This window comes from Indicator indicator, chromosome 8 (assembly GCF_027791375.1).
Source record: "Indicator indicator isolate 239-I01 chromosome 8, UM_Iind_1.1, whole genome shotgun sequence".
NCBI lineage: Eukaryota > Metazoa > Chordata > Aves > Piciformes > Indicatoridae > Indicator > Indicator indicator.
The window spans coordinates 28,443,794-28,587,972 of record NC_072017.1 but is presented as its reverse complement, the minus strand read 5'-3'; the positions used below and the strand labels follow the sequence as shown (position 1 = coordinate 28,587,972).

The 144,179-nt window shown below is 44.7% G+C and overlaps 1 protein-coding gene across 1 annotated transcript; it reads left to right on the top strand.

Annotated features, from left to right (window-relative positions):
* The first annotated feature begins 34,600 nt into the window (after nt 1–34,600).
* On the top strand, nt 34,601–114,053 carry TECRL (trans-2,3-enoyl-CoA reductase like). Its single transcript, XM_054383171.1, has 12 exons — nt 34,601–34,831; nt 54,292–54,343; nt 78,962–79,006; nt 82,063–82,166; nt 96,289–96,404; nt 99,087–99,192; nt 101,712–101,784; nt 102,794–102,837; nt 108,560–108,617; nt 110,475–110,560; nt 111,662–111,707; nt 113,926–114,053. Exons 1-12 carry the CDS (start codon nt 34,601–34,603, stop codon nt 114,051–114,053), a joined length of 1,089 nt encoding a protein of 362 aa, XP_054239146.1.
* Nucleotides 114,054–144,179: the final 30,126 nt, after the last annotated feature.

Sequence of the window (144,179 nt, the reverse complement as noted above, 5' to 3'; positions counted from 1 at the left end):
TTAATTGATAAAAGGAATCTCACACTGTAGTATTGGCTAGGAACAAGCAGGGCATACAAAATGATCACACTCTGTATTTTGCAGCTTTAATCCCAGATATTTATTGCTTTTTCATGCTCTCAGCAAGTTTAATAAGAAATTTGCCTTTGCTTTACCAAGCCCTTGTTTTCCAGTGGTGGCCCAGTGTTTTCTTCTTCATCAGAAGGTGTGGGGCAGGCTTGTTTGTTGCATGTGTGCCTGCCTGGTTCTGCGTTTTCTTTTGATTCAATAGCAGCGATTAATTGCTACTGAAAGTAAGCAATGATCCCTTCTGTTTGGCTAGATGGGAAATGGAAATGAATTCGTGGCCACTGAGTAATGAAACTATGATTCAACAATCTCCAGTGGGCTATCTGAGGTTAATCAATGAGTATGAAGTGTTACCACATGTGCCACTTGTCTCTAGACGGTTCTAAATACAGCAGCAAATGCTGCAGATTGTTACAAGCCATAAGCAGAAAGAACTTGCTGGTCTGCTGGATTTTATGACTTCATGAAGAATGTATTAACACATTTAATAGCTCTTTATATGCAGAATATAACTGACCAGAAACTGAAGTTAAAACGTTTCAGGGACCGGAGTGAAATCTTCAGAGGGTGCCTTACTGTCATAGTAGCATCTTCTGTTCAAGGCTGGGATCCAAGTTCTGAGCAATAACCTCAAGGGGAAAACTGGAAGTGCCTCAGTACCTTTAGCACCAAATGAGTGAGTGACAGGTGACCCTCAGACTTCACACGACCCATGGTCTTGGTGTAGAAATCTTTTCTTGGTTCACAGTGCAGACGCTAACAATGCTTCCTGCCCAGGACTAACTGTCTGATCCCTTACTTTGACACTTCATCAGCTCCCCTGAGGGCTAGATTAGTGAGTGCAGACCTCTTGCCTTTGTTCTGTAATTACTCTTTTTTAACTTTTTAATTTGTTTCCCTCCTCCCCCAACAATCTTCCTAGCTCCTACAAAGGCATGGTAAGAGCTGGGCTGGAGGTTTAAACAAGGGAGAGCTCATGCTTTTTACTCTGCCTGGAGCAATGGAGGAGCAGAGAGGGAGCCTCACAAGTAAGTGTCATGGGTAGGTAGCACCTGAGAGGTTTTGAAGCATGCACTGTCCTGACTTCCTCCATTACCCACTGAATTGCATTGGCAGTGATAATTGCAGCTTCAGGAAAAATAACTGCTAAACAATGATAGCAGTAAAGCCCTACAGCCTTTCTCAATTATATCGAGTGGGAATTTAGTCCTGGAGTGCTGCTTCTGAAACTGGTTGAGCAGTAGAAGAGCAAGTGCCCTGGTGGCTTGGAGGATAGTTTAGGGCAGAAGAAAGACTGCTTGCTTTGCTCTGTGAACCCCCTCCCTATGCTCTCATCCAGAATGTCAGAGGCAGCCCTTGCCCTGTATCTAATGTTAGTGTGAGAATAAAAGCAACAGATTGCAAGCTGGATCTGCTCTAACAGAGGCCATGTACATTGTTAGATTTCAGGGAGGGCCACTGTCATCGCTGTAACCATCATTTCTCTTCAGGTTTTGCATCAGCAGCTTGTGCTTCCACCATTACTCATCTGTCTCAGCTGCAACCTCTTGATCTTTGAAGGCTATTTTGGTACTGTTAGTATGTCCTTTCTACCTCATTTATTTCTGCCCTTTCTGCTTATGCCAGTACTGAGGGGTTTTTATCAACACCATCTGCAAACACCTTCCATTTGCTAATGGGTCTTACAAACTTTAGTCCTATAAAGTAGAACTTTTTATCTCTATGCATGCCTCTGTGAAGGGGAACTGGAGTAATTTTTAGTAACAAAGGAAATAACTTTACACTGATTTGATGTAAACTACCCAAACTGAAGGAATGAAGTGAACAAGAAGTCTTTGTCATAATACTCAGTGAATCCAGGAGATATTTTTCAAATTATGTCCAAGAGCATTTACTTCAGCCTTCACAAATGAAGGGGAGCTCTGCCTTAATGAACATTTTTTGGGATAAAGATGGGATAGGATTGACAGGTTGTTATGGAAGACAACAGCTGCAAATTGATAGAACCTTTTAACCTCTTTCTGCAGTGCTTAGAAACAATAAACCAAGTGAGTATAAAGGGCTTTTTCAGCCAATCTTTACATAATGTAAGTCTTACAGAATTGCTTTGGTTGGAAAAGACCTTCAAGGTCATCGAGTCCAACCATTCCCTAACTCTGCCACATTGGGTGCTAAATCATGGCCCTCAGCACCACATCTCTGCCTCTTTGAAACCCCTCCAGAGATGGGAATTCAACCCCCTCCCTGGAGAGCCTGTTCCAATCTTTGAGAACCTTTTCAGTCAGGAATTTTCTTCTCATATCTAATCTAAATCTCCCCTGCTGCAGCTTGAGGCCATTTCCTCTTGTCCCATTACTTGTTCCTAGGGAAAACAAACCAACACCCCCGTGGCTACAACCTCCTTTCAGGGAGCTGTAGAGGGCAATGAGGTCTCCCCTTAGCCTCCTTCTCTCCGGACTGAACAACCCCAATTCCCTCAGCCATGCCCACCTCAGGACTTTAAGGAGCACTGTCTCCAAATTATGCAGTCACTTCAGTAGCTACCTATTAAATGAAGGCCTTGCAAAAAAATAAAACCCAGATGGATTTAATATGTTTGCCATTGCCATGGAAATGGAGTTTTCTGCAGCTCCTTCCCCTGACTGCAGAGCATGTGAGAGAGTGCACACTGCAGAAGGTGTGTTTTCAATTCAGAGTTTGAGGTCACTTGTGTCGATGGAAATACCTTGGGGGAAGCCAGCAGTGTGTGCATTGTTAGGATAGGCAGCAGAATCACAGTGACTTCTGAAGAGTCTGCTCAGCATGCTGGAGACAGAATTTATTCAAGGCAGTCTCTAGAGGACCTGAGCTCCAATGGTTGCTGAGGAAAAGATGTTAATTTCTTCCCTCTACTTCCTTGTGGCATACCTTGGTTAAGGGTCCCTACCCCTGGCACAGAACCTGTCCCCATTATCCAGCCAAGAGTTTTCACCTATATCCAAAATTCTTCTCACTGCTTAGAAAAACCACCTAAAATTTTTGGGAAGAAGGCAGACAGCACACAGCTCTGACCCAAGAGAACTGGGTGCATTGACTATTCTCTGCCATCCAAAGCTTGAATCTGTGCAGTTTGCCCCAAAGGTGACCAAGCTCTTCACAGTGCTTGGGTCTAGCCTGAACTTTCCTTTCTCCCTTTCATCTTTATTTCTTGTGCCAGTTCCCTGTTGCTTTGGGTGTATTTTGAGCAGCACTTAACCCCAGGGCTCTGTGGCAGGCATTTTATCAGTGTAACTAAGCATCTCTGGTTGTGCAGGAAGCAGAAGCTATTGGCTGGCTGGAAGCAGCCAAGACTTTGTACAAGTTGTCATGCAGTCAGAGGCTGAGGAGAGAGACTTTGTCAGCTTTACCTTGATAAGCCCATGAGTGTGAAAGACATGCCACATGCAATTTCCATTACAGAAATCACCAGGATTTCATGAGAAGTGAGAGTGAGTGAAAGGAGTCAGGCATGCAGAAAAGTACAGATAGCAGAATCCTTGGGCAGTTTCAGGTGTGCCTGCTTTCCTTAGGAATCAAGGGGCTTCTCAAACTGTCTTACAAGATCAAGAGAAGATTGTCCATTACAAAGTGCATCGAGATACCAAGATAACGTTTTAAGATTAAAATTCCTGTACATGATCTGGATGAGGGGATTGAGTGCATCCTCAGTAAGTTTGCAGACGACACTTGGGAAGGAATGTGGATCTGCTTGAGGGCAGGAAGGCTCTATAGAGGGACCTGGAGAGGCTAGGTCGATGGGCTGAGGTCAGTTGTATTAAATTCAACAAGACCAAGGCTCACAACAACCTCATGAACGGTCCAGGTTTGAGATAGAATGGCTGGAAAGCTGCCTGGCAGAAAAAGACCCAGGGGTTTTGGTTGACAGATGGCAGAAGAATGAGCCAGCAGCCTGCCCAGGTGGCCAAGAAGGCCAACAACATTATGTCCGGGATCAGGATAGTGCCCCTGTACTAAGCACTGGTAAGGCCACACCTTGAGTCCTGGGTTCAGTTTTGGGTCCCTCACTACAAAAAAAGACATGAAGGTGGTGGAGCAGGTCTGGAGAAGGGCAAGGAAGCTGGTGAAGCATGTGGAGAACAGGTCTGGTGAGGAGTGTCTGAGAGATCTGGGATTGTTTATTCTGGAGAAGAGGAGGCTGAGGGGAGACCTTGATCTCTACAAGTCCCTGAAAGGAAGCTGAAGCAAGGTAAGTGTTGGTCTCTTCCCCCTAGTAACAAGTGATAGGAGGAGAGGAAATAGCCTCAGATCGCACCAGGGGAGGTTTAGTTTGGATCTTAGAAGAAGGTTCTTGACTGAAAGAGTTCTCAAATACTGGAGCAGGCTCCCCAGGGAGGTGGTTGAATCTCTATCCCTGAAGGTGTTTCAAAGAGGCAGAGATGTGATGCCACGCCTTGGTGGAATTAGAGAGTGGTTGGATGTGATGATCTTAAAGGTCTTTTTCACCCAAAGCAATTCTCTGATTCTGTGTTTTCTCCTCAAGAAAAAAAAAAAAAAAGATGAATTCTCTCACAGCAGGAAAGTGGTTTTAGTATCATCCAAAAATGCTTTCACGCTTTTCCACATAGTTAGGACCGCCTTCCCAGTTCACTTCAGAGTAGGGAACTACATCCTCCTTGTCTTTCCTTGACACTGGCAAGTTCATCTGCAGACAGAAGCATCCTTTCCCTTTGTACTGAAGGGCAGATTTGGACTCTTGATGGAATTTGCTTTCAGAGTCTAAAAACTCCAACAGTCCTTATAACAAAAGATCAGAACCAAGGATCCTTTTCTTTAGCAGCATCTCAAATTCTGTATCTTCCTGAGTCACTCACAGTAGAAGAACCAGCATGTGCCATGGTGATGTGCAGGAAGATCCCATCCAGGAACTGCCCACAACTTGGCAATGAGGAGAACTGGCCATCAGCTAGATACCTACAGCCCCTTTTCCTGTCTCTGAAGCACAGCAATGAATAATCATCTACAGTAAATACCTGCACAGTGGCACCACTGCCAAGCAGTAGCAATGACACATCCTTGAACTTAGGGTTTACTAGATGAGAATTATCTGAGGCTCATCTTCCTGAACCTGGCTGTTTGTTGTCAGCTAGAGGAGATGCAAGAGGCCGTGCAACTGAAACTTGTTGGTGCTTGGTTTCCAGGCACCAACTTAGTTTTAAAAGCTGATTGCAGTTGAAGATGGGAACAAACTTTTGGTACTTGCATCAGCCCCTCATACAAAAAGCTTTTGCACCTGGAAGCTGGTAACAACACAGTATTTGTACAAGTTTCACTTAGGAGAAAGAATGTCCTTTTAAAACCTGCAGCTGGTTCAAAAACTGGTGGAATGTGCATAGAAGATCTTTCAGCACAATATTACCTCCAGACAAAGTGTTTGTTCATCAATACAGGGTTAAAATGGCATCACTGCAAATGCTCAGCAGCTGAATTTCAAGAGCTGGAATCAGGTAATTGTTAGTTTTGCAAGACAAGTAGAAGCAAAGTCTGCTTGTGTCAATCAGTATGAAAATGTAATTTAATGCAGTGCAACAGAAATCAATTCTTCTCCTAGGATCTAAGATAACTAAATATCACATAGTCAGCTTAATTAGTTCCTGATATTTGTACAACTTCACCTTTAGACTCTAGGGGAGAAAAAAAAGTAAAAAAAATCACATTTCCTGTGTTTGTTCTTTATAATTCCTTTCTGTTCTGCTTTACTGCTTAGAAGCTTCACAGTGGCTGTAAAATCTTACTCCATAGACTTTCTTTCGGCAACCAGGAGATGGAATCAATGCTCCATCAGATCTATCAGGCTATCTCTTTAGTGTCAGTGAAGCAAGCTCAACAAAAGGAAGAATGTAAAACCCGGTACCCTTAAATCTTTCCAAAATGCCTTCCCTAAAGAAGCAGCACCATATAAACTGCACAAGACCCTCATTCAAACAGTTACCTTTTCCCTCCAAATTTAATCTAAGTCTTTTTCAGTACCAGTGGGTACTTAATGCCCCTGCTCTGCCACCCTGCAGTCCAGGAGCACCTGGATCCCCCATCTAGACTGGGAGCTCTCACAAAGCAACCCATATCTCTCTGCTGCAAACAGACTCAGGCTCCTGTGCCTTTGTGTTGCCTTTCCCCACACAGTCCTCAGCTCTGTTTTCTGGGCTGTCACACACATGCCCTTTCAAGGATCCTTGTTACCAGCACCAAAACAGGCCTTAGTGACTGCAGCATGGGCAGACACCCTGCCTCCAAGGGTGCTCAGCCAGACTAACCAGTCACCAGTGCACAGGGCACTTACACTGGAAATAGGAGGCCAGCGAGGGCTGCTCTGTTGAGGAGGACAAACCAGGCTGCCCAGGTTACCCTGCCACAGCAACTTCACCATCATGGGGCACACTGCCAAGCAGCAGAAGCAGAGCAGAACTAGTGGCAATAACAAGTCCTAGCAACAGTCTGGTGACCATAGGACAAACGTGCAAGGATGAAGCAAGTCCTGCAGCAAACTGGGAAATCTGATAAGCATGTCAGGCTCATCAGAAAGCAAGGTTGTGCCCAAATCCTTTCTACAATGTGCTAGGGATGATTTAAGTTGGGTATTAGGAAAAATTTCTGTCCTCAAAGAGTGGTCAGGGATTGGAACAGGCTGTCCAGGGAGGTGCTAGAGTTACTGTCCTTGGATGTGTTCAAGAAATGTGTGGACATGGCACTTTGGGACATTGTTTAATGGCCATGGTAGACTTAGGTTGGTGTAACCATCATCCTCAATGATCTTAGAGGCCTCTTCCAACCAAAACAATTCTTTAATTCTACAATATAGTTTAAAGGAAGCAGGGGAATGGTCAGATCTGAACTCCTGGGCTATGAGTAGAAGCTGGAAACACCAGGGGAGGTTGATAAGGGCAATTAGGGTCTGTTACCACCCTCATGACCTGCTAGTTGGCTTTCCTTCTGAGGCTGCTTTGAGTCAAGAACTGTACCACTGGTTCCATGGGACAGAGTAGGTACTTTGGTTTCTGAATTTCAGATTGTGTTTCCTTAGTTAAGAGATTTTCTTGTTCCAGATATTTCAGGCAGGCTTCTGCCCTCATTCCTCATCTGAGATGAGGTTTGTTGTGGTTGAACTAAATTGGGTCTTACACTTGGGTTTGACCCTCTAAGCCCCAGAGAAAAGTGATTTCTGAGACCTTTATGACGTTTCTTTCCCAGTTTGTTCTGGAACACTATGCTTTCCCCTCAGACATCCTTCTGGCTCTGTAGTTCTTTTCCAGGCTCATATGCCTGCTCTGAGTGCTATCCTTGAAGAACAAAGCCAGGTCTGTGAATTTCCCAGGCATTCAGTTCATACCATGCCTGTACCCCAATCTGAAGAAAACCAAGCACAGATTTCAACCCAGCACTTTCATAAAGCCACACTTACTGAAAGGGGCTTCACAGCACACTATCCAGAACTTGCTTGGCACTGATTGGAGAAGAGATGGTTGCTTTATCAGGAGCTATGTGCTCCTTTAAGTGCAAAGTCATGATGTGATAAAGTGGAAGATGGAAATGTGCATGGCTGTGATGATTATAACCTCCAGTTCTCTTTAAACTTACCAAGAGCAAAGAGGTGAGAGCTTAGTTAATCAATCCTGAGGAATCTTTTTCTGCTATATTTTCCATCAGCAACAGAATGAAAGTACAAATGATGAAGATGATTCATACATAGCAAACAAAAGCATATGGAGGTCAAAGTGCAGTTGGCTCAACCCAGCTTGATTAAAACAGGCATTGGAAGACTCTGTTGATAACACCTTCACAAATCTCCTCTTTTTGAAGTGGCTCCATCCCAATTAAATGGGGTCTTGAGGTAAAACTGCTCTGGAACTGAAGAGCATGTCACTGTCCTACCCTCACACTTAGATATGCTGCAGCAGAAGGCAGTGCTAGTGTTCCAGGCAGGGTGCAAGTTGTACTGGGGTCCTTGTGGTTTTACCACGTGTGGTTGTTTGAGGCTTTCAGAGAGATTAGCTGAGTGAGAAGCTGACTATTGGCAAAAGCTGAGGCACAGTTAAAAAAAAAAAAAAAAACAAAACAAAAACCAAACCCAAAATACTGTCCTCAAAAACTTGTAAGACCAAGTTTCTTGGATTAATCACAGGATTGCAGAGGGTAAAGATGTGCAGAAAGGAGAGTGTGCATCTGTATGTGTCTGGAGTGATTGTAGAGGGAAAGAGAAAAGCATAAAAATACTCAGACTGGCAGGGAAGCAAGTTGGAGTGAGGCCAAGCCTCTGCAGCACATTTGATTGCCAGGGATGGCAAGAATTCTGTGTGTGGTTGAAAGTCCTCATGTTCACAGTCCCACTGGAGTTCATCATAGAATCACAGAACCATTTCTGTTGGAAAAGACCTTCATGATCATCAAGTCCAATCTTTCTCTAACTCTGCCAAGGCTGGTGCTAAACTGTGGCTGTCAGCACCACATCTCTGCCTCTTTTAAACACCCTTCTGAGGAAAGGCTGAGGGAGCTGGGGCTCTGTACCTTGGAGAAGAGGAGACTGAGGGGTGACCTCATTCATGTTTATAAAGATGTAAAGGGCAGTGTCAGGAGGACAGAGCCAGGCTCTGGTCAGTGATGTCCAGTGATAGGACAAGGAGCAGTGGGTGCAAGTTGGAGCAGAGGAGGTTCCACAGGAACATAAGGAAAAGCTTTTTCACTGTTAGTGAGCATGGAACAGGCTGCCCAGAGAGGCTGTGGAGTCTCCTTCTATGGAGACATTCAAAACCTGCCTGGATGTGTTCCTGAGTGACCTGCTCTAGTTGATCTTGCTCTGGCAGGGGAGGTTGGACTGGATGATCTTTTGAAGTCCTTTCCAACCCCTAATGTTCTGTGATTCTGTGATCATATCTGTCTGGGCCCCGCTGGTCTTCTGCATTGCCACTGTCTATATTCAGCTCTCATATGGACCATGCATCTTAGAGCAACCTTAGGGCAGCTTCAAATGATAATGTGACAGTTCTGGTTTTGAGAATCACTTCATTGTGAATAGCTTTCTCACAGTCTGCAATTTCTCACTTGTTAATCAGTCTGCCTTATGAAGATGGCTGCTGTATTTGAAGATAAAGAACTGATTTTTCTAAAGCAGTCTTGGTTAGTTTTGGTTATTTGATAAGAGATAGCCAGAGACTAATTAATTTCTCTGATACAAATTCTCAGATTTGATCTCCTGTCTGACGTTTGGTGAGCATGAAGGGCTATATATTACAGGTACTATTTCCAGCATGTCTGATGAGACAATCTTCATTTTATTAACCTGCACATAGGCAATTTTCAGACAGCCATCCTGTTCCTCTGTGGAATGGAGGTAGATAGCTGATGGGATGCAAAATGTGTCCAATTTTAGCATGGAAAAGCAAAAGGCGGTCATGCCACTGTCCTTTGTGTTGCTGTTCTGAGAGGAAGGGTAGGATGTAATTCCCCTCATCTCACAAAGAAACTGCTTGGCCATGCTGACATTTGCAGCCCTCTGGGATAGCCCCAGCTACTGACCTGGTTGCTAAACACTGGGTCAGGCTGTGTCAGTTCTCTCAAAAGTTACTTCCTGGCGTTTGTGTTCAGCTTGTGTTGTTCTGCAGTATCCCGGACATGATTCCTTCCTTTCTTGAGGAAAATAACCTCTCTACTTAGGCCATTGAAAACCTGGGTGTTAAACACCTTCCATGTCTTTTATCCACCTCCTCTGCTGGGAGACATCGTGGCTGGTTGTAGCACGTACCTTGGTTGTCCTTCACCTCTGCAGTGTTGGTGGAGTTGTTTCTGAGAAGCTGGATGGCACAAAAATTACCTTTGAATGCTTTGGATGGTGCAACTGCAGTTATGCTTAGAAGTAAAACTCAGAACCACCACCACTTCTTGAGCAACAAACCCAGCAACATCTGCCTTGGACTGGGAGGGAAGCTGAGTCCTCAGAGGGACAAATGCCTGAAGCTATTTCCTTCTGTCAAGTTATTCAACAATACATCTAATTAGAGAGCTCAGTTCTGCACATCATGGCAGCACCATGCAATAGTAAGCAATGAAAGTTATTCACAGGCATGTCTGGGATTCTTTGAAGGTGCTCACACTGCAAGCAACTTTCTGTTTGCAGCTCTAGAACTGCTAGACAGTAATTCAGATTGGAGGACAGCACTAGACACTAATTCAGTTGGGAGAACACTTCTACTTCCTTCAGTTCTGTGCTGTAGACATCTGTAAGCTCCACAGCTGTTCCCCACATCTCTCCCAGTGAGTAGGTTTCAGTGGTTATTATGCCATAGCATCCCATAAACTCAATTGGCACACACACCAATGGGACTGGTTTGGGGCTTATGTTTTAGACAATGAGATAAACAGACCTAAGATTAAACAGATTCAGTGATTCAACAAGAGAGATAAATACATCAGAGGAGGCAAAAGCTACAAAACTATACATGAAAATGTGTGAAGTTGTATTGAATTGTACTTTTCCCAACAATTTTATTGAAAACATCCACAACAGCATGAGAAGAAAATATTGAAGGAGACAGAGTCTACTCTTCTGAGCTCAGAATTAGACATTGCTTTCCAGCCTGTGTAGAAAAAGCCAGTGGCAATCTGGGCTGACTCTGTGGCCTCTGGCGCTCTCATTTCTTGCGAGTCGTGCTGGGTGCAGGCATCGTGTGATCAGCAGGAGGAGGTCAGGGCTGAGAGAGAAAAACCTGATGAGCAGATCGTTGGCTTGGAAGGAGCCACTCATGCAGTGTGAGAAATATTAAAAGTACCAAAGTGATTTATGCCAGCTGAGGATCTGAGCTGGCTACTTTAGTCTTGGCCACTGGCCAGCCTGAAGGGTGAGAATGGAGCTCAGCAGTCTGCAAATAACTGAAGGCTGTTAAATAACAAGGAGGAAATGAAATGATTTAATGAAGCACACAAAGGTGTAACTAGAAGTAGCTGGAGTTAATTAAGGAAGGGAAAATTGCAAATGAGTATCCAGAAAGCGTCTCACTAATGAAATATAATAGCCTGCAAATCACCTTCGCCTGAGACCTTTAAAACTGGGTGTGACAGAATACAAATGTCTTGCAGGACCAGGATTGTGTGTTTATAGCAGGTGAATTTATAGTTACCATGGGGCTGAGCTTGCTGAGCCTTTACACTCTTGGGCTCATCATCTTGAATATTTCCCTACCAAAGAATATGTATGTCTGACATGTTGCACACCATCCCCTGTGTTTGAGAGTCACAACCATATACTCACCATGTGTGTTTGTTTTTTTTTTTTCCCCTTTAATGTATATATGTTATTTTATCTTCTGAAAAAAAACCCAAACCAACCCTTGCTGGTAAGGCTTACTTAGCAGAGAACTGGGATTGTGGTTAAATGGTGAAAAGTGATGGTAACTACAGAATCAAAATCATAGAGTTGTTTTCACTGGCAAAGGCCTTTCAGATTATCAGGTCCAAACATTATCTAACTCTGCCAGGGCTGGTGCTAAATCACTGCCTTCAGCACCACATCTCTGCATCTGTGCATCATCTCCAGGGATGGGGAACCTGCTCCAGTCTTTGAGAAACCTTTCAGTGAAGAATTTTCTTCTCAGATCCAATCTAAACCTTTTCTAATGCAACTTGAGGCCACTTCCTCTGCTATCACTTGTTACTAGGGAAAAGAGACCAACACCCACCTGGCTCCAACCTCCTTTCAGGCAGTTGTAGAGAGCCAGGTCTCCCCTCAGCCTCCTCTTCTCCAGACAAAACACCCCAGTTCCCTCATCCTCTCCTCACGAGTCCTGTTCTCTAGACCCTTCCCTGGCTTTGTTGCCCTTCTCTGGACACACTCCAGCACCCCAATGTCTTTCATGTAGTTAGGGCCCCAAAACTGAACACAGTACTCAAAAGAGTAGCCAGGAGAGCCCTTGCCAAAGTTCTTGGGTCAAATTATGTTTTCTGAGCTGTCTCAGAATTCTTAGAGTCCACCTTGAAGTGAAAGCACTGCAAAGGGACTGCCTGTCAGCTCCCAGGTATAAGACACCCTTGAGCTCAGCTGGAGCATTCAGGCACCTGTGTGATGCAAAGTAGAGGCAGAGAATTGTTACTGCTCCCTTGACATTAAAACTAGTAGCAACAGCCTTGGGGAGGGACAAACTGAATAACCAGCTCAGATATTTGAGAGATGGAGATTATTGTGAATTTGCTAAAATGGCCACATCTGAATGTATTTCACAGCTCATTAGGGAGCTGTGTATAATAAATTAGCCAGCATGTAATGATCAGCTAACCTGCCAGCTCCCTGCTTTGGTTTATGCTTTAAGCTGCTGAATGTGAAGAAGCAAATAGTGCATAATTTTGACCACAGTTTCATTCTGCAAGTGACAGAGACAGTGACTTGGCAGAGCTTTTTTTCATTCCCTCAAACTTAAAGTGGTTTCTCAAACACCTAGAGGTGGTTTCATGTGCTCTAGAGGGTTGTTGAGCTCAGGAGGACTGTTTCCAGTTGATAAGAAAGGACACATTAGCAGAAGGACAGAGGTACCTAAGGGCAGGAGGGTCCATTTTCCTTTCCTAATTGGTTCCCACAGGGATCGTTCCTCTCTGCCCAGTCATTTTCACTGGCCAGTGGGCAGGATTTCCAGACAGGTTTGAAATGTCTTGTAGACTTCAAGGACATGCTAGGCTAGATGTGGGCTCAGCCTCACCATTTTGTCACTCACTCTGGGCTGTGGTCTCAGCTGGCTGCTGCACAGCATTGGGCATAGGGAAGAGGCTTCACTCCAGCTTCCACAGGTAATAGCTCTGTGGGGCTTGGGGGTTTTATGACTGCACAGCTCCAGTTTGCTTTGCAGTCCCACCTTGCCATCTCTAGAGATGACAGAAGGGACAGCTTCTGAAGTGGGTGAGAGTGGCACAGCAGGAAGAATTCCTGGTTTTGATTTTTTTTTTTTTTTGGTGTGTAAGCAATTTAGCTCTTCAAAGAAGAAAGGCTTTTTATTTTTTTATTTTTCAGAATTTGGACCCTCTTGGAAAGATATTCTTACCTTCCCCCCCTTGCCCCGCCCCCCTCCCCCCCCTTTTTTTTTAATTCTACAGTTATTGCCCAAAATAGGTGTCTGCAGAGTGAAGAAAAAATTTTATTAACTTCTTTGGTGCTTCCTAGGAAAGAATAATTAATTACTAGGAAATTACTTTCCTAGGAAAGAATAATTAATTGGAAGTAATAGAATATAGGTGGATATATGTATGGATGATGATATTTATGCTTTCTCATAGCAAAAGCCTTTGGTGATGAACAATGAGATTTTGTGAGCTGTTTGGCTGTGGAGTGTTTCCATTTTCTGTTAGCACCATTCATTGACAGGATTGATTCTTTTCACAGGCAGGCTGTTGCAAGCCATAATGCTGATGGTGAGACTGTGTGGGGACAATTCCTGTTCCCTCCTCTGGCATGCTTGTATTAAATCTGGTCTAAACACAGAAACTGTACTGACTGCCCTAAGCAGATTTCATTAATTTCATTAAATCAGCAACATTCGTGACTTTGATTTGTGCTTTAGATTGGAGAGTGCTTTATTCCATGTTCCCTGAGTCGTTAAAAGAAAGAAAAAAAAGAAGAAAACAACCCAGATGAGTATTGGATACCCTTATCTCATATTAGGAGTGTCCTGTGAAAGAAATGTGTCTTTACCAAATCAGATTTCAGATGTAGGAAGACTGGTACTCAGATGGACTCAGGTTCTTCCTTGAAGTCAGTCACAAATGTAGACTTTGACTTACAGTTAAGGGAGTGGCAGCATTCACAGGTGCACAAAATCAATAAGCAGGTGCTAAGGCACTTCAAATCAGGGACCATGTTTTGAAACCAAGCACCTTCCATCTGCTGGGATGAGGCTGAGGATTTGTCCTCTCCTGTGGCTGTACATTTGATGGGTTCCTGCACTGAGCTGCCATGTGGGAATCGCAGGCTCCTTGCAGCAGGCAGTAATTGTGACTGTATGGATGCAGACTGTGCTGTGCCTCCATTTAGCCAGCTGCAACCACAGAGGAAATTGCACTCAGTTCTTCACACGTGTGATGATGTAGCCAGGACCTAGGGCTAGGAAAAATGGCTTGCCTTTATCACAGAACCACAGAATGAATAAGGTTGGAAGGGACCTTCAAAGCTTATCTAGTCCAACCCTCCCTAGAGTAAGCAGGTACTTCCCCAACTAGATCAGGCTGCTCAGAGCCCCATCAAGTCTGATCTTGAGTGCCTTCAGGGGTGGGACCTCCACCACCTCCCTGGGCAACCTGTTCCAGTGTTCCACAACCCTCACAGCAAAGAACTTCTTTCTGATGTCCACTCTAAATCTGCCCTTCTTTAGTTTCAAACCACTGCCCCTCATCCTATCACTGCAAGCCCTTCTGAACAGTCCCTCCCCAGCTTTCTTGCAGGCTCCTTTCAGGTACTGGAAGGTTGCTATAAGGTCTCCCCAGAACCTTTTCCAGGCTGAACAGTCTCAGCTCTCTCACCTTACTTTGTAGGAGAGATGCTCCAGCCTTCTGACCATCTTTGTGACTTCCTCTGGACCTGGTCCAGCAGGTCCATGTCCTTCTTGTGTTGACAGCCCATAGCTGGTACTCCAGGTGAGGTCTCAGCAGAGCAGAGGGGCAGAATCACTTCTCTCAATCTGCTGACCACGCTTCTTTTGAATCAGCTCAGGATGACATTTGCCTTCTGGGCTGCAAGTGCACATTGCTGGCTCACGTCCAGCTTCTCATCCACCAGTAGCCCCAAGTCCTTCTCTGCAGGGCTGCTCTCAATCTCATCATCCCCCAGCCTGTATTGATAAGGAGGATTGCCCTTACCGAAGTGCAGGACCTTGTACTTGGCTTGTTGAGCCTCATGAGGTTCCCCTGGGCCCACCTCTCCAGCCTGTCCAGGTCCCTCTGGATGACATCCCATCCCTCTGGCATATGGACAGCACTACTCAGTTGGTGTCATCTGCAAACTTGCTGGTGGTGTACTCGATCCTACTGTCCATATCATTGATGCAGACACTGAACAGCACTGGTCCCAGTATGGATCCCTGAGGAACACCACTTGTCACCCATCTCCATCTGGCCATTGAGTTGTTGACCACTACCCCACTGAATGTGACCATCCAGCCAATTCCTTATCCATTGAATCCATAGCTGGATGGATTAGAGAGAAGGATGTTGTTGGGGACTGTGTCAAAAGCCTTGCAGAAGTGCTGAGAGGTGACATCCGTGGCCCTTCTCTTGTATTGCCCTATGCAACTGGTAACCCTACTAAACAGCCACCCCCTCCACACACAGATCCACCCAGCTAGCTCTGCAAACATCTGCTGTTTTCTGACCTAAATAGGGCATGGAAACAAGCTACTGTGTGCAACGGGATGGAGAGATTTCCATTTCCTCCAAGTCATGTAGCCTACCTTAATTGCTTTCCTGTAATAGTGATACAGTGTTAGCTTTGCATGAATAATTCAGGGACAGTAAAATGATAAAGCTACCAACAAAAGATGGCTTCCAGTGATTATTTAATGCATTTCATAGCTATTTCAAAGACAAAAATATATATCTGCGGGTGCAATGTGAGAGACTGCATTGAAAATGCATATAAATGTATTAACTCTATTACTGGGACAGAGGAAGAAATAAGAGGCAGCTGAAGGCAGTGGATAAAACATTTTTATATTCCCTAAATGTGTGCTATCTTCTTCTATTAAATAATGAACAAAAGATCTTTGCAAAACTCAGATAATCTTTGGTGCAAGAGGTACACACTGTATTTTATGAGAAGGAATGGGGAGCCTCAAAGAAGAGAGAGGACTCCTTTCTAGTGGGCTGCTTAATAAATGTGGCAGGATGTGAGCAGCAGCAGCAATATGTAAGGTGGCAGATTTTTACACCTGGGCTACAAATATCAGAGGGTCCCAGTGCTTTATTTCAGCAAATATGCCCTAGAAGAGAAAGCTCTTTTTTTGTCCTCCTAGCTCCCTCCCAGGTCTCCATGCACTGCAAGGTGTAGGAGCGGTGAGCAAAAGTAGCAGCTGAAGGCAGGCTAAAAAGAGAACATGAAATGTTGCAGCTCAGAGATGTGGTGCTGAGGGCCATGGTTTAGCACCAGGCTTGGCAGAGGTAGTGAATGGTGGGACTCCATGATCTTAAAGGTCTTTTCCAGCTGAAATAATTCTGTTTCTATGATTCCAAGCTTTCAGGCTGCAGTTGCTTTTTTGTATAGTAACTCCCTGGCCCAAGTTACTGCTAGAGCCAAAGCAACTGAGGGAAACAGCTTTTTAGAGCGAAATTCAGTGGCTACTGAAACCCTCTGATAGCTTCAGCTATGCTAAGATGTGTAAGGGACAGGGCAGCTTTAAGCAGAGCAGGCCTGTGCATTTTGCTTCCTGCTTGGTGCACAGGGAGGGTGGGAAGCCTCCTCATAATGCAAAGCAGGATTCATAGAATGGTTTGGGTTGGAAGGGACCTTAATGATCCTCTGGTTTCAACACCCTTGCTAGTCAATCCTGCCCTTGGAACATCTCCAGGGAGGGAGCACCCATGACCTGCCTGTGCAACCTGTTCCAGTGTCTGTGCTGTTCTTGCCAGCCAGCCACCATGAAAACAGGTGAAACAAGATGCTTTATCTAGCAACCTTCCTGCATGCTCAATCCTTGCCTCTCCCTCAAGGAAGGCTCAGCCTCCTGAGGTGAGGAATGCCTGGATGCAGTTTGGAGAATTGCCTGGGGCTCCTGGCAGTTTGCATCTTCAGCCACTGTCTCTACTGTGGAGGCTGAGAGGACTGTGCTGCTTCTCTCCCTGCTCTGTACAGCCCGCTCAGGAAACAGTGTGGGCACAGCCAACCTTGATCAAGAGAGCAGCAGCAGACTGTGCAGCCTGGATCTTGAGAATTAGCTGACCAAAGACCAAGGCTTGCCAGCTGCTTTGGAGAATAAATGCAGTAAAGATGGAGGCTTTGAAGTTTTAGGGACAAGTTTCAAGTCACTCTTAAGTTTGGACCACAATAGCTTTACGTAAATAGTTTCTCCGCACAGTAAAGGTCTTTGTGTCTATTCACCCTTGTGAAGTGCAAGCACCACTTGAGATCTGCCCTGGAACAAGCTCAAGATTTCTCTCATATTAAGTAAATTGCCTTATTAAATCAATCACAGAATCCATCTGGTTGGAAGAGAGCTCAAAGATTATCCAGTCCAACCCACTGCCCTTCTCTCGGGACACTCCAGCACCTCAATGTCCTTCCTGTAGCCAGGGGCCCAGAACTGAACACAGTACTTGAAGTGTGGCCTCACCAGTACTCAGTACAGGGGGATGATCACCTCCCTGTTCCTCCTGGCCACTGTGTTTCTAACACAAGCCAGGATGCCATTGGCTTTCTTGGCCACCAGGGCACTGCTGACTCATGTTCAGTTGACTATCAGCCAATATCCTCAGGTCCCTCTCCAAGTCACAGCTTTCTAACCACACATCCCCAAGTCTATAGTTTACCATGGGGTTCTTGTGACCCAAATGCAGGACCTGGCACTTGGCCTTGTTGAACGTCTGTGATGGTTTGAAACTGTCTTTTTAATTTTTCCTTGCAAAATTCAGAACAGAGAAAGTGAAAGAATGTAAATAAGTCACTATTGGGTGTAAGAAAGCAAAATACTGATTGTTCTAAACACTTCCATTGGATAGATAGAAATGTTTAAGAACTATTACCCAAAACAAAGTAGGCTTTCGGCACATTCTGCGTTCGGCAGTGGGGGCAGTTGCTGGGCTGTCTGGCTGCTGTTTCTTCTTCTCTTCTGGCTGAAGATAACACACTGACCTTGGCAGCTAAGTTAACAACTTTCTGCTTAACTAACTCTGCTTCTCTGTCCAGGGGGGTCTGGGGGGGAAGCTCCTGGGAGAGAGAGGCCCCTTTGGGAGGGTCCCCTTGGGGGGAAGCAAAGGGAGATCGGTTGTGCTTTTTCTGTTGATTGTATATATTTGTGAATGTTGTGAATTTTGTATATTTGTACATATTCATTGCATTTCATTGTAGATTTTAGACTCTGCTTGTAAATACAGCTTTTCATTTGCTTCCAGACTGGGCTAGCCTGGTTATTGTCGGGGGGGGGGGGGGAATTTCAGCTCACACTGACACAACGTCTTACAATTAGCCTTGGCCCATGGGTCTAACCTGTCCAGATCCTGTTGTAAAGCTTCTTTACCCTCTGGCAGATCAACACAGCCACCCAGCTTGGTGTCATCTGCAAACTTTCTGAGGATGCACTCAATCCCCTCCCCCCAGATCACTGAGAATGGATTAAAGAGGACAAGTCCCAGTACTGAGCCCTGGGGGACACCACTAGTGACTGGGTGCCAGCCAGATTTAGCTCCATTCAACACCACTCTTTGGACCTGGCCCTTTCCTTCTCCCCCTTCCCCCCCATTTCCTCCTCATTTAAAGCAAATTAAAGAGTAATCTTCAGTCTTCAATGTCAGAGAAAAGGAAAAAGAAGCATGCTTGACTAAATGTTCTTGCCTCTTTCCCCTCCCTATTCTATTACCCTTTACACTGCTCATTTACCTGCTCACCATTACAATAACTACCTGATGGTGGCATTCTGTGGTGCAGTGCTACAGCTATGCTAAGTGAGGTGTGGCAGATGAATTCCATCATTTGAAAACCTGCTAGCTATGAGGGATCAGGCACAGCTTTTTGCTGTCTTATATTGACTATTTAAACTCCATTTTGCAGCACATATGTTCCAGTGGCATGGTTTTCCATGAAAAAAAAAAAAAAAAAAAAAAAAGTCTTGATTGTTTTCTTTCCTGAAAGTGAAAAATCTTCCCTTCTAAGTTCAGGTGGGTTGCCTAATGTTTCAGTCATTTCTTCAGACCAGAGAAAATCAGTTGTTTTGTTAATAAAATGGCTTTTCATTAGCTTCCCAGAATGTGATTGGTTTTCAATAGGTAAATTAAAACCTTGCTTATTAACTGCAGTGCATGCAAGTGGCATTGGCATTCCTCCAGTATACCCCTGCCAAAGCTGGGCCTGGCCAGGATGTGACAAGGCAAAGGGAGAGATCTGAAGCTGTATGAATCCAGCTGGTCTGAGTGATCCTGATGGGAGATCTGACCACAAATCCCTTCTAATTCCTTTCTGTGCTAGCTTTCTGCTCTGATTGCTTTGTGAAAACACAGAATGATTGTCTTTTCTCACACAGTTTTTTAGATTGGCACTGGGAAGTATTTTCCTTGGTGGAGGCTTCCACTTTGAAGGACTAGGAGTGCTTACAAACTCAGTGAGCGTGTCTCATTTTGGCTCAGCTCAGTTCAGCAACAAACAGCTGAGGAGTAACTTCATTAAACATGTGCTGTGTGGCAGGGGAGCATTGCTTTGCCAAAACCTATCCTTCTTGTGAAATATGCTATTTTAAAGAGGGAAAGCTAGGAATTCTTTATGCATTTATTCTCACAATCAAGGTAATTGTATTTGTCTCTCATACAGTAACTTTCATGGGCTTTAGTGAACGTGAATTAAACCAAACATAACCATTTACTCTGCAAACAAAATGATAAATATCCCTTTGGAAGGGACTTTAAAGATCATCTATTTCCAAGCCCCCTGCTATGACAGGGACACCTTCCACTAGACCAGGTTGCTCAAGGATCCATCCAACCCCACTTTCAACACTTCCAGGACTGGAGTCTCCAAACCTTCTTTGGGCAACTCCAGTGCCTTAACACCCTCATGTGGAAGAATTTCCTCCTAATGTCTAATCTAAATGTAGATTCTTCCAGGTTGAAGCCGTTACCCCTCATCTTGTCACACCATGCCTTTGTCAAAAGTGCCACTCCAGCTCTCCTGTAGCCCCCTTCACATGGAAGATGCTTTAAGCTGTCTCTGTAGCTTACTCTTCTCCAGGTTAAACAACCCCAATTCTCTCAACCTGCCCCCACAGGGAGGTTCTCCAGTCCTCTGATCATCTTTGTGGCCTCCTATGGACCCACTCCAGCAGTTCCACATCCTTCTTGTTTTGGGGGTTCCAGAGACGGACACAGAACTGGTGTTGGGGTCTCATAAGGGCAGAGTAAAGGGGGGTGGATTCCCCCTCTCAATCTGCTGCTCAAGCTGCAGCCCAGGATTCGGTTGGCTTTCTGGGCTGCAAGCACACATTGCCGGCTCAGAAATAAATAGCCATTTCTAGGCTAAAAACATCTGAACAAGACAATGACTAAACTGAAATCTCTCTAAGCCTTTTATCCCATAAAACATTACCCTTTTTTATGTTTCAAAATATTTCATTTTCTAACTGCTTCATTCAGATACTTTTAATCAAGGACACAAACATGCTGGTGTTACTCAACCAAAACCAAGTTTCTTCTGGCTGCTGCTAAGAGTTTCACTTTGATTAGTGTTGTTTTGAGCTCAGCATCCAGGTCATTGTCTGCTGAGCCCTCTGAGGCCTTCAGTTTTTGGTAAACTCCCTCTGGCCAAACGCCCAGTCCATGCTAATGCACTTGCTGTGATTTTCAGAATTCTGCCCAGATGGTCTTTTCCTCTGGAATAGTTTCGATGCTCAGTCTTGGATTTTCCTCAGGGGAGAAATACATAATTTAATTTGTGGGTTTCAGTAGTCTTACTAATGATGTTCTGCTTGTTCTGTTGTTTTTAAGTAGTTACAGATGCTTCCCTGGCACTTTTATATTGTCCTGTATTGTTTCCATCAGTTGCTCCATTTCAGGAGGGAGATGTGTAAACTGTACTTCAGCTTCTTTGAGACAAAGCTGACAGAGATATTGAAAATGAGGCATATCCTGCTGCTGCAGAATTTGCTTTCTTGGTTTGCAAGAGAGAGATTGAAAAGTATAGGCATGTGAGAAATTACAGGCACCAGAATGCTTGTTTCTCCAAGCCCAAAGAGCATCAAGTGGGGAAACCATTAACTCCTGGTTCAGAACTTGCCCTTTAGCGATACAAACATTATTAACACAACCTTTAAGGACATTGCTGGTGAAGATGTCTGACTACTTTATCAGCATCCCAGCAGTGCTAATGTAAGGCATGGGCCTGAGAAGCTCAGCCTGTCTCCTGATCTGACAGGTTCACGGTTCTGCCACCAGCAATAAATCCAGCCTGTGCATCAGCTACACCACCGCTGGGCTGTCCATGTAGCATTCCTGGGGCATCTACTGTGCTTAAAAGAACCTCTCACTGTGTTTAAGAGTGTTTTCAACCAGGTGTTCTGCAGTAGTTAGCATAGTGCTGCACATAAGCAGAAATGATTTCATCCTTAAAAGATCTTGCCTTTGCTTCTGCAAAAGCAAGATAGAGGGTTGTTATGTTCCTGTTCAGACACTCTTTTGTATGCTAGAGCTAGCTGAAAGAAAAATGTTCTCTGGGAGAAACTTCAAAAGAAACCTTTTCTTTTCTCCCTATTAATTAAAGCTGTATTTTTTATTCTGTCTGAAGAACCACATATTTGTTTTCTGAGGTGGAGTTTGCCTCTGTGTAGATAGTGTGTCCCCCCCAACACCTGTGGTCAGTCTACTTTGCTCTAAATGCTGTGAATTAAGAGAAAAGCTATGAATACAAATGTTCTGGAGAAACTGTCTTTTCTGTCATTACTAAAGCTGTACACACCAACAGTTCACATTGCATCTGGGTGCTGTAGTAGCTAACCTACAGATCAAAACTGCAGCAGAGAGTGATCAAGTCTCTTTAGTAGCTTTTTCTCCCCATGTTCTTGCTTTTCAATGCCAAAGCAGCTTTTTTGGCAACAGAATGAAACTTTGAATTCCTCTATATTGACAGTAGCAACAGCAAGGCAGGTTCTTTATCTACAAAGAAACTGGCAGCCACAGCCAGTTCCTCTTGTGGATAGAGCAATGCCAAGAGCTCTGGCACAAAGGCTGCTAAACTGGATGGATTCAGATACAGCATCTGTGGTGCCTATACGTGGTTGGCTCACAAAGGAAAGTTGCAGCAGAAAGAAAGCTGTACCAAGGGAGGTTTGGGTTGGATAGGAGAAGAAACTTCTTCACTGAAATGGTTCTCAAAGACAGGAACAGGGAGGTGGTTGAATCCCCACCCCTGGAGGTGTTTCAAAGAGGCAGACATGTGGTACTGAGGGCCATAGTTTAGCACCAGACTTGGTAGAGCTAGAGAATGGTTAGACTGGATGATCTTGAAGGTCTTTTCCAACTAAAACAGTTCTATGATTCTTTGTTTCTATGATTCTAAGTTGGAGCAGGGTCTTTTGTATGGCAGGGATGACCACAGCTGCCTGGAGCTCTGTAGGAAGGTACAGAGGTTGTGAAGGTGCAGTGTGGCTGTCACGCATGCAGAGCCAGGAGCCCAGGCCAATCCATACCTCCCAGTCAGCACAACAGAGCAGTACACAAGAATTATCTCTGAGTACATCTGCAGCACAGCATGGTTTGCCAAATGTCTGACAGCTTGAGGTGCCTGGCATATGGAAAAGGGCCTGATGGTTAGGAAAGAAAAAGCAAAGCTATAGCTCATTGCTTTGCAGACTGGACACAGGACCAATTAGTTATTAAGGCTGTAAGAGGATGACTGGCAGCCTGGGGGATTGGAGGGGTTCCTTTCAAATGCAGCCATTCTCCAGTTCCCTGCTGTAAGATAGCATAGGTGTCAAGGGCTCGGGCTGGGCTGGCCACTGAGTGCCAGAGGCTCTCTACCAGCCCCTCTCCCTTTCTAAAGGGAAGAGAAAGGGAATAAGACTGATGGATTGGGAAAGAAACTAAACCTGCTTTAATGAAAACAATGACAATAAAATGAAATAGATACAAACCAATAAGGAACCAAACCCCTTCATAGCAACTGGTCACTGTCACCACTGATGCTGTGGCAGAAGCCCCAGACTTGACTCAGCAGGAGACAGGAGCTAGATTCAGGAACTCAGAGATTGAGATCAAAAGCAGAACAGATAGAGCCCTTCTTGGATTCTGGCCATTGAAAAACAAGAAGCAGCAGCTTGATCCTTGTGATCCCTCAGCTGTATACTGAATATGACATCCATGGGATGGAATCCCTGATTGGTCAGTTTAGGGTCACCTGAACTGTCCATTCCCCCCTGCAGGTCTGACCTTTCACTATACACCCCCATGAGGCACACAATATGCAGCAGTGCCTTTGGTCTGTACCACAACCCTTGGTGCTAACTCTGCCCATCAGTGTTCTCACTGCTAGGAGAAGCCTCTGTCTGCAAGAACATTCCCTAAGCTGCAGAAAGGTGCTGAGCAGAGACTCAGCAGGGAAGTCATAGCACTGACCAGAATCAGTTCTGCTCTAGCTCAAAACAGGACAACTTGTAAGCCAGGCTTCTTGGAGAGCTTCCCTATTTAAAAAAAAAAGAAAAAAAAAAGAAAAAAAAAAGAATTTTTATATCCTATCAGCTTGTGGAGCTAGTGACAACTGCACTAAGTGCCTCTAGGCAACTGTGTGTTTTTCTGTTCCACTGATCAATTTCTAGCTCAGGAAGATTGCAGACGTGATGCTGAATCTTCCTTTATTTCACTCTTATAAAGAGGCTGCATCTTCAGCCTTTTAAAGCACTTTCTACCACTGACTGTAGAGGGAGGACATTCTTTCTACCCAAGTGCTTTATTTCACAGCATTTTTGAGCTGCCTGTGAATCTGAGCTGCTTTCTGCCACAAGAAATTTTGGTGAAGCATGCTGCTATCTTACCTGAGATTACAGTGGAGACACAGATATGCTCCAACGTTGCTTCCCAGACTAGTAAATGTCAGGGCTTTCCTTGTCACATCTGTCTTTATGACCTTGCCCCCAGGGTGGCTATGGAAGTTGCAGGAATGCTCTTACACAGACAGCTGTAAGCCTACCAACAGCATCAGTTTTTCATTTCTTTTTAAAGCAAAGATAACTCTGACAGCCACACAGTGGTTGTTCTGACATTGTTTGCAAGCTGGTCACACTCATTCCTGACTGGGAGCTGTTAAACTGGAACTCACACTCCAGAGGTGCTGAATGACATGCTGTTGTCCTAATGTGTCAAGCAACAAGTGCTGTCTCTTGGCAGCCTGGGCTTACGTATCAGTTCCTGACAAGGTTTGAGAGTCTGCTCTGGCAACAGTCTGCTCTGGCTTTGCTCCTCCTCGAAGCCAGACTGCCTACCACTGAGCTGTCACATGCTGACTAATACAAGCAGCAAGCCCCTCTCTCGTCTGAGCTGCCACAAGACAAGGGAAGGCTGCGCCGCAAACTTCACACAAATTAGGGCACTCTTCCCTGCCAACTCTGCTGTGCAGAAGCACATCTTTTACTTTAAAGTGCTGCTGTGTCAGTGTTGCTGTGGTAAAACAAAGCAGGAGTTAAATTGGGATGTACCAGCCACAGAGAGCCAGGTGGAAAATGCTTTCTGCACTAGGAATGGAAGTGTTTCATGTGAAGCCACAAAAGCATTTCTGGAGCTAACCCTTTTGCCTCGGAGCTTGAGTTTAAAACTCTGTTCTCAAACTCATTCTGGGTCACTATGTGGTGCAATATCACCACACAGATGAAATGCACACTTGTTTGTGTCTGCATTTCTTTCAGGGGGCTTAATAATGGAAGTGGAGGGAGACCTGGAGCTCACAGAGACTCCATCCTTTTGTGTGTGGCTGGGTGATTTGGCACTATGCTGAGATTCATCAGCTGGATGCCTGTGGACAGCTCGCTTTCCCTACAGGTCAGCTCTGCTCTCCCCTCAGTGTATAAAATTGTGGCACAGAGCATGAAACCACAGGACAGACCTTAAAAAGCACCCAAGTGCTACAGCACCCTGCTCTGAGGGTCTGGGGAGGTCCAGTGTTGAGCTACCAGGGTACCCTGTACCTTGTGTAGGGTAGGTAGATATCTCAGCATGGGGATCTTGTCCTTTGAAGCTATGCAGGGACTCAAGAGCCTGTTCTGCTGGGTGTTGTCTGAGATGAGGGAGGTCCTCAGGAATCACAGCTTCTGGAACCTTATCATGCATAGGCATGAGGAAAAGAGACAGGTTGTTCAATCAGATAATGAGAGCCAGCTCTCACTATTCAGGATGGCACAGGTGGATGTGCTATCAGGCTTCCTCTGGAGCTACTGCTAACTCTGATTCTGTCAGTAGCCTTCCAGTCTGGCTGGATTTCATGAAGAAAGGCTGAGGTTGTAGCAAGGTGGATGTTGGTCTCTTCTCCCTAGGAACAAGTGGTAAGAGAAGAGGAAATGGCCTCAAGTCTCACCAGGGGAGATTTAGGTTGGATATGAGAGGAAACCTTTTGACTGAAAGGGTTCCCAAAGGCTGGAACAGGTTCACCAGGGAGGTGGCTGAAACCCCATCCCTGGAGGTGTTTCAAAGAGGCAGAGATGTGGTGCTGAGAGCCAAGGTTTAGCACCAAACCTGTTAGAGAACAGTTTGACTGGGTGATCTTTTCCAATAGAAACAATTTTATAGCTCTCTGATCTATGAAAGGCAGGGTTTGCTTCAGGCCATGTGGTGGCTCCAGGTGCTGTGAGGATGACAGGTTTGATAAGGTGGCAATCCTGAGTGCATGATCCTGCCAAATTGGAGGTAGCAAGTCAGTGACATCTTCACCTAAGCATGTGCTGTGGTTTAATCCCAGCCAGCAACTAAGCCCCACACAGCTGCTTGCTCACTCCTCCTCCCTTCCCTATAGGACCAGAAGGACAATTGAGAAAAGGAAAACTTGTGGGTTGAGATAAGAACAATTTAATAACTACAATAAACTAAAATTTAATCATATTAATATCAGTATCATTGATAATAATAACACCACCACCACCATAATAATAATGATGATGATAATGAAAAGGAATATAACAAAAAGAGAGAGAAATCAACCCAAAGAGAGGACACAATTGCAGAATTCAATTGCTCACCACCTGGCTGACAGATACCCATGCAGCAATGTCCCCTCCCAGCTAACCCCCCACAATTTATATACTGGGCATGACTTTCTGTGGTGTGGAATATCTGCTTGATAGTTCAGCCAGGCTCCCTCCCAGCTTCTTTTACACCTGTCTGCTCCAAGAGCTGGAGAAACTGAAAAATCCTTCACTTAAGATAAACACTACCTAGCAACAATTCAAACACCAGTGTGTAATCAACATTATTCTCACCCTAAATCCAAACCACAGCACCGTACCAGCTCCTAGGAAGAAAATTAACTCTATCCCAAACCAGCACAACCTGCTGCAGGCAGAGCTGTCTGGCTGAGCACTGCTTCCCATGCTGGACCAAGTCCCAGCCCTATCAGAAAAATGATCTGACTTCAGGTGAAACTTCTTTCTGCTTCTGAAATACAAGTAGTGGTCAAAATGAAACAGAATGCACTAATAGCTCAGGGCAATACCCAAACTGGGGTAAGGTGGCCTCTTCATTGGGGCCCTTAAGAAGAGTGACAGTATTCCTGGGCCAGGTGATAGAGCTGTACAGGCAGGAGAGTCTAAGCAAGAGAAAGAATTAGAAAAAGATAAGAGTATTTTAATCTGTTGAGTGTGCTTGCCTTTCTTTTGTAATTTTCCTGCATGGAAACCTTTTCCCAGACATTTTAAGCTTGAAAAGGCCTGGCACTGAACAGCAGTTCTAATGAAACAGACAAAATCCTCCTTCATTCGACTTGACCAATACCAAGCTTCCAGGAACTCTCAAAATGGTTCTGCTTTTAGAGAAAAATGTCACAAGAATGTATTTTTGATTAGTGGGCAAGGGATCCCCTATGGATGTGATCTATCTGGACTTCTGCAAGGCCTTTGACACAGTCTGCCACAACATCCTACTCGCCAAGTTGGAGAGATATGGGCTTGATGTGTGGACTGTTCAGGGGATAAGGAATTGGCTGAATGGTTGCATCCAGAGGGTGGTGCTCAATGGCTTGAAGTCCAGATGGAGAGCAGTGACAAGTGATGTCCCTCAGGGGTCCGTAGTCGGAGCAGTGCTATTTATTATTTTGATCCATGATATAGACAATGGGATCAAGTGCACCAACAGCAAGTTTGCAGATGACACCAAGCTGAGTGGTGCTGTCAATATGCCAGAGGGATGGAATGTCATCCAGAGGGACCTGGACAAGCTGGAGTGGTGTGCCCAGGTGAACCTCATGAGGTTCAACAAGACCAAGTGCAAGGTTCTGCACCCGCCAGAACAGTCCTCACTATCAATACAGACTGGGGGATGAGGTGATAGAAAGCAGCCCCTAGGGCTGCTTGGGGGTGCTGATGGACAAGAAGCTGGACATAAGCCAACAGTGTGCACTTGCAGCCCAGAAGGCCAGTGGCATCCTGGGCTGTATCAAAAAGTGTGTGGCCAGCAGATCCAGAGAGGTGATTCTGCACTTTGCTCTGGTGAGACCTCACCTGCAGTACTGCATCCAGCTCTGGAGCCCAAACACAAGAAGGACATGGACCTGACGGAGTGGGTCCAGAGGAGGGCCATGAAAATTATCAGGTGGCTGGAACACCTCTGCTATGAAGACAGGCTGAGGGAGCTGGGGTTGTTCAGCCTGGGGAACAGAAGACTCTGGGGAGACCTAATAGCAACCTTCCAGTACCTGAAGGGGGCCTACAAGAAGGATGCAGAGAGACTGTTTACAGTCTGCAGTGACAGGATGAGGGGCAATGGCTTCAAACTAGAGAAGAGCAGATTTAGATTGGATGTTAGGAACAAGTTCTTTACCATGAGAGTGGTGGAACACTGGAACAGGTTGACCAGGAAGGTGGTTGAGGCTCCATCCCTGCAGATATTCAAGGTCAGACTTGACAGGGCTCTGGGTAACCTGATTTAGTTGAGGATGCCCCTGCTGACTGCAGAGGGGGTTGGACTGGATGACCTTTGGAGGTTCCTTCCAACCCAGACCATTCCATGATCCTACTGGCCAAAAGCTGCAAGAGAGATAAGATTATGCTGAATCTCAAAATCTTTTTCACCCAAATGAGTAAATCTTTTTATGTGCTTCAGCCTCAATGAAAACCAGTTTTGAGCAACATTTTGTTTTCTTGAAAATAGTACAAGTGGCTCCAACTTCATCTGGCCCATATCAGTCTGCACAAAAGAAAGATGCATTTAATCTCAGCTGTAAGAGCAGTCCTGTACTGCTGCCAGTCATGAGCGAGGCTTTGCCTCCCTGTGTGCCTTTTCATCATCCTTACTTAACTTCTGATAATGTGGCTGCTCGATCTTGCCCTGTGAAATGACAGCCCTTTATTTCATCAGGTTATGTTCTTGGAGGGGGATTAAAAGAAAATGCTCTCAGTAATACATATCCTCAGCTGAAATTAAGTGAGGACACAAAGTAAGCTTACTGCTGCAAAGCACAGGGTATCAGCACCTGTCCTTCATTAATCCACTCAGGCCTTTCTGTTTACACTGCAAAGTGGCATGATAGCAGAGAGTCACCACAAAATACATGGAAGCTCCCTGTTGGCCCATGCTTTGAGAACTCTCTTCCACCAAACTGCTTGGATGGCTGGCCCCAAGGAGTGGTAGTGAATGGACAGTTGGTGGCCAGTCACCAGTGGTATTCCCCAGGGCTCAGTACCTGGGGCCAGTTCTCTTTGATGTCTTTATCAGTGATTGGGACAAAGGGTCTGAGTGCTCCCTCAGAAAGTTTGCAAATGACACTAAGACAGGAGGGAGTATTGATCTGCTTGAGGGTTGGAAGGCTATGCAGAGTGACCTGGACAGCCTGGATTGATTGGCTGAGGTCAGTTTTATGAGATTCAACAAGGCCAAGTGCTGGGTCCTACACCTGGGTCACAACAACCCCATGAATGCTCCAGCCTTAGGGCAGAGTGTCTGGAAGGCTGCTCAGTAGAGACAGACCTGGGGCTGTTGGCCAACAGCTGGCTGAAGATGTGCCAGCAATGTGCTCAGGTAATTAAGAAGGCAAACAGCATCCCAGCCTGGATCAGCAGTAGTGTGGCCAGCAGGAGCAGGAAAGTGATCATGCCCTTGTACTCAGCACTGGTGAGGTCACACCTTAAATACTGTGTTCAGGTTTGGGGCCCTCAATACAAGAAAGACATTGAGGTGCTGAAGCATGTCCAGACTAGGGCAAGGAAGCTGGTGAAGGGTCTGGAGAGCAGGAAGCTGAAGAAACTAGAGTTGTTTAGTGTAGAGAAAAGGAGGCTGAGGGGAGATCTGGCTCTCTACGACTCCCTGGTAGGAGGTGGGAGCCAGGTGGGTGTTGGTCTCTTCTCCCTAGGAACAAGTGATAGGATAAGAAGAGGTTTAGACAGGATCTGAGAAGAAACTTCTCAAAGACTGGAGCAAGATGCCCAGGGAGGTGGTTGAATTCCCATCCCTGAAGGTGTTTCAAAAAGGCAGAGATGTGATGCTGAGGGCCATGGTTTAGCACCTGCCTTGGTAGAGTTAGAGAATGCTTGGACTCAATGATCTTAAAGAGCTTTTCCAATCAAAACAATTCCTGGGAATCTGCTTTACTTCGGGCTGCATGGCCTGCAGTACTGAACCCCACATACTTTGTGCTCTGGAGGCTTGTGTCTTAGGGGCATTGCTCAGTTTATTTGGCATCACAAAGACCATAGGAAAAGTAATAACTCTCTTTCCATCAAGAATTCAAAGTGTGTGGGATAAAAATGTGACATGTGAGGGGCTGCTGACAAGCATCTGGACTGACAGATGACCTTCTGCTGCTGACTTAACAGTTGACATTCAGTAGGCTGAAAAACAATCAATTCTCTGGGGAAGGCAGAGGACAAAACACCAGCAAAGATGAAAAGGAACTTCAGAAGCGCCTACAGGCTCCAGCTGAGATCTTGGGAAATCGCTTTGTGCCAGGCTGTCTGCAAAATGTGCAGTGGAAGAGAGCCTCATGCAGAGAAGACCTGTGGAAGGGGAACAGGAGGAAAACAGCAGTTCCCTAACACCTCACAGGAAAGCTAAAGCTCAGTCCCTGCCCTGCAATTTGTAACCTGCTTTGTCATGGTCTCTAGAGGCTGATGCTTGTTTCAAGATATTGTATGAGAAGGCTACAAAAAGTCCATTACAGAAGGATGCTGCTTTTCTTGTGAATATACCAACAGTTCATTTAAGCAGAAGTGATGATCCTGCTACCTGCTTTGGGGGCAGGTATTCCCTGCCCCTGGAAGAAGTGCCTTTCAGAAGGCTGTCCTAGGAAAATGCTTGCCTGACTGTAAAACAGCTTGTGTCAGCCAAGTGCCAGCTGAGGGGAGGAGGGAGAGCCACAGTGTGAGAAGAGCTATGCCCATTCTCGTGGCCCTCCTCAAAAATATCACCCCCTTGTATGGCAGGAAATTCAGTGTGATCTGAAGCTGTCAGAGATGATTTAATTCTTGCTGAGTGCTCTTTGACTCATCTCAGAGTCCCAGAATGAAGCTGAGGTCAGAGACTCAGTGGCTGCTGGCTACTAGCCCTGCCACAGCTCTGGGAACAGCAGGTCGTACCCATGGAGTGTGGCTCAATAAATCTTACCACAGGACTGACAGCTTGTCCCCATGTGCTAGGATTCCCTGTCTCCAGGGCTGGGCACTGAGATGAGGCACTGAAAGGGAACACATGCCTTTCATTTAGCAATTCATGTTTCTGTGGGCACTTCTACAGAGAATGGTCTGAATCACCTCACATCCAGCCAGAACATCCAAAGCTGGTGATGACTTTGAAGCAAGTGCAGCACTTGTCACACTGATGGCAAAATCTCCACTGCTTTTATGCATCTCTCTTTTAGAGTTTAGTTTATCAGTGGCAATTCTATCCCTGCTTATTTCTGGTAGAGTAGCTTGCACCCACCTTTAATGCAGTATGTTTGCTGTAGACATGGTGCTGCAGTCTGATGCCAGGCCCATAATTGAATAGTGGGGAAAGAGCCTGTCACCTTCAGGGAAGTTCTACTAGTTTATGTCAAGAAAGTATTTAGCTTTGTAAAGATTGTTGTATATCAAAATATTGACATTGCAGATGATTACTTCAGATTGAAAAAATGAAAATAGATTTTAATGAGCATTTTCCTGGAACTGGTTCAGATTTTCAAGTGTTCATTGGTCACTAATAAAATTCTGATCGTTTAAATGTCTGCAATAAATCAAAAGTTTGTTGGTTTTTTTTTCTCCCAGAAGCAGCAGCTCAGTTGTTACAATTTTAAATAACATTACAAATATGTCCACAGTAGTGATTGCAACAGTGGTTTCTTATATACCATGAATTAGTCATGATCAGAGAAACGTAGAATCACTGAATTGTTTCAGTTGGAAATGACCTTTCAGATCATCCAGTCTGACCATTATCTAACTCCACTAAGGGTGGTGCTAAACCATGACTCTCAGCACCACATCTCTGCCTCTTTCAGTCCTCTCCAGGGGTGGGGACTTAACCACCTCCCTGGGGAGCCTGTGCCAGTATATGAGAAGCCTTTCAGTCAAGAAGTTTCTTCTCATATCCAACCTAAACCTCCCTGGTGCAACTTGTTGCTATGGAAAAGAGACCAGCACCCACCTGGCTCCAACCTCCCTTCAGAGAGTTGAAGAGAGCAAGGAGGTCTCCCCTCAGGTTCCTTTTCTTGAGACGGAACACTAAAAACTCTCAGTTCCCTCAGCTGCTCCTCACCAGACCTGTTCTCTAAATCCTTCACAGCTTCATTGCCCTAGTCTGGATACTCTGCAGTACCTCAATGTCTCTCTTGGGGGGAGGGTCCCAAGACTGAACAGGGCTCAAGGAATGGCTTTACCAGTGCTGAGTCCACGGGAATGATCACTTCTCAGCTCCTGCTGGTCACACTATTCCTCATCCAGGTCAGGATGCTGTTTGCCTTCTTGGCCACCTGAGCACACTGCTGGCTCATCTTCACCCAGCTGTTGATCAGCATCCCCAGGTCTTTCTCTGCTGAGCAGCTTTCCAGCCACTATGCCCCAAGCTTGGAGCATTCATGGGGTTGTTGTGACCCAAGTGCAGGACCCAGCATTGGTTCTTGTTGATGTTCAACATTATTCTTAATTGCTTTTGAACTGAACTGAATTTAGAATATTTTTTAAAATATGGTGTTAGAGCTCACTGACTGATGGGTTTTACAGCTAAAAAGGGGATGTTGTGTCACTTTGTCTCATTTCTTCTGCAGTAGTTTATAAAGTTTGCTTATAGTAGTCTGCCTAAATAAGCACTTAGCAGCTTTGGTTTTTACCTTACTGTTTTATAGCAAGCCCCTTATGGTTAGCCAAAAATTTGTTGCTCTCCATGTTCTGACCAGTTTATACTAAAAATTCTGCTTGCTATATTGACTCCACCAAGGTGGTGGCTTCTTGCACACCTGTGACTCCAGTTGGCCATAGGTGTACTTCTTTGATCACAAGGTAATCTTGCTCAATTCTGACCATCTTTTTTCTTTATATGCTGACTTATTTTCCATCAATGGCAAGACACTAATTTCACTATAGCCAAGATGTGACCAAGGTCACCAAGATTGGATTCCCATGGTCAGGGCTTTCCACTAAAAAAGTCACTGAAGGCATTAAAAGGTTGCACCAGTGCCCCAACAAGTAACATGGATTTTCTGCCAGACCATAGCTACACAGAAGCTTGTTGTGTTGTATAGACATAAAGCATCTTAGTTATGAGTTGGGGTTGGCCTTTTTAGTCAGAACAACTGGCTAAAGAACCATAAATAAACTCAGCTAGCTCTTGGTATTGCAAGTATTTTGTCATTTCAAATGGCCAGTCCTGGTACCACTGAGCTCAGCCATGTTCATGAGTGCAGCTCCTGCTAATTTGCTGTTTCCTTCTCTGCTATGTCTTTCCCACGTGTCTACAAGCAGGACTCATTTCATGCATGCAGGAATGATTCTTCAGAACTTGAGCACTGGGACAGCTTGATGTAGCATGGGTTAGTCCATCAACAGCCACTGGATAACTCACACATGTGAGGATGAGCTTACCTGTGAATATTGCCAGGAAAGGAGCTTTGATTTGGAAATTGCTTTCCTTTGGGGGTTCCTCTCACTCTCATTTTTAATTCCTGCAATCACTTATCAATTAATTTCTCTGTTGTTTCACAGAGCTCCTTGTCCTGTGTTGCTAGGCCACCATTAAACTTTCTGTAGGCTACACCATCATCAAAGAAAAGAGAGCTCTTCTGTTCCCACTCCGCTTCCCAGAGCAGGTATTAGTTGTGGGGTCACTTGTGTGCCCACTTTTATCTTGAGGAAGGGCTTTTTTCACTGAATTGAATTTCCTGAGTGTACCAAACCTGTATCATTTTTATAACAGTGACTGTAGCTTCCCCAGGGTTTTGCCATGTAGAAGCATATCCAGCACTTTGTTTCTCCACTGGAAAAAAAGCTGTCTGCAGGAATTTGTGGTGCCCATCTAACAGTGTAATCCTTGGCAGCCCATGGAAATTTAGGGACTCTCTAAGAATGGAAAAGTGCTGCTAGTTCTACTAAATCCTATTTGGAAAAAATAAAAGTTATACAAGGAAAAAATGAGTTTACAGAAGGCTTGAGGAAGTCCTTTTAGAGAAAATATCTTTGTTTAATTAATCCTTATTTTTACAGTTGAGGCCACTTTGGTTTTGCATCAGACTTACATTGTGGAAATTAATTGTCAGGAAAGAGTAAGAAAATAGTGAAATGGTCCAAGCCCTGAATTAGTGCCTTTGTAACTGTAATTCCCTTTTTATGCCACTGGAGTTTCATGGCAGAGCTTCAAGCTCTACCCCACTGAACAACAGAAGGTCCTTAGATCTAAACACCAGCAGATACCAGAGTGTCTCTATTTGCAAGCAAATCATAAATGTTGTTGATGAAGTTGTGGCATTTAGTTAGTAAAAATTTCCAGAAGAGTTGACATCTGACATTGTTTTGTAGCTACATAGTAAGGGTGCATGCATGCACACCTATACATCTTAGACTGGATACTGGAAGAAACTTCATGACTGAAAGGGTTCTCAGAGACAGGAAGAGGATCCCCAGGAAAGGGGTTGAATCCTCATCCCTGGAGGTGTTTCAAAGACTTAAGAGATGTGGTGCTGAGTGACACAGTTTAGCAACAGACTTGGTAGGGTTAGAGAATGGTTGGACTCGATGACCAACCATTAAAAAGATCTTTTCCAACCAAAACAATTCTCTGTTTCTATCTGTGTCTGTGTGGACACTCTTAAACCTCTGCCTTAGGAGAAAACAGTGGAATGTGCTGCATTCATCGACGATTCCTTTGGGGCTCTGGAATTTTAGGGTCTGCCTTCTTGTAACAGGGGATCTCTAGAAGTATTGTTTCAAATACTGCTTTAAATAAAAAAGGGGGTGGGGGAAGCAGCAGGAGCAATAGAGCAGATCCCAGCAGCAGGTTAAATATAGCCCTGGATTACAGAGCCATTGTTTTCAGTCCTGCTAAATAAGACAGTGCTCTGAAAATGGAATGCCACTTGACCTTCCCTGGCTCATCAGTCTGTGATTGTATTTAACTGACAAAGGGAGGAAACACTTTCCCCTGCCACTGTCCCCTGCTGAGATGACGGCTGCTGCCGCTGGGGCACACCATGGACAGGAGGCAGAAACCCAGCTCTCCAGAGCAGAAGAGTGATCTTGAAGCTCGTGGAGGAGCTTTGACCTCCCACAATGACTCACGCTCTTCTCTCAACTTCTCTCAGCTTGTGCTCTCTGCTGGCAAACCCAAGGCACCACCAGCCCTCAAACATTCAAAGATCACTTACTTTGAAGTGGAAATTCTTGATGGGCAAAGCAAGAAGCCGATCTGCATTGTGGACAAGGTCAGTGCATTGTTCCAGCACGGTGGGAATGTGCCTGGGTCACAGGGTGCTAGTTCAGGGACTCTCCTTTCACTCTGCTGTGGTCTTATTCTGTAATACAAACACTTTCATTCCTTGCTCTGGGAGATACTCAGAGCTTCTCCTTAGTCACAATCCATGGCTGATTTGTACACTGGTTTCTTTTAGACCTCCTGGCTGCTCTGTGGACTCCAGATACGTCCTCAGGCTGTCTCTTTGACACTTAGTTTACAGTCTTAAAATCAGAGCACGATGCTTAAATATCTGCTTCACAATGGATATTGAGTGTTAACACATCTATAATGCTGAGCTTCTTCACAGTGCTGGGGGTTCTGGTTGGTATCAAAAAGGTACTTGTCAGATCAGGCAGAAACCTGCCAATTTCAAACAGGGTTTTAGGTTTTTTTTTTCCCTTTTCAATTTTGTTTTTTTAATAATCTGAATAAAAATATATAAACTACAGTCAGATTGTATAAGCAGGATGAGAGAACTGGGTGGAAGGAAGTTTACAGCACAGTAAAAACCAGCTGAAAATACACTTCTTAAATAGTTTCATTGCTGCTTGGATGATTCATTGCCCCTCAGCAGATCACAGAATTATCCATTCTGATTGGAAAAGACCCTTGGGATCATCAAGTCCAACCATTAACCCTACTGTACAATGATCTGATATCTTATGTGCCACAAAAATGGAAATATGAATCTATTTAGACTGGGGGATTTTCAGTAACATAGGAGGGTTTTGAGGGTTTCTGTTGTGCTGGAACACAAAAAAAATAAAATAAAAAAACCCCTTATCCTCACTGTCAGCATCTGGAACCTGTAGCTAAGTTTGCTTCAAATGCTTAATTTAATACCTTTGAAATATGCAGGGTGGAATAGTACCAGATTTGGACTGTTCTTGCTTGTTTAAAGGGTGGTTTTGATGTTTTGAATGCCTAGTTAAAGGTAAATGTCCTGTTTGTTCATTCTTAATGGGATAAAATATTTGGGGGGGATTTTTTAAAATTGAGCCAAAGGGGAAATGTGGAAAAGGGTCAGATAAAGAAGAATGGCTACTAGTACTGGTTCTAGTGATAGGATTTGCACTATTTAATTTTCTCAGTGATATTTAGGCAGTTGTTAAAAAGAGTTATCTAAATACTGTTCTGAAAAAAAAACATTTTGATCTGAAAAAAAAGGTCTGTGTCTTACCTTAAGGTTTTCTGTAGTGTCATTCAAAGTGTCACATGAACAGGAACAGAATTAGGCAAGGAGCCACATTTCAGGAATCCTTTCATGAATGCATGGAAAAACCGTAGACTGCTGGGGCACTGGCAGACCTGCATTTTAATCTTTATGCTGAACGTTTTCTACACCTTCTCCAAATCACAGACTCTGCCCCTGTGGAGATAGTGGAAAGAGATTTACAAATGGTGATTGTGACCAACTCTCTATATAGAGGTAAAATACACAGAGAAGAGCTGTGAGGGATCTGTGTTCAATATCATAGAATTAAAGAATCATAGCATGGTCTGGGTTGGAAGGGACCTCCAAAGGTCATCTAGTCCAACCCCCTCTGCAGTAAGCAGGGGCAGCCTCAACTAGATCAGGCTGCCCAGAGCCCTGTCGAGCCCCACTTTGAATATCTCCAGGGATATGGCTCCCTGGGGAGCACCACTGGCCACAGGCTTCCATCTGGACTCTGCACCACTGATCAGAACTCTTGAAGTCTGTTGTTGAACCAGTTACCAACCCACCTCATGCTGCAATCATCTAACTCAATTCGCTTCAGTTTAACTATGAGGGTGTTATCATTTTCTACAGATGAAATTTCTGTCTAAGGTGGCCAGTAATTAGCAATACTTTCAGTGAAAAAGAGGCCCCAAATTTCAAAGGATCTTGGCTACCACATCACTTCCAAAAATCCAGGGAAAACAAACGAACATGCATAAAAAAAAAGAAAATAATTCCTCTTTGCAATTTTTAAACAAATAATCTCCAGTTTTGTATTGTCACCCACAGCTTAGGAAAAATACACAGCTACTCCAAAATGGTTTTACTTGTACATTATTCCACAAAGCCTGATGTAGGTTAGTTCTAAAGTCATCGATGTGCAGTGATTTGATTTATAAGTGCTGTTATGGCAGCTCATAGCTGTTTCTGTTATAACATTCATTATGTAATATTTTTTCCCCTTCAAATTAACTCATAGCAAAATGCATTTTCCCCACAAACATAGTGCCTTGTAATTAATTTTGCATGAGCTGCTTTTAAGGCAGAAAGTGTTACACAATACAGTTTTAGCAGAATAAATCACCTTTGGGGAAACTAGCAGAGAAAGCTTTTTCCCACTGGAAGCCTCGGAGTTCAGAGGTTTCCTGCTATATGGATATTGCAAGTTAAGCTAGAATCAGAGGTGCAGACTCAGGTTTTGGCTGCTACACAGGGGCCCTCCTTTCCATAAAACTTCTTAAGGCCTACAGAAGACAGTTTGCTTCCTAAAGGGTGCAGGAAAGAGCCTTTTCTTGGTGTGCTGCAAAGATGATCACAGAATCACCGAGTGCTAGGGGTTGGAAAGGACCTCCAGAGATAATCTAGTCCAGCCCCTCTAGTAAAGCAGGGTCACCTAGATTAGGTTGCACAGGAATGAGTCCAGACAGGTTTTGAAAGTCTCCAGTGAAGAACACTCTACAACCTCTCCAGGCACCCTGATCCAGTGCTCTGGCACCATCAAAGTGAAGTTTCTCCTTAGGTTCAAGTGAAATCTCCTGTATTCTAGTTTGTGGCCTTGCCCCTTGTCTATCACTGGGCACCACTGATCACTTGGAAGGTACTTTCCCAGTGAGCCAGCCCTCCAGGCACACTGTGAACCCTCCTGCTGACATCCCTTTGTAAAACCCTGTTACTGAGAGTTCAATGTTCCTGGTTAGCAACATACACTTCAGGAACACATAACTGTGAGTAGGGATGTGCTGTGCAGTGCTACAGAAAGTCAGAGAATCAGAATCATTTGGGTTGGAAAAGACCTTTAGGATCATCAAGTTCAACCATTATCTTAACTCTGCAAGGGGCTGGTTCCTAAGCCAGCACCACTCTGCAACTTTGAAACACCTCCAGGGATGGGAATTCAACCACCGTCCTGTGGAGCCTGTTCCAGTCTTTGAGAAACCTTTCAGTCAAGAAGTTTCCTCCCAGATCCCATCTAAACCTTCCCTGGTGCAACTTGAGGCCATTTTATCTCCTTCTATCATTTGTTAGTAGGGAGAAGAGACCAACACGCCCCTGGTTACAACCTCTTTTCAAGGAGTTGTGGAGAGCAATGAGATCTACCCCTCAGCCTCCTCTTCTCCAGACTAAACAACCACCAGCTTCCTCAGCTGCTCCTCAGCAGACCTGTTCTCCACACCCTTCACCAGTTTTGTTGTCCTTCTCTGGACCTGCTCCAGCACCTCAGTGTCCTTCTCGGAGTGAGGACCCCAAACCAGAACCCATCAAATCATATCTACAGCTCTTCTTGCTGTTAATCATTGCACACCAGATGTATGAATACATCTTTTGCCAGAGATGAATTAAGGCTTGTGCTGTTCGCTCTGAAAGGTTTGTCTTGATGGAGTAGTTCACAAGTTTTTGGTTGGGATTTTTTTTTTTTTTACCTAAAACAGGTGTCCTTTTTCCCCCCTGAATCTTGCAGTTATTCTATTTCCCTTCACAGGGCTCTATATTCTTCCTTGCAGGGAATGGGCCCAACCTGTGCACTTCTACAGTGACCTCATTTCTTGATGATTTTTAAGATCATCATCTTTCTTATTCAAGCAGCCTACAATTAGAATCACAGAATGGCCTGTGTTTTAAGGGACCTCCAAAGGTCATTTAGTCCAACCTCCCAGCAGTAAGGAGGGACATCCTCAACTACATCAGGTTGCCAGAGCCCTGTTGAGCCTCACCTTGAATATCTCCAGGGATGTGGCCTCAACAATCTCCCTGGGCAACCTGTTCCAGTGTTCTACTACCCTCATAGTAAAGAACTTGTTCCTAACTTCTAAATCTACTCTTCTCTAGTTTGAAGCCATTTCCCCTCATCCTATCACTGCAGACCTTTGTAAACAGTCTCTCTCCATCCTTCTTGAAGGCTCCCTTCAGGCACTGCTATTAGGTGTCCCCAAAGCCTTCTGTTCTCCAGGGCAACAACCCCAGCCCCCTCAGCCTGTCCCTACAGCAGAGGTTCTCCAGCCCCCTGATCTTCATGGCCCTCCTCTGGACCTGCTCCATCAGGTCCATTCTTGTGTTTAGGGCTCCAGAGCTGGATGCAGTACTGCAGGTGAGGTTTCACCAGAGCAGAGTAAAGGGGCAGAGTTGTCTTGCCTCTTGATGCCAAACATGGATCATTGAAGGAGGAGGAACTGAATAACCAGCTATGTCAAAGGAGAGGGCTTCCATGGTAAGACCACACGCTGATGTTGAGTCCCCCAAACTAGAGATTCCCACAGCAAGAAGGCAAACCTAGCTGGATGTAGGCTCATTGCTGTGCGAATTCTCCCTCCCTCCACTGCCTTTTTTTTTTTTAAACTTCTTTTTGGAAGGAGGATTTCATTGTGTCTTGTGTCTTGTGTCTTTTACTGCATGTTTGCACAGCATCTAGCACAACAGGGATCTGCTCCTTGCTGGGAGGCACAGCAAGAAGACAACATTACATTTGCAAACATATTATAAAGCTTATGCATTTCCTTGCTAGTAAGAATTGAATCTTATGCCTGTCCCCCAGTGCTGGAGGTGGTGACACCAGTATTTTCTTCCTTGGTTATTAGTTACACTTGGTAAAGCAGGTAAACATATTCAAATTCTGTTGAAGCAATGTGTTACACTCATTTTTTTTCCCCCTGCTTTACTAGAAATTCACATAATCTGCATGTCAGTATAGCTACAAATAGTTTCAGATGAAAAGAGGCAACTAGACATATTAATTTCTGCTTGCTCTTTGCTGTCACCAATCCTGTTTCAATACGGCTTTTTAAATGGAATACCTGGAGAAATGGCCTTTGATTCATCCAGAAGAGAGGGAAAGGGGAGGGGAGAAGCTGGTAACTTCAGGGCATTTAGCATTTGTAAGGGGATAATTTAAAGAATGAGAGAAGCTGCTAGAAGGCTAATGTTCAGCTGATTGTAGTTTTCAAAGCTTAGAAGTGCATTTAAGTGACAGGCTTTATATATCTCTCATTTTAGATAGAAAATGCTAAGCTTAGGTTGGAAAAGAAAGAGAGAATCACAGAATACATCCAGTTGGAAGAGACCTCAAAGATCATGCATCATGCAGGCCAAGCCTCGACCAGCACTGAAGGGTTAACACTAAACCATGTCCCTAGGCTCCAGGTCCATTCTCTGCTTGCACACCTGCAGGGATGCTGACTCCACCTTTGCCCTGGGCAGACCATTCCAATGTATAAGAATCCTTTCAGTAAAGAAATATTTCCTGACATCCAGCCTGAATCTCCCCCGGGTGCATCTATAAACCAATTCCTCTGGTCCTGTTACCTGTCACCACGGAGAAGAGGCTGCCCCCTCCTTGCTCCAAACTCCCTCCAGGTAGTTGTAGAGAGCAATGAGGTTTCCCCTCAGCCTTCCCTTCTCCAGACTGAACACTCCCAGCTCCCTCAGATGCTCCTCCTAGGCCATGTGCTCCAGGCCCTTCACCAGCCTCACTGCCCTTCTCTGGACATGCTCCAGCACCTCAATGTCCTTCCTGTAGTGAGGGGCCCAGAACTGAAAACAATACTCGAGGTATGGCCTCACCAGTGCTGAGCACCGGGGGATGATCACCTCCCTGTTCCTGCTGGTCACTGTGTTTCTAACACAAGCCAGAATGCTATTGATTCATGTTCAGTCCACTGTCAACCAGCACCCCCAGGTCACTCTCCAAGTTGCAGCTTTCCAACCACACATCCCCAGGTCTGTAGCTTACCATGGAGTTGTTGTGACCCAAATGCAGGACCTGGCACTTAGCCTTGCTGAACTTCATACAATTATCTTTTGCCCATGTCCAGATCCTGCTGTAAAGCTTCCTTACCCTCTAGGAGATCCACAGCCACCCATCTTGGTGTCATCTGCAAAGTGACTGAGGGTGCACTCAATCATCTCATCCAGATCATTAAGAAATCTAATAAATGATTCAAAAAATTTAAGGATGATTCAAAATTCCATGAAAACATAAGAATGAATTCTTGAGACACCACTGTTGCTCCAGCTCTTTATCACCATAAGCCATTCTGGCCATAATAAAAACCAGCTATGCTACCAGAGCAGTGAGCATTACCAAAAGTGTATTTGTAGAGCCAGATTCTGAGGTCAGTGGGAAAATGTCCTGTTTCCCACCAGAGTGATACTGTTTCACCCCAGCTGCACATTTGCCATGTGGCATTGAAGATAATTCACTGTTTATTGCAAATTATCAAGGTAGTGGAGCAATATAACACCATAGGGAGCTGTAGGTGTTTTGTTAGTCCAACCCATGATGGAAATGCAGGTGTATAATGGCATCTCATACAGGCATTATTGTAGCAGTAAAATACTCCTGATGATGATTTATTAGTCCATCAGAACATGCTTTGGGTTCTCTCTCCTAATATCCAGCTTATACTTCCCCTGGCACAGCTCAGAACTGTTTCCTCTGGTCCTATCACTTGTCACCAAGAAGAGGCTGGCCCTCTCCTCACTCCAACCTCCCTTCAGGCAGTTCACAGAATCACAGAATGCTAGGGGCTGGAAGGGACCTTGAAAAATCATCCAGACCAACCCCCCTGCCACAGCGGGATCACCTATAGCAGGTCACACAGGAACACAGCCAGGTGGGTTTTGAACATGTCCAGAGAAGGAGACTCCAGAACCCCCCTGGGCAGCCTGTTCCAGTGTTCTGTCACCCTCACAGGGAAAAAAAAAATTCTCCTGTTTCCATGGAACTTCTTATGCCTCAACTTCCACCCATTGCCCCTTGTGCTGTCCTTGGGCATCACTGAGAAGAGCCTGACTCCATCCTCTCAGCACTCACCCTTTACATATTTATAAACATTGTAGAGAGTGTCTTCCTCAAAACTGCTCAGACAAGGATGCTCCAGAGAATGAGTGCTGTTCTCTGCATCACTGGTTGTTACAGTGAAGAGAGAGCCTGAACACTAGAGGTGCTCAGAAAGCCTGGTGCCACTTCCCAAGACACAAACTGTCACCTGGGCAGAACACTGTGGTTGACTCTTGGAGGCTGGCAGCCAAACTAAGCAGATGTGTGAGTAAACAGGAATAAGACAGCTTCACCCTCCCTTGTCCCTGCCCTGTGGTTTGGTAGAGGAGGCATGTGGCTGTGGGGCTGGCACTGTGGCAGGGCAGGGTAGCTGTGAGTGTGTGTAGAGGTTTCCTTGAGCCAGCTGTCACATGCTCCTGACACATCCTGCGGTGCAGTGAGCTGGACTCAGGCTCTGCAATGCCAACTGATCACATCAGAGGGGTAAGTAGCTGAGGTTTCAGCTTCCAGGAGCACCTAATGCCACACATTTCATTTTTTGAAATGTCATTGCTTTTGGGGAGGAGAAACTTGTTTTTTTCAAAGCTTATCTTGTCCTACCCTATAGAGCAGGCAATGGCTGATTGAGTCCCATGATCAGAGGTAAGCTGGCTGCTGTCTTCAGTTTAAAACAAATAAATGAAACCAAAACACCCCCTGCCCATATTTCCAGCACTTCAAGAATTTTAAAAGGAGAGTGGTGACTTTAGTGAGGACAGCAGCCAAACTCTGCATCTGGCCCACACACATTACTTAAGTCTAGACTGGTTGGTCCAGACATCAGCATGGCCACATGTTTCCAAATTAAATTATACTTTTTGATCAAAGAACTGGGAACACTTAAAGATTGCCCTAAGTTCTTAACTGTGCATCTTATTATTTGATTGGAGTAAGTTTTGACACAGTGACATTCAAGAATGTTGTTCCAGGGAAATGGATTCTCATTAACTCTGTGGCCCTGAGCTAGAAGGAGTCACAGACACTGAGGGAATGGTAATAACAAGAGTATTAATAGAGAATCTCAGAATCTCAGCATGCTGGGGGCTGAAAAGGACCTCTGTGAGGTCATATCCAGTCCAACTGCCTTGCTAAAGCGGGGTCACCATCAGCAGGTTGGGCAGGATCACAATGTCCAACTGGGTTTGGAATCTCTTCAGAGACCACAACCTTTCTAGGCAGGCTGCTCTAGGGGCCTGGCACCCTCATGGCAGAGAAGTTTCTCCTCATGTTCAGGTGGAACTTCCTGGATTCCAGTTTGTGCCCACTGCCTCTTGCCTTGTTGCTGGGCACCACTGAAAGAGACTGGCTCCATCTCTTGTCCTCTGCCCTTTAGCTATTGATGAGTAAGGTAAGCTCCAGAAAACTCCACAGAGCTTTTAGAGCTACTCCCTCTGCCCCACTGATGTTCTGAAGTGTATCACCCATATCTTTTAGTGTCACCAAGCAGAATTCAAGAAATAAGTTTATAATCCCCTTTAGTGTTTCTGGTAGAAAATACCCACAGCAATATGGACAGCAGAGACCATTTCACCTCAGAACTTACTTCCAGGGTGTTGTAATTTAAGACAGCTTGCCTTTAAACTATCTTCAGACAGAAGATTGTTTTGCACACATAGACCATTGTAAGAAGCTAGTAGAGAAGTACTCAGTCGAAGCAAAATTTGAGGATAAAAGTGAGCAACAGCTGAGCATAAAGGGATGCCTTGAGTCAATGTCCCTTAAAGAATGAACACATTCACCTCTCAAACCTTTAAAGAGATGAAAAATGCCTCCCTCCTGTTCAGTGCAGGCAAGCAGGATAGCAAAGCCAGCACGTGAAAGACTTCTCCATCCCTCTGAGCCCCCAGAATGTTCAAGTTAGATGTTGTTGTGCTAGAAAAATGTGCTTTCATCATGAAAGTTTTAGGAGTCTAAAAATCACCAAGGATGTTATTTAAGGAACTGTCTGTTCCATGCTATCACATTGTCTCCTTCAACCTGCTTCTGCAGGAAAGGCAGAGACACTTTCTCAGCCATCCAGCCCAAACCTGCTCAGGGGTTCTCTTTCTGCAGTGCTCAGGCTTGCCAAGTTGCAGGCATTAAAAAAGGTCTCATTGCCTTCAGAGCAGAGACATGCACAGTTTTTGAAGTGACACAGTGTACCCTCAAGCCAGTTTGCTGATGGGAGGAGTGGGATGGGAGACTGGGAGGAGTGGCTGACACACCAGCAGGCTCTGCTGCCATCCAGTGTGACCTAGACAGGCTGGAGAGCAGGGCAGAGAGAAATCCAATGAAATTCAACAAGGGAACGTGAAAGTCTTGCACCTGGGCAAGAACAGCCCCATGGATCTGCACCTGTTGGGGGCTGATCTGTTGGACAGCAGTTCTGGGAAAAAGGACCTGGCAGTCCTGGTGAACAAGAGGTGGCCAGCAGTGTGCCCTTGTGGCCAAGAAAGCCAGTGGTGTCCTGGGGTGTATCAAGAAGTGTGTGGTAAGCAAGCTGAGGTCCTGGTGAAGCCACACCTGGAATACTGTGTTAACTTCTGGAGTCTTGAATTTGGGAAAGAGTGTATCAGAAATTGATTTGGGAGGCTTTCAATCTGTTATGACACAATAAATATTTCATTTTGGGTGCAGTTTCTTTTACAATTTAATAGTGCAATTATGTGATTATTATTTCCTATTGGGCTATTTTCCATGGCATGAGAACCCATGTGTTATATTATTTCACACTGTCATGATTGATGTGTCATGAAATAATGCAAAAGTAATGAAAACTCCATACCAATAGAAATAAAAAGAAAGGAAAATAACAGAATGCAAAGAATTTTCAGCCTGTTCCTCAAGCAGGGTATTAAAAAAACCCCAAACAACAAGCCAACAGAATTTTCTACTTCATTTTAAAAATTTGAAGTCAATATAAATGTGCATATCCAGAGTTTTGTCAGAGCAATTTAACCTCCCTGGTACAAAAGTGCTGTTACGGAGGATTTTGACTACTTCTGTTGTTAGGCTCTCAAGGTGAATCCAGTAAACTTTGTCAGTTCCCTTTAATGAAAGGCAAGAAAACACAGAGGGGGTATCAATTCCAGTTAGATTTGCTCAACATCAAGGGTCAGGGCTACTAACCAAGTGCCACTAACCAAGTACCACTAACCGAGTGCCACTAACCGAGTACCACTAACCGAGTGCCAGACCTGCTCCATTCCCAAATGGAAGAGAAGGAGAACAAGGGAGAGAGACTGATGGGTTGGGGAAAAAAAACTAACCTGCTTTAATGAAAATAATGACAACAAAATGAAATAGACACAAACCAATATGGTTTGGCAATTGGTCACTGTCACCACTGGTGCTGTGGCAGAAATCCCAGGCTGGACTCAGCAGCAGATGGGAATCAGATTCAAGACCTGGATTCTGTAACTGCATTCAGGAGTCCTCCTCCTCCTTGAAATGGAGGAAAAAGAACTTGGCCCTCATGATTCCTCATCTTTATATTGAATGTGATGCTGGCTGTTGAAGAAGAGGAAGAAGTTGGCCGTTGTGATTCCTCACCTCTATACTAAATATGACATCCATGGGATGCAATCCCTGACTGGTCAGTTTAGGGTCACCTGAACTTTCTACTCCTCTCTCCAGGTGTGGCCTTTTACTCTCCACCCCCACATAGCACACAAGATGTATCAGTGCTCTTGGTCTGCACCCCAACCCTTGGCGCTAACTCTGCCCATCAATGTTCTCACTGCTAGGAGCAGCCTCTGTCTGTGACAACATTCCCTGAGCTGCAGAAAGGCCCTGAGCAGGGGCTGAGCAGAGGCTGAGCTGGGAAGTCACAGCACTGACCAGAATCAGTTCTGCTCTGGCTCAGAACAGGACATTCAGAAACAGTTGAATGTGGCAGATTCTGCAAACTGAGGGATAGCCTGCACCCCTTCTCTCTGCTGATGGATTGCATTCATTTTGACTTCTACTCTCACCTAGGAGCAACCAGCTGGCAGTATAAAACCAGTATGACATTTTTAGAGACAAGCTTGGCTAGTGTAAGTTGACATGACTACATTCAGCATACCTGTGGCTATGTGTGTTCTTGGATAACTTGAGCCACAGTCACTGGAAATATTAGTGAGTTGGATTGTCTGATATTCCAAAGTACATCTGACTGCACAATGATCTAGAGGCTTGCTCAGTGATACAGCCCTCTCTGCCCAGGCCTACTGGCACTGACTTGAGCTGAAACCATAGCTCTGAAAATCTCCAGTTTCTGGAAAGAGTGGCTTGAGATAAGAGAGAGCTATTGGGGTAGGCTGTTCACTGCAGTCTGCTGAGTCAAATATTAAATTCTATATAAAGCCTCTGTAGCTGCTGAGAACACTTGTCTATATGTAGTTACTGCTATGTCATTTCCATGGTGAGCTTGTCTATTTATATCTCTGGACATGACCAGTACACTGGTTCACCAGGCTTACAGGAGAGCAGAGTAGGACACACTGAAGGAGGTAAAATGGTACCCAGCTCTTGATAATGTGTTTGAAAATTAACAAGAAGAAAAAGTAATTTGATCAAACTCACAGAGCACAGAGATCAGTTAGAAGAGGTGTTTTTTCCATCAACTTTCTGTGATATGCTGCTGACTTCAAGTGATACAGAATGGTCCCTAAGCAAGGACAGGGTGCAAAAGCAGCAAGCATAGACTCATAGAATGGTTTTGGTTGTAAAAGACCTTTAAGATCACCCATTCCAACCATTATCTGACTCTACCAAGTCTGGTGCCCTCAACACCACATCTCTGCCTCTCTGAAACACCTTTGTGGGATGGGGATTTGACCTCCTCCCTAGGGAACCTGTTCCAGTATTTGAGAACTCTTTCGTCAAGAACTTTCTTTTCTAAGATCCAACCTAAACCTCCCCTGGTGTGACCCGAGGCCATTTCCTCTCCCTCTATCACTTGTTCTTAAGGAGAAGAGACCAACCCCTACGTGACTCCAACCTGCTCTCAGGGAGTTTGGAGAGCCAGAAGTTCTCCCCTCAGACTCCTCTTCTCCAGAATAAATAAACCCAGTTCCCTCAGCTGTTCCTCACCAGACCTGTTCTCCACACCCTTCACCAGCTTTGTTACCACATCTCTGGCTCTGCTCCAGTACCTCAATGCCCTTCTTGTAGTGAGGGGCCCCAAAATGAAATCCAGCACTCAGGGTGCAGGGGGACAATCCCTTCCCTGGTCCTGCTGGCCACACTATTGTAATGGTGAACTACACATTGAGTTACAGATTGCAATGCTGAAATACTTGCTGAGTGCTGAATTTCATAGGTACCTGGCTATCCCATTAGCTGGGTATCTCTTTCAGGATCAAATCCTCAGCTGCAATAAGCTGATGCCACCCTTTTGAACACATTCACCCTGGCTGAAGATGGGGACATCTGTGCTTAATGAGCAGCTGGAGTGGCAGAATTTCTGAATTCCTGCAATTATGAAAGATGAGGGCCTGCTGGAAAGCAGGTGACTCAGCTCTGCAGTGGTACTGACCTGTCACAAAGAGAGGAAACACTCAGAGGGGAATTTCCAAGGGAAAATCACTTCTGTGCTAAAATTGTATTATTCAAATTCATATTGATATTCTGCTAACCTCTAACCTCCAAAAGAATTCCTTAGTGCAAGAACTGTGTGATGCAATTACATACAGATCCCCAGATTTGTTCTAATTCCTTGCCTTATAAATGTGAAAGAGGTATGAAAGTGGATAACTATCTGATTAGCTTGCACTCACAAAAGGCAGGATGAAGTTCCCATAATATCATCCACTTAGTGCTCTTCCTGGAGTCATAAGCCAAGTTCCTAATACAGTATTTTAAATCTTAAAAAGAAATGTGATGCTTTGTTCACTGCAGCATAAAGGAAGGACAGTACTGGAGTGGATGGCCCAGAAGGCCTTTTCGTTTTTGAATTCCTAAACAATTATAAAAAGAAGTTGCCTCAAATGAAAAAGCAAAAGCACTTTGGCTATGCAGAGGGAAAACAGCTTTTGAGGTTTTAAAATCATCCATGCAAAGCGTGATGAATGCAGCCCACACCTGTAAAATCTGCATTTCTTCATCACGTTTTCTGGTGAACAAAAAGTAGCCTTGAACCTTATGCATGAACTTACAAGAAAGTTTACTACCTTTAAATTCTAGTGTTAGACGACAAGGTAAGACGTTGGAGGGAAAACTGGCTTGACCATCAGACAGTGGATACGTGCCAAGGAAGAGGTGGCCGTACAGCGCAATCCCTCTTGTTTTAATAAGCTAAGGTTTGAAAGGCATATTTGAAAAGTGCTGAAATAGAGGCAAAGGAAACTTGTAACACTTTCAGAATTAATTTAAGAGAAGAAAAGGAGAGTAAGTTTAATAATTACAGTGAAATGTTCCTGGGTGGTTTGTTCAGTTAGCACAAAGGGTAATAAGAGCAGCTCCTGTTCCAGTCCTTACAATACTTTAGCTTCCATTGACGTACAATGAAAAGAACAAAGGATAATTAATAGTCCACAGAGGGGACAGTCTCAGTAGGAAGCTGATGTCTCGGCATCCATCTTCACACTGATCAATATTAGAAACTATAACTTCACTGGTTGTTTTATGAGGTCTTTAAAAAAAAGGACACAGAATTATCAAGATCATAAAAAAATGTATTTCATTCTTTTGTGGCTGTAGCTTCATTATTCTGCCTGCAAAAGGACATTGTGATTCCTCTAAGCCATAGCCCATTCTGGAGAAGGAAGTATTGGTGTTATTTTTCAGCTTGTGATCTCTGCAGTTTGTCTCAAGTGACCCTGGTGAGGCTGCACCTTCCATGCTATGTTCAATTTGGGGCACTTCACTACAAGAAAGATACTGAGGTGCTGGAGCACATCCAGAAAAGGGCAATGAAGCTGGTGAAGGGTCTGGAGAACAGGTCTGGTGAGGAACGGCTGAGGGAACTGAGATTGTGTAGGCTGGAGAAGAAGAGGTTGAGGGGAGCCTTTCGTGCTCTCTACAGCTCCCTGAAAGGAGGTTGCAGTGAGGTGGGGGTTGGTCTCTTTTCCCTCGTATCAGGTGACAGAACAGGAGGAAAGTTGCGTCAGGGAAGGATTTGGTTGGATATTAGGAAAAATGTATTTCTGAAAGAGTGGTCAGGCATTGGAATAGGCTGCCCAGGGAGGTGGTGCAGCTGCTTCACACATCCCTGGAGGTGTTTCAAAATACATGTAGACACGGCACGTGAGGACATTGTTTATTTGGCACAGTGGTCTTGGGTTGCCAGTTAGACTCAATGACCTCAGAGGTCTTTTCAAACCAAAATGTTTCTATGGTTCTCTGGTAAGTGGAAGGGTCCTTTGCTAAGCTATCTAGCCCATAAACCACAAATATATTTCTGCTGTCTTGGCTGGATGTGTGCTCCAGGCTCTTCCTGGGCACAGGCAGCCCATACAGTGTGGTGCCACTCGTTGCTGCCAGGCTGTGACTAGCTGACTCAGTAGATGCCTGCCTGGGCCTCAGCTGGCAGGATTGAACCCAGCTTCATCCGGACACAGCCTAGATGTACTTGGGCACAGCAGTGCCCTTGCTCATGAGCATTGCCTCTTGCATAGGAGTTGTAGCAGAGCAGTCTGCCTCAGATGTAGTGATGTGGTTCAAGCTCCAGCTTTGGAGGTAAGGGAGGTGGTGTGCGATGGTTCACATCACATCATCTAGGACAAGTCAAAATGGCCTTAAGATGCACCGGGGGAGGTTTAAGGTGGATATTAGAAGCAATCTCTTGACTGAAAGGGTTCTTAAAGTCTGGAACAGGCTCCCCAGGGAGGTGGTTGAATCCCCATCCCTGAAGGCATCTAGAAGAGGCAGAGATGTGGTGCTGAGCAACATGGTTTAGCACCAGACTTGATAGAGTTAGATAATGATTGGACTCAATGGTCTTAAAGGTCCTGTCCAGCCAAAACAATTCTATGATTCTATGGTCACACCACATGGATATGCTCACTGGTTCCTCTGCTGCTGCAGACCATTGTAAGCACAGATCCTGGAAGACACTTTGTAATTTTTAAACACCAACATCTGAATGGTTCTGTAGTTGAGCTTAAACCAAAAGCTTGGACTAATTTTTTGATAGTTAAACTCAGGTGATATGAATGCCACAGCAGGCTGTTATAGCAGGACCTGGATGGGAGAAGGTCTCAGACTGAAAGATGGGACTAGAAATTTTGCAGGAGTTGGAGACCATGCTAGCTCTGTTTTGAGCTAGCACTGTTCTGTGAGCATGCTAACCATATCAGTTTTTCAGCTTCTTTTGACATGATCAGATTATCAACTCTCTAGAGCATGGGCTGGCCCTGCCTACTCTTTTCTAGGACATGGTGTGGTGAGATGCTGATCTCCTGTAGGGATGCACACCCTGCACTAAGGCAGCTCATGCTGTATTTAGAAAGCCAGATCATCCTTCATCATATCTCATCCTTGAGCTGGCAATGCCAGCTCTGAAAACCTGCACACCTGCCCCAGGCTAGGACATACGATGGATTTTGGTCTGCAGTTCTGTGTGCTGGGTGGTTGTTGCCAGCTAACAACACCTGCATCCATACCTGACAGATTCTGGGCTCCGGACCTCACAGGTGTGAGATTTCAAGGTGTGAGAAAGCAATTTCAGATATTTTTAGAGGTTTTCAAGACAGAAAAGCCCTCTGTATCCTGTGTTCAAACCCACACTGGTTGTACATGCAGCAGAGATCTGCTGTTCAACTGGATGTGGCATGGAGTGGCTTAAGTGCCATGAACGTAGATAAAATGCTTTCTTTCTTTTTTGAACTGAGAAAGATAAGATGGGTTTAATCAATTCTTTTGTTCCCTGTAGCTAGGAAGAAAAGTGACCCAGCTGGCAAGGGCAATGTCCCTCTGCTGGAGAAGCGGACAAGGTATCTGTGCAACACAGACCTTGGTGATGTTGGGAAGGGGAACAGAGTATGTCCTTGGTTTCAAGGAGCCCAGTCCTTGTTCTGGGTGAGCAAAGTTGGTATCATTTAGCAGGTGCAACAGAGAGACAAGCCAGGGTTTAAGCAGAGGATCACTTACAGCACTTGCTGCAAATAGGGACCTTTCCACTATCCAGTAAACCCTTCTGTGGCTGTGGAAAAGAAAATATTCTTATCTAACTACAAACAAAAAGCTAGGGAAAACCTGAACTCTAATTTTTTTTAGCATAGGGATTACTTCACAGCTTTAGATCACTGAAATGTGTATTGAGCTCCCTGCCTGTTCATGTGCTTACTGGAAACCAGTTGGCTTACTCCCCAGCACTAAGGGCAGGTGTGTTGCATGTTTGCATGAGGCATCCAATTATACAAGAGCAAACCTTTCCTTTCTGTACTAATTTGTTGCTTTTGAGTCAGCAATTTTATTTTCTTACATTGTTATTTCTCCAAACTTAGTCTTTGCAACAAAACAGCTTCTGTTAGTGTGCTGACTGATCTCCACTAGCAGAATTTCTTATATTCTTCTCTAGTTTTTGGCATGGTTATTGTCACAATTCACTGACCTCACAAGTTTCAACAAGACCAAGTGCAGGGTCCTGCATCTGGGTTGGAGCAATCCCAAGCACCAATATAAGCTGGAGAAAATCACTTGGGGATGTTGGTGAAAGAGAAGCTCAACATGAGCCCCCAGTGTGCACTTGCAGCCCAGAAAGCCAATCACATCCTGGGCTGCATCAAGAGAAGCATAGGCAGCAGGTCGAGGGAGGTGATTCTCTCCCTCTACTCCACTCTGGTGAGACCCCACCTGGAGCACTGCATCAGTTCTGGAGCCCCTATTACAGGAAGGATCTGGACATGCTGGAGCTTGTCCAGAGAAGGGTCACGAGGATGATAGAGGGCTGGAGCACCTCTCCTATGAGGACAGACTGAGAGATTTGGGGTTGTTCAGTTTGAAGAAGAGAAAGCTCTGAGAAGACCTTCTTGTGGCCTTCCAGTATCTAATGGGGGCTACAAGAAAGCTGGTGAAGTACTTTTTAGGGTGTTGGGTAGCAGTAGGACTAAGGAGAATGGATCCAAGCTAGAGGAGGGGCAATATAGATTAGACCTTAGGAAGAAGTTCTTCACCATGAGGGTGGTGAGGCACTGGAACAGGTTGCCTAGGGGGGTGGTGGAAGCCTCATCCCTGGAGGTTTCTAAGGCCAGGCTGGATATGGCTCTGGGCAACCTGATCTAGTAGAAAGTGTCCCTGCCCATAGCAGAGGGGTTGGAACTAGATGATCCTTGAGGTCCCTTCCAACCCTAATGACTCTATGATTCTAATGTCTAAATAAAATAGATGGATGGATAAATATCACTAATCACATTTGGAAGAATTTGGGCTATGAGGTAAAAGATGGTGCCAAGACCCAAGCAAGGCATGGTAACTTGGTTATTGCTGAAGTGCATGAGTTCTAATTAAGGCAATGAGACAAGAATTCCATTGCCCAGCAAATTCCACAGGAATCTTTAGCTGGGAAGAGACAGACAAGCTTCTGCAGAGCACAACTGTTGGGTTCCTGTGTAACTGCCAAGGAGGCTATATCAGGAAACTGCTGCATGAGACTGAGGGAAGCTGAAGATGGGGTGAACCAAGTAGTGAGTGCCCAGCCATACTGTTTCTCTACCTCAGCTCAAAGAATTCTGTTGCTCCTCAAGATGTTGCTGGGTATCACCACTATATCATACTGGCATTAGCCTACACTGTGCAGGTGCCTAACTCTCCAGGGAAGGTGGGTTTTGGCATTCTGCTGTCTGAAGACAGTGATGACACTAAGCTGGGAGGGAGTGTGGATCTGATTCAGGGCAGGAAAAGGCTCTGCAGCAGGACCTGGCCAGGCTTGGTTGATGAACTGAGGCCAATATTATAAGATTCAACAAGGCCAAGGTGCTGGGTCCTGGGCTGGGGTTACAAAAACTCCATGACTGCTCCAGGACTGGGTCAGAGTGGCTGGAAAGTTGCCCAGTAGAGAAAGACCTGGGAGTGTTGGTCAACAGCTGGCTGAAGAAGACGAGCCAGGAGTGTGCTCAGGTGACCAAGAAGCCAAACAGCGATCTGGCCTGGATCAGGAATAGAGTGGCCAGCAGGACCAGGGAAGGGATTGTCCCCCTGTACTCAGCAGTGGTGAGGTCACACTTGAGTCCTGTGTTCAGTTTTGGGGCCCTCACTCCAAGAAGGACATTGAGGTGCTGGATCAAGTCCAGAGAAAGGCACAGAAGCTGGTGAAGGGTCTGGAGAACAGATCTTCTGAGGAGTGGCTGAGGGTTGTTTATTCTGGAGAGGAGAAGGCTGAGGGGAGACCTTCTCTCTCTCTACAACTCCCTGAAATGAGGGTGGAGGTAGGTGTTGATCCCTTCTCCTTAGGAACGAGTGATAGGAGGGGAGTTTCAGTTTGCACCAGGAGAGAGTTAGATCGGATGTGAGAAGAAACTTCTTGACTGAAAGGGTTCTAAGACTGGCACAGGCTCCCCAGGGAGGTGGCCAAATCCCCATCTCTGGATGCAGGGATGTGGTTTCAAGGGCCATGGTTAAGCACCAGCCTTGGCAGAGTTAAATAATGGTTGGACTTGATGATCTTGAAGGCCTTTTCCAACCAAAATTATTCTTTTCTATGATGAGGTCTCCTGCTAGAGCCAAAGCAGATCCCCATAGTTTTAGACAGTTCAATTTACTTAGTCTCTGTGCTTAAATGAACAATATAGAATATTAAATCAGTGCCAGATGCAAAGGGATGGTCTTGTTAAGACCAGACCTTACCTCTTACCACCTTGATCTCAAGCTCAGCATACTACCTTAAATATTCCACTGTAAGGTACTTCTAAGTGTTTCTCTCCAGTAAATTCTAACTGTGTTTCTCAGATACTTTGTACAAAGTGTATTAAGAAATCAATACATGGAATAAAACAGAGCCTAAAAGGCCTCCAGACTGCCATCTAACACTGTGACACCCGAATTGCTTCAGTGCACAGGAACAACATCATGCAGAAACAAACTCATTTCACTCAGACAGGACAGAACGTGCCACCTTTGCTCCTGGGCCCTCAGGAAAACCCTTTCTTGTCTCTAAGAGACGTGCCCCAGCGTGCTTGAACCTGACTTTAAAGCTAACCTTTCAATTTCTCCCGTGGGTTTGACCTTGAGGGAAGTTACTGCCTCAAGCAGGGCCAGCAGATTTCCCTCCTGACCTTTGGGATTTTGCCTTTCCATTAGGCAAGCCTAGGTGGTCCAGGTAATGCGTAAATCAAATGTGGACAATTCTTAATAACAGATCAACATGTGAGAGCAAATTTGCTGGTTTGCTTCATTATTGCCTAAGGAACTTGCAGACAAATTGAATCAGCTCCTCATTAGAGGAGGGAAAAACGGATCCCAGAGTGAAGGAGACAGAAAAAATACACTGCATGCATTTTGTTTTATTTTCCAGGTATCTCCAACATCTACCCTTCTTGATGTGAAACAGAAATTTCACAAAGAATGTAAGTACTCTGGATAGCAGGCTGGAGGCATGGTTAGAGGCCTTTAAGCTTGGAGATTTATTTTTCATGAAATTTTGCACAGAAGCTGAGGGTGGCTTGACAGCTCCAGTGCTAAATAAGAGCAGCAGTTTGGACTAAGGTTCTACTGTAGCTATCACAGATGTGAGAGCCTGGAAGGAGAGGACTGCATAATTTATCACTGTCAACCCATGAGAAGGGCAATGCTTTCTATACTCATTTAAACATTACACAGCCCCAATTCAAGACCACAACTGCATTTGCCCTCACAATGTTACATTAGATAAGCTTGGATAACACTGGACCACTTCAAATTGGCCACAAATAGACCATGTAGACCAGACCACTACTAAAGTGGAGAGCTACAGTGACTAACTGAGGTCACGAAGGCAATTTGACAGGCTTCTCAACTGCCTTAGCCATGTCCAAGTCCTTAATTGTCAGAGCAACCTCCTTTTCTTCTAATATCTCATGTATTGCTTTTCATATCCATGAGGGGCAGAGAGATTACTAGGAGCTGGGGTAATTTTTGCACATGCAGACTGCAGATATAGACCTTGTACAAGAGCAATCATACAGGAAAATTCCTTTCTTCTTCCTGCCAGAGAACAGTGAAAAATTTTGCTGGATGCTTCCTTTCTGCCTCTTCTGAGCCACATTCCTCCAGCCCTTTTGTAGAGGGAGAAGGTTGGAAAGGTGGGAGAAAGATCAATGAAAGCAGCTGAGCACCAGAGTTTGATGGCATTTACCTTTATCCAGTGAATTGCTGGTCAGGGGGGAGTGGGGCCAAATGGGCCTGAAACCTCCAAGTTCTTTGTATGTGTGTGGTGTGTCCTGACTTCTGAAATGGTAAAATCCTGCTGTATCTGTGTTTGTAAAGATCCTAACTGTGCCACCCTTGCTCCTAGGCTGAAAAATGTTTCTGCTACTTCTTCCTGTGGAAAGTATGGTGCTAATTGAGATGCTAACCTCGGTTGCCAGCCACATCTGAGATGTGCAGGCCATGGCCTGTTAACTTGAAGTAGACTTCTTAGAACTGCAAAGGAGTTTAGCTGAGCAGAAAAAGGTGCAACATGAGCTGGGGGTTGTCAGCTAAGACTAGAGAAACTCAAATTAGGAATGAGGTAGGAGGATTTACAGTTGGAGTAAGCATCTTAGATGATAAGCTTTCATTATTTTTACTAATATTCAACTACAGGCTAGATACCTCTTGCAAAATCAGGAAAAAGGTTTAGTCAAACACTTATATTCCGAGTTCAGAGTAATGTAAGCAGAACAAATACGCAGAAGCTGAAGGCTTCTGTGGTTGCACAAAGCTTCAGCTGATGAAGCAAAAGGCTGCTGACCTGACTGTTCTTCAACTACTTGTTTTCACTCCCCGTAAGGGCTTATAAAATGCGGAGTGGTAGAAGCTGAAAAAACCCTGAAGCTGAACAGGGAAAAAACAAACAAGTGCCCAAGTTTTAATATTTCAGTAAGAGTATATCCTCCCACCAGTCTGTGAAATGCAGCAAAGGTCTGCCTGGGCTCTCTTAAATCAATTGAAATGGTATTTATATCGATTCAGCTTAAATCAATTGAAGATCACTGGCACAGAGGTTTTTTGCCAATTTAACCTTAATGAGGTTTTTAATGGATTTGGGCTAAAATGGCTAAATCTGTGTATAAACCACTTTAATGGCACCTGTTTTCATATTGAGAGGTATCTTTACTCCTCAAATACTCCTAGTGATGTAAATGAAGCTCAGCATGGTGGTAGACAGTGAGCAATAAAACAAAGCACGACACAGATTGTGAGCTGCAACTGTGAGAGAAGAACACAGACCACTGGCATGTGTCTTCAGGGCCTTCCCAGTCCTGTTTTTTACATCAGTTCCTTCCATTCCTGGGAGTACACCATATTGCTGTCCTGCATCTTTTCTTTCCATGCCAGCTCCTTGCTTTGATCTCCCTTTTCCAGTTCAGCTGAAATGTTGTTGTCTCCTGAGATTCCCTCCTCCTCCTCTCCCACTTGCAAAAAGAACAAACCTTCACTTTTTTTTCCTCTTCAGAGAGTTTGGGGGATGACAGCTAGTAGAAAACAGTTCTTTCAGGCAAGAGCTGAGAAGGGGCTGAAGCTGATCCTGCTCATGCATTCATTTCTGTCATTCTGTGGGTGCCAGACTCATGTGTTCCTCTATAATCTCTTGCTAAAACACACTCCTACACACACCCCCTTACGGTCTCCCTGTCTTCATACATTCTCCTTTGATCACTCAGGCAATTAAGCTTTCTCCTCAGCTGGGATCTTGTCAGCCCTTCAGTGAGAGGAACCCCTATGTAGCAATTTCACAAGCATCATCTCTGTCACTGATCAGTTGTTGCTGCCTGATTCAAAAAAGGAGGAAAAAGTCTGAATTATGAATTGCAGCACAGAAGGCTGTTAAGCACAGAAATGAAAGAAATGGGATGCAAGTGACAGATAACATATTACTGCTAAGCAGTTCCTAAAGTCAGTCAAACATTAATTTCGATCTGTGGTTATATGAAAGGCTTAGAAGGCAAGGAACAAATACTGAAATACTCCTCAGTCCTCACATAAGCAAAACTCTCTGCTGAGATAACTCCCACAAAGCCTGTGGCTTTGTCGGGGTGGGGGTGGTGAGAGGGCAATCTCAGTTTTATCCCTAGAGATTCATGGAATCACAGAATCCGTCCGGTTGGAAGAGGCCTCAAAGGTCATCCAGTCTGACCCTCGACCCAGCACTGAAGGCTCAACACCAAACCATGTCCCTAAGCACCAGGTCCACACATTGCTTAAACATCCCCAGGGGTGGTGACTCCACCACTGCTCTGGGCAGACCATTCCAATGTTTAAGAATGCTTTCAGTGAAGAAGTATTTCCTAACACCCAGCCTGAACCTCCCCTGGCACAGCTTGAAACCATTTCCTCTGGTCTTGCCCCTTGTCACCAAGGAGGAAGAGGCTGCCCCCTCCTTGCTCCAACCTCCCTTCAGGTAGTTGTAGAGAGCAATGAGGTTTCCCCTCAGCCTCATCTTCTCCAGACTGAACACCCCCAGCTCCCTCAGATGCTCCTCCTAGGCCATGTGCTCCAGGCCCTTCACCAGCCTCACTACCCTTCTCTGGACGTGCTCCAGCATCTCTATGTCCTTCCTGTAGTGAGGGGCCCGGATAAGAAGGCAGTACTCAAGGTGTGGCCTCACCAGTGCTGAATACAGGGGGATGAGGTGATCACCTCCCTGCCCCTGCTGGCCACATTCAAGGATCTAAGAACTCTTATTGGAGAATAACCAAGAGAAACTGCCATTTCCATGGCAATTTCCACGGGTCTCTATTTCTTCCACTCTGAAGGCTGCTGTTTTGAATCAGGCCCTGCTTGCTGGAGCCATTGCCATTGGTGGACTCACCAACCCTGGGGGTGTACAGAGCAGGGCTTGGGCAGCACCAACCATGTCAGCACAGAACAGCAGTTTCCTCCTTGCAGCCTTCCAGCCAGCAGCTCTACAAGGGCTTTCTGTAACAGATGTTAGATCCAGGCTGTCACACTTAATAACAAACATCACACCTGCCCACCATGAATCTGTCTAATCCTTTTTAGACCTACTTGCAATTTTGACCTCAGCAAAATCCTTTGGGAGGGAGTTCTACAACCTAAGTGTGTTGCAAACGTCTGCACTTCTACTGCTTGATGTTTTCTGCTGAGTGCTTGGGTGTTCCTGGCCATCACACTGTTATCTAAGCTATGGTCAAGGTCCAGAGAAGGGCCACAAGGCTGGTGAAGGATCTGGAGAACAGGTCTGGTGAGGAGTGGCTGAAGGAACTGGGGTTGTTTAGTCTGCAGAAGAGGAGGTGAGGGGAGACCTCAATCTTTAAAACTCCTTGAAAGGAGACTGGCATGAGGTGGGGAGGAGGGGAAATGAACTTAAATTGTGCCAGGGGAGGTTTAGGCTGGATATTAGGAAAAATTTCTTTCCTGAAAGACTGGTCAGGTATTGCAACAGGCTGCCCAGAGAGGTGGAGTCACCAACCCTGGAGGTGTACAAAAAAAGGTGTATGCAGGACACTCTGGGACATGGTCTAGTGGGCATGGTGGTGTTGGGTTGGTGGATGGACTCGATGTTAGAAGCCTTTCCCAACTGAAGTGATTCTGTGATTCTAAGCGTCAGTCAAATTGGTGCTGTGCAGGTGGAGACTGCTACCATTTTCTTTATTCCTTTGGCTACCTGGCAGAGGTAAGACTAAGCCAAAACCAAAGTGTACAAGCAAGAAATTTCTTGTCCCATTTTCTCAGTTGCTTGCAGTGAGTTAGGTAGCTGGTGTTTGCTTTATCTGTAAATACTATGTTTTCAGTGGAGAAAGAAGTACCTTGGAGGCTACACTTCACAAGCTCTTGTCCTTGGCAATAACTCTTCACCTTTAATTTATTTTTATCTTTGCAAAATGTATTGGACTGGTGGGGGAGGAAATCTGACAGATAGAAAATGGAAAACTGTAATAATAATGCTAATTCAAGTATCACATAACTAAAATAAAATACCTCTAGATAGTGCAGTCAGTGATCATTAAATATTTTCAAGGTCACTGCAGAAAAGTTGCTGAAAAAGCTCTTGAAAGAAAGGGAAGAATAGAAACGGAAGAGAGGGAAGTAAGATCTCTGCAATACTGGGACAAATTTGTGGGTGCAATGCCCTTCACAAAGACATAGCACAACCAGACCTGCTCTTTGAAGTCAGGAGAGTGAGCCTGGAGAGGCCAGAATTTGGCCTCTGGGTGGAGGGAGCAGGAAGGGAAGAAAGGGCAGATGGTAGGAGCCTGGCAATAGGTGGAAGGAAAAGCGGAATTTAAAGAGAGAACTGAAAACGTGATGTGGGGAGTACCCTGGTCTGCAGCAGGGAATGATGTGCTCAGGGGACAACGAACATTTCAAGTTGCCAGCTTTCCCAATAAAATACTAACTCCTCCAAATCCAAGATTGCAGGCCCCTCCATCAAAGCTAGTAAGTGTTACACAAGGCATTTGAAATAAACAATGCTAAGGAGAGGAAATAATTAAGAAGGAAATTGTCAGTAGATGGCACTCAAGAATAAACAGCATCATTTCTGGACACTGAAACTTCAGAATTCTGCTATATCATCCTACAGCTGCTTCTCAGAGGTATTTCTACAGCCATCCTAAGAAGAGCTTTGTTCTTTGGAAAACCACTGAGATGTTTTCTGTTGCTTTCCTGCAGAGAGAAGAGAAAAAAGACAATTCCTTCTTTGTGGTGGGGACCAATCTCTTAGCCTCCTCCTAACAGGCTGCAGGGAGTGTGTTAGGATGCAGTCATTTCTCATAGAATCACAGGAATTGTTTTGATTGGAAAAGACCTTTAAGATCATTGAGTCCAACCATTTTCTAACTCTACCAAGGCTGGTGCTAAACCATAACCTTCAGCACCACATCTCTGCCACTTTTAACCACCTCCAGGGATGGGGATTCAACCACCTGCCTGGGGAGCCTGTCCCAGTCTTTGAGAACCCTTTCAGTCAAGAATCTTCTAAGATCCAACCTAAACCTCCCTTTGGCAACTTGAGGCCATTTCCTCTCCTATCACATGTTACTAGGGAGAAGAGACCAACACCCATCTGGTTCCAACCTCCTTTCAGGGAGTTGTAGAAAGCCAGAAGGTCTGCCCTCAGCCTCCTTATTCTACAGGCTGAGCAAAAGCAGTTCCCTCAGCTGCTCCACCCAAGATGTGGCCCTTCTCTGGACCTGTGCCAGCACCTCAATGTCTTTCTTGTAGTGAGGGCCCCAAAACTGAACCCACCGCTCAAGGTGTGGCCTCCCCAGTGCTGAGTACAGGGGTACAATCCCTTCCCTGATCCTGCCAGGGACCTGTGCCAAATTTTACCTCATACTCTTGCTTTGCATGTTCCCCAAAAGCCACAGGAGAACTGGAAGATCCTTAGATATCATCCTCCAAACTAAATGGTCAGAGTGTACCTTGTATGATTCACCGCACAAAGGCAAGATCAAAGGCTTCTCTGCAGGCTCTTCCAACACACATTTCTGTGAGTCTATTAAACTATCCTACTGACTTCTAAGTGCCTTAAGTAAGATCTTTATTGCCAATGCAAGGAGATACTTCGCCATCTCAGAGGACAAACATAAGCAGAAACACCAAACCATGCAATTCTTTTCCAGCTGCACAAGGGGCCTTTGCATGTACTCCCTCCATCCCTTTTCAAACTGACTTGTTAGTGCCTCCAGCTCACTTCTCCCTGCGGCTGCATGTCAGTAGAGCTTAGCTCAGCTGGTGCTGAGCAGCTGAAAGGAGAGCTGCATTTTAGAACCAACAGGTTCTTGTTTGCCCTAAACCCCAAAGCAGATGTTCAAAACACAGAACAGCAGAAGCGAGGCTGGCCTGGTGAAGAGCAAGGGTAAGAATCTTTCACTACTTAGAAATCACAAAGCAAGCTCCTTAGCTTAAGGCACATGATGCTGCTGCCACTCTATTCTGCTCTGGTGAGACCTCACCTCTGGAGTATTGTGTCCAGCTTTGAGGCCCTCAACACAAGAAGGATGTGGTGATGGTCCAGAGGAGGGCCACAAAGATGTTCAGAAGGCTGGAGCACCTCCCCTATGGAGACAGGCTGAGAGAGTTGGGGCTGTTCAGCCTGGAGAAGAGAAGGCTCTGGGGATACCTTAGAGCAGCCTTCCGGTACCTGAAGGGGACCTACAGGAAAGCTCGGGAGGGACTTTTTACAAGGGGTTGTAGTGATAGACAAAGGGGCAATGACTTTAAACTAGAGCAGGGCAGATTTAGACTGGACATCAGGAGCAAGTTCTTTACTATGAGGGTGAGGGAACACTGGAGCAGGTTGCCAGAGGGGTGGTGGAGGCCCCATCCCTAAAGACATTCAAGGTCAGGCTTGATGGGGTTCTGAGCAGCCTGGTCTAGCTAAAGATGTGCCTGCTTACTGCAGGGAGATTGGACTGGATGACCTTTAAAGGTTCCTTCCAACCCAATGCATTCTATAATTCTATGAGGTAAAACTAGCCCTTTAGCAAAGGAAGTTCTTTCCAAAAAGTCTGCTAAGGGTCTTCATGCATCTGCAACTTTCCTGTTTTCAATGACCTCTGAAAGAATGATTCCAAGGGAAAGAGCCTGAGGAGTAACTTCATATTTTGCCAGGTCTGTGCTGAAATGCAAGAGCTGAATGCAGAGCTGCTGCTGGGAAGGATGACTGTATGGCATCACGTAAATCCCTTCTGGAGGCTGGCTGTGATGTTAAACTGCCAGGCTCAGAGGTGAGGAAGGCTGCTGTGGGGATTACTCATTATGAGCAGTACCAGGGAGAACAGTGACTGCTTAGCTGGTGCCCTGCCTACTGCCTGTGTGTAATCAGGGCTGTCTGCTAACACAGACTTGCTGAGAACCTGCAGATCCTCTGATTTCTCCACACTGTCTGTTAGTGCTGGATTCGCAGGTTGAAGAAAGTTAATGAAATCTGTCAAATTCTGATGGCTGGAGAGACTCCTGTACCTGATGAATACAGCTGCTGGGGACTCAGAGAAGTTAAATGATGCTATTTATGGCTCTCCCAAGCTGACTTCATAGTCTTGGCTTGTCAGTCACTGGGATCCCTTCAAGTGTCTCACAAACTGAAGAGACACAAATAAGTCATATCTAGGGTGCAGAGCAGTCCCAAGGGATCTTTCTATATATTAGCCCTACATTAGGAGATCAGGCTTTGAATCAGCCAAAACATTCGAAAGAGGGCCACAGTCTGATCCTGCCATGAGTCGCCTTGAGCTGGATGCACTCCCTGGAAGAAAGGCAGCTACAAAGTCTGTGGCTTTTAGCAAATCTCAAGCTCCTTCCTGCCTAGTTTTATCCTAAGTAGTTGACGTCAGCCCAGAGGAAGAGCTCGAATCCATATATGAATGAGTTTCCAAAGGGATAAGCAATACCCTGCTGTGCAGGCTGTGTGACTGCAGAGCTCACAGACTCACCACTCTGTCCCTAGTGCAGATTCTCTCAGCACATTGTGGTAGCAGTCAGAGCAAGCTATTGTCTTCAAGAAATTCCACCTCTCTGCTTTCATAGCAAGTCAACTGGAAAAGAACAATGAAGGTGAACCCCTTGGGACGGGCAGTTACTGCACATGGGCACTAAGAAGTGCAGTGATTTCATCTGGGTAAACTCCTTCTTCATCTGTGTTGACTTTGCAAATGACTAGATTAGGGACAAAAGTGATGATATTTATTTTGTCTTACTTTTTCTTTTATCTTAGTCACACAGCAGATAGCAGTAGAAGACTACTTTGTGATGAATTCCATTATCCCTCAAATGACACCATTTTAAAGCTCTGTTTGCCTCTCTGTGCTTGTCAACCCAAGTGGGTTTACTAGAAACTCCTTGAATTTCTTGCTGCTGCCACAGTGAGCCTTGTATGTACTTAAATGATTTACTTTTTTTGTTTTGCAAGGCTAAGCACAAAGTAAGCAACAGCTCCTGCCACAAAACTCAAACCAGTTGCTATCATCTTGCTTCCCTGCTCATAATCAGAGATCTAACCTGTGAGTAAGATGCGTTCTGCCTCTGCAGTGTCTGCATGTCAGAAGAGACCTAAATTCCTGCCTTGGGATGCTGCTTTGGCCATCAGGCTAGCCCACCCCATCAGCTTCATCTCTGAGCTGTGCAGGAAGAAGTGTCATTAGGACGGCCCCCTCTCAGCTTATTTGGGCATACCTGTGCAAATCTCTCCATACAAACCCCAGGAGTCTGTCTGCTGGTACAGATTTGTGCAGCTTTAATTTATGGTTTAGCTGTCAGTATAAATGAAGCACACCTGGCAAAGCTGGGAATACTTTCCACTTCTTTTGTAATAGCCAGGCAGGAAATGAGAATGGCCACATTGACACAACACAGGCAAAAGAAAGAAGCCAAACTGAGTTAGCCTCACGATTTTCATTCTCAAAGTGATTAAAAATGTACCTTATACTTAGGCTCCAAAAATCTCTCTTCTCTGCCTCTCTTCCCCTTCTATGCTGGAATTACAGAAAACCAATTCTGGCCAGTTTCCAAAAGGGACACACAATGCATGGAGTGCTCCAGTTGAAATCACAGTGGTGTAGCCATCAGGTAGCCCTCCAGAAGGTGCTGTGTGCTTCACTGACAATATTCTGCAGCATGAGCTGTGCTCGTAACTCTGCCATTTGAGCCCTGACTCATATATCTGTTGTTGACACTGCTAAAGCCTGGAACTTTCATTTGGACATTTCTAGCTGGGGCACTGATGTCTGACTCCTTGCTCCCAGCTTAATTGGACTTAATAATGAGAGCAAGCTCCAGACTAAGCACCTGCAGCTCACTTTTGCTGAGCACTTGAATCTCATTATAAGTTGTGGAGAAGAAGAGATTAAATCAGTCTGAAAACCACCTGCCCAGACATCCCTGGAATGTTGCTTTCTGATATGTATGTGCAGTTACAAAGAGTATTTTCATTATCTACTGAACCAGGAAACCATGGCTGAGGTTTAGAAGCAGTGCACTTAGTAGCACAGGACCTTAAAAAAGACTTTTAGGGTCATGTTTTAAAAGCATTTTGGTCTTCTAAAGATAACAATAAAAGGCAGAAGGCCAGCTAGGATTTTGGAAGTCTCCTGATTCACACTGAGATGAATGTGATGTTTAGGACTTAGGTCTTTAAGATTTGATTGAAAACCAGTGGGGGAGTCACACTACTGACTGGGGTGATTTGTGTCCTAGGCACTCTCTTTCAAGCTTCATTTTCTCATCTATAAAATAAGAACAATTAACCTGCCTTTCATCCACCTTGGGATCTTTTGTCTGTTTTGGCTGTGATCCTGTAAGAAACATGTGGGACAAAGAAGGACTTAAATGTATGCCTAATGACCTATTGAACCAGAGGGAGTAAAGGTGTCTAAAACATAAAAGCCAGGCTATCCATTACATTCTCATAGAAATAAGATGACCTTCAGAAAAATAACCCCAGCAATATTTAAACCAGCAAAGGAAAAGAAAAAAAGTGAAGATGGACTCAAAAACTTTAATGGAAAATCACAGTATTTCACTTTTTTTTTTTTTTTTGGTCAGCTGCTGCATCTGATGCTATTGCATTTCATTAGTAGGATTACAGATACACTATCAGATATAATAAAAGCAAAGGCAGTGAAATCCATTGAGATGTAGCTTGAAGCAGAACTGGCCCTCTCTGGGATATTGTTCCCAGCTGAGATTGCCAGGGCTCTAACAATGCATCACAAATGACATCCTATGTAAACAATTGGAGAACAAATGTGAGATGTTATTTAAATGCCTCATTAAAAAAGAGGAAATTTCCTAGCTGGATTCATTGCTTTTCTTGCCATTGCAGTAGATTTAATTGACAGATCTAGATGAGAAACAGCAACATTTGTTTACCAGAATTGCCTATTATTAGCTACAGTGGGTTTTTTATGAGTGCCTATGGCTCAGTTGAGAAAAGGACAGTGCAAGGCCTTATAGAGTAATCCAGGCCTTAGGGAATATCTGGTCTCAGGTGAAATGGAGAATTAAAGCCTGCTGAACAGGTCATAGAATCATAAAGCTGTTTCTGTTGGAAAAGACCTTCAATATCATTGAGTCCAACCATTCTCTAACTCTACCAAGTCTGGTGCCAAACCATGTCCCTCAGCACATCTCTGCCTCTTGGAAACACTTCCAGGGATGGGGATTCAAGTACTACATGCAGCAGAAAATCAGTAGAAGTGTTCAAAGCACTTTTAAGTGCTTGCTGTATAGATTGGGGTGAAACATCATCCCTCAAGTACAATAACAAACACGCTCATCGAGCACCACCACCATCCTCAAGTACCTCCTGGGTTCTGTCTGCATAACTGTGGAAAAGTATCTTACACTTCTTCCTACACGGCTGCCTTATGGTACATGTGCAGACAGCCTACTCTCATTTCCTGCTGGGAGAGATTAGGATGACAGGGCTTGTGCTGTACAGGTGGGCTAGAGCAGGCACAGGAGGTGACCTGGAATCAACCATGTTTGCTCTTTATCCTCACAATGTCCCAGCATGCACAGGAGGTGACCTGGAATCAACCATGTTTGCTCTTTTTCACTCAGGTACTAGAGTCTCATTTCACAGCAGGGGAGAAGGAATATTATTTGTTCTCTGATGCATAGCTGAGATGGGAGGAGCAGTTTCCCAAGTCCCGTGGCAGTGCTTTCGAGGCACTGAAGCCTCTGCTCAACCTAATTAAGGCAGTGGGATGGGGGAATTAAACCAGCCCAAATAAACTTCCCCTAGGAAGTACATGGGAACATGCCTGAGCCTCTGGCTCACACACTAGTGTCTGATCTGCTGCCAAAGCAGGGCAGATCTCTGCTGCCTTTTCCTCATCATTACTGCAGAAACCACTGTTTAGCTCCTTTATTAGCAGGGATTAATTCTCAGTGAATTTACCAGTAAATTTATGGGTAGTTAATTTGCACTAAGAAAGAAATCAGTCAGTTCAGATGTGTTCAGTTCATTGTGGATAGCTTTGGCATGGCCATTAGATACAAATCCCACACTGCCATTAGGGGGCTAGCAAGGGAATGCTTCCTGATTAGATTAGAGGCTGGAGAGAGCACTATCCCCTGGACAGTCAAATATTGAAAGAAAATTGTACTTCGTTAGCATCCCTTATTAGCTAATTGATGAAGGAATGCTTTTAAAGAAACAGAGAGAGCCTGGAGCGAGACTCTTCTCTGAACTGTATGTCTGAAGGGGAGGGACAAATGAGCTGTCGAGCGATCTCTGCTGGATCAGTTGTGGATGTTGAACCACCAGGTGCTTTCTGATCATAGACCAGCTTAGGTTGGAAGGGACACAAGATTCATAGAATGGTTTGGGTTGGAAGGGACCTTCAGGATCATCTAGTTCCAACCCCCCACTTGGGCAAGGATCTCTTCCACTAGCCCAGGTTGCTGAAGGCTTCATTCAACCTGGCCTTGAACACCTTCAGGGAAGGAACATCCATAGCCTCCCCGGGCAACCTATTGCAGTGTCTCATCACTGTCACTGGAAAGAATTTCTTCTTAATCTCTAGTCTAAATCTCCCCGCCTCGAGCTTCAATCCATCCCATCTTGCCCTATCACTACAAGCCCTTGTAAAAAGTCCCTTTCTGGCTTTCTTGTAGGTCCCCTTCAGGCCACTATAAAGTCTCCTGGAACAGCCCAAGCTTTCTCAGCCTGTTTCCGTAGGGGTGGTACTCCATCATCTTTGTGAGCCTGCTCTGGACCTGCTTCAGTAGTTCCATGTCCCTCTTGTGCTCATCTGCTCCAAACCCACTGCCATGGGTAGGGGTGCCCAAGGCCTCATTCCAATCTAGCCTTAAACACCTCCAGGGAGGGGGCATCCTCAGACACTCTGGGCAATCCATTCTACAGTCTCACCACAGTCATACTGAAGAACTTCTTCCTCAGATCCAGTCTAACCCTGCTCTCCCTCAGCTTCAAACCATTTCCCCCTGTCCTGTCTCTAGACACCCTCTGCAGCCTTTCTGTAAGCTCCCTTCAGGCAGCTCTAAGGTCCTCCCCAGAGTCTTCTCTTTTCCATGCAGAACAGCCCAAGCTCCTTCAGCCTATCCTCATATCAGAGGTGCTCCAGCCCTTGGATCATCCTCGTAGCCCTCCTCTGGACTTGCTCCAACAGTTCCATGTCCTTCTTATGATGGGAACACCAGAACTGGTTGCAGTATGGTGCTGGAATGTAAATCAAGAGGGCTCCAAGTCTGCCTAATGTAGTAAGCAGAGTGGTTAAATCAGCCACCTCACCAGCTCTCTGCCCTTCTGAAAAGCTGCTCCCTAAATGTCCTTGGCAAGTCATGGTGATTGTGGCAGTACTCAAACTGTTTCTGAAGCAAGGAGATGATGACCTGTGTTATCAGGTGTCCTCAAACACAGCATATCTGTGACTCTGTGAGGCACAGCACTGCTTGTTCTCTCAGAACCTGGCAGAGGCTGATCATGAGCAAAGGTTTTAAAAGAAACAACATGTTAAAGCAGGCCCTTAGTGCTTGTGTTTTCTGACACCACAAGGACGGCTGGATGCCTGTGCTGAAATGCTCTGCTTTGCTGCCTGTGAAACCTTTGGCTAGATTGGCTACTGGCACACCAGTTAAGGAGTCAGACAGCAATTGATTTCATAACCCACCAAACGTGAAGCTGTGTTTTTAAAAAATCTCATTTTAAAATACGGACAGGCGGATAGAGCAGGAAGGGTAATTTTTTGTCCCTGAAACACAGATTTAATTTGGCAGATATATGTTCCTTAATGTGCAGTTTCTCATGTTCAGGTTATCCTTCGAATGAAGACTTCAGTGATAGAGTTTGCATTTAGGAAGAGAATCCTGCTGGAGTTCTCACATCCTCCTGATATGACAACAATTATCTTTGTCACCCTTCCTGAACTTGCAGAGACAGGAGAATCGAAGAAAAAAATCACTGCCAGAATACAGATCCTCAGTTGGCATTCATTACTCATCTCTCTCTTATTGGTGTTGGCATTTCAAAGCCAGAACGTGACTGCCTGCAAACATAGAGCAAACTCAGGGCTATTTTAGTGGATCACAGGATGCAGTCCTCCCTTGGGGTGCTTCGTCAAAAGACACCCCAAATACACTATCATGGTATCACAGAATTATGGAATAATTATTAAGGTTGGAAAAGACCTCTAAGATCATCAAGACCAACAGTCAATGCAAGACCACCACTAAACTATGCCCCAAAGTGCCATGTCCACACCATTCCTGTCCTCCAGGAACGGTGACTCCACCACCGACCTGAACAGCCTGTTCCAATGCCTGACCACTCTTACACGAAAGAAATTGTTGCTCATATCCAATCTAAACCTCCCCTGATGCCACTTGAGGCCATTTTCTCTCCTCTTATTGCTTGCTATTAGGGAGAAGAGACAACCCCTACCTGGCTCCAATCTCCTTTCAGGGAGCTGTAGAGAGCAATGAGGTCTCCCCTCAGCCTCCATTTCTCCAGGCTAAATAACCCCAGTTCCCTCAGCTTCTCCTCCCCAGGCCTATTCTCTAGACCCCTCACCAGCTTTGTTGCCCCTCTCTGAACACAATCCAGCACCTCAGTGTCTTTCTTGCAGTTGAAGCCCCAAACCTGAACCCACTGCTCAAAGTGTGGCCTCTCCAGTGCTGAGTACCAGGGCACGATCACTTCCAGTGCTGCTGAGCAGCCTGCCCACCGCCACTCTGCTGCAACGTGTGTCAGACACACAGGCAAGGAAGGCAGCACGAAGCCTGCTCAAGGGGAGCCAGCCCTGCAGCCCTGTGTGTCACACTGCTGCAGCACCATGTGTGCAGCACCTCCTTGAGTTAAGGGCAGTCCCTTATGGGAACAGTGCTTCAAGCTCCAGACTTGTCAGAGCATCTATTTTCCTGTTTCTCTCTATTCTGCTCTGTGGTTGGTATTAATCAAATAAATGGTGAGCCTCATTCCCTTCCCCTTCCCCACGCACATTCATTTAAATGCAAATCCACCCAGAAAGATCAAAATTAATTATACTTTCTGCAGCAGGCTACACGGTGAATTGAAATGCACAGGGCTGGCTTTTCCTTTTTCTTTTCCTTATTTATTTATTTATTTAGTTATTATTCTTTTGGAAGTGGAAAGTAGGAACAATGTAGCAAACACTTAAAATACACACCTAAATCTTACCCACTTCCTTGCTTTTAGTTTCTGGTGCTGTTTTGCTTGTCTGAATGTACACAGCTGCTTGCTCAGAAAGAAAATTGAAACCTTCATCTGCTAGTGACACAAATTGACCTCTAAATGACAAATAATATTCTGTTTGCCACTAATAACAATCGATCTTCATTAAGAAAACTATGCTGACTCTTAAGAAATTTGTCTGTTATTGCCTGATCATAATAGAGCTAAAGCCTGATTTTTCCTGGTTCCCCCCCCGCCCCCACCTCCAGGGAACATAGAGGGGGAGGGGAGAGGAGCTTTCTGTTCCTCATGGAGTTCAGACATTTACATCAAGGTTTTTGTTGGGGGTTTGTTTGCAATGAAAATGCAATCAGATATATTTGTATCCCAAGGTGTAGTGCAGAGTCTCATAGGCTGGAATTCCACGTCTGGGCACAGTCACAGAAGATTAACTGCTCCCAGGAACCAAAGTATGGACAGGACTATGCTGGTTGACACATCCTAGGCAAGAAAAGCAATATCCTGACACTGAAGGAGAATGGGTGGAGGCATACAGACATTAAGCATGATCTGAAAAACCTTCTAGATCAGGCTCTGTGGCACTTCAGTAGAGGTGCCAGGGTGACAGTGACATGACTTTATGTAGGAAGAATATTTATAAACATTATAAACATTTAAGGCCAATGGGAACAACTAAATGGACAGCTAAGGGCAGACCTTCACACCCTCTACAATTGCCTGAAAAGAGGTTGAAGCAAGGTGAGTGGTGGTCTCATCTCCCTAGTAACAAGTGACAGGAGGAGAGGAAATGGCCTCAAGTTGCACTAGGGAAGGTTTAGGTTGGCTATGAGAAGAAATTTCTTGACTGAAGTTTTCTCAAAGGGTTCTCTGGCACAGGCTCCCCAGGGAGGTGGTTGGATCTCTGTCCCTGGAGGTGTTTCAAAGAGGCAGAGATGTGGTACTGAGGATCATGCTTTAGCAGCAGACTTGGTATGGATAGACAGTGGTTGGACCAGACGATCTTCAAGGTCTTTTCCAACCAAAACAATTGTAAAAAAGAAAACATTTATCCAGACACTTTGTCAGGCTCAGCCTTATTTACGTAGTAGCTTGTGAGAAGTGCATGCTGTTTAGTCTGGAGAAAAGACTGAGAGGGGCTTTAATAAATGTTTATAAATATCTGAGGGTTGGGTGTCAAGGGGGAAGGGACAGGCTCTTCTCCATTGCACCCTGTGATAGGACAAGGGGTAATGGATATAAACTACAGCACAGGAGATTCCACCTCAATATGATGAGGAACCTGTTCACTGTGAGGGTCACAGAGCACTGGAACAGGCTTCCCAGAGAGGTTGTGGAGTCTCCTTCTCTGGAGACTTTCAAGACCCACCTGGATGCATTCCTGTGCAACCTGTGCTAGATTCTATGGTCCTGCTCTGGCAGGGGCATTGGACTCAATGATCTTCGAGGGTCTCTTCCAACCCCTAACATCCTGTGATCCTGTTCTGCACCTTGGCCAAACCTTGTCTTTAGCACTGCTGGTTCTAGCCCATGACTGGAGCCATCAATTCAGCCAGCTCACTGCTTGCTTTGCCTGTGCAACCAGTATGCCTGCAGCTAGATTCTTTCATGTAAAATAAAAACCAGGAGTAAGAAATGGATGCTTATGATCAAATAGCACTTTTCTTCTTTCCAAATTCCACATCACTAAGAAAGTGGCTATTTGTGTCCCTATAGCAACTAGAGGTCAAGGTGCTTCTATTAAACTCATGGCCAGAGATCCTCTCTGGAAAGCCTACAAATTAAATAAATCATAGAAAATACTCAGAGATAAAAGCTGCAAAATAAAAGGGATTTATCCCTGGGTATGGAGCCATTAAACCCAAAATCTATTTCAACATCTGCTGAGATTTTACTGAACAGGGCGTACTGGATCTGCTCTTTTCAGTGACTGCCCATAAAAACGTGAATCTATAGTTCAAAACCTTCCTCCTACCCTCTAAATATTCTGATAAAACCATATCAAAGGTCTTGCTACAATGAAGATGTGGCATCCTTGAATGATCCCAGTTCCACTCTTCACAAGGTCAGCCCTTTGCCCTAAAGGTTTAGGCAGAGGTGGAAGCAGTGTGCAGTTAGTGGCCTGGCTCCTGGAAGTTCAGCTGGGCTCAGGAGCTCAGTATGGTGCCAGGTCAGTACAGCTGGACCTGGCCAGGGCTATTTTTCTGCACCAGCCCTGAAAAGAAAAGACCCAGATGGTTGTACTGGCATTTAGTGGGTCAAAGCAGCAAACATCTTTTGGTCTGCAGCCAAAGAGGGCCTTTTGTGTGGGGCCATGTGTGTAATAAGACCCTGGGGCCTTGCTTGCCCAAAGCTTGTTCCTTCAGATTACAGTACTCAGTGGCTGGCATTTAACGCAGTGAAGGCAAGCACAGTAAGTAACAGCTTCAGACACTTTCTCTCTTGGTCTTGTGGCCCAGCTTAGTTTCACTGTGGTTTCTTAGGCATGCTTTGCTTCCTGCCATCATGATCAGAAATCACTCAGGTGCAATGTTAGCACAATAAATCCCACAGTCTTTCCTTCCAAATAAAAGCAGAAAGCAAAACCTTCAAGCCATTTTAGCATCCGGCTTTACTGTTGTCAGCTCACTGAAGCAAAGGTGTCCAAACTTCACTCCAGCAAAGGCTCTAACTGCCAGCATGGTGATGGCTCTATTTATTCCTGTTTTCTCAAAGTATGCCTGAGAATGCTTAAACATGCCTGCTGTGACCAAGAGAAACATTTATGACCACTGATGTTTAAGATTGTGGTCATGGAACATCTGTATCTGTTCAGCATTTACTTGCCAAGGAAAAACCTTGGCAAGTTTTCAGATAATCAGTGTGCTGGAGCCCTCAGTCCAAGAAGGACATTGAGGTGCTGAAGTGGGTCCAGAGAAGGGCAACAGAGCTGGTGAAGGGTCTGGAGAACAGGTCTGGTGAGGACCAGCTGAGACAACTGGGGATGTTTAGTCTGGAGAAGAGGAGGCTGAGGGGAGACCTTCTGGTTCTCTATAGCTCCCTAAAAGGAGGTTGGAGTGAGGTGAGGGATTGGTCTCTTCTTCCTAGTAAGAAGTGATAGGATGAGAAGGAATAGCCTCAAGTTGGAGCAGGGGAGGTTTAGGTTGGGTATTAGAAGAAATTTCTTCACTGAAAGGGTTCTCAAAGACTGGCACAGGATGACCATGGAGGTGGTTGAATCCCCATCTCTGGAGATGTTTCAAAGACCCAGAGATGTGGTGCTGAGGGCCATGGCTTAGCATCAGCCTTGGTAGAGTTAGATAATGTTTGGACTCAATGATCTTCAAGGTCTTTTCCAACCAAAGCTATTCTATGGCTCTATGACATTATGCACAGACCTACCATCCCCTCACATAATTGATCTGTGACTCTTTCTTATCAATCTCTTCTTATTGCTCCATAGATACTAGTGGTACCCCCTGGTTAAGGTGGTGGAAGGCACTTCAGCCCTGCTCCGTTCCCATGAGTGGGTTCTGTTGGCTATCTCAGCTAACATGCAACCTTTTGTGACCATCTAAGGAATATCTGTGCCGCAGAATTCTCTGTATTGCTGCAAATTTAGCCAAGATGGTGCTGCTGATTGATTATAGTAATTTTGTTGTTCCTATCATCCTCTTCGTATCACAGCAGGTATGGCTTGTAATTATTAAGGCTATTTGTTATTAGAGATGCATGGCTGGTGAAATACAATGTGAAGCAAACAATTTAACTGATAATAAAATTAGCTGATCATGGAAAGTCAGTCTGCTAATTATCTCCAAACTGTGTCTGTCAGCTCTGATTTGCATTTCTTAGCCTCCTCACTCCCCAGTGGAATTAGCTACTGCAGGGCTGTGCTCAAAGGAACACACTGAATTTCCCAGCAAGGAAGGTCTTCATCGTGTTCCACTTTTGCTCTCACACAGGTTGGCTTAGCTTCCTAAATGCTTTGTGGGAAACAGCTGTTTGATTGTCTAACTTACAACAGAACCTCTATGGAAGGTTCTTTATGACATTTAGTAAAAACCAGACTGACCCCTTCAATTTCATAACTACTGGCGAGTACCTAGTACGTAGATTTCTCAGTTGTTAAATTTCCCAAACTTTTGTGATATTTAAGTGCATTAAGTGTGGTCAGCAGTTCAAGGGAGGTTCTCCTCCTCTTCCACTCTGCCCTGGTGAGGCTGTTCCTGGAGTACTGAGTCTATTTCTGGGCTACCCAGTTCAAAAGGGTCAGGAAACTACTGAAAAGAGTCTAAGGGAGGGTCATGAAGATGATGAGGGGACTGGAGCATCTCTTTTATATGAAGAGTGTGAGAGACCTGTGGCCTGGACAAGAGAATACTGAGAGGTGCTCTTAACAGTGCTGGTCAGTATCTAAAGGGTGGAGGTCAGGAAAATGGGGCTGGGCTCTTTTCAGTGGTGCCCAGTGATTGGGTGAGGGGCAGTGGGCACAAACTACAACACAAGAGGTTTCACTTGAACTTAAGAAGAAACTTCTTTACTTTGAGTGTGACAGATCACTGGAAGAGGCTGACCAGAGGAGTTGTGGAGTGTCCTTGAGACTTTCAAAACTCACTTGAATGTGATACTGTGCAAGCTGATCTAGCTGACTCTTCTTTAGCAGGGGTCTGCACTAGATGATTTCCAGAGGTCCTTTCCAATTCCTACCATTTTGTGAACCTCTGATTCTATGAAGTGGTGGAGCACACTTTAATGTCAGTTAAAACTGCAGATGAGCTTTTAAAACTGTCCTTACTTCCTGTGATTGGCAGTCAATGACTTTACTAGAATTGTTGTTGAAATGCAGTGAAAAATCAAACTGTGTGAGCAGCAGGAGCAGTAGAACTTGGTTTTCTGTGTATCTTTGCATAGAGGTGATGGCAGCTGGACATAGCACCAAGACTGTCATTTTAGCAAGCATTTGTGTGGTGGCTTATTGGCATTATTTCTTGGTGGTTTAGTAGGATTTCTTCTCCTTTTTATCTCCAGTGTTAATGTGTGGTTTCATAGTTTGGTATAGTCAGATTAAAGATGCCTGTCAGTTTTTATATACCCAGCCAGTTTGCTTATGTTTTGATCTTAGTTTTTAAGTACTGCTAGGTGCAACAAGTAACTCATCCCCCAGATGAAAGACTTTTTTCCTCATGTGCGCTTTTTTAGAAACAGGTTATTAAAAGTAAACATCAAGTAATTTTCCAAGAAAATATCATAGCACTAAAATGTTTTGTCCTTGAATAAATGGACGGATTTTTTTCCACCAAGTTGGAACAGATTCCTGAGAGAGTAAACAGATGAAGGCAGAAGGTTTAGGGCTCATCATGAATTGCTTACACTTCCAGACTACAGGAAGGTTGTGCACACAGAAGGGATATTGTTTGAATCCTAACAGAGAGAATTGTTTGGGTTGGAAGAGATGTTCAATGATTATGTGGCCCAGCCCCCCTGCCATGGGCAGGGACATCTTCCATTGGATTGCTCAGTGAAGAGTGATGATGCCGTTCGAAATCAAGGAGGTTGTGAATGACCTTTCACCTGTGGAAGCAGCAAAGCTTGCAGGTGTCTACATGCATGCAGTTGGGTGATGTATTAGATTGAGACAAATGACCTTCAAGAGAAGAAAAGAAGTTGGGAGAATAGAAACAATCAAATAAAAGATGGAAAACCAGGAAGACAGTTTGGACGAGTAGCTGTCCAAACATGCTACAAAGAGGCACCAAGAGTGTTGTGCAGAAATACTAAAACTCCAAGAAATGTGATGGAGGAACCAGTATTAGAGGGTATAATATTGGCTAAATAAACCTGTGATTTGAACTATGATGGCCAGACTTATTTTCTGCTGACTCTCCATCTGCTTTTTCAAGTCAAAATCTGTTGGATAAGTTATTTTTCCAACTTTGCTCCAAGAGTGAAATGCATAGCCCAGCCCAAAACCCTGCAGGAGGGAGCTGAACAACTCTGCTGATCATAAGGAATATACAGGGACTGTGACCTACCAAGTACCACGTGGCTGAGCTCTGATGCACCAGCACATAATAATAAAAATAACAACAACAATACCAATAACAACAATAACAGTAATAACAACAACAATAATAAGGGTAATAAGGATAACAACAATGATAATAAAAGCAATAATAGCCATAATAACAACAATATTAATACTGCATGCCTGATCTCAGATGCAACAGGAGTGAGAAGATAAACTTCACTCACATTCTTGGATTGCCATAAACCTCCTCAGGAGGCACCAGTGGGAAGTGCTAATAAGAATAAACTGGAAAGTAAACCCTACAAAAAAAAAAAAAAAAAAAAAAAGCCCTGGAAAAGAGAAGCCCTTCAAGGGGAGCTCTGCCAGGTGTGGCAGTGCAGAGAAACCTTGGAGCACTGCACACAGCTGGAGCTGTGCCTGTGTCTTACTCTGGGAACATGCACTCTCCACATGCAGCTCTGAACTCCTGCTGAAGGTAGATGAAGATGATTTGTCTCTAAGCATCCAAGAGAGCCATCAAGCCCTTTATTCTGACAGGCAGTAGCAAGAGCTAACAGAGGTGATAAATAGTCACTGTGTTTGGCTTCTTTTCGCTATTGAGAAGAAAGGAGAGCTCTCCTCCCAGGGAATGACATGAATGTGTGTTTGCCAGAGCCAGGCTGGACTGGAATGTCTTCCTGAATTGCTAGATAGAAATCCAGAGCTGCCCTAGTGTCAGCTCTGGAGGATCCCTGTGGAAAGTACTCAGTGAGGAAGCAGGCAGGTAAATGGTAACAAGTGGGGCCAGGATCCCCTTGGCTGACTGCTACCAAGTGGTGAGATAGCAAATCTCTGATGCCCAGGAACGTGTGGGGCTTTCTCTCTCTGAAATGAGTCTTGTCAGGCTGGGAGAGCAGACCAGTCAGACCTCCAGAGGAATACAGTGAGGTTGGGTTTTGCAGGACCTCCTTTTTATTCTTTCTTTTTTTTCTTTTTTAATGGTTTGGGTTGGAAGGGACCTCCAAAGCCAACACCCTCTGCAGTAAGAAGAGGCATCCTCAACTAGATCAGGCTGCCCAGAGCCACGTTGAGCCTCCAGGAATGGGGCCTCAGCCACTTCCCTGGGCAACCCATTCATATTTATCCACCCTCATGGTAAAGAACTTGTTCCTACATCCAATCTAAACCTAGTTTGAAACCATTGCCCCTTGTCCTATCCCTACAGGCCTTTGTAAGCAGTTTCTCTCCATCCTTTTTGCAGGGCCCCTTCAGGTACTAGAAGGTTGTATTAGGTCCTCAAGCACCTAAGACTTGGGAACAGCCTTGCCAAATTCTGATTCAGGTAAAGATTTCAAGTAGGAAACTCTCATGCTCAGACTTCCCAACCAATGTGCTTAACAACAGATGTGTTCAGACTTTGTCCCCCACTCTATTTGCATAGAATTTCCAATTGACATTAGCTAGTGTGTGTGTCCCAGAGCAGATCTGAGAAGAAATGTCCTAACAGATTTTGGATGTCTGGGTCCCTCCAAGAAAATACACACAACATCCTAAGGATGGTCTGGAAACCAGAAAAGCCCAGTAGTGTGACAAGAAGGTCACTGCAGAGAAGCAGTGGCAAAGGCTCATTCCCATCAGTCTAAATCTTTGAGTGTGATGGTGCACTGAGGCTGAAGGACTGGCAATGGGGATGATGTGCTCAAACGCACAACCTCTGCTTGCCCTTGTGAAGATGATGAGCCATACCTAAAAAGCATTGCCAGAGGATCAGGTAAATTGGCTTTTATTGAAACATACTGGAATATGAAGGGGGAGGTGCTGGGGGAAGATTCCAATTTAACACAAGTACATTGCTTTTCGGGCTCCAAATAACTATTGATATCTGCTGTCCTGGAGCAAATCATCTCTGCCTTGACAAGTCAAACAGCTGCTCTTTCCCAATCTTCTTTTTTGTTATCTTTAATAGCCACAGATTGTTGTGGTACCTTGAAAAACATGTTTGCAACTTGCTTGATGGATGTCTCACCTCCTGCTATTAGCCTTGGTTCATGGGGTTCATCTAATGTCTGTTCTTGCCAGCAAAGCTCAGACCAAGTGCTTTTGAAATGAGAGTCTGCTGGGTGCCACTGCACAGTGGGTGCAGTGCACTCTGTGCACAGTTCCCCTTCGCCTCTAGCTGGCAGCTGGTGGGTGAACAAGCTCTCATCATCATCATGAAATACAGTTCATGTAGAAGCAACCATCTGGGCCAGGATCCTGCTCAGAGCAGGGCTAACTTTCAAGTCCTGTAAGATTCTCCTTAGTTTGAAGTGAAAGAATGAGAGGAAATGGCCTCAACTTGTAGCAGAAGAGGATTAGGTTGGATATCAGGAAACATTTCTTTGCTGCAAGAGCGGTCAGGCACTGGAAAAAGCTGCCCAGGGAGGAGGTGGACTCACCATCCCTGGAGGTGTCCAGAATGTGTAGATGTGGCATTCTGGGACATGGTTTAATAGCCATGATTGTGATATTAGGTCAATGGTCTCAGGCTATCAGCTATCCTGAGGTGTGACGAAGGAAATAAAGACAAATGTGGTGGAAATGGCTGGGGGTGGTGATGGTGCACCTGTTCCCTCACTTTCCTCTGCCAGACATTCCTAACTCTACATCCCAGTTAACACCATGGGCTGTGTAAGGTCTCCCCAAGCTGCTGCAGGTCAGCCCTAAAAACCTTCATCAGCAAACTAATGTGTGCATGGATTAAGCAAAATACCAGGTCTTTGTGATGCAAAGGAGTGCTTATATTGTGAGGGACTTTGGACAGAGACATGGAGTGACAGGATGAGGGGTAATGGCTTCAAAGTGGAAGAAGCTGGATTGAGATTAGACATTAGGAAGCAATTCTTCCCCATGAGGGTGATGAGGCACTGGAACAGGTTGCCCAGACGAATTGTGGAGGCTGCAACTCTGGAAGTGTTGAAAGCCATGTTGGATGGAGCCTTGAGCAACCTGGTCTAGTGGACCCCTGCCATTGGAAGTAGACGATCTTTAACATCCCTTCCAAACCATTCTAGGCTTTTATGACATTGTCCATTCAGCCAGCACAGCTGTAGAGGCACCACCTCTTCTTACAGACCCCACAATGAGCTGGGCAAGGCAACAATCTGAACAGCCATGATCCCTTCTGCAGTCTTCCTGTGGCCATTGCCACTTGCCCTGACACTGGGAAACAAATCCAGCCAGAGATCTGGAACCCGACAAGGCCTCAGTCCAAAATCATGACAGGGCATCTAATGACAATGGCCAACTGCTATTGTTCATTTAGCAGCAATCTTTACACTAGAGCACTCAAAAATCTGCTTCTAGGGAAGATGTGTAAGTTGATAGGTATCACGAAGTCCTGTGTAAGCCAGTGCTAGCTCCCTTAGAGCCTCTGCTTTTTATGTGTCTATTTGCCTTATTAATCCATGAGTAAGACCTAGTGCCAGCTGCACATCTCATTCTCCCAAATGAGAAAAGACCAACCTGTTAGCACCAGAATGTAGAACAAGCATCATCTTGAAGGGAGGGGCAAGACTGACACATTCAAAATGGAGTTTGGGCAAATACAGCAATAGACAGACTCATCTTTATACTTCCCAGTGGTATGCACATGCTCATTTTGGGTGCACTGATGAAACATTCAGCACTGAGATTGGTCCTTCCAGTACTCAAGGGGGGAAAAAGGATTTCTTCTCTAATGTGGGTGTGAGGTGTTTCTCTTTGTATACCTGAGACCAAAAGAAAATCTTTTTCTTAATCTCACGTTTGTAGCTATCAGCTAAAATGACTGCTAACAGAAAGAGCAATTAGATGCTCCACCAGGAAATAAACAGCCATGCTTTGTGATTTTAACAGGCCCCCAGTGGTACCCTTCCCGCGTTGGCCTGCAACTGGAACGCAGTAAGTATCCCTGTGGTTGAATAAAGACATCTAATGTATTACTAATCCTTACTAATCCTCCAGCCAGTTCTTCTCCTAACAGCACTGCTCTCTCTCTTCATGTTATTGGGTGAACTGGTAAGACTATTTCATTAGCTGGTATCAATGATTATCTTACTAGCTTTCTCATCAACAAATAATCATAGAACGGTTTGGGTTGGAAGGGACTTTAAATATCTTTTAGTCCCAAGCCCCTGCCATGGGGAGGGACACCTCCTGCTAGACCAGGTTGTTGAAGGTCTCATCCAGCCTGGCTTTCAACACTTCCAAGTTTGGAGCCTCCACAACTTCTCTGGGCAATCTGTGCCAGTGCCTCATTGACCTCATGGGGAAGAATTTCCTCTTAATCCCTAATCTAAATCCAGTTTCTTACAGTTTGAAGCCTTCGTCCTGTCACTCCATGCCTTTGTCAGAAGTCCCTCTCCAGCTCTCCTGAAGACTGGAAGGCTGCTCTAAGGTATCCCTGAAGCCCTCTCTTCTCCAGGCTGAACAACACCAACTCTCTTAGCCTGCCTTCATAGCTCTATGCCTCTGATCACCTTTGTGGCTTCCTCTGGACCTGTTCTTTAACAGCTTCATGTCCTTCTTGTGTTGGAGGTTCCAGAGCTGGATACACTAATCCAGGTGGGGTCTCAGCAGAGCAGAAGGGCAGAATCCCCTCCCTTGACCTGTGGCCCATGCTGCTTTTGATGCAGCCCAGGATGTGGCTGGTTTCTAGGCTGCAAGTGCATGTTTCTGACTCATGTTGAGCTTCTCATCACCCAGCACCCCTAAGTCCTTCTCCTTGAGACTGCCCTCTATCCATTCTCTGCCCAGCCTCTATATGTGCTTGGGATTGTCCTGACACATGTGCAGGACCTTGTGCTTGGGTTTGTTGACCTTCATGAGGTTGGTGTTGGCCCATCAAATTGGAATCTACTGTTTTTCATGTCCAATGAATAAAATAATTTCAGAAGATACTATATGATCAAATAGCGAGGACAAGGCAGTTTGAAAACCATTCACTCACTTCACTCATTCACTGCATGATCCATTTTAAGACTTGCTCACAGCCTCATCAGGAGCTGCAACTGGTTACAGGAGGCAGCCTCTTTACCTGTGCCAGTACAACAGTTCTTGGTGGATGTAGCAGTGGGAGATGAAGCTGCCACAGGCTGTGCAGCAGTTTATTGGTAGAAACAAAGCATTGCAGAGCTCTAGAAAACAAGGGCTCACCACCTGGTGGAATTTAGCAGCCTGACTGAGTTAAAGAGTCAATGACACATACTGAAAGGAACAAGGTTAGGTCAGACAAGGCCTTGAGCAACCTGGGCTAGTGCAAGGTGTTCCTGCCCATGGTGGGGGGTTTGGAACTAGATGATCTTTAAGGTTCCTTTCAACCCAAAGCATTCTATGATTCTGTGATGATAAATAAAACGTAAAAGAGAAAAGAAGTGCTGCATCCATGACAACACTCTATGCCAGTGGCTGCTGGGGTTTGTTGCTATCCAGATCGCTGCCTCTGTAAATAAAAGAGAAACATATTCTGCCATTTTATGTCTCTGCCTGTAGAGACATCAGGGCTGGAAGCAGATGCCTCAGAATACTGTGAAAATGCTCAGTCAGACCTGGTCTGCTGGGGTCCAACAGCCTACAGAGGAGCTGTGGCCCTTTGCCCAAGAAGTTGCATTCACCATGCTGGTGTCACCTATTGTGAAAGAGCCTGAGAATGCGAAGGCTTCAGCAAAAGCTAGCAGTGAGAGGGATGCTGTGTGACAGCCATCAGTCTTACAGGGCAAAGCAAAAGGTGCTCTATGCAGTCTGTGTGCCTGCATGGCACATCTCTAATGGTCTAGATTAGCAGAGATGGCAGTGCAGCTGTTGGTATGCACTGCTGCCCAGGGTCCTGTCAGACTCATGCTTTTATGAAAATCAGAGGAGAATAACTCTCAGAGAAATGCTCTAAGTTGCTAACCTGGACAATAAGTACCAAGACATCTAAATATATCAGAATACAAGTTGGGCCCACACCTTGCCTGTTAGCAGGGCAGCCCACATTTTATGCCAAGCCTTCCAGAGGATGCCTCTTGCTCATCTCATAGAAGTTTTTTGGTTGGAAAAGACCTTTAAGATCATCAAGCCAAACCATGATCTAACCATACCAAGTCTGGTGCTAAACCATAGCCCTCAGCACCACATCTCTGCCTCTTTGAAACACATCTAGGGGTGGGGATTCAACCTGTTCCCATCTGTGAGAATGCTTTCAGCCAACAAGTTTCTTCTTGTAGCCAACCTAAACCTTCCCTGGTGCAACTTGAGGCCATTTCCTCTCATTCTTTCAGTTGTTACTAGAGAGAAGAGACCAACCTCCACCTGGCTTTAACCTCCTTTTAGGGAGTTGTAGGGAGCTAGATGGTCTCCCCTCAGCCTCCTTTTCTCCACACTAAAGAACAGCAGTTCCCTCACCTGCTCCTCACCAAACCTACTCTCCAGGCCCTTCCCCAGCTTTGCTGACCTTCTATGGACCCACTCTAACACCTCAATGTCTTTCTTGTGGAGAGGGGCCCAAAACTGAACATAGGACTTGAGGTGTGGCCTCCCCAGTGCGGAGTCCAGGGGAACAATCACTTGCCTGGTCCTGCTGGTCATACTATTGCTGACCCAGGTCAGGATGCTCTTGGCCTTCTTGGCCACCTGGACCACATCCTGGCTCACCTTCAACCAGCTGTTGATCAACACCACCATGAAGGTGGTGAGACACTGGGAAAGGTTGCCCAAGTAGGTGGTAGAAGCCCCATCCCTGGAGATTTTTAAGGCGGAATGTGGCTCTGAGCAACCTGATCTAGTGTGAGGTGTCCCTGCCCATGGCACAGCAAGGAGAACTGGAACTAGATGACCCTTGAGGTCCCTTACAACCCTAACAATTCTATGATTCTAACACTCCCAGCTCTCTCTCTACTGGGCAGCTGGATCATTCATGGGGTAGTTGTAACCCAATATGCCTCTTTCCTCTTTTTTTTTTTCCCCTTCCTTTCCAGATGGGCCCTATTTGAAGGATTCCATTAACATCCAAAGTCTTGCTGTTTCCTCCATCATTACACTGTATTTTACAGACCTGGGTCAGCAAGTTGGTTGGACCACAGTACGTATGTTCTTGTAATACTCAGCATGATGTGTCTGAATGGACAATGTGTCTTAGCATCCTGTTGCTCCAAGTTCCTCAGCTATCCTATGTCAAATGGTGTAATTATCAGCAGTCAAACCAGAATTACATGGATAGTGAGCCAAGTTAGCAGTGTGCTAACTCTAACATCCAATTAAAGATTAGAAAGTAGACATAACAATATTGCCTGAGAAAAAAAATAAATCAATTGTTAAAAACAATTTTAGCTTATCTAGGGTTTGTATGCCTGTGCAGCAGTTGTAGCCAAATGCATTTGGCTGCAAGGTTCCTCAGCTTTGAAAGTAGAAGGATATTAAAAAGAAAAACTGGATTTCTGGTAATCCTTTACTAATGAAGGAAAATTATTGGGTAGGAATGTCTTACTCTTTGCTCATCCAACAAACAGTTCTGAGACAGCAGTGAGGTCAAGGACTCCAGGCAGAAGATGCCCAACAAGGCTGAGGAGTCACAGAACTTTTGAGCGTCTTTGTAGAACATCAGCATTTGCTGTGAGCAGCAATATCTGTCTTGTGCTGAACCATGGCCTCAGCTTGAGCAGTTACTTTCCTGTAAGCACTTGTTGGAAGGTTAAGGTGATGGTAGAGAGGCAACATGTTCCACCCACATGGGGCTGTGGGGCACTGTAACCTTACTGGCTCATCTGTGCAAGCAAGAAGTGAAAGATTCAGTTCTTTCACAGCCCAAAGCCAGAAGACAGCATGGTTTGAAAGGGACAGTGAAGGAATGGGAGGTGAGGAGACTTTTCCAATGTCTGGCCACAGGCATTAAGTAGCAGAATTGAAAGCAGTCTCACAACTAGACCAACCTCGCTTTTGCTGCAGTCAGCATTAGCTGGAGTAACATACACCCCACCTCTGTCTGCTGGGTCATGAATCTCTCAGTTTCTGAAGTGAGAAACATGAGTAAGACAAGAACTGCACTTTCTGAAAGCCACAAAAGCGATGATGCAAAAAAAAAAAAAAAAAAAAAAAAGTGCTAATTGCTTGCTTTAATCAGGTGAGTTTTTGCTAAGTGCCATCATGGCTGGAGGCCAAATTGTTAAATTCTTGCCCTAGGTAGCTCACAGATCCCACCCTGCTCATGTGAGGTGACCACAAAACCCACTGACAAGCCACTGTCCTTCCTCAGCTGTGACTGTATGGATGGAGCTTTTGAGTGTTGGATCTTTAAGCAGCTGGCAGAGTTTGTGTCCACTTGGGAAACTCTTGCAGCTAGATCTGGTTGTGTTGTTGTTCCTCTGTAGCTTTGCTCTTAGGAATGTGAGCATCGATGTGTCTCACTTTCACTGGGATTCTCTCAATGCGAGCAGCAATGTCTTGCCACAGATCTGCAGCCCAGATTGGCTTTCCTTTCCTCTGCCAGCCATTCTTCTTCCAGTCTTTCAGCCAACCCCACAAGGCATTGGCTACCATCCACGAGTCGGTGTAGAGATAAAGCTTTGGCCATCTCTCACGTTCAGCTACGTTAAGAGCTAGCTGGACAGCTTTTACCTCTGCGAATTGACTGGATTCTCCTTCTCCATCTCTCGCTTCTGCAACTCTGCGCGTTGGGCTCCACACTGCAGATTTCCATCTCCGCTTGTTCCCATGATCCTATTGTAATCCTCCATTGAATTTCCTTGAGTTCAGAGGCTCTGCCAGCAGTTGCTAATCTACCAGGGTCTACATCCTGACCTACATCTCCATCATCCATGTGGGGTCTGAAGAGGTCTACCAGAGTTTTAAGGCTAACCCTCTCTTCCTCACCAGAAGGATCTTTCTTAAGAGAGGGACCCTGAGTAGAAGGACCCTCATCTCCATCTGCACCATCTCCTGCAGCATCTGCATCTCCTCCTGCAGCTCCTTTGCGCTTTCTGCTTACAGTGGCCACCAAATTCACTGGCTTGGTTTTCACATTCACAGCAGAGTTGGAAGAGCAAGTAGCCTTATGTCTTTCTTGACACAGTGCTATCAGTAGCCATATGATTATTCCAAGAAGCAACAAAATTAAGGCTAGCACAAGATATCTAGGGTACCACTGGTTCCAAAGACCCTCTGTAGTTGTAAGAGGAGTAACAAACTCAAATGTGTCTGCTAGCAGATCCATAGTTGAGTTACCATAGCTTCTTAGCCCAATAAGACCACAACAGAATTCACCAACATTCAGTAACTTGTTCTTAACCCAAAGAAATGACTTATATGCCACATATCTCACAATCTTGTCTATCATGCAGGAAACAGCCCATCTGTAGACAATCACACTGATAACAGATGAAATAGAATGACTCAGAATCCAAAACAGCTTCATTTTGCTTCCTAATCTGAGCAGAAATAAATCATACAAGCAATTGAGCCCCACGTTGGGCACCAAAAATAAAAAGTGTGTCAGTGTGAGCTGAAATTCCCCCCCCACCGACAATAACCAGGCTAGCCGAGTCCGGAAGCAAATGAAGGCTGTATTTACAAGCAGAGTCTAAAATCTACAATGAAATGCAATGAATATGTACAAGTATACAAAATTCACAACATTTACAAATATATACAATCAACAGAAAAGCACAACCTATCTCCCTTTGCTTCCCCCCAAGGGGACCCTCCCAAAGGGGCCTCTCTCTCTCCCAGGAGCTTCCCCCCAGACCCCCCTGGACAGAGAAGCAGAGTTAGTTAAGCAGAAAGTTGTTAACTTAGCTGCCAAGGTCAGTGTGTTATCTTCAGCCAGAAGAGAAGAAGAAACAGCAGCCAGACAGCTCAGCAACTGCCCCCACTGCCGAACGCAGAATGTGCAGAGTTCCCCACTTTGTTTTGGGTAATAGTTCTTAAACATTTCTATCTATCCAATGGAAGTGTTTAGAACAATCGTTATTTTGCTTTCTTACACCCAATAGTGACTTATTTACACTCTTCCACTTTCTCTGTTTTGAACTTTGCAAAGAAAAAATTAAAAAGACAGTTTCGAACCATCGCAATAGTACTGGGTCCTCTCTCCAGTAGGTCACTGTGGGCTAGGAAGCATAACTGCAAGACACTGCTATTTACAGCTCCTTGTCTGCTAAGCAGTACAGGCAAGGTGGATGCTACAGGCAGAAATGCCCTTGACTCTGGAGGTAGTCACCTTTTGGATTAGCACTGTAAGGTCACATGTCCATTTCACCTGCTCAAGCTCAGGTGCATGTCTGTTTCTCCAGGGAGCAGATAGTCTCTAGCAGCACAAACTCTGACAGGTTTCAGTCCCTACAAATAAGAATGTGTTCTCCATCTATCCTTCCCAGTTCTACTAACAGGACCCAAATCTCTCAGTAGTGCTGAGAAACTTACTGCTGTGGAGTTAAAGCAGTTCATAGTTGTCACCTACCTATTTTGGCAGAGTTCTGCTAATTTACCATGGCTGAGGCTTTATCCCACTGCTTTCCCTACTAATTAACACCTACTGGAGCCACATTGATTACCTAGTTGGGGTCCTGTTTCCCTTTCAACCCATCCCACCACCTCTCAACTGTAGAATTGCCTTGCAAAGCAAAACTGGGAGCAGCCTCCTGTTTGCTACAAGCAAGTAATCTGCAAGAATCTTATTTATTGTGTCCATTACTGGTGGTTTATGCAGCCTGAGACAGTACCATAACTAAAGCTTAATATCCCATTATAAACAGCTGCAGTTTTGATGAGGCCTTGATGTTGCCAGCAGTGGCATTTTTAAGTGATTTAATCTGCATGAGCAGAAAGCTGACTCTCTGAGTTTCTGAACACTCATCCCACTCTGTGTCCAGACTCTAAACTGCCTCAGTTATCCGTGGGAGACATCTTCTTCCTTGCCATGCCAATTTGCACTAGGGGAGGTTTAGAAGAAACTTCTGCACTGAACAGGTTCTCAAAAGACTGGAATAGAGTCCCCAGGGAGGTGGTTGAATCCCCATCCATGAAGGTGTTTAAAAGCTGCAGAGATGTGGTGCTGAGGGCCATGGTTTAGCACCAGACTTGGCAGATTTTGGTAATGGTTGGGTTTGATGATCTTGACAGTCTTTTCAAACCAATGCTTCCACAATTCTATTTAAACAGTCAAGAGCCTTTCATTGCAGCTAGTCTATAGCAGTAGAAAGAAGTTCATGGATGTTTGTATTCCAACAATAGCAATTAAGAAAACATTTCTGCACAGGGTGTGTAATTTTAATGCCATTTTTACTGTCCTTAGCGCTCCCATCCCTCTCTCTGCTCTATCAAATTTCTGCAGAGAGTGAGGGATGCTTCTGATTTAAAGGGCTGACATTTAAATAAAAAAGGCACAGAGTAAAAACATTCTTATCTCATCAGCAAAGTGATAGCTGAGGTACAAAAGGACACATTCAGGTCTGAACTCCAAGAATAGACACAGCAGCACTCTGAGATATGCTGGCTCTCCAGAGGTCAGTGCGTAGGGCAGGGATCTGTCTAGAGGAAAACTAAGATGAGAGATAGGCTTCTGGAATTTTGTCATCTCAGTGGAGATCCCCTCTGAGTTGCTTACTCAAGGATCAAGAACACTAAGACCCCCAATGTTGGGGATTTACACCAGGACAGGGCTGTGGTTTTTAAAGGAGAAAGTGGTACACACTTCCACCTCCCAGGAGGAGTACCCTCTCCAGGGATATTCTAAAGTAAGAGATGATGCTGTTTTCTGTTCCCAGATAAACAGTTTGGGTGTCTAAATCTAGAAGCATATTTCTCAATCAAGAAATTTCAGCTTCCTTTCTGGACTATGCATAATCTCTGATTTATAGGCTTTGTCACATTTCACCATGGTAGCTAAAGGGTTTGTCTTTTCCTGTTGTCTAGCTGGTCCTTCTGTCAGAGGCTGCCACTTTGCATAGAGGATGCTTTCCTTCTCATCCTCAGCCTTCTTAAAACATGATTATACAGTGGCTGAAAGAGTTTTGGTGTTTTGTGCTGTGGATACCCCATGGGCTCAGGTTACACTACAGCTTTGGGACGGACTGACCAGATTTCAGCAATTGTACAAGCTCTCAGGAAGAAGGGAGGACAAACTGGCATTAGAGATTGGTAGTTCTCCACTGGAACAATTACTTCTCAATCTCTTTTGAGAATGAAGTCCTTTCCTGAGATATTGTAGGTAGCAACCCAACCTCAGCTGGCTAGTTTAGATGAGATGAGGCCTCAAGGCTCATCTCTAGAAAGCAATTCATGGGGAAATCAGAATCTGTTTTTTAATATCATGGATTTTGTTAGAGCTCTCTCTCTCTACTCTGCCTTCATTTTTTTATAAACCAAATATTATCTGAAAGAGACAATTTACTTCTGCACAGGATTTACCAATTCTTTCACCCTGCCTGGAGGAGACAGTTGAGGTTTGCTGACTGATGCTGGGAGATAATGATGGAAGCTGAGTTTAGAGATCTTTTCCATAAGCTTCTGGCAAAGATTGTAATCCCAGGGGTGTTTGAAATTCCCACCACTGGAGTGATGGATTTTCTTTTTAATCTCAGTCCAATTTGGGGCCTAAACACATTTGGCAGAGCCTTCTTTGTACATACTGCAGTGTGGCAAGTGACGAAACATGGATGGCATTTCACATTATGAATTCATGCTGCTCTGGTGGTCAAGAGGAAATTGAAACACATTCTTCCTGCCCAAATTCAGTCTTCTGCTAAAGCTTTCCTCATTTGATTACAGTTTCTGATTTACCTGCTTCTGTTGTCTAGTTGCTATCCAGGCAGGCTACTAGAAGATTCAAAATAAAACTGAGAAAACAGCCTAGAACTGTGAAAAATATATTTTACCTCTAGGTTTGTGCATTTCAACCCCAAAACAAAGTACTTAAGTAAGTATTTTTTTTTTTTTGTAATTGTGATCTAAAATTAGGGATTATTTAAATAGGTTTGAGAGCCTTAAAGTCATAGAAGCATAGAAAGGTTTTTGTTGAAAAAGACTTTAAAGATCATTGAGTCCAAGCATCACCCCAACATCACTGTGGCCATTAAACCACATCCCATAGTGCCATGTCTACAAAAAAAATACTGAGGCTGGCAGCAGGCCTGCTCCATTTCATGTTTTCCAGTGATAAAAAGATTTTGTCCAGTTTAGAGATGTGGGAACATCTCTAGAATCTGAAAATCCACACTTTCACTGACTGATCTCCCCTCCCTTCTGGCTGGCAAGCAAAATTATCACTGTGGAAAATGAACAAGAAGCCCAAGACATCTCTGTTTGAAGCACTGTGGTTATGTAGAGCAGGTGTCCACAGCAGGGAAGTGCCAGAGTCTATTTTGTGCTCTGGGTGTGAGCGGGTGGTGAACAAGGGAAGAGCAGTCTGCTCTGACTGCAGCTGGCAGAGGTCACTCAGTTGGTCTTGTAAACAGGGAACAGTCCCATGAAGTCTGTGGGATGAGCGTGACAGGAAGCAGTTTTGGAGTATTGATGGGTTTGAAAAAGAGGCAAATTGCTGCACTGCTCACTGAACTGAGCTTGGGGAGCCATGAGGATAGGGGAACATTGGAACAGGTTGCCCAGAGAGGTGGTTGAGGCCTCATCCCTAGAGATATTCAAGGTGAGGCTCGACAGGGTTCTGGGCAACATGATCTAGTTGAGGGCACCCCTGCTTGCTGCAGTCAGAGGGGTGGACTAGATGACCTTTGGAGGTCCCTTCCAACCCACACCACTCTATGATTCTGTTTTCCCTAATTTGGGAATGGAAGAGGAGACTGCAATAAAAGTTTATAACCTTTTGATGGGATGTGGAAATACAGACAATTAGAACTGAGGAAAAAAGACAGGATCTGAGGAATCTGAAGGAGTGGGAGGGGCTGGCAGTCCCAGCAAATTAGTGAGTGACTGTGAAGAAGACAAATGTAAGAAAATTCATATGAGCATTGCTTGGGAAACAGTTTGAGATCAAGGTAAGAGAGAGCTGAGGAGAGAGCAGATAGGATGTGTTAGTTACTGGAGAACATTCGTAGATATGGCTCTCAGCAGATACATATCAGAGCCTGCCTATTTTGTGGCCAGTTCACACACAGTTAGTTGTGGACTAGGACTCTACAAATCAAGTATCAGTGCTAGGGATTTGTGGGTGCCTGGAGCTTGGCAGCAGTGCCAAACGAACAGAATATGTGATTCTGTATAAAGCTGTGAGTGGCTAAAGAGCAACTACAACAAAGTGCCACAGAGAGAAATGCCCAATCAGGTTTTCATTGCTAAACTTCTTGGATCAATAGCTAGTTTGATGATAGAAGATGATGTCTAGGGGAAAAAAAAAAAAAAAGAAGTCACTATTTCCACTAAAGCACTTCTCCCAGCTGCAATTATTTGCAATGCAAGGCACCAACAGTTTGTACTTGGCAGAGGTTTCTGCTTGAACACAGAGTTAAGTGTTGCTCTACCTCGCTGCAGCTGGCCAAGTCTTAATCTGGTCCCAATCAAATGCTATGAACTTTCAAAACACTGTAACCTTTCACAAAGGCAAACTCCACACACAAAATTGGTTTTATTTTTCATTTAATTAAGTCTAATAATTTCCAACACCCAGGGTTATCAGGAGAGAACAGCTTGCTTTTGCTTGATTTCTTGCCATGGTTTTATATTGTTTCTGCCTTTCCTTGGGCCACATAGACTTCTGGCTTTTTGTTACTGCCCAGTAGCAGCATGAAGTCAACTGATAAGGAAGAAGAGACCAGCTGGCTGATTTGGATTCCTCAGAAGCTGCTTCTAATAAGGCAAAGAGTGTTGCAATAATTTCTCTTGGTCTCAGCAACAAATGCCACAAGCTCACGATGAACCATGCCAGCGTGTCAATTTTTCAGGTGCCAAAGGCAGTTAGGGAGCTACTGGGAAAATGCATTCTGAGGGGTGAAAATTGTAGTTGCTGTTGAGCACAGTACAGGCTGAAAAACCTCTGTGTGAGTGTTTCTAGTAATACCCTTGAGGTTTCACCAAGTCATGTGCAAAATGAAAGCAGGGGGAATTAAGTAAGCATAAAGAGAGCAAGATGTTTCTTCCAGTTATGCTTAAACCCTTCCTGCTACTTAAGGAACAAAGAACTTCTTGTTGTATGGTGGTGTTAAGTGTAGACTAGACCCTTCTCTGTATTCAGAGGGAGGCTGATAATACATCAGTCTATGAAAATTGAGAAGTTTTAGTCCCTCTAGAATGTGTAAGCCTGGCAAAAGCAGTTTTGACCAACTCTGTAGTGGGGATAAAGAAAGCACAAAGCAGCAAGTGAACTAGTGATTGTGAGAGTGAACCAGAAGGAGAACTTCTGTTTGAGAGGTCCAGATACCCTTTTGCCATTCTTTGTCCACCTTATCTAAGGACAAATCACTGAATTTTTCTGGATCTCATGTGGCAGTTTAGGCTGGGTGCCCCCTGCCACTGCCGCATGAGATACACCTCTGGTGTCCTGGGTGCCCACCCACAGGGGTGGACACAGGAACCATCCTCTGCTACCAAAAATCTGTGCTGGTTTGGGGCCAGACAGATCCTCTCTTGCCCCGAAAGGGACAAAAGAATGAGACTCACACAAACGGATTGGAGAGTGATGGAAAGTTTAAATGGAAAAGCAATTGGTGAAGCTACAAAAAAAAACTACAAACTACAAAGCATAGTGACAAAGAGTATCCCAAAGCGTACAGAACCCCTCACAGAATTCCCAAAGGCTTCCCAATCCTTCCCTTCTTCCCACCTGAGGGTAAGCCCAAACCCCCCAGGGCTCTTTCTTCCCCCTCCCGCTGCTAGGCACGTCTCAGGCTGGCCAGGTCTGAGACTGCCCCCCCCCCTCCATTCTCCTCCTGGCATTAGGCCTAGACAGGCCTAAGAGGCCTTGAGGATACTCCCCCGGCATTACCCGATAAGAGAGGACATCTCCCGTGGGAGCAGAGAGGGAAGAAAGAGGAAGAGAATGACTTTGCAGATGGCCTTATAGGGTGCAGGACTTATGGGTAGAAATACGTCGTTTCCTGTGTCCACCCCTGTGGGTGGGCACCCAGGACACCAGAGGTGTATCTCATGCGGCAGTGGCAGGGGGCACCCAGCCTAAACTGCCACATCTCAGTTTCCAGATCTGTGGCAAGAATATAAGAGAACATAACCTCCTTGCAGAGGTTTCTAGATGAAAAGCACTGTGGAAGAGTTAGTTGAGGTTATTAGCAATAGATGTTAAACAGCACTAGTTCTTTTAGGGGTCTACGTGGCAGAGGACAAATGCACATTTTAAAGTGATACACATTATACAGAATCACAGAATTGTTTTGGTTGGAAAAGACCTGTAAGATCATCAAGTCCTTATCAACTCTACTATGTCTGGTGCTAAACTATGGCCCTCAGCACCATATCTCTGCCTCTTTGAATTCCCTCAGAGATGGGAATTCAACCACCTCACTGGGGAGCCTGTTCAAGTCTTTAAGAACCCTTTCAGTTAAGAAGCTTCTTCTCATATCCAACCTAAACCTTGCCTGGTGCTACTTGAGACCATTTCTTCTCCTACCACTTGTTACTATGGAGAAGAGGCTGATACCCACATGGCTCCAACCTCCTTTTAGGGAGTTGTAGAGAGCCAGAAGCTCTCCCTTCAGCCCCCTTTTCTCCACACTAAACCCCAGTTCCCTCAGCTGTTCCTCTCAAGCCCTGTTCTCCAGACCATTCACCGACTTTGTTACTCTTCTCAGGTCCCACTTCAAAACCTCAATGTTTTGCAGTGAAGGCCCCAAAACTGAACCCAGTGTGGCCTCCCCAGTGCTGCTCCCTCCCCTTGTCCTGCTGGTCACAAATGGCAGATTTCAAAATGCTTATCAAAACCCTGCAAAGATAATTGGCAGCAAATCTGAACTCGTGTTGGTGTTTGATTACAAAAGGAACTCAAGTTCTTGGCTGAATATGTACAGCTAAACCCACAGACATCATGCATATACCTATGTACATTAAAAGAAAATTTGTTAATTTGCAGCAATTTCCCCTTTTGAGTAAGAAACATGCAACTTGCAAAGGCTTGTTCTTTCAGGGAAGGGTCTTGTGCAGAGTATGAAATGGTCTGATGTGGCTTCAGACAGCTCAGTTTTAGATGAAGAGGCAGAAGGAAGCTGGGATTTCACCTCCCTTTTTGAGAGGGAGCACAGGCATGGCTCAGGGACAAGCAGCATCCCTCACTGTTCAGTTCCCAGCTTTTGAAGCTGGCCTGAGTCAGCTGCAATTTGCCTATAAAATCCTTCAGCAAGTCCATCCCTATTCCTGGAATTTGCAGTAATTACTGAGCTGCACCCTGAAATACTCTTAGACACTCTGTCACTGCAAAATCAGCCCTGACAAGGGATGTTTCCAATGCCTCTGCAGGCACTATTTACATTTTGTAAAATGAGTGAACCATTTCCATGAGAACTGAAACAAACCCCAGTATTTAAGCAGCCCTTTCAGAATTACAGTACCTGATGCAAAGCTGCTGCTGTGGGTTTTTGCAACCAAGAAAACACAAACTTCTCAGAAAAGGGTGAAAACATAGAGATATTGCTAAAACGATGCCATTACCATCCCCAGGTAACTATGTGGTCTTTAATGAGGTGGCAAAGCATATGAAGTAGAAATTAGTCCAGAAATTAATGACGGTTTTTAATGATCATTAGCCCAAAAGTGCTTAGGGCTGGGATTGTAAAACGAGTCTAGAGGATAAGTTTAATGTAATTGGGGGGCCCTGGGGTGGCTCAAGTGCTTTTTTTCCTCTTGTTTTTATCAGAAATTCCAGCAGCACTCTGCATACTTGCACATGGTAATGGTCTGCCTGTCTGATATCAGTTGATCCTCTTCTTTATGCAGTATGTACTGTGTCAGTCTGACCCTGGCTCAGAGCTGCAGCTAGTGCCTTTGGCTCACATTTATCAGAGAAACTAAGCTCTGCCTGTTAGATAATTTATATACTGCAGCTGCTTCTCCATCAAAGTTACCCAGGACATGCTTGGGCTATTTTGTAGCTCTTGCTGTGCTGAGAGCTTCAGGCAATGACCCAGAGTGATTGTCCTGGCTGCAGGTATCATCCTCATACCACACCCTCTGCTTCCCCTGCTTGAACCCAGATGTCACATTGGCAGTGGAAGAGAAAGCATCACAACCAGCACTGATGAACTGGGAAACTGCCCCTAAATGGCATGGAAAGAACTGCAGGAAGGGGATCAGTATGGAAAAAAGCTGTATGGCCTCTCCTCAGTTCTGCTCTGCAGCTTGTCATAAATGAGATAATGGGAGACTATGCCAAAAGGCAACGTGATACAAGATGGGATGTGTTGTGTGATATTACAGAAAGGGCATCTCATAAACATTACAGAGAGAAATTAGCTGGTGCCCTCATGTGAAGACTGCTAATCTGTTGGCTGCTCATTTATAAAGATTCTCTTGGACTCCCTCTGCTCCAACCCCTTTGTAGCTTCCTTTTGTCCTTATTTCCTGCCTTTTCCAAACACATGGTACTATATTAACTTGTATCAAAAAACCTTTCCATTTCCATTCCCTGTAACAGACCTGTTGGGGTGGTGTCAGGCACTATGCCCAGCTGCCCCTACCAGCCAGATAGTTCACCTCACATTCCTTCAAATGACTTCAAAGAGCTCATTTCACCCCTGCTGCATTCATAGCTCCCTAAATATCCCCTCTGCCTTGTAAAGTCTGGGATTAGTATTCCTAATCTGGCTAGTGCTCAGTTCAGCAAGGTGCTAGTGACATGATCATCTGAGCAGAGATAAAAGCAGCAGCTACAATCTGGCTCACACCAGATGAGATGCCTTGCTGGTCTGCCTCTTGAATGATGAAGACTCTCACCTCAAGTTTCTTTTAACCTGTTTTGTTATTTATGTAGGAGATCTTTGTTTTGTTATTTATGTAGGAGATATTTCCGTGTTTGGGTATCATTAAAGCAGGTCCCCAGGGACCTGATAACTGAGACAGTTAAAGAAGCTTGAGTTTAGAAGCCTGCATGGAGCTCATGCCTGGGAGAGGCTTGATTCAAGGATGGCACTTTCTCTGTGCTGCTGAGAATAAGAGGTAGATCAAGTGTGTAGTGACAGACACTGGAGAGGAGAGATGGAAGGGAAGGGAGCAGGATTTTGTGCAGACTGCTTGGATGTGGGGAAAAAGGGCAGTCTCTGGCTTTCTCCAGGGAGTTAATGATAAGTTCAAGTCAAGAGTTTAAACTGTTGAGCTATGCAGGTTGTAATAGAGATGGAACACTCCTCCAAGAAAAGATCTTTGTGTTTACTACAGACCACCATATCTGGCTGCACCACTACATAAAAATAATCTAGGCAGACCCATAGAATGGTAAAGAAAAAGTAATGTTTTTCTAAATATTGGATATTCTTACAGAAGAAAAATGTTCTGTTTTTTAAACAATCACTTTTTTTGTTTTTACAAAGTGGTTTGTCTTTTGCCACAAAATCACAGAGTCCTTCTGGTTAGAAGATGTAACCTCTACAAGTCTGGTGCTAAACCATGGCCCTCAGCACCACATCTCTGCCTCTTTGAAACACCTCCAGGCATGAGCATTCAACCACCTCCCTGGGCAGCCTGTGCCAGTCTTTGAGAACCTGTTCAGTCAAGAAGCTTCTTCTGATACCCAATTTAACCCTCCCCTGGTGCAACTTGAGGCCATTTCCTCTCCCCCTATCACTTGCTACTATGGAGAAGACACAACCCCCACCTCACTCTAATCTCCGTTCTTCTCATTCCTCTTTATGTCCCTGGCCAAGTTTAACTCTATCTGCACTTTTGCTCTCCTAACCTGATCCCTGGCTTCTCAGACAACTTCTTTGTAGTCCTCCCATGTGGCCCCTCTTCCCTCCTGGGCTTTATCCCATGACACTCTTCCAAGCATGTTCCTGAAGAGGGTGAAGTCTGCTCTCTTGAAAGCCAGAGCAGTGATCTTGCAAGCTTGATGATCTTAAACTCTATGGTCACTGCAGCCAAGGCTGCCCTTGAGTTTCACACCACTCACCATCTCCCCTTTGTTGATGAGGACAAGGTCCAGCATAGCAACTTTTCTTGTGGGCTCTTTTATCACTTGGAAGAGGAAGCGGGGGAACATTTGGTGTAGTAACCACAACTTGGTGCCAAGTCCTGCCAGCCTTTTCCTGGCAGCTCTGTAATGTGCTTATGCCAAACAGATGATAAAAGCTGGCAGTTACAGGCATATTTTGTGGTGCAACTCATGGCTGAGAAGAAAAGCTACACTGAATAAAGCAGCTCCTTCCAAGCTCTTACACTGACCTCCCTGGACCATATTATCTGCACCTCTGCCTTCCATACCACCACTCTCTACACTTAGTCTATTAGGTTTTAATGGCGGAGGATGTGTCCTACAGTGTTTGCAGAGTGCTTTACAGAATGGGGCCCCACTCAGGGCGAGACTCATACAAATGCCCTGAGGATGAAATAGAAACAATCACAAAATGGTGAGAGGTAGAGATCATCAAGTCCAATCCCCTTGCTAAAGCAGGGTCACCCACAACAGGTTGCACAGGAACATGAGGTTCAACAAGAGCAAGTGCAGGATTCTGCACCTGGGCTGGAACAATCCTCACTATCAATACAGACTGGGGGATGAGGTGTTAGAAAGCAGCCCTGAGGAAAAGGACTTGGGGGTGCTGATGGACGAGAAGCTGGACATGAGTGTGAGCTTGCAGCCAAGAAGGCAAATCACATCCCGGGCTGCATCAAATGATGCATTGCCAGAGAGGTGATTCTGCCACCTTGTTCTGCTGAGATCTCACCTGGAGTACTGTGTACAGGTTTGGAGCTTCAAACTAGAGAAGAGCAGATATAGATTGGATGTTAGGAACAAGTTCTTTACAATGAGGGTACTACAACACTGGAACAGGTTGCCCAGGGAGGTGGTTGAGGCCCCTTCCCTGGAGATATTCAAGGTAAGGCTCAACAAGGCCCTGGGCATCCTGGTCTAGTTGGGGATGTCCCTGCTGGCTGTGGGGGGTCAGACTGAATGACCTCTGAAGTCCCTTCCAGCCTGGACCATTATATGATTCTATAATATCTATGTGAAAGTCTCCAGAGAAGGGGTATTATTTTTCTCACGCTCTTAGTGGTCCAGTTTCCTACTCTGATACAGTCATTGTGTTTTTCCTCTCTAGTTTTTCCTAACAGAATACACTGGGCCACTTCTAATATACCTGCTCTTTTACATCCGTCTCTCAACTATTTATGATCAGCGGGAAAGCAGGAAGAACTTCCGTCATCCAGTGGTCCAGTAAGTGACACTTGTGTCAACTCTTTACCCAAGGGGCAGGGAGCCAGAGGGATGGAGGCTTCATTTCCAGGGCTGAGGAGGTCACAGAGGGTATGAGGCTGCATCTGAGCTCATCTGTGATCTCAGAGTCAGTAGGAGTTCTGGGTTGTCCTTACCGGAGTTTGGCATTTTAGCAGCACTCGTAAGACTGATGACAAATGGGATCCCAGTTACACTGGTTGCTGCAACTGGTCACAATGGGAGATGCAGTATGCATTCTAGACACACAGCTTGAACTGAAGGTGAAATAATAAACGCAGTGGGTAGTAACCCAAAGGCACAGCTGGCAGAGAAGAAAGGACAAGATTTCAGGTATCCCAGTCCTCATCTCTTTAGAGCACATTCCCACTCAGAAGATGACTAGCATCAGCATTCAGCACAGAAGATAACTACCCCTACTCCAGCTTTCACCTAGGCAGAACCAGGAGGAATTTTGTGAGGTCTGCATATCATGAGCCAAGGTCATGAACAACTGAGAAACCCAAAAGAGGCAGCACAGGAATTCAGAACTAGTAATCTAGATTTTCCAAATGAACCTCATCAAACTGTGGTTGTTCGCCAGTGCCATACACAATATGTGAGTTCTGAAAGACTTCTAAGAAGCAAATCCCTTAGTGACAAACAAAAATAAGAGCTCAGCAACTGATCTGGAACAGCAAAGAGCACAGGTGCCATCTGATTGTACATAAATAAACCAGAGGTGCTCATACAAGAGCATAAACCAGATAGCTTTGCTTCTCTCCATCATTGGAACAGTGATGGTAGCAAGGAAAATTAACCAGCTCAAATGCAACGCAGCAGGAGCTGACTGCAAGGAAATGCAACCTGCTTAGTCTGCTAGAACTCAAGAGCACACCAAAAAACAAGTTACTCAAGGCTCCATCCAACCTAGCTTTGAACACCTCCAGGATTGGAGCCTCCAGCACTCCTCTGGACAAGCTGTTCCAGTGCCTCACCACCCTCATGGGGAAGATTTTTATCCTAATGTCTACTCTAAATTGAGCTTCTTCCAGTTTGAAGCCATTACCCTCTCATCCTGTCACTACACTGCAGAAGTCCCTCTTTTGTAGCTTCCAACACCTTACCACCAAACATGAGCAGACACCAGCTTAGCAAAACACAGACCAGATCTCCTGGGCATGTGAGTCAGGCAGGCTGGGAGCTATCACACTTAAAGAATTTACTCCTCTTCAGTGTGACTGTCCCAATTCTGGGGAATTAATGCCTAGCAGAGGGGTGAAACACGACCAAGGAAAGCTTGTTGGCTGCATGAATTGGAGCACTGCAAGTGGAAGGGCACAAAGCAAACTAGGAGCCTAAGAAACTGTACTCCTTTCCCACATTATGATTGTAGAGTCAAAGAGGCTGGTATACATCAGAGAAACACAGTGGATACTAAACCCATTTACAGATGAAGGAGCAGAGGCTGGGAGAGACATTAAGGGAGCTAGTGGAGCTGGGAATGAGAACAGAATAGCTGAATTCAAATCTGGGGCTGCAAGATTTTTGTCTTCCGTCTTTTGCTCATACACTTAAAAGGAGAGACTCTCCAGTAGCACAGAACAGCCAGAAATATCTCTAACCTTTAAGTGGGCATGGGGTGTGCAGAATCCTTGTAGTGACCACTCCTTAATGGGTTCACCTGAGGTCCCCATCCTAAGCCAAAGTAGTTTTAAAATTCCCAGAGCTGGAAGTTTGCCTCAGACTTTGGATAAGTCACTAATTGTTTAAAATTTTCTTAGCTCGACTCTCCCTGGTTTAATTACTTTAAAACGGTTCAATCTTTAGCTCTGTCTACCATACAAGATGCATAACAGAAGTATTTGAGATTGCACATGCTGAAAAACCTTTTTTGATTGATGTCTTGTAACGCGTGTGCAAGTAAGATGGGCTCGGGTAGCCCAGCGAATGTAAGCAAGAGAAAACGCCACCAGGAATCACTCTTGATGTTTGTTTTTGAAACTCAGCACCTGAGACGCAACCCATTCGGGGAAGCAAACCAGCAACGCCTGTTATTGTTTCATAATCTTCCTCAGCAGAGCACCAGCACAATCATCCTGACTGCAATTACCTCGTTTCTTTGTGAGAGGCAACAAAAAAAGCCATCAGCACGGATTGACTTTGCGACAAAGCCTCGTTTTTGTGTCCCGCAAGGAAATGAAAGGCAGGCTGCCGCCACGCAGCTCCTCCAGCCACCAAAGGCCAAGGAAGCCATTCAGAAGATATTCAGAATGCTTTTAAATGTCAGACACATCCTCCATGAGCATTAAGGTGGCATTAAAACATGGGAGACGTCTTCTGCAAAGCAGAGCAGGCGCCTGCTTGTACACACAGCTGTCCTGTTTTAATGCCTTGCCAGGGCTGTGCAGCACATTCAGAGCTCAAGGAGCTCTTCTTAATTCGAGGCTAGTAAAAAGAAGTTGCTTCCCTACAAACTTTGCATGACACTGAAAATGATTTCATTAATCCTCCAGATGCTTCAATTAAGACAGTATCTTAAATTCCAGGATTTTGGTGTGACTCTGCAGTTTTGGAATATCAGTCCTTATTCCTTTTGTGACATTAAACTGTGGAGTAATAAAAAAGCAATTTTTCACTTACCTTAATTTCCTTTTTTTTTTTCTTTTCTCTCTCTTCTTCCAGCTTGGCCTGCTTCTGCCATTGTTTACACTACACCAGGCATCTTCTGGAGACCTTATTTGTTCACAAGCTTTCGGGAGGGCACACTCCTCTGAAAAACATGATAAAGGTGACAATATGTTTATCATATTATGTAAGACAGAATTATCCTCACATCAGAGCAATCCTTAGAAGAGGATAGGAAAGTTAATTTATTTTCTAGCTCCAGGAATTATGATTAGTCCAAATACAAATACAGGAAGAATTTCAGGGCCATGTCCCCAAGGACATGAACTGAAATCAGTATCCATTTTAGCTCCTGCATGTCAATGTCCACTTTGACTCATCCACCCAAGGGGCTGATTGTCATGTCCAGAATATTTTTCAAACTGAACACTATTTTTATTACAAGCTATGCTGCTGCAACATCTAGCAATGCTGACAGAAATAACACTCTACTTCCTCAGAGCAATATCAATATAGACATTAAGGGTGGGGGTGGGGTGTGGAATTCTCCTTCCATAGGTGAAATCCTCAGGAAGGAAGGTAATGAACTGGCCTAAAGCCCTCTGTCCACTAAAGCTTCCCAAATTTCAGCTGTGTCATTGCTCATAGGCTCTCCTTTCTTTTATTTCACATACTCAGTATAGGTCATTTTGTATCACTTCACTTCCCATCCCATCCACTGTGGTGCCTCCCTTGAAAGGTTTCTCAATACATTTAAGATCTTAGTGAATCACAGAACCAGTGAATGGTGGGGATTGGAAGGGACCTCTGAAGATCACCTAGTTCAACCCTGCTGCTAGAGCAGGATCACCCAGAATAGATCACACAGGAACATGCCCAGGAGGGTTTTGAATGCCTCCAGAGTTAGAGACTTCCAAAACTTCTATGTACAACCTGTCCCAGTGTTCTGCCCACCTCAAAGGGAAGAAGCTTTTCCTTATGTTTACATAGAACCTCCTGTGTTCCAGTTTGTGAACATTCACTCTTATCCTGTCACTGCAGAGCACTGAGAAGAGTCTGGCTCTATCCTCCTGACACTCATCTTTTAGCTGTTGATCAGCATTAATGAGATCCCCCTGAGGCTGCTTTTCTCCAGGCTAAACTGAGCTGTCTCAGCCTCTCCTGGTAAGGCAGCCTCATAAGCTGCAGCCAGTCCCAGCACATTGCTCTTCCTGAGCAGTTATCACAGAGTATGGGACACACAGAAAGGCTTTCTCCAGTCCCTAGGTGGTTTTAGTTCTTTGGCTAGCAGGTTTTATTTTTCTCTTGCACAAAGGATGGGAGCAGTGACTACTACACAGGATAATGATCACATTATCTCTGCTTGGGCCACAGCTTCAATAACCAATCAAAGACAGCTGCAGTGATGCTTTTTAGCAAGAGGATGAAGTGGGGCTAAATCCATGGGGGTAGATGCAGTGTGTAGCTCAAGTATCTTTATAGGAACTGTGTGCCTTGGGGGTTTTTTTTGTTTGTTTGTTTATTTTCCACGTTAAACCAGATCTATTCAGTTTTACTCTATTGTCTCAGCTGGTGCAGTGTTGTGTTTGGATAGCTGTATCTTGGTTGGAAATGCTGAGTTTGAAGTAGAATAACAGCTCAGCTGTGTTAGCCAGCCCTGGACTTCTAGCAGGACAGCAGAGAGAAATGTGTCCTTCAGCAGCAGAATCAAGTAAAGAGAAAACAGCATCAGTTCTCACAATTGCCATGAAACACAATCTACAAAATAAAAAAAAACCCCAAACCTACATGGTGCATCCTTTTAGTTTTTTGCGGTTTTTTGTGGAATTATAGCATCTTAAAAAAATCTGTATCCCATGACTCAAAGAGCCACTGCAGACTCTTTTAGTGGTCATCTGACTTTTGCTCTGTGAAGGGTTAGGGCTGGGCTGGCCACTAAGCAAGTGCCAGAGGCTCTCTACCAGCCCCTCTCCCTTCCCAAGGGTAAGAGAAAGGGAGCAAGGGAAAGAGACTGATGGGTTAGGAAAGAAACTAAACCTGCTTTAATAAAATAAAGACAATAAAACTAAATAGATACAAACCAATATGGAATCCAAACCCCTCATGGCAACTGGTCACTGTCACCAATGATGCTGTGGCAGAAGTCCCAGACTAGACTTGGCAGCAGATGGGAACCAGATTCAGGAACTGGTTGCTTTAACTGGGGATTCAGCTACTCATGGATCAAGATTAAAGTCAGAATAAACAAATTCCCCTTTGGATGCTGGCCACTGAAGAAGAAGAGGAAGAAGTTAACCCTCATGATCTGTCAGCTTTATGCTGAATATGACATCCACAGAATGGATGTTCCTGGGTCAGGTTAGGGTCACCTGAACTGTCCACTCCTCTCTCCACGTCTAGCCTTCTGCTCTGCACCCCCACATACCACACAAAGTGTAGCAGTGCCCTTGGTCTGCACCCCAACCCTTGGTACTAACTGCCCATCAGTCACTGTCTGTGAGAACATTCCCTGAGCTGCAGGAAGAGACTGAGCAGAGACTGAGCTGGGAATTCACAGCACTGACCAGAATCAGTTCTGCTCTAGCGCAGAACAGCACAGGCACCTACCAGAATTTCTATTACGTTGCAGTGTGGACTTGCTCATCTCTCTTTCTAACAAGAAGTATCTTTTCTCTGTGCCAGGGCTGTGCCTTTTACTGGGGCTTCACTTCCTGGATCGCATACTACATCAACCACCCCCGCTACACACCACCATGTACGTATAAGCAGGACACAAAACTCCCCTCCACGTAAAACCTTTTTGGTATGCAGCCTTAAAGCCTCCAACATCAGTAGACGGCCCCTAGGTAAGAGCATGTGACTACTCTGGCCAGAGATCAGCTAACTCCCTGTCCAAGGAAGGACTGGAGAACCACTTCTGTGAAGACAGGCTGAGAGAGCTGGGGTTGGTCAGCCTGGAGAGCAAAAGGCTCTATGGACATCTTAGAGCAGCCTTCCAGTATTTGAAGCAGGCTCCAGGAAAGCTGGAGAGGGCCTTTGGACAAAAGCATGGAGTGACAGGAGGAGGGGTAATGTCTTCACACTGAAAGAAGTTAGATTTAGATTTGACGTTAGAAGGAAATTCTTCCCACAAGGGTGGTGAGGCACTGGGAAAGTTTGCCCAGAGAAGTTGTAGAGGCTGTCACCCTGGAACTGTTCAAAGGCAGGTTGGATGGTGCCTCAAGGAAGCTGGTGACAGAATCACAATGGTTGTCCCATGGTCTTCCCTGGCACAGAGTTCAGACTGACAGGTCTGTAGTTCCCTGGGTCCTCCTTATGGCTCTTCCTATAGATGGACATTACTGTTAAAAGTAGTGGATAGGTTTTGCCTTGAGTTTTCTACTCATGGAGATAAGGAGGCTTGATGGATAAGGCTGTGATTCCCAGCCTGGTTCTGCCACTGCCCTTTACTGCACCCCTCTCCTTGCCTTTCCAAGGAATAGAACACACCACCAGCTGCTCTGACAAACCACTTGGGTATATGAAGTTCACAGATAATAGGGATCAGATGAAAACTGCCTTGAGATCAGTGGTGAAGAGTCCAGCATTTCTAGAGTGCTGCCACAATTTGCATTGCCTTCGGATTGTGTGTGACAATGTCCATTCTTTCTGCAGAGCCTGCCAGTAAAGAGGCAGCTCTGCTCCTCAGCATCACTTTCATTTCATCCATAGTAAATTATGTGCTTACCCTAAAATGCAACCTCTAATTTCACTCTGTTTTCTAGCATTCGGCCACAGACAAGTTTCTTTTGCTGCCCTTACTTTTATGGTATGTATGAAAATAAAGTGTTATTAATGATTGTGGGGCAGGAGTAACTTGTGATTTAGCAAAATGCATTTGTGTCTATCTATCTATCTATCTATCTATCTATCTATCTATCTATCTATCTATCTATCTATCTATCTATTCATCATCTATCTCTCATCTCTCTGTCTCTATTTATCTGTCTGTCTATCTATCTATCTATCTATCTATCTATCTATCTATCTATCTATCTATCTATCTATCTCTCATCTCTCTGTCTCTATTTATCTGTCTGTCTATCTATCTATCTATCTATCTATCTATCTATCTATCTATCTCTCATCTCTCTGTCTCTATTTATCTGTCTGTCTATCTATCTATCTATCTATCTATCTATCTATCTATCTATCTATCTATCTATCTATCTATCTATCTATCTATCCATCCCTCCATTAAGGTTTCTATTAAAGTTTCTAGGCCAGAAAGTTTCCTAGTACTATCAACCTATACATAGCTTAATGAGAAGTACTTTGAGCCTCACGATAATGTCATCAGTATTGCACCAGCAGACGTTTAAATTGGGTATCAGAAGAAGCTTGTAGACTGAATGGGTTCTCACAGTCTGGGGTTGTTCAGTCTGGATCAGAGGAGGCTGAGAGGAGACCTCATTGCTCTCTACAGCTACCTGAAGGGAGGTTGGAGTGAGGTGGGGGCTGGTCTCTTAGTAACAAGTGATTGATAGGACAAAGGGAAATGGCCTCAGGTTGTACCAGGGGATGTTTAGATTGGATACAAGAAGAAACTTGTTGACTTCAAGGGTTTTCAGAGACTGGCACAGGCTCCCCAAGAAGGAATCCCCATCCCTGGAGGTGTTGAAAAGAGGCAAAGATGTGGTGCTGAGGGCCATGGTTTAGCACCAGACTTGGTAGAGTTAGAGAATGGTTGGACTGGATGATCTTAAAGGGCTTTTTCATCCAAAGCAGTTCTATGATTACTACTCATAATTGGGTAAAACACTGAAATTCAGACAGATGGGAAGTTGTCATTTTTAAAACACTGAAGAATTGCTTTCGAAATAGACTTTGCATTAGTGCTGTGTACCCTGAGTAACTTCATCTCAACAGCTATTAAAAACAGCAAAACCAGTCTCTGCCAAAGTGGGTCAGAGCCAAGGGGAAGTTCAGGTGGCAAAGGATGGCTGAGACCACTGAACCTGTTGTTTGACTGAACATAACTATACAATGAGACAGAAGCTCAGCAAGAATTCTCTTATGGAGAAGTATATTCTCTTCTGTCCTCTGGGTGATTGCACTTGGAAATGTTGAGTATTGACATCAGTAGCCAAGCCTCTTTAAGAATCAGACACAGATCAGTTTCCAGAAATATAGCAGGAGGATGGGATAGTAACATGTCCAGGCACCTCCAGGCAGATATTATTCAGAAAAGCATTCAAACAGCTCCTTAGCAATATTTAAATGCTTCCATAAATTGTGACACTTAAAGATCACAGTTTGGGCAGCATTTGTCTCTGAGGTTGGTCATGCAGTTCTCAGCTTTTCCTGCTCAAATAAGGTATAGCAAAGATAAGCAAAATACTCCTATGAAGAAGTTCATGACATCAATGAGACTCTACAGCTGAAAGCAGTGTTCATGTACTGTGGAGACAGGAGTTTGTGGGAACAGCAGGCAGTGATGCACCCTGAGCCTCCCTGTCTGCTCCTTTCCTAACAAGGTTACTTGAAACCAAGGAAACTGCTTGCTTGAATACTTAGTGCTACCAGTAAAAGTCCTCCTCATCAAAATCTCTGAAAGAGAAAAAGCCTTCTCTAATGGAACATCCTTCCCTGCTCCAATGTAACACACCCTGCTATAGCTTTTATGGAAAATGCTGCCATCAGGCAAAGAGATGAGCCCTGTTGGGGGGTATCTGCAATAAAATATGGTCCATCCCCTTTAGATCTGCATCAGCACCTGCTCTGTGGTCTGAATTCTTAGAAATTCCTACCCATGGCAAGTCAAAGCCCTTCCCTTTCAGACCTTGCTCTGGCAGGTTCCCAAACAATGAACATAAACCAGTGACACACAGAATAAGATAATTTTAAGCTGTTTTTACAAGTTGCTAAAATGAGAATAAAATATTTGGAAGATTTCTCTCTCCTCCCACCACCCCCCCACCCCCCTTTTAAGGCTTGCCTTCATTAAATATCTTGATTTAAGTGTATTCAGATGTTGTAAACAACAGTAGTGAGCAATTTGAAGAGTGTCAGCAGGTCCTTCAGAAAGATTCCTGCATTTAGAGGAATTACTTGAAGCTCTGCAGGGATGTTTTTCTCACAGACCACACGTGGAATATAAAGAGGAGGAAAGAGTATGTAGGCTTCAATATTTTATCATCATAAATACAGTAGGCCATTTTTCTGCTGCTCCCCACTGCCCAATATTTTCTGTCTGAGAGACTGACTCAGGACTAGCTCACATTTAGCAGCACTTTGTGATATAGAACATTAGCAGTCACATTTCTAAAGGGGGACAGAAGAGATAATGACAGCAGAATGCAGCTGCAGGGTCAAAGGTAAGCCAAGAAAAATCCCTACAGAAATTCCCTGTGCTTGTTTTACTTGGAACTGAGTACAGACTCGGTAGGAATTGAATGAAGTGTGTGAATCTGTCTGGCTCTGCAACAGCCTGGGCACTGCACATTTCAGTGTGGAGTGTTTCATAACAACACTTTCCACTTTGAAACTTTTTTTCTCTAAAGTAATTGTGATCAGGAAAACACCCAACATGTAATAACCAGAAAAAATCTCTCAGGCTGAGAGAGTTGGGATTGTTCAGCCTGGAGAACAGAATGCTCCAGGGTCACCTTAGAACAGCCTTCTAGTATTTGTAGGGGCTGGAGAGGGGCTTTTCACGAGGCCAGCATGACGGGGTGATGGCTTCAAACTGGAAGAAGCTTCTCCACGAGGGTGGTGGGGCACTGGAACAGGTTGCCCAGTGGATGCTCCAACCTTGAAAATGTTCAAAGGCAGGTTGGATGAGGCCTTAAGCAACCTGATTTAGTGGGAGGTGTCACTGCCCATGAGAGGGGGATGGGAACTAGCTGATCTTTAAGGTCCCTTCCAACCTAAACCATTCAGTGATTCTGTGTTCCTAGTTCATAATTGGAAGTACATAAATTGAAATTACTTCTATGGCTATGGATAGAATTATAGCTTCTGATATAGTATTTTATAATAAAATTTCCTTTCCTGGCTATTTAGTGTTTTACATCTGGTGTTTATGATCGAAAACAGCCAGTTAGCTGTAATTAAAAACCATAAAAGGACTGCAGGGTCTGACCCATGACTACATAATCCATGCAGAATAACAGCTTTGCTAATAGAAGCAATTTAATATTTCCTAACAAACCCCACAGACATCTCTCTGCCAAAAAAAAAAAAGGGTGAATTCTTGAGCAATGCTCTCCATGATGTTCTTTCAGATAACAGCACATGGCAATAGAAAATGAAGCTGCATATTCCTTTCAATTATCTTTAATTGAAGTTAGTTATGGATGGCTTTCAGAACTGGCTTTTCAAAATTACCATCCTCTTTCTTTATTTCTGTATTAATTTTGTGACTTTACATAGGTTTTGTCTCCAGATTTTAGCTCTCTCACTTTTGATTTTAATGTCTTAGTTTTGTCCAGCTTTGCAAAATGTAGACTGATGGCTGATATAAGAAAACACAGATTTAACACTGCATTTTTGGAATTTCAGAGGAGAAATCAGTCTTCAAACCTGGAAATGGATAAAGAAGTTCAGTTCAGCCTGAGATTGAAACCTATACAGCAATTTGGTTTTCTTCATGAAGCAGGGGAAAAATGAAAGCCATAAAGTTAGATTTTTGTACTGACAGGCTTTATTCTTTAGGAATTTAAACTTTTTTTTTCCCTACCAGTTCCTACTTTAAACATAAGTAATAATTAGGTTTGATTCTACACTTGCAATGGATGAAGTACGGAAAGTCACAAGCAAATCTGAAATTAACTTATCCTACATACTGTATAATGAAGTGGGGAGACATACATTCATTCATTCATTCATTCATCCATTCAAAGCATGGTTTTGGTTGTAAAGGACCTTAAAGATCATCTAGTTCCAACTCCCCTGCCATGGGCAAAGACACCTTTCACTACACCAGGTTGCTTAAGGCCCCATCTAACCTGGCCTTGAACACCTCCAGGGAGGGGGTATCTGCAGCCTCCCTGGGCAACCTGTTCCAGTGGCTCATCACCCCCACTCTAAAGAATTTCTTCCTAATCTCCAGTCTAAATCTCCCCTCTCCCATGGTGCTCCTTCCACAGACCAAGTTTGAGAGGTTGGTTGGGGCTGGAAATGGCATAACCAGATAGTAGCACAAGGAACAATACTGGCTCCCTTTTGTTTATCCTAACTTCTGTCCATCAAACCAGTCTGCCCTTCAGAGAACCACTGTGTTTTCATTTACTCCACTTTTCCTGTTTAGAATCTTTGGTTGAAAAAGACCTTTAAGATCATCTATCTCAACCATTCTCTAACTGTACTACATCTGGTGCTAAAACATGGCCATCCGCACCACATCTCTGCCTCTTTTGGAACATCTCCAGGGATGTAGATTCAAACACAGAATCACAGAAAATATTCCTTTGGAAGAGACCTCAAAGGTCAACCAGTCCAATACTCAGCCCAGCACTGAAGGGTCAACACTAAACCATGTCCCTAAGGGCTGGGTCCACTCACTGCTTAAACACCTCCAGGGGTGGTGTGACTTCCCCACTGCCCTGGGCAGACCATTCCAATACTTGAGAACCCTTTCAGTGAAGAAATATTTCCTAACATCCAGCCTAAACCCCACGTCCCTTGGAAGCCTGTTCCAATGACTGAGAACCTTTTCAGTCAAGAAAGTTCTCACAGTCAACCTAAACTTCCCCTGGTACAACTTGAGGACATTTCCTCTTGTCCCATCCCTTGTTTCTAGGAAGAAGATACCAACCCTCACCTGGTTACAACCTCCTTTCAGGGAGTTGTAAGGAGCCAGAAGGTCTCCCCTCAGCCTCCTTTCCTTCAGACTGAAGAACCCCAGTTCCCTCAGCCACTCCTTACAAGACCTGGAGAACTGGTGCACCAAAGGTGTCACATCTTTGAAAATGTGTGTAGGGAGAGGGTAGACACTGCTAACTTACGACATTTTTACAAACCCAGTGGTTAGCTTTTCACCTGCTCTTTTGCAGCCTAGACTGCATCCCAAACCTGACAATGATTTTCAGTTCAGAGAAGTATCTTGCTAAGGGCCATTGTTGGGCACCAGACTTGGTAGAGCTAGGTAACGGTTGGACTTAGTGATCTTAAAGGTCTTTTCCAACTGAAAGGACTCTATAATTGTATGGTTCTAAATTCTTTAGATCCCAGGGAGCCTTTCCTATCCCCCCAGACCAAAACATGGGCATGGGAATGGGCATGGGAACCACACTGAAAGCATGTCTGCATGGGGCTCTATGGATCTGAAAGACAGGCTTTCACCCCAAGCTGTGCTTGTGGGGCACAGCAGACACTTGTGTTTGACAAGGGTCACAGAGTGCATTTCCCATGGGAGAGTTATTTCAGGATACATATGTTCTTGATACAAAGACTAAGTTTTAATGGGGGGGATTCTGGTTATGCACTGCAACAGACTTACTGCAGCATTTTAAACATGCAACTGAAAATATGTTTTTAATGTCTTGCAGATGTGTGAAGCCGGAAATCACTTTATCAATGTAGCTTTAGCTCACCAAAATCACTCAGGTCTGTCTTTGTTTCCTGTTTATCTGTTTAAGACTGAAGTGTGCTTCACCTATCCATCTTCTGCTGGTGTACAGGAATTTGTGTTATCTACATCCACAGAATAAAGGAAGATGAAGCAAGTACCATGCCACTGGTATAACATCTTAAAATTAAATGTGTTGACAAGTAAACATTATCAACACTGTTGCTGTTCCAAAGCTTAGAGCAAATTTATCTTCATTAGGCACAACTGCAATTTAAATATGGATTTAAACATGGAAGTTCTGATCCAGACTGACAACAGAGGATTCTGTTTTCAGTAAGTCTGCAAAACTTTTCAGCTGGGCCACAGAGTTCTTAGATGTGTATACTTCACACAGCAATACACACACAGACGTGAGCACACAGAGGCAGCCTCCTGAATGCCTACAGAGGCATCAGTGTACATGCAGGCTCCTGAAAGGCTGCTCCAAGCAGTCTTTTGTGCCTTGAGAAGAAAAGTTATGCTATATATACATTAGAAAGCTTAATCTCCTGCAATAATGCTCTGTTCAAGAAAACACTTCACCACAACTTCACACACTGAAAGCAGTTTCTATTCCAGAAAGCTTTTGATGTGCTGTGGTTAGACAGATACTTATTTTGTGGTTGGTTTTTTTTTTTTTTGTGTGTGTGTGGTTTTTTTCTGCAAGGGGCTTAATTCACTTGAAAAGCTGCGAGACCCAAATAATTCATCTACGTTCTCAGGGCCTACAAGCATTAAAGACAACACTGCTGCCACAGCTTCAAAATGAGTTGTTGCACACAAGGCGTTTTGTGTGAGCATTACCAGTGGCTGTAGTGAGCCATCCTCTTAGCTTTGGAGTTTTTTTCCTGTTCTACTCTGGGATGAAGAATGAGGATGCAAGAGGGGACAGGTTCACATCTCTGAGTCAGGCTGAATAAGATGCAGCTACATCTTTTATATCCCCAGAGATCCTTTATCATAGAGTGGTGTGGGTTGGAAGGGACCTCCAAAGGTCATCTAGTCCACCCCTCTGACTGCAGCAAGCAGGGGTGCCCTCAACTAGATCATGTTGCCCAGATCCCTGTCAAGCCTCACCTTGAATATCTCTAGGGATGAGGCCTCAACCACCTCTCTGGGCAACCTGTTCCAATGTTCCCCTATCCTCATGGCTCCCCAAGCTCAGTTCAGTGAGCAGTGCAGCAATTTGCCTCTTTTTCAAACCCATCAATACTCCAAAACTGCTTCCTGTCACGCTCATCCCACAGACTTCATGGGACTGTTCCCTGTTTACAAGACCAACTGAGTGACCTCTGCCAGCTGCAGTCAGAGCAGACTGCTCTTCCCTTGTTCACCACCCGCTCACACCCAGAGCACAAAATAGACTCTGGCACTTCCCTGCTGTGGACACCTGCTCTACATCACCACAGTGCTTCAAACAGAGATGTCTTGGGCTTCTTGTTCATTTTCCACAGTGATAATTTTGCTTGCCAGCCAGAAGGGAGGGGAGATCAGTCAGTGAAAGTGTGGATTTTCAGATTCTAGAGATGTTCCCACACCTGCTGGCTACTCTGTATCGAGCTGCTTGTCTTTCTCTCCCTCTGAACAAAGGTTGCATCCTTTGGCCATGCCAAACCTTGCTGTAAAAAGTGATCCACAGCTCACTAAGCAGCAGTCTCACCTGGATAAATACAGCTTTTGCCATCCCAAAGCACTGAACAGAAATGCTTCTGACATGTTGTACCCTGGGAACATTGGCCAAGGGGGTGGCTGTTACCTAGGCAAGTTGTGATTAGGATGAGTGCCCTTCCCTGTGTTGAAACTGGTTCTGTCTGGTTTAATATTTTCTTTCTTTTTTTTTTTTTTTTATAAAGGAAGCCAAGCCTGTTTTCCAAGTCCAACCTACAACCCTTTCACGTGGCTTTTCTTGCTTGTATCCTGCCCCAACTACACATACGAGGTACATGACTTTCCTCAGCTTATTTGGATAGGGAAGGTGGCTACTGTCTTTCACCCTCTGCATGCAGAAACTCTGCCTCACCTCCACACAGTTCCCTGTGCACACAGAATGGTAGAGGCTGGAAGGGACCTCTGGACATCACCTAATCCAAAGCCCTTGCCAGAGCAGGATCACCCAGGGCAGGTCACACAGGAACACATCCCTGCAGGTTTTGATAGTCTCCAGAGAAGGAGACTCCACAACCTCTCTGGGAAGCCCGCTCCAGGGCTCCGTCACCCTTACAGTAAAGAAGATTTTCCTCATGTTGAGGTGGAACCTCCTGTGTTCCACTTTGTGTCCATTCCCCCTTGTCCTACCACAGGACACCACTGAAAAAAGCCCAGCCCCTTCTTCTTGACACCCACCCTTCAGATACTTGTAAACACTGATCAGATCCCTTCTCAGTCTTCTCTTCTGCAGACTAAACAGCCCCAGATCTCTCAGCCTTTCCTCATGTTCCTGTCCCTTCATCATCCTCATAGGCTCCATTGGACTCTCTCCAGTATATCCCGGTCCCTCTTGAACTGGGGAGCCCAGAACTGGGCCCAAGGCTCTAGATGTGGTCTCACCAGGGCAGAGTAGCTGGGGAGGAGAACCTCCCTCAACCTGCTGGCCACATTCTTCTTAATGCAACCCAAGTAGACCATTTGCCTTATTGGCCACGAGGGCACACTGCTGTTCTGTGGATAACTTAATGCCCAGCAGGACTCCAAGGTCCTTCTCCATGGAACCGCCTTCCAGCAGGTCAACCCCTAATCTGCATATTATATTCTGTACATCAGAGTCTCCTTGATCCCACAAATGTTTCTCCACCAGACCTTCTCTCCCCTCATATCACTATCATGACTCTGTGCATATTCCCCTCCAGTACAGTGACCCAAAGATTTAGCACTTACCTCTTCACCCCATCCCTCACAGTGTGTGGAGGGTGCCTTCTAGCTATTTTTCCTCCTCCATTTCCAGTAGAATCATCACTCCCTTCTTTCAGGGGCAGCTTTTGAACGCTTTCCCTTTTGCTTTGCATGGAGTTTACAATTAACAGAGCCTTTTTCCTTGCAACAGGTTGGGTCTTGGATTAGTTTCACTGTGATGACACAAACCCTGCCAGGTAAGTTTGCAGCAGAATGGAGGTAGCCTCTAAATTGTCATTTGAGGAATTGAATTCTAGATATCTTAAATTTGCCCTAAAATGTCTAGATGTGAGATACTGCCATCAAATCCCTCTTGCCACATGACTAGAAACCTTCAAAGTGCTGCCTTCAGAAAGCTGGGGAGAGTGCAAACACTACTGCAACACCTTCTTTTGATCAAAACTGGCTCTTTGCTTCTTGTGAAACATCGCTCGCTCTTCTGTTTCCACAGGAAAACAGGCTTTGAAATTTAGGGGGGGGGGGGGGAAGAAAAGAGGCAGTATTCTTCATCTACAGTCAATCATTTTGATGTAGGAAAACTTTGCACTGTAAACCCTAGCAGGGAGAGAAAACAGATGTGCTTAGTATTTCAAAAGAGGAAAGAGGCTCACGTTCCTGGTGGCATTTCCCTGTTTGCTTGTGTCAGGCAGCCAGCTTCTAACAGCAGCCTGCTCAGTATCATTTGCAACTCTCGCTCAGTGCTTCTCTGCATCCTCAGAGACCTAAATACCCACACAAATACGAACCCTGGGACTCAGTGTTCCAAAACAGTCACTTTTTAATTACTTCTCTGTTTCAAAAGAGAAACCTAGAGAAAGCTACTTGCAAAAAAAAAAAAAAAGGAGACCCACGTGGCTTGCAGATGAAAAGAAAGGAATTTCAGAAGTCGGCTCAGCTGCATCATGCAAAAGTTAAACTTCTTTTTGTTTGAAGAGATACAGCAATTTTGTGTTTAGGCTCTGGTACAGAAATGACCTGAAACGTTGGGGACGTTGTAGGACTGTGTTTACAAGGACAAGAAGCAGCAACATGTGTAGCATGCTCACCCTTGCTGTATTTGTCCCAAGCAGAACTTGACCAGAACACAAATGAATTTTCCTCATCCACCAGCTCACTTTAAGGAAGAAAGGACAATGAATATCCAAACAGCACCTGTGAAAGTACTCCCCATTCAGTACTACTCATCATGAGAGGAGAGGTGTCCAAGAGACAACTTAGTGGCCACCACAGCAGTGGCTTGGGTATTGATCCTTGCTAGGCTTTGTGAAACCTTGCTCCCTTAATCTAACTCCTGCACTACTACCTGCTTGCTCCAGGAATGAGGGATGCCTTCATGCCACAGAGAGTTACAGCACTTCTGGGAGCCATAAGTAAAAAGAAAGAAGTGGTGTAGACCAAAAGAAAAGCAGAGAAATAGTTGAGAAAGGCCACAGGTAACACTGTGTTGAGATGACCCCATGTTCAAAGAGGTCTTACGACTTGTGGTGAAGTGATGGGTGACACAGAGCATGTCCAATAGATATGAACATCACCTGCAGGAATACTCGTGTAGAAGATGAGCCTCAGCCTATAGTGTATCAGCAACTGGCAGAGAGTAAGGGCAGAGTTAACTTGTCTCTGCCCACAGAGGATGCTGTAGACTTTTCCACAACTCCCCTGTATTCACAGAAACAGAGAGCTGTTGTGGAGCTACACTGCTTCAGCAGGTGTCCCACTGAGGAAGTTAAGCAAGGGTAGTCCTGGTTATGACTGGGATTAGACAATCCCCCTGGGACTGGGGGAGACAGGAGGGAGGTTCTCCTCCCCCTGCTACTCTACCCTGGTGAGGTGGCACCAAGGGTATTGTGTCCAATTCTGGGGTCCCCAGTTCAAGAGGGACAAGGAACTACTGGAGAGAGTCCAATGGAGGGACACAAAGATGCTGAGGAGACTGGAGCATCTCTCTTACAAGGAGAGGCTGAGAGACCTGGGGCTCTTTAACCTGGAGAAGAACAGCCTGAGAAAGGATCTGATCAGTGCTGATCAATAGCTAAGGGGTGGGGATTGTGCAGATGGGGCTGGGCTCTTTTCCTTGGTGCCCAGTGCTAGGACAAGGGGCAGTGGGCACAAACTAGAACATAGGAGGTTTTGAACTTAAGGAGAAACTTCTTTACTTTGAGGGTGCTGGAGCACTGGACCAGGATGCTCAGAGAGGCTCTGGAGTCTACTGCTCTAGAGACTTTCCAAAGTTTCAGAGTGCCTGAACACATTCCTGTGCAACCTGCTCTGGGTGCCCCTGTTTTGACAGGGAGGTCAAACTAGATGATTTCCAGAGGTGCCTTGCAAACCCCTACAACTTTGTGATTCTGTAAAAGAAGACACATGATCCTATTTGGTTGTTTTTTTGTTTTTTTTTTTTTTTTTTTCTCTTGATAGTTGGCATTTTTGCTTTCCTGATGATCATCCAGATGTCTCTCTGGGCCCAAAAGAAACACAGAGTGTACCTGAAGAGGTTTTACCCAGAAGTGAGGAGAAAAGCAGCTATGATTCCCATCATCTTCTAAGGTCTTTGCAAGAGCTGGAGCCTAAGCATACAGTTCAAGAGCTAACTCAAGAGTAAATGAGCCACTTCATTCAGCAACCGAAGTGGATCAGAGGAAGAACTGCTGGATATCTTTTTCAGAAAATTAACAGTTCAAGATGGAGAGCTTTTAATTAAGTGGAGAAAAAATAATGTAGCTCTTGAATTCTTAGTTCCTGCTAAAAGATATGATTTAATTAGATTTTCTACAATGGAGCTAATTGGGAAGGGACAAGAAAATTGCTTGTATTGAATGTTAGACTAGATATTTAGCCTGTGTAAATGGGCACAGATGCTGTTAAAATTCACAAACACAGCTATCTGCATGCATTCAGCTCTGCTGATATTAAGGCTCAGCGTTAGATGTTCACGAGAGCCTTGGAACTTTGCATCAGAAGATGTTTCACAGCCTTGGTTTTTATTAAACTGCACAGAAAGAGCACATCCTGCCTCAACTCCTTGAAAGCATCACCCCAAAGAATGATTGCTACCCTGTTAGCACCCTTCATTTGAGCTTCACAAGGCTTTTCTTCCTTTCCTTTTTTTTTTTTTAATCAAATCTAACAGTAAATTGTTCAACACAAATTCCCTTAAGCTGACCCCTGCAGAGAGGCCTGCCTTTCCTTTACTTTTAGGTAGGTAGATCAGCCTCATGATCCCCCAGGAGGGGAGTGTTTGTGAGGGTACTTCCCAAATGGCTACTCATTTACATCATTTAAGTTCACCCCCCCTTAACGCTTCTGGACATAGCAGAAGACTTTCTGGACAAACAAGTGTGATAAGGTCCCCTGCAAGTTTTATGGACAAACAAGTGCCTTAAGATCCCTTTGTTCAGTGCCTAACTCCATCCAGACACTGTTCACCTTGCTTGTGAAGGGGCACAAGGTGAACCAGACTGCAGCTTGGTATCAACAAGGAAAAGGATCCTACCAAATGCATTTCAGTCTCCAGCTGAACTGCCTTGTGGACACTGCTGAAGGGCTTCCCTTCAATCTGGTCAGTTTCTGCTTGCCACTTTGCTTTCCAGGACATTGATTTTTATTCTCTAGGCTTGTTATTCAAGTCCTGAAAAGTTTATTTACCTCAGTTTGCAAGCCCCTGGCATCCAGAGCATGCAGAAATGCAATTTTAGTTACAGAAAGCAGAAGTACCAGAGCTGCTTCAGCAAGTATGAAGATATGGAGAGTTAGGGCATGAAGTCCAGCGTTCACTACATTTCTGTGGCACATTTATCAATAGCTTTTGGCTTCCTTAAGCTGGTGGAAAAGCTTGCCTAAAGAACCTTAACCATGGGATAAGCTTTGGAATAAGCTGTCCAGGGAAGTGACAAAGAAGTCACCATTCTGAAGGTGTTTAAAAGATACACAGACAGGGCACTTCGGGACATGGTTTAGTGGGCATGTGGTATTGGGTTAACAGCTAGACTTGATGATCTTAGAGGTCTTTTCCAACCTTAATGATGGCTATGATTCTATGCTTAGAGAAACACTGGGGTGTGCAAACAAAACAGGGAGTTTGTCTCCTATCAGCCACTCTGACTCAGTTTCACCTTGGCAAAGTGCATCAATTACTTGCCATATTTTTTTAACTTGTAACATGTGAATACCTAGAATTTTTTATTCCTCTCAGTGGAAAGCTCTCAATCTTTGGTAATTTATACCTAAAGACAGTATTTTTGAAACCTATTTTTTTCCAGCCAGTGTTGGATGAAGCTCAGTTTAGATTAGACATTAGAAAGAAATTCACCACATGGGTGGTGAGACACTAGAACAGGCTGCCCAGAGAAGTTGTGGAGGTTCCAGGCCAGGCTGGATGGGACCCTTGGGCAAGCTGGTCTAGTAGGAGGTGTCACTGCTCATGGCAGGGGGGGTGGAACTAGATGCTCTTCAAGGTCCTTTCCAATCATTCTGTGAATCTGTAAGTCAAGACTGTTAATTTTTATTTTTTAAATCCAGCTACTGGGAATGTGTTCATTTTGTATTTATTAAATGTCTCATCAGCAATCTTCATGTTTGAAACAGTCCATGTGGGAAGGTGACTTTTCAATATTACTTTCTTATCTGGTCATCTCTTGATTACAATGGCTGCAGCTTGAAGTTTGGTCAAGAGATGTTTCCAGAGTGATTCCAATTACTAGGAGCATGGTTCCTATTTAACAGTTACCTTAGGAAAAGAAAGTCCTTCAGGAATTGTTTACTGCCCTGCTTATTAGTTGGTCATTCAGTACATGGGATGGGGGAGAAGGGTGAAGGGTTTGGGGTTCTATGGTAAATGACTGAAGCTTTAAAATGGGAATTAGAGCAAACACCAGAGAAGAGCAAATGAAGATGCATGACGGAAGGTTGTCTCAGATAAGCCTGGCAGATACTTTGATGTTGACCAATAGGGTACTGACCAGCTAAAATTATTCTGAACAACATTAAATGGCTTCACACACAGCAATAAATACAACTTCCTGCACCTTCACAGATCTTTCTGTATCACTCTGCCCTTTCTGATCTTCAGGGGAAGTTCTATGTGATTAGAACAGGTAAGTTCTATTGAATCCCAGGCTGCTTCAAAAGCAGTGTGACCAGCAGGTCAAGGAAGGGGAATCTTCCTTGCTCTGCTCTGCTCTCATGAGACCTCACCTGGAGTACTGTGTCCAGCTCTGGAGTCCCCAGCACAAGAAGGATATGGAAATCTTAGAGCATGTCCAGAGGAGGCTGTGAAGATGATCAGTGGGCTGGAGCACCTCCTCTATGGGGACAGGCTGTGAAAGTTTGGCTTGTTCAGCCTGGAGAAGAAAAGGCTCAGGGGAGACATGAGAGCAGTCTTCCAGTAGCTGAAGGAAGCCTCCAGAAGAGCTGGAGAAGGACTTTTTCAAAGGCATGAAGTGACAGGACAAGCAGTAATAGCTTCAAACTGGAACAAGATGGGTTTAGAACAGTCATTAGGAGAAAATGATTCCACATGAGGGTGGTGAGGCACTGGGGCAGGCTGCCCAGAGAAGCTGTGGAGGGCTGGATGGGGGCTTGAGCAAACTGGTCAGGTAGGAGGTGTCCCTGCCCATGGGGTAGGAGGGCTTGGAAGCAGATCACAGAATCACAGAATGGTCTGGTTTGGAAGGGACTTCCAAAGGCCATCTAGTCCAACCCCCAGATGACCTCTAAGGTCCCTTCCAGCATTTTGTGATGATACTATGACTCTATGCTTCTACGCTAAGTCAACTTCCTGGCAAGAGGAGCAGGTTTTACTTTATAACAAAACATCTATAAAAATGGTCAGCCTTTGTTCTGATCAACATTTAGGGGGGCTTGCTTTTGAAAAGACAAACCACAAAACCCCTCCAGCCAAACAAAAAATAACCAGGCATAAAGCACCAAAGCTGCAGTTTGCAGTGATTTTAGCCACAAGTATCATGGAACTGTTGAATGCAAGCAACTGTCTCCACACAAACATTGTCACAGGCAAGTTTGTCATGGCTGTGCTGATTTCCTGAGGGGAAAAAACATCTTGTTGAGTTCTAAATAAACGATAATTTTAGCATTAAGGGCTGATGAGGAAGTAAATGTTTGACTGCAAACTCCTTTTGCAGTATTTTTCCTTAAGCACAGACCTAACTTTTTCAGAACCAGCAGTAAGAGGAAGGCACAGGTAAGGTCATCTTGTTTGAAAGTCAGAGGGAAGGAGTCAGCCTCCAACATGAGCCATCAGATGCAGGTCAGGTAATTGCTCTTCACTTTGCCCACTCTCAACATGGAGCTGCTTCACAAGCACTGCTATGGGTTGGCACCCTTCCAGCATGCTGGCTGCACTGGAATGCCCCTGGAAAAGGGCAAATTATTGGAGCAGTGTGAATTACATTTTGCAATCCTGCTTCTCCATGAGGGCCATGAAACCCACTGCTTGCAACAAAACCCCGTTTTGTCCCTTTGAGCTAAAGCCCTCTCCTTAGCTTTTAGCATCTGGAAAGGTGACAGCCTGCAGGGCAGTGAATGCACACCCGGTGGTGCCCTGCCCTTGCCTTTGCTCCCAGGGCCAGCCTGAGTTTCCCTGTGGCTTCTATCACCTCCAAAAGAGCTTGTAGAGGCAAATTATGTATTTGTCACCAAAGGCAGAAGCAGGAGAGAATAGAAAAGTCAAATTATTGATGTTGGAGACACATTCTGGTTAGACAGGAGGAGCCAGGGAAATTGCTGGCATGCTTAGGACCCCATCCATAGGGACAATTCTCCTGTTCAATGTTTCTCAGAAGCTAAGCCATCTAAGCCAAGAGACCACAAATAAAACCAGACACAGAGACACTGGGCCTACTACACAGCAGTTTTGGTAGGGAATGTGTAAAAATACATCAGATGGAGGACTAATGGGTCCTTCCTGGCCTGCCCAACAAGCACAGTGTAAACAGCATTGCTGGGGTGGACTCAAAGTGTATCTCAAAACCATTGTCTTGTTGTCCACCTAGAGAGATTGTTCAGCATCAACGCCCTTGCAGCTTGCAACTGGGTTTCTCCTGTGATGTTCCAGATGGGTGAAGCTTTCCCAAAGTACCCTTATAAAATAATTTTGATTAAAAAAGACTTTAAAGATCATTGAGTCCAACCATTCTCTAAATCTGTCAAGTCTGGTGCTAAACCACAGCCCTCAGCATCACATCCCTGCCTCTTTAAAACACCTCTAGGGACGGGGATTCAGCCAGTCAGTCTTTGAGAACCCTTTCCATCAAGAAGTTTCTTCTCATAGCCAACCTAAACCTCCCTTGCTGCAACTTGAGGCCATTTCCTCTCATCCTGTTACTTGTTACTAGGGAGAAGAGACCAACACTCATCGGGCTCCAACCTCCATTCAGAGAGTTGCAGAGAGCCAGAAGGTCTCCCCTCAGCCTCCTTTTCCCCAGGCTAAACACCCCCAGTTCCCTCAACTGCTCCTCACCAGCCCTGTTCTCCAGACCCTTCACCAGCTTTGTTGCCCTTCTCTGGACCTGCTCCAGCACCTCAATGTCTTTCTTGTAGTGAGGGGCTCAAAACTGAACCCAGGACACAGTGTGTGGCCTCCCCAGTGCTGAGTACAAGGGGGCAATCACTGCCCTGGTTCTGCTGCCCATGCTATTGCTGATCCAGGCTGTGATGCTGTTTGCCCCCTTGGCCACCTGAACACATGCTGGCTCATGTTCAGATGGCTGTCAATCCATACCCCTAAGGTCTTTGCTTTGCAGCTTTTCAGATGCTCTCCCCCAAACCTGGAGCATGGTAGGGGCTTTGTGACCAAAGTTCAGGACCCAGAATTTGGCCTGAAGTCTCAAGGTTTTCAAAAGCAGAAGCCTAAAATTAAGCCTTCAGATATTCTGCAGTTCTGCAGCCTGCTTTTCCCAAGAATTGCCAACCTGGAAAAGAGCAGGCACCAGCTCAGGCTTCCTGGTGGTGCAAGGAGGCGTTGTGATGAAGAACCGAAGTGGCAGATGCTCCTCTGCACAACTTAACAGCCTATATTTGGATCCCCAGCTTGAAAAAGCCCTTAAGACCCAGCCATATGTTTGTCTTACAAGATGCTTAACACATCTTCACAGCTGACAGGACAGAAAGTGATCTCAGTGATTTCATCTTTCCATAGGGAACACAGAGCTTGAAAGGACACTGAAAGCAGAAATGAATTAATGCAGATGGTCATCCTTTATAAAAGGTGCTATTATCATCAAAATATCTTGTATTTCCCATCATTTTGTACAGAGAAAGTGACTCTAACTTGGCTTTTATCACACTAGGAACTGAGATGAAGCAGCCTGGTATCAAAGTAGTCCTCTGAAAGAGAGCCTGCAGTGATAGCTAAATATAATGAAATAAAAATCACCGAATGTAAGATTTCTAAAGCACACTATAGGATGCGGTAGGAAAGCCAGAGGCTATTTATCTATTTATAAGTTTTAACAAATCCTGCTGAACTGAAAATTAATTCAAACCATAAAGAGTTTTCCAGCAAGCTAATTTTTTCAACATGATCCTTTACTGGCTTCCCTTTTCTGTGTTTTCCTAGGCACAAGTTTTGTCCTCCAGCCAATGTTCCTTGTCATTAACACTCCTGAAAGCTTCTAGAGAAAGGCAGTGTCTGCCTCTCCAGCATTCCACAGATGAACAGGAATGAAGTGCTGGGCAGTCACTGCACACAGATTGGGATCTGCAGGAGTAACCTTTTCTTCTGAAAAGCCTGATTTATCAGATGCAAGTGTATAAAGGCTATGACTGAAGGCAATTTTCACATCACCTATGTTTAGCATCATGGAAAAATGATTATTCTGATGGTCCCTGTGCATCTTCAGCCATATGTGACTTAAGTATCTAAGTATCAGAACCAAAGAGCCTATCTGTCCTGGGCCTTCATCACACTCCCAGTGTTTGATGATTGATTTGTCTAGCAGACTAGAGACTGGCTGTCACCCAAATCTGCCCTGTGAGGACCTCTGAGAAAACATTTCCTTGTCCAACGTGCCTGACAGGACAAGCAGTGTTCCAGGTGAGGAGTGTCACTTGCTGTGTGACTGAAATAATCCACTCTGAATTTCCTTGCAACAGTCAGTCCAAAACCTCTTTACCAGAGGAAAAATCAAGTTAATGGATCCTGTTCAAGACAAACTAAAATGCAGGAGCTTTCACTTGAACTTAAGGAGAAGCTTCTTCCCTGTGAAGGTGATAGAACATTGGAGCAGTCTGCCCAGAGTGGCTGCAGGGCCTGGGCATGTTTCTGTGCAGCTTGTTCTAGGTGATCCTGCTTTAGCAGGGGGGTTGGACCAGATGATCTCCAGCGGTGCCTTCCAACCCTCACCATCCTGTGATTATGTGAAATATGTGCACTTACACTGGCAAAAGATCTGCCACACCTTAACACCTCCACAACACCCAGGCTTGTAATGTATAGATGCTTTTATTTAACTTCTAAAGACTTTGAAGACTGAGGAACCACCTGAGAGGAAATAATTAACAGTTAAAAGAAACATGATAAGAGTATTCAATGACACTAATGAATTCTTCATTTAAAGAAGCAAACTTCACATTTTTTGTCAAAGAAATCTGATTGTGAGCCAGCTTCCTCCCCATACGAGGAGGTAAAACCTAATAAACCTCTACCAGTGAGCACAGAACCACAGAATGGTAGGGGTTGGAAGGGAACCTCTGAAGGTCATCTAGTCCAACCCCCTTGCTAAAGCAGGACCATCCAGAGTAAATAACACAAGAACACGTCCAGGAAGGTTTGGAATGCCTCCACAGATGGAGTCTCCACAACCTCCCTGGACAGCCAATACTCTGCCGCTCTCAAAGGGAAGAATTTGTTCCTTATGTTTACATGCAACCTCCTGTGTTCCAGCTTGTGTCTGCTGTTCCTTGTCCTGTCACTGTGCACCACTGAGGAGAGTCTGGCTCCATCCTGCTGACACTCACCCTTTTGCTGCTAATGAGATCTTCCCACAGCCTGCTCTGCTCCAGGCTGAACAGCCCCAGTTCTCTCAGCCTCTCCTCGGAAGTTAGAGGTTCCAGTCTCCTCACCATCTTAGTGGCTCTCTTCTGACTCTTTCTAGTAGTTTCTTGTCCTTCTTGAATGCCTTTTATTGTTCTGAGCACCTGGCCATGTTCAGTAAGGAAAGCTTTTGGGTTAAAATTGCAGGTTTCACCCTCTGGGGGCTCTTTTAGAGCGCTATAAAAGACTCCAAAGAAAAGAGATCACATAAACCATTTTTTCCCTACTTCTTCATACTGAGAAGTTGATGAGCTTTCAGCTGACTGGTGAAATACTGTGACAGTAAGTTACAGAACTATCAAATATTTTAAAAGGTGTCCTTCTCCTCAAGACAAGAATAGAGAAAAAAAAGAGTTACTTTTCTTGTTTTCTGTTAATAATATGTGGCCATTTCCCAGGTTCAAGGACATCCCTGCAGAAGGAAACATTGATTAGCGAACTGGAAAGCCCAAAATGTGGTTGCAGGTTGTTGGGATTAGCAGCTATGTCTTTTTGGAAGGAAATTTCTCTCCTTTTGACAACTGAGCTTGGCAGAAATGGATTAAAGATCACACATCTCCAATATTGCATCTAGTGAAAAACAAAGCACCTGTTCTTAAACCAGGAGGGAATATTTGTCACATATACAAAGACCATGCTCTTCCACCTTCTCTTTGGTTTAGGCCATCTCTTTGCAGAAAATGCACATAATGTGATTGTTTTGCTGCCAGTTTTAGGTACCTTTGCAATATCACAAAGCCATGTTCAGAGCCTTGCCAAAGATGTCACCTTAGCCCAGTTGCAGAGCACAGAGCCAACTCCCAATGCAGTGAACACTCAGTGCTACCTGAGCTTAGGTTCACAGTAACTCTCCTTGATTCCTTTGCTCCAAGCCTTTGCAAGGGCAAAGCTATTCAGGAATTCTTCTTCACAAAAACAGGTGTGACTTTTCCAGGTTTGCAACAATACCTTACTCTTAGACCATAAATCTGTAACAATAGAAGCTGCAACATTCTCACCTACATGTTTGACAAGTTTTCTTATTCAGAGAGCCTGAGAAGGTAAAAGGAAGATAGAATCATAGAATGTTAGGTGTTGGGAGGGACCTCCAGAGATCATTGGGTCCAACCCCACTGCCAAAGCAGGGTCACCTAGGGCAGACCACACAGGAACATGCCCAGGTTGGCTATGAAAGTATCTAAAGAAGACTCCACAACCTCTCTGGGCAGCCTGCTCCAGTGCTCTGTCACCCTCACAGTGAAGAAGTTTCTCCTCATGTTGAGGTGGAACCTCCTGTGTTCCAGTTTATATCCATTATTCCTTGTCCTTTTACTGGGTGCCACCAAGAAGATCCTGGCACCTTCCTCTTGACACCCACCCCTCAGATATTTATAGATATTGATAGAATCTCCTGTCAGCCTTCTCTTCTCCAGACTAAACAGCCTTTCTTCACAGGAGGGACGCTCAAGTCCCTTAATTGTCCTCATAGCTCTTTGTTGGACTGTCTCCAGTAGATCTCTGTCCTTCTTGAATTGGGGGGCCCAAAACTGGATTCAGTATTCCAGGTGTGGTCTCACCAGGGTAGAGTAGAGGGGGAGGAGAACCTCCCTAGTCCTGCTGGCCACACTTTTACTAACGCACCCCAAGACACCATTGGCCTTTTGTGGCATGGTTTCAGCCCCTAAGTTTGCTTCCAGCTGCTCAAGAGCTGAAGTGTTACAAGTTAGCCAGAGCTGCACTAGGAGATGTGCTGCAGGTACAAGGCCAGGATGCTGAAGCCAGATGCAGGATGGGCTTAGCTACCTAAATAAGCACTCTGCCAAACTGTTCTTTATCCTTGAGCAAGTCAGTGATGTTTGCTTCTCACCCCTTAGACAACTTGTGGTCCTTCCCAGCATACAAAGTCACACCTCTGTCTTGCTCTCTGTGGCAAGAGGACTGCTCAGACCAACAGAAGCAAGCACTGTGGCTGTTGCCATCATGCACTCAGAGTGACTACTTCTATTTACCTGCAAGCAGTTCCTATGAGATCACTGATCTGGGCAGGTGCACCAGGCAGTATGGGGCAGTCTGGTCTTCTGCAGTTCTAGGGCCTTGGGGCTCTTGTATCTACCATTCAAAAGGAATATCTAAGCAAGGAAAAAAGAATACCTGATGTAACTACCTTGTGTTGTAGTTATATGCAAATAACACCTTACAAAACACACTGACAAGATCCCTGCTTCCCAGTAGCTTCTGGAGCCATCACTTTTCAGGTATCATTGAGCAAACAGCAATAAAATCAAATCCTTCTGTGCTCACAACTGAGGGGGTTGACATCCACAATCAATAGTCACTTAGAAAGAGAGAAAAATTGCAGTTTTCCTGCTGGAGACAAGGAGTGTGTGTGAGGGAACCAAAGTTGCAGCAGGGAAAATAAAATTGATTGGTTGGTTACAGTGCAAGGAGATGAGCATCTCCAGCAGAAATTAAGGGCACAAACAAGGTCATGATACATAAAAATGTTCAAGGAGCTGTAGCCAGGACTGGCTAAACTGACTGCCAGTTAAACTGCAAATGTCAATAAAATGGTCCCATTAAGAGGCAGGCTGAAGGGTGATCAGAAGGTTAAGCCAGGGAGACTGGCACAGAAAACATAAAAAACACCTCTGTGACAACAAATGTCTCCAGATGAGGCTTCTCCTGATGCTGCCCTAATGGGGAGAAGGATGTAAAACTCGGGGCAAGCAGGGAGTCCTGGTGCCTTGCTCTCAGTCAAAGCCCTGTAGGACTTGCCAGTTGAAGCCAAGGAAGGTTAGTGGCACCAAGAAGCATGTCTGGTGTATCTGGTATTCTAGAGTTTCTCATGAATTTCCCTCCCATGTTTTCTCTCTGTCTCGATTTCCTTCATCCCCAGAGGATATAGCTTCTGCTTTTATGTCAGAGCAAAATATTCTGCAGCCCCAAGAAATGAAAGCCATCTGTCCTTTGAAAGCACAGTGTCTCAGGGAGGATTTATTTTTTTTTTTTTTTAGGGCTGTTCGTTTCCCTCTTTTTGTCTAATTAATACAACTAATCCATCAGCTTGCTTGCGTTTCATACAGTAGAAATACTAAACATTTCAGCATAAGCTAGGAAAAAAAAAGTTCCATCAATCCAAACCCAGCAGTTTTGTTTCATTTCAGTTTCTGATTTACAGGAAGTGTTGAATATTTATGTTGACACCAGAAATCAAAATGTACTGCTTACCACCGGGGACCCCCTCTCCAAATCTTCTTTTGTAGGAAGGAGTTGCTCACAGTGCTTCCTTCCCTCAAACCAAGCATCACTTCAGTTCTAATTACTGTGAGTTACAAGTGCAAGTGACAACATTCCCTTGTTTTCAGAGAAAGAACCAGCTGGGCTGAACACTGCAAAGAGGAAAACATGGGGTTTGATTTCCCCTGCACAAGCATCCTCTGACCGCTCTGTACATGGGAGTCTGACACAGCCTGAACTATGAGTGAACCAGACCTGATGCTTCATCTCTCTGAAAAGTCAAAAGCAACAGCAGAAAGATTCAGCATGCTGCCAAGGGGGGAACCAATGGAACTGGAAACAGCCGGAAAGCTCTGACCTTTTCTTGAACAAATCACAGAACCATAGAATTGGTTTGGTTGGAGAAGACCCTTAAGATCATTGCGTCCAACCATAAGCTAACTCCATCAAATCTGGTGCTAAACCGTGGCCCTCAGTACCACATCTCTGCCTCCTTGAAACACCCCCAGGGATGGGGATTCAACAACCTCCCTGGGGAGCCTGTGCCAGTCTTTGAGAACCCCTGCAGTCAAGAAGTTTCTTCTTACACCCAATCTAAACCTTCCCTGGTGCAACTTGAGGCCATTTCCTCATGTCCTATCAATCACTTGTTACTAAGAAACCAGTCTCCACCTCACTCCAACCTCCCTTCAGGTAGTTGTAGAGAGTGATGAGGTCTCCCCGCAGCTTCCTCTTCTCCAGGCTGAAGACCCCCAGCTCCCTCAGATGCTCCTCCTAGGCCACATGCTTCAGGCCGTTCACCACCCTCGTTGCCCTTCTCTGGACATGCTCCAGCACCTCAATGTCCTTCCTGTAGTGGGGGCCCCAGAACTGAACACTGTACTCAAGGAGTGGCACCACCAATGCTGAGTGCAGTGCTGAGTTCCTCATGTACTCCTTCCCTCAGTGGTGCCATAGGGTTTGGTTCCTCCAAAAAAAAAGCTGCCCATAGTTACAGATGGCCATTGTAATCTCCCTGAGTGACAGAAATAAAAGAGATGGATGCAAGCAGACTGATGATCTACTCTAGGATGCTTGGTTATGAAGTACTGAAAAGAACAGCTGGCTGTCAGCAACATATTTACCAGGAATTTAAAAGACAACGAGAGCCATATAATCCAGAGGATTTAATGACAGGGTGGAATGAATGCTGAATAAATGCTTCTTTTGATAAACTCACAAACATTTGGGGGATGCATCAGTGATTTATATTCTTCTGGGAGAAATAAACAAATTAGGGATTTCATGGCTTTGTGGACACTAAATTTTGTCAATGTGAATTTCTCTGGATTCTCAGATGAACCTTTTCTCTCTTGGTATTAGAGGGAAACAAACCTGAGAGTTTTTTCCACTTGCAAGAAGCTCCAGAGTTTTAGCATTCAGGTTGTTTGTTATTCTGCTCATCCTAAAACCAAGTTGAGAAATATTTGTTGCATGCACTCAAAATGTATTGTGGAACAGAATTTGGAATCCAGTGCTGTAGTGAAGCAAAGTGTTACCTTTGTGGATGTCAAAAACATTTGATTAAAATGTTTAGTTATCGTATCACTAAAATGTTCCTTGCAACATGGTAGAATCACCACAATTCACAGTGCAGGGTGTGACAGGTGCACTTAAAAGTGACTTATCATGCAGACTGATACAAATAGGCAGTACTATTGACAGGGAAAATTGAACTATAAAAAGAAAGCGCTCTGTCTCAATTCAGTTGTTGGATATCTTCCTACAGAATTGCCAGATGTCAACAAGAGAGCATTTTCTGTGGTCAGTTTTGGGGCCTTCATTACAAGAAAGACATTGAGGTGTTGGAGCAGGTCCAGAGAAGGGATATGAAGCTAGTGAAGGGTCTGGAGAACAGGTCTGGTGAGGAGCAGCTGAGGGAACTGGGGGTGTCTAGTTTGGAGAAGAGGAGGCTAAGGGGAGACTTCATTGGCCACTAAAACTATCTCAAAGGAGGGTGGAGCAAAGTGGGGGTCATTCTCTTCTCACATGCACAAGTGACAGGACAAGAGGAAATGGCCTCAGGTTGTGTCAGGAGAGGTTCAGCTCGGATTTTAGGAAAACATTCTTCACTCAACAGGCTGCCTAGGGAGGTGGTGGAGTCACCATCCCTGGAGGTATTTGAAAGATGCATGGATGTGATGCTGAAGGACATGGGTTAGTGGTAGTGGCTTAGCAGCAGCAGTGGAATTGGGAGCTCTAGGTGAGCGGTTGGACGTGATGATCTCTCTTCCAACCTCAGTGGTTCTCTGGTTCTATATGACACTACCTGGGCAGCTCTCAGAGGACTATTATGGGGTAAGAAGCCCTACATAAGCAACACCACAAATCAGACACTGCTACAATGCTGGCAGGATGCTCAGACATAGTCAATAGGTAGAGGATCCTGCTGTTCACTGACAAAATCTTTTTCTTACTTCTTAGTGTAAGATGCTGCTCTCATTTTGCTTCATCCTCAGACACAACCCTTCAGCACTTTGACTGTGCTGTGGCTGCTGCCACTGTGCTGAAGGTAGTTACTCTGCACCTTGACTAACTGCTGCCAGCACTGCTGCTCATCTGCATTGCACCAGCGTTCAGGGTTCTCTGGCCACTATCCTGAGCCAAGACATAAGCACATACCTAGCCCCAAGTAAACTGCAAGCCCCACACAAAACTTTTGCAGCCCTCAGTACCTGACATTTAACACTGAAAGCACTATTAACACTTTTCCCTGCCTGCAGCATTCAGTTACATGAAAAGACCCAAAGTTCATGAACTCGGCAGGAGAATGGTGCTGCAAGTTCACCAGGGTGCCTCTTTCTCTGTTGGCTGCTGAAGGAAGCAACAATCCATATTTCCTACCACATCCTCTGGCCCCCTGGACAGCTCAAATCTTCCTCCTGTTTCCCATCTTGGACTCACTGTTGCTCACTAGGTGCTACATCAGCACTAGAAGCAAAGATCGAGACATTGCTGAGCTGGGTGTTGTATGCAAAAACAAAAAAGAAAACAATCCTGACTCCCATGTGAGCATGAGGGCAGGCAGCAAACACAACGAGGTATGAAGGTGATAAGTTATAGAGGATGATGTGGAAAGAAAAAAATGGTTCTTGATTTTCATTAAGAAACTCATTTGAGATAAACTAGAAGAATGATAATTTCTTGGAGGGGAAATGGAGCTTCATACAGCGAAATCTCTGCTGCCAGAAACAAAAGATAAGGATGACCTTTGCTTTTAATGTATTTGTCTTTCCATATCCACTCTCAGAAGTGAACCCAGCCTATTAGCAGCGTTGGCCTAACACTAAAAGTCAATTTGATCTAACCAACTTGCTGGCACTGCAAACTGCCTGCCTATCACTCAGTTAGAAAAGAGACATTAGCTCAGGTGTCACCTCGCACACAGCTGCTCCTTCACCTTCCTAATGGATAGGAGATCCTGCTTTAATTCAATGCTCTGCAACCACCTGGGTTTAAATCAATCCAGGGTTGCCAAAAGTGGATGAGACCAAATGAAAACGTGAAATTTGCAACACAACCAACCACTGAAGGCAGATTTTTCACTGCTAAGGTTGTATCGCTGAGGCAAAGCTGATGTCGCTTGCAGCAAGTGTTATTAAGAGAAAAGGAAGCATTTGTCAGTGAGTGGTTTTAGTATCATTAAACGCCTTGGAATTAACACACTTGCAATATTTTGACTAAAAGATGCTTATTCAAAGGCTCTTGCTAAGCATATTAGCATCTCATTAGACTTTGAGGATGTTTCAGATCTTCTTTCCTTAAGTAGCAAAGGAAGATATCAAATTCCACTAAGCATGTTACAAAGTCTAGAAGTGGGTCTGATGGTGCTGCATGCACACCTTGAGATAAAAACACTCAGAATAGAAAGATCAGTCTCTTTGACCACAAAGTATAGAACTTAATTTCCATGGTCCTCAAAGGCTATAGGAACCCAATCCTGATATCCCCATCTATTAGGGAAGAACTTTTGATTGCATTAATTACCCATTACCTTTTATTGCCTCTATTTCTGCTGAGATTAGGGGTCGGTCTCCAGCATCGTAAAGTTAAAATAAGCTGCTAGTAGATATCACAGAGAGGTATATGGCTATTGTGAGAGCATTTGGGAAGGTTCAACTGCAGGAGGAAAGGTGCTGAAGGGACTGCAGCATCTCTCTGAAGATAAGAGGCTGAGAGACCTGGGGATATTTAGCTTGAAGAAGAGAAGACTGAGAGGTGATCTCAGTGCTGATCATTGTGGCAGTCAAGTGGATGAGGTTGGAGTCCAGTAACAGGACAAGGAATAATGGATATAAGCTAGAACATAGGGAGTTTCACCTCAAAATGAGGAGAAATTTCTTAACTGTGAGGGTGACAGTGCACTGGAACAGGCTGCCCAGAGAGGTGGTGGAGTGTGACAGGATGTTAGGGGTTGGAAGGGACCTCCAAAGATCATTAAATCCAACCCCCCTGCCAGAGCAGGACCATAGAAGCTAGCACAGGTCACACAGGAATGCATCCAGGTGGGTCTTGAAAGTCTCCTCTGGAGAGCTTCAAAGCCAGCCTGGGCATGTTCCTGTGTGAGCTGCTCTAGGTGACCCTGCTTTAGCAGGAGAATGGACTCAATAATCTCTAGAGGTCCCTTCCAACTCCTAACATTCTGTTTTTCTGTGAAAGGAAAAATGCATGAAGAGTCAAGTTGTAAGAAGGATGAGGATGTAATAAGAAAAAGCTATAGAAGCACGTGGTACAAATACAGCTGTGCTGAAATGCACCTTCAGCAGGTTCTGCCTTGCCACTGCCAGTGCCATCCTCTTTGACTAGGGAAGGTCTGCCTCTGTGGCTTATGGATCAATTATGAAGCTAATGAAAGAACTAATTGAGCTTGGTCAGCTTGGTCTTTTGAGTCTTCTCTTCTGGATTAACTTTTATTAGAGCTAACAGAGGACATGAGGAAGATTGTGAAGGGCAAGAAGATGCTAAGTCTAGTGTGTGAGAGGAATGAGAGCTGTATTGCATATTTGTGAAGACATAATTGGGTTCTACAAAGGAATGTGACAGAGCCATGGACCTTTTGAAGCCATGGAACCTGCATGCTATTACAATTCTTTCTTGTGGAGCTTTCCCATCTCTACTGTTCATTTATCTTAACTATACTTCTACCTTCTCTACCTTGTTTGCAACAAACCAGTGCCCCATGATGAGAGGAATGAGACATTGTGCCTGTAACTGAAACTAACGACTGTATCTCTTAGAACAAAATGATCTCCAGGGGAAAACAAAGGTATCCATGTGATATTAAAAATCTGCATATATAATAGCATTTACAGGAAGAAAAAATACAACAGAAAGGGCCAGGCCATAATACAGGATGTGCAGAAGAAGGATGATTTATTAAGGATGCCATCAGAAGTGGGTTTGTGTTATTGGATGTGGGCTTTGAAATTAAGACACATGATTAAGTTATGTGGAAAAAACCAGTGACGAGTTACAGTTCCTGCCACTTTCATGCTATTTTATCTCTGAGACTAAAATGATGGGGGGGGAAGTGTTGTATACTTCAGAGCAATTAGAATATTTTATCTTTTAAAATTGATTTGGAGAGCACACATTCAGCAAATGTCTCAGCTCCTACTGGCTAATGATGAGCAAGAATTTCATGCTTACTAAAATGTAAGTATAAGGAGGAGTTCTTTTATTTTTCTGATGATCTTCCTATGCTACACTTGCCTTCCTTTTGGCTGTCAAAATAATATTCTCTTGATGAAAAGGGAAGTGCTCATGGGAACGCCCATCACATAGTCACAGAGGAAAACCCAATCTTATTTAATGCACAGCAGCCAGGACTCAAAAGGAAAACGGTGAAATTGAAGGTGCTATATGACTTGTGCTCATTTCTGTTCTGGTGAGAGATATTGACTGGGAAACACATGGCTAGTGTAAAGTTTGGAGTCGGGTATTCAGGAGCAGAGCTTCACTAGTGAAGGATAATGCACAATAGGCCACTTTGGTGACCCCATATCCTTTTCCACCTAAGACAACCTAGGGACACCTTGACTAATGTTCAGGAGAAAATTCTTGCCAGCTTTGTGCAAAAATATAGACCCAGAGGGCATAGGGCAGGATGATCAAAAAAACTATGTGTTCCCTCAAGAGTGAACTAAGAGTGTTAGCTTAGCAAAGTGGAGGCCAGGACAGATCTGACCGAGCCCTGTAAATACATTGGGGTAAGCATCAGGGAGCCAGAAGAGCATTTTAAGCTAAAGAACAATGTTGGCATGAGAACAAATGAGCATTAATTGGCAAGAATACATTTGGGCTGGAAAGCTGAGGATGATTTCCAGATATTCATGGAGCAATTTCCTGGAACAGCCTTCCAATTGGGGTAGGAAAAGCAAAAATGCTGACACATGCCTGACTAGGATGAGACAGCATGGCCATCTGTGATAGCAGCAGACAAAATTTAAGTGATCCTCTTCTGCCCTACTTTTCCCATGTTCATTTCCTTGGTGGGATTACCACTGACAGAAACTACTGTGTTTTGCAGTCTGGGATGTTATGGAAATGTAAAGATGCTTGCCCTAGGGGACAGAAAGGCTCTGGATTTTGAACTGAATCATCATTCTCCTGCACAGTACAGGGTACACCTACCACAGCCTTTATGAGTCAGTTCAATCTCTGCAGGGTAGAAACCGGTGGTCCAAAGATGCTAACGTCATGAACAGAAATACACAGCAGAAGGGACAGCCCTTTATTCTTTAATTAACTCATAGAACTCTTCAGCCATATCATACATCAAGGATGGCCATAAAAATGGCAATTTTATAGGGTGTAAAAAAAAAAAAAGAAATTAGAATGATTCAGAGACTGAAGATCCATTTACAGCAAAGGTATATGCCTCTCTGAGTGCAACAGATTCCAAACACACGTTACTGTGACCCATAAAACTACTTAGATAACTTACTTACTGTAAGTTGGGGTGACATTGTCACAGTTTAATGGTTTTTGTAAAAAGCAGAGGTGCATCAGGTCATCAGATCCTCCTTGAGGGATTTTTTTTAATTGTCTGTGTGATGCTGGTGTAGAGCAAATGGCCATTGCAATTGCTTGCTGTCCATTATTTTGTCTACAGATTGTTAGGACACGAAATGAGTGGGTGACCAGCAGAACAATCTGAGCAATTTAAGGCAAAACTAATTAGAATATTTCTCACCTAAACTTTTTAGCCTAGAAACTTGGAAAACAAGATTTAAATGTAACAAGTTTTGGGGAAAAAAGAAGGAAGAAAAAAAGATAACATTAAAATTAAGATGGGAATAAGAACAAGATGGGAATAAGAACTTAAATGATGTAATCTCTGAAGAGAACCAGCAATCAAAGTCTAATATCCTCATATTGTGCCAGATAATGAAACATTAAGCTGGAGATAATAAGATTTCTTTCCACTGGATAGTCTTCAGCATAGTTAAACCTATGAATGAACAGCTGAAGTGTTTTATATAAGCAAAAGGTTATATGTCAAGGATTCTGAGAGGTGAAAACATAAATCTTACCCCATTCACTAGAAACTAGATAGAGCTCACATCACTCACTCTCTTTTAAAACTGTGCCATAATCAAATGCCTTTTTCACTCTGCTGAGCACTGGGTAAAGACTGGGAATGCAGTGGACACTTTTTACCTAGCTTCCCTAAGAAGACAAAGACTAAGTAATCATGCTGTATGTATCTGTACATTTACGCCTCCATCCTCCCCAGGTAACTCAAAAATTTCCACCAAAGTTGACAAGAAGGCAGAGATCTTGAGAAGGGAAGGCTTTGGGGAGATCTTATTACCATGGACCAGGACATAAAGGATGGCTACCAGGAAGATGGAGACTCCCTTTTTACAAGAGCCCAATGGAAAAGACAAGGGATGATGGAGACAAGTTACTTGATGATCCTTGGGGTCCCTTCCAACCTGGTATTCTGTGACTCTGTGGTCTTGAAGACAGTAGCCCCCCCCCCCCCCAGATATATATCAGCCTCTGACTGAAGGAAAGGTGGGCACAAGTCACTTGCAACAGCCTCCAAAAAGCCAACACCGGCACAAAAAGTCACAGGAAACCAAGCTAAATTCATCCCACTGCTGGTGGGGCTGTGAGCTCTTTAACATGTCAGCACTGGCAAATAATTACTACCCCGACTGCCTATGGCACTAGATTTCTGTGGTCATTCACCTGAGGGAGTTTACATTTATAGCAAGGAGGGGGTAAGTCCACTGTGCCTGCTATGAGGTGGAAACTAAAAAGGAGCGAAGAAGAGAAACGTTTCAGCTGAGATCTTCCAAACCCCTGTGGGACAGAGAGATGCACAACCTAGTGAAGCACCACTTCTGCCTCCTTGAGCTTCACGTGGAAATCCAGGACAATCACCTCAGTAGAAATGATAGATTGCAACACATTGGTTTAGTTCAAAGGTCTAAGGACTGAGTTTTTACCTCTGAGCTTGGCAGGAAAAGGCTCTTGCAGAAGAACCTAGAGGAGGACACAGGCAGAGTCCCTCTGCAGAGCCTTCTTACCCTCAAGCAGATCCACACTCCCTTCCAGCTTAGAGTCATCTGCAAATTTACTGAGGGTGTCCTCAATATCCTTGTTTAGGATCACTGATACAAAGATAGAAAAGAGAACTGGTCCCAGTACTGAGCCCTGGGGGAACACCACTTTTGACAGGTCACCAACTGGATTTAACTCCATTCAGCACCACTCTTTGAGCCCGGCCATCCAAATAAAAGGCTCATGGATTGCTCTGTGGATTCACATCAAAGTAAGATTTTTTCCCCCTCTTTCTTTTTTTTTAACATGCCTAAACTTTTAAATGGGAATCTCAAATCAGTGCTGTTGTTCAACACATTATCACAATTACTGTACCAAATGCGCACAGGGAATGCAAATTTCAATTTATAGCTGACCCACTGTCCCAGCAAAGGCAAAGCCAGCTTCTCCTGGGACCATGTTTAGTCTCTGTAAAACAGTGAATACGTTAGGGTTCTTCTTCTCTTGCTAAAATAAACCACAGCAAATGCACAAAGAAGGTGGCAGATGGTTGCTTCTTAATCTGCACATGAAGTATCTTCCAGTTACAGAATTTGTTGCTTAATGTCTCAAAGTCCGTATTAATTATACACAGCAGCAGAGGGGCAGGACTAAAAATGGCTGGATCTGGTTGTGAGGCTGAACAGCCTTCAGAGTGGAGCTTAATTGTTGTTCCTCATAAAGCAGGTGAAAAGCTCAGACAGAGAAGTTTTGCCAGATGGCAGCTGATAACACAACACATTGTGTGCTGCCAGGGGAAAAGCAAGCAGCAAAATCCCCCGTGGGTCTGAGGATTTGGGAAAGCATGGGATAGAACTCATGCTTGCTTTTGAGGTGACAAAAAGGGCTACTAAGAATCTGGTGAGAATTCCAAATAAGCTATAGGCAGTATTTGAATGCCAGACAGGCCCTGTCCTGATCTTCTGGCCAGGGTTAAATACTCAGTGTCGGTCACTGAACTGCAAGAAAATGTGGGTTTGATACACTCATTAAGGAATCAGATTAATCACAGACCCACACCCTTGTGGAGGTGTAAACTTACAGTAGAAAAAAAAAAACACAAATATTTTATGGTGCTGGAAGGAAAAAAAATACCATGGCAACTTTCCTATGCTATTTAATCACATTTACTGAAATACTGTTAGGTCCTTTTCAAGGCAACCAGTGCCGACTAATCTATAAAAAAATAATGTGCTTTTAAATACAAAGGCCTTGAATTTGAGTATAAAAAGAAAGCCATATCTCTAATTTAGTGGAACCAGTATGATTAAAAATAATTACATTTGTAAAGTGAACATTTGGAGAGAAAAAAAAATGATTAATGTGCTTAGTAATAACATCCATTTAATTTGTATAATGAGCATTTTCATTTAAAGCTGTGTTTCCATTCAAAATATGAGGAGATAAAATCCCTCCAACAACTCAGGATCATTAGCATCATATTTATACACATCTTTACATCCTGATTCTGAATCTGATACAGCTTTGCAGATCTCTTTGCCCTTAGGTCTTTAAAAAAAAAACCCAAGACTGACAACTTCCAATTAATTATTATTTTTTTAAAGTGATAAACTCACCTGCATGCCCTGAAATATTAATTGTGGCAAATCAAAAGAAATCCCATTTAAATACTGATTGCACACAGAGTCAGCAAAAGCACAGAAGTTAGCAATCAACATGGATATAAATTAATATTCATTAGAGCTCTATTAACTTTCCCTGATATCGACCTTGGAAGATATTATTTTGTCTTTCTCCATGTCGTTATACCTGCAGATTGTCAGTTTATTTTTCTCTCTATCCCAGACTGGTGGTCAAACTAGAAGATCTGCAGCAGTCCTTTCTAAGCCCTACTATTCTGGATCATTCTGTGACTGCCACGTAGAATCACCTGGGTTGGGAGGGACCTCCAAGGGTCATCTAGCTCAACCCTCCTGTAGTCAGCAGGGACATCCTCAACTAGATCAGGTCACCCAGAGCCCTGTTGAGCATCACCTTGAATATCTCCAGGGATGGGGCCTCAACCACCTCCCTGAGCAACCTGTTCCAGAGCTCAACCACCCTCATGGTAAAGAGCTTGTTCCTAACATCCAATCTAAATCTACCCTTCTCTAGTTTGAAGCCACTGCCCCTCGTCCTATCACTGCAGGCCTTTGTAAACTGCCTCTCTCCAGCCCTGTTGCAGGCCCCCTTCAGGTACTTGAAGGTCACTATTAGGTCTCCCCTGAGCCTTCTCTTCACCAGGCTGAACAACCCCAACTCCCTCAGCCTGTCTTCACCTCTTTTGCCACAAAAGGCTTGGTCATTATTTTCATCGTGAGCACTAGCTGATACTGGATCATGAACCAAACACTATGGCTGTTGGAGAAGTCATTTAATCTAAAGAAACAGAGATGTTGCCTAGAATATGCCTCAAAACATCTTCAGTGTGAGACTTGCTGTCTCACAGTTGGCAAAGACCTCTAAGATCATCGAGTCCAAACACTCACTCACCACCAAACCATGCCCCAGAGTGACATGTCTACATGTTTTTGAACACCTCTAGGGATGGTGACTCCACCACCTCCCTGGGCAGCCTGTTCCAATGCCTGACCACCTTTGCAGCAAAGAATTTTTTCTTAATCTCCAACCTAAACCTCCCCACAAGGTCATTTCCTCTTGCTGTGTCACCTGATACTAGGGAGAAGAGACTGATTCCTACCTCACTCCAGCCTCCTTTCAAGGAGTTGTAAAGAGAAATGAGGTCTACCCTCAATTTCCTCGTCTCCAGACTAAGCAACCCCAATTGTCTCAGTTGCCCCTCATAAGACTTTAAAGTTTCAGAGTCCACTCTGTTCCTGTGTTATGGCAGAAGAATCTCTTCCTCTCCAGGACTCCACATTTTGGGTACTATGAGGACATTGTTGTGGACTGGCCAGTACCGAGCTCTGCTGCAGGAAAGAAAACACCATCTGGTGCCAACCCCATGCATATGTTGCTACAAACAGGGTAATGCCTGTGTGCAGGTGACTGATGCCATGTCCATCTCATTTGCTTGCACCCAAGTCCCATAACCTCAATGCTCTGTGTTCTTCAGCAAAGATGATTCCTGACTCTGGCTCAAAGGTGGGTAACAAACCTGCCATCTCAATGGCTTTGGTCCTCTTTCAAATTAGTAGGTTTCCATGAGCTTAGTAAGTGACCTGAAAACACCATGTACCTCCAAGACACCTGCACGGAGAGGGCTTCTGAGGGTTCATAGTGCATAGAAAACCTTAAGGGCCCCAGAGGATAAACTTCACCCAGGAGGCACTGCAAAGGGTCCTAGAGTCTCCTTGCTTTCCTGCCAGATTCCAAGATGTGCTGCACATAGTCTCAGCCACAAAGATGATCAGAGGGCTGGAGAACCTCTGCTATCAAGACAGACTGAGGGAACTGGGCTTGTTCAGCCTAGAGAAGAAAAGGTTCCAGAGAGACATTTCAATGTGCACACTTGCAACTTTGACTTTTTTCCTAAAGTAGCAGTAATTTAAAAAAAAAAATCCAACACGTAATAATCAGAAAAAAATCTCTCAGGCTGAGAGAGTTGGGATTGTTCAGCCTGGAGAACAGAAGACTTCAGGGACATCTTAGAGCACCCTTCCAGTATTTGAAGTGGCCTCTAGGAGAGCTGGAGAGGGACTTTTGACAAAGGCATGGAGTGACAAGACAAGGGGTAATGGCTTCAAACTGGAACAAGCTGGATTTAGATTAGATACCAGGAAGAAATCCTTCACCATGAAGGTGGTGAGGCACTGGAGCAGGCTGCCCAAGGAAGCTGCAGAGGCTCCAACCCTGGAAGTGTCCAAAGGCAGGTTGGATGGGGCCTTGAGCAACCTGGTCTAGTAGATGTCCCTGCCCATGGCAGGGGGTTGGAACTAGATGATCTTTGAGGTTCTTCCAACCCAAAGCGTTGTATGATTCTCTGAAACACAGCATTGTGCTTCATCTGTGAGCTTACTCATGCTTTACAGCCACTCTGTATTTACTTCTCACCCTTCTCTCTGCTTCAAATAGAGTAAGAAGTGAAGGAGTTCTCTAGGAAATCAGCCACTTACTGAAGTTTACCATCATGACTTCTCACTGCTTTATTAGTTCTCATGAACTGCTTAAGTGAATAATGAACAACATCCACTGCAAGCTCCAAAATTTATTCAAGTCTGGCGGGCAGAAAAAGAGGATGATCCAGAGAACAGGCATAGGTCAGCTCTAGCTTTACCTTTCCCATTCTTTCTGACTCCCTGTAATTTAACTATTCCTATAAGCTTGTGTCTCTGACCCAGTTCATTGCGTTTCAGGTCAAACTTAAGAGAAGTTCCACAGAAAAAACTCAACCTCATTTATATTACTTCTCTAATGCAGTGGTTGGGTAGAATAACTCCCTGAAGGTTTTTCAAGCAAAATATGTTTTCCATTTGCTGGCTAAATGAGTGGGGAGGAAAAGAACCCACTTCATATTCAATCCAAATTATTGTAAGGCACCTAAAATTAGAATTCTGTTCTCAGTCCTCATTTTTCAAGGGGAATTTAACAGCAATTTAAAAAAGAAAAAAAGAAAAGGCAAACCCTCAAAAGTAATTCCCACAAACTTCCTCTAAGTGTGTCACATTCTGTTTGCTGAATGTTTAATACCACTTTCAAGCCTGCAAACTTATTAAGCAAGACAAGGACATTGAATTTCTTCGGTGTCTCCAGCCTTGTCTGTGCCAGAAAAGTGTTTTTTATTTATGCTGGCTGACTGAGCTGGTTACAACCGTCTGTGCTCCCAGCACTGAAGGACTGAATGTGTTCAAGAGAGTTGCAAAACCATAATCTGGTAGTTTATGTGGTAGATGCCCAAGGTCAAGGGTGCAAATCCCTTAGTCTGAGTGGTGCATCAATGGAAAATTAATGGTGCCATTAAATGTTAAGAGGAGCTTTAGTCATGTTCTGGTGCTCAGTATTGGGGCACAGGGCTGAGATGCTATGGAGGGCAAAGCAGATGATCTAATGTGTCCTCCTGGCCCTAAAATTTATGAAAATGAATAAAAGCTGAACTTAAACCCTCATTTTGGTATATTAGTGCTTTCTCCAGTTTGAATCAAGTTGTGTGGAAATATTGCTAAACTTCAGCTCTGCAGTGTTTTAACCATATCTTATTGAGACAAACTTCTCACACAGGCAAACCAGTTAAGTCTTTCCTTGCAAGGGTAGCCCTTTGCTACTCAGAGTCCCTTCAGCAGGGCTCTGCCCCAGCTGTATGAGACTCAATTTAACCACCTAAGCATTTTGGCAGATGAGCTTGGGCAATCCTCAATGCAGTCCTGCGAGTTGTCACAACTGCTATCCCCACCGGGGTTTTGTCATCACCCTTCTGCTTCCCATGGGATGATGACAAGTGGCAATCCTTGCTACAAGGACATCATCACTGGCAGAGGTAAAAGCAGCAGCACCTCCAGCCACCACAAGCCTGTGAGACCCTGCAGAGTGGAGGGGGCAAATCAATATCTGATGGCAGACCTGGTGGTACAAGCGCCATCCCCTCCCTGCCAGCCTCCACTCCTCCATCCAGAAGGCATTACTCTTAACTCACACCATTTCTATTATCTTTGTTTGCAGAATAATGTTGCAAGGAGCTCTCCTGACTCATCTGAGGGGCAAAAATCTATCCCACATGAGGTGGAGGAATTTCTTCCACCAGCTCTGCTGCCACAGAGATCACAACCTTAACATGCATTGCAAGATGTGCCAAGAAGAAATAGCCCCAAGTTGCACCAGGGGAAACTTAGGTTGGATATTAGAAGAAGCTTCTTGACAGAAAGAGCTTTCAAAGGCTGGAACAGGCTTCCTCCCAGGGAGATGGTTGAATCCCCATCCCTGGAGATGTTTCAAAAACACAAAGATAAGATGCTGAGGGCCACAGTTTAGCATCAGATGTGGTAGAGTTGGATAATGGTTGGACTCGATGGTCTTAAAGCTCTTCCCTGACCAAAACCAGTTCTATGATTTTATGAAGATAAACAGGAGGGATTACTGTTGCAGTACCCACTAAAATTTCTCCTTTTCTTTCTACTAGCCATTCAAGAGAAGAGAGAAAAAAATCCCCCCATACGCCAGTCTTAGCTTCTGCTGCTATTTTGCCAGTGGAGTTCCCTTTAAGAAATGAAAAAAAAAAAAAAAAAAGAAAGTAGTCTGTCATTTCTAAGATAAGACAACGAAGAATCTGTCATGGCCATTATTCATCTAATCAGGGACAATGCCAACGACCTCATTCTGTCAGAAAACATGTTCAACAATGACCTCTTCCTTCATTTGGAGCAATGAGATCCGACAGCACAGGCATCGTTTCTGTGCAGACAAGGAACCCTCCCCCTGCTGCTCCCCGGAACAGCCATGCGAACCCGTCGCTTTGTCTAGCATCTCCCACTTCTCATATTTTGATTCTGCTATTAATATTTGATTTTAATAGCCTCATAATAATTTACAGACACACTTCACTAATGAGAATTAATTGGTGATGGTGGGGATGTGGGTAGCGCTGGCAGCCCCATTTCCTTAGGAAAGGACAGATGCAGTTTGGCTGAGAGACCTGCACACAGCAAACTTCTCAGATAATTGGTCCTGCCTTTAAAGCTTTATTATTTCAGTTCAGAGTCCATGACCTGCATTTCCAAAGTGATTAATTAATTTGATGCTGTTTTAATAAATTTGCAAGGACCGCTGTAATTTTACAGACTTAATGCTCTGCATAAAGCCAGGTCAGAGATCAATACCAAATAATCTCTGCATCGACCCCCTAATTCCTGCCTGAGCACTGGCAGTTGCTTTAGAAATGTCACAGGAGGAGATGGATCACCCACCCCAACCTGAGGTTAGTTGTTCCTTCCTTGTTAAAATGTTTCTACTCTATTTATAGACTCATTTTGGCCAGCTTCATTTCCCAGCCAATTCTTTTTCCCCCTCCACGTTGGCTTTTTTTCTGGAGATTTCTAGTATCCAAAATCCCTGCTGCACGTCTCCCTGACTCTGAAGTCTTTTTGTGGTTTCAGTTTGTGAGAAGCTGAGTGGCAAAGACATTGTGTTAAATCAATGAAGCACAGAATTTAGAGAAATGAACCCCAACATTGAAACTTTATTTTTTTTTTAAGAGAACATTTTTTTTCTCCCCTATTCATCTTTAGTGGCCAGGAAAAGAACTGGAAGGCTGAGAAGCTGGAGACATGTGCAAAGAATCCCTTCATAGTTTTGAAACTGGATTTCTTAATGCCATTCTCATTAAAAAGTTTTTTTCCTGCCAAATGCTGTTTGCTTTTGCCTTCAAAATGTTTGCATTAACAATGAATCTCTCTTCTTGCAAGGTATTTATGCCTTGCCTTGTCACTCCCACAGACAGCAATTTATATTATAAAGCACAGGAGAATTAAAGAAGGAAAACTTGGGGACTGAAGTCACAACTTGAATCTCTCTACTCGCTGCAAAAGATCATTGAATCATAAAATGGCTTGGAAGGGACCTTAAAGATCATCTAACTCCTGCCATAGGTGGGGACACCTCTTACTAGACCAGGTTGCTCAGGGCCTCATCAAACCTGACCTTGAACACATTCAGGGAGGGGACATCCACAGCCTCCCTGGGCAACCTGTCCCAGTGTCTCACCACCCTCACTGTCAAGAATTTCTTCCTAATATCCACTCTAAATCTACCCTCTTCCAGCTTAAAGCCATTGTCCCTTCTTCTATCACTACATGTGATACTGCAGGACAATTACTTTCAGCGCATGGATCAGAGCTGAGCCTGTTGTAATGATTTGGCACAAGTAGCTTTTGGCAGAAGTCATCAACTCACATTCTGTTAACTTGAGTCCTTTCCATAGCCACCATTTTCTAAGGTACTTTACACCATCTAGGCAGGAGGAGCCACAGTGAGTGAACGTTCCTGTGTTGACAAAGCTGAAGAGGTACTTCAAACCATGTAGTGGCACCACGCAATATTGCTTGCCCCATACAGCTTGGTTGTCCTTACCACTGTGTTTCTCTTTACAAATTCTGTAATTTTCAGGTTTTTATTCCAGAAAAATGCTGGACAGTTTCTTCCAGACCACAGGAACAGATAACAGATCAGTTCAAACAGGTTCCTAAGGGATCCATTAGGCACAGCATCACAAAATTCTTTGGGTTGGAAAAGACCTTTCAATCATAGAGTCCAACCATTATCTAACTCTACCAAGGCTAGTACTAAATCATGTCCCTCAGCACCACATCTCTGCTGTCTTTTAAACACTTCCAGGGATGGGGATTCAATCATCTCCCTGGGGACCCTCTTCCTGTCTTTGAAAACCCTTTCAGTCAGCAACATTCTTCTCATATCCAACCTAAACACTCCGTTTCCTCTCCTCCTATCACTTGTTCCTAGGGAGAAGAGACCAACCCCCACCTAAGTCCAACCTCCTCCCAAATGTGACCATTTTGTTGCTGACTCCCTGTTTACACGTGTTTTTGGGTGACTATCACTGAACACACTGGCAATTAATTCACTAACAGAGAGATATGAGACAAATGAGATGAATGTCAGCAGAAATTACAGTCATGCTGACTTCAGGTATAATTATGTTCAAGTTCACTGTCAAGGACAGACTCACACTTCTTCCCAAGGCTGGAAGTTCATTTCAGCCCCAAACCCAAAGTTCTCTGAAGTGGGGGAGCTGAGATCACACAGAGCTGGATGTGACCAAGCAAAGAACAATTCAACTCATTGTACTTTGAGCAACGACTCTGTTCAAATAGACAGTGTGAATGACAGTGTAAACCATGCTCATGCCTACTTCCACACCTGCAGCCCCCCAGACCCTAGAGATACACCTCCCTGATGTATTCCTGGCTGCCCCTAATTCTCTCCTCCCTCCAGCACCTTCCATCCCAACTCCCAACATCATAACAAAGACAGCAAGAAGACATTTCACAGAATCACAGGAACATTCAGGTTGGAAAAGACCCTCAGGACCACGAAGTCCAACCAAGAACCCTACTCTACAAGGTTCACCCCTAAACCATATCCCCAAGCACCACATCTAAAAGGCCTTTAAACACATCCAGGGTTGGTAACTCAACCATCTCCCTCGACAGCCCATTCCAATGCCTGACCACTCTTGCTGTGAAAATTTGTTTCCTAATGTCCAGTCTAAACCTACCCCGTCACAGCTTGAGGCCATTCGCTCTTGTTCTGTCACTAATTACCCGTGAGAAGAGACCAGCACCAGCCTCTCCACAATATCCTTTCAGGTAGTTGTAGAGAGCAATGAGGTCTCCCCTCAGCCTCCTCTTTCCCAAACTAAGCAGCCCCAGCTGCCTCAGTCACACTCTTCATAAGATTTATTCTCCAGGCCCTTCCACCAGCTCCATTGCCCTCCTCTGCACTCGCTCCAGCACCTTTTCCTTTCACTTCTACCTTATAAGACCACAATTGCTCACAGAACACATCAGGAGATGTCTGAAGGTGAGCTAACATCTGCCCAAGAAGGCCAATGGCACCATGGCCTGGATCAGCAATAGTGTGACCAGCAGGACTAGGGAAGGGACTGTCCCCTTGACCTCAGCACTGGTGAGGCCACCCCTTGAGTCCTGGGTTCAGTTTTGGAGCCTCCATTCTAAAAAAGACATTGAGCTGCTGGAGCATGTCCAGAGTAGGGCAACAAAGCTGGTGAAAGGTCTGGAGAACAGGTCCGGTGAGGAGCAGTTGGGGGAACTGGAGGTGCTTAGCCTGGAGCAAATACGGCTAAGGGACCCTTCCTGCTGTCTACAACTACCTGAAAGGTAGCCTGAAAGGGAGTAGGAGCCCCAGGTGGGGCTTTCTCTATTTGCCCTAATAGCAAGCGATATGAGGAGAAGAAAAGGCCTCCAGTTGTACCAGAGTGGGTTTAGGTTGGATCTTAAAAGAAACTTCTTGACTGAAAAGATTCAAAAGACTGGAACAGGCTCCCCAGGGCAGTGGTTGATTCCCCATCCCTGGTGGTGTTTCAAAGAGGCAGAGATTTGGTGCTGAGGGAGATGGCTTAGCACCAGACTTAGCGGAGTTAGAGAATGGTTGGACTCAATGATCTGGACTAAATGATCTTAAAGGTCTTTTCCAACCAAAACTATTCTGTGGCTCTATACTGACCAGTTCAGGCTTTGTCTCAAAAACACCTGCCCAGAGAAGATCATCTGTCAGTCACTTGTGAAATGATAGCAGCACATCCTCTCTTACCCACTTGCACTCTGGTTGTACTTTATATTAAAGGCCTACTGCAGAAGCTACACACAATTAAGCACAGCTTGGAAGATCACACACAAGCTGGAAAAAAACAAAGCCATTACTGATGCCCATATCAGTTTCCTTCACTTCAGTTATAAAGTTGTGTGCCAGTGTGCAGGAACAACAGCTTCCAGATACTCTCGTTTGAAAACTGTGCAGGAACTGAGCAGCCCTGTGGAAAGGGACCTGGAGGTCTTGGTGAATAACAAGCTCAACACGAGTGAACAGTGTGCTGCAGTGGCAAACAAAGCCAACAGGATGCTGGGTTGCATCAACAAGGACATCGCCAGCAAAGATAAAGAAATCTACTTCTCTCTAAAGCCCACTCAGTGCTGGGCAGACCGCACCTGGAGCACTGCCTGCAGTTTTGGTCCCTGCTGTACAAAAAGATGTGGACAGGCTGGAAAGTGTCCAGAGAAGGGCCAGGAGAACGTTCAGAGGACTGGCACACCTGCCATATAAGGAAAGGCTTAGAGGAGACCTTATTACCATGGACCAAAACATAAAGGGTGCCTACCAGGAGGAT

Bases quoted from the DNA above. Each gene is read 5' to 3' on its own strand.
- TECRL (XM_054383171.1), top strand. From the start codon at position 34,601: ATGGACAGGAGGCAGAAACCCAGCTCTCCAGAGCAGAAGAGTGATCTT. The intron at 101,785-102,793 runs GTACGTATAAGC...TCTGTTTTCTAG, and splicing joins CCCCCGCTACACACCACCAT to CATTCGGCCACAGACAAGTT. The intron at 108,618-110,474 runs GTCTGTCTTTGT...TTTTTTATAAAG, and splicing joins AGCTCACCAAAATCACTCAG to GAAGCCAAGCCTGTTTTCCA.